This window comes from Pyrus communis, chromosome 13 (genome assembly GCF_963583255.1).
Source record: "Pyrus communis chromosome 13, drPyrComm1.1, whole genome shotgun sequence".
Taxonomy (NCBI): Eukaryota; Viridiplantae; Streptophyta; class Magnoliopsida; order Rosales; family Rosaceae; genus Pyrus; species Pyrus communis.
This window is the reverse complement of record NC_084815.1, coordinates 23,505,956-23,628,295: the sequence shown is the minus strand read 5'-3', so window position 1 is coordinate 23,628,295 and position 122,340 is coordinate 23,505,956. Positions and strand designations below refer to the sequence as shown.

The 122,340-nt window shown below is 37.7% G+C and overlaps 19 protein-coding genes and 1 pseudogene across 25 annotated transcripts in view; 14 read left to right on the top strand and 6 right to left on the bottom strand.

The window, feature by feature from the left end:
• Positions 1–3,022: 3,022 nt before the first annotated feature.
• LOC137713529 (protein Asterix-like) lies at positions 3,023–4,181 on the top strand. Its single transcript, XM_068452839.1, has 3 exons — positions 3,023–3,255; positions 3,350–3,450; positions 3,998–4,181. The coding sequence occupies exons 1-3, from the start codon at positions 3,115–3,117 to the stop codon at positions 4,062–4,064; spliced, it is 309 nt and encodes a 102-aa protein (XP_068308940.1). The 5' UTR covers positions 3,023–3,114; the 3' UTR covers positions 4,065–4,181.
• A 1,722-nt stretch (positions 4,182–5,903) lies between these two features.
• Positions 5,904–9,899, bottom strand: LOC137712029 (NAC transcription factor 29-like). Its single transcript, XM_068451178.1, has 3 exons — positions 9,524–9,899; positions 6,756–7,058; positions 5,904–6,144 (listed from the first exon to the last, which is right to left on the bottom strand). The coding sequence occupies exons 1-3, from the start codon at positions 9,693–9,695 to the stop codon at positions 6,083–6,085; spliced, it is 537 nt and encodes a 178-aa protein (XP_068307279.1). The 5' UTR covers positions 9,696–9,899; the 3' UTR covers positions 5,904–6,082.
• A 1,330-nt stretch (positions 9,900–11,229) lies between these two features.
• LOC137712774 (small ribosomal subunit protein eS19x) lies at positions 11,230–12,958 on the top strand. Its single transcript, XM_068451934.1, has 4 exons — positions 11,230–11,420; positions 12,149–12,239; positions 12,355–12,538; positions 12,669–12,958. Exons 1-4 carry the CDS (start codon positions 11,337–11,339, stop codon positions 12,739–12,741), a joined length of 432 nt encoding a protein of 143 aa, XP_068308035.1. The 5' UTR covers positions 11,230–11,336; the 3' UTR covers positions 12,742–12,958.
• A 776-nt stretch (positions 12,959–13,734) lies between these two features.
• LOC137712757 (diacylglycerol kinase 1-like) lies at positions 13,735–18,865 on the top strand. 2 transcript variants are annotated; one of them, XM_068451909.1, is made up of 8 exons: positions 13,735–13,923; positions 14,536–15,891; positions 16,360–16,726; positions 17,251–17,327; positions 17,642–17,761; positions 17,912–18,076; positions 18,259–18,396; positions 18,486–18,865. In XM_068451909.1, exons 2-8 carry the CDS (start codon positions 14,722–14,724, stop codon positions 18,633–18,635), a joined length of 2,187 nt encoding a protein of 728 aa, XP_068308010.1. In that variant the 5' UTR covers positions 13,735–13,923; positions 14,536–14,721; the 3' UTR covers positions 18,636–18,865. The 2 variants fall into 2 exon arrangements, with proteins under 2 accessions (XP_068308010.1, XP_068308009.1); XM_068451908.1 differs by having other exon boundaries at positions 14,533–15,891.
• A 5,411-nt stretch (positions 18,866–24,276) lies between these two features.
• Positions 24,277–27,134, top strand: LOC137713691 (UDP-glucose 6-dehydrogenase 5-like). Of its 3 annotated transcripts, XM_068453026.1 has the most exons (3): positions 24,277–24,633; position 24,988; positions 25,529–27,134. In XM_068453026.1, exons 1-3 carry the CDS (start codon positions 24,545–24,547, stop codon positions 26,978–26,980), a joined length of 1,542 nt encoding a protein of 513 aa, XP_068309127.1. In that variant the 5' UTR covers positions 24,277–24,544; the 3' UTR covers positions 26,981–27,134. The 3 variants fall into 3 exon arrangements, with proteins under 3 accessions (XP_068309127.1, XP_068309125.1, XP_068309126.1); XM_068453024.1 differs by lacking the exon at position 24,988 and having other exon boundaries at positions 24,280–24,633; XM_068453025.1 differs by lacking the exons at positions 24,277–24,633; position 24,988 and adding an exon at positions 24,679–24,773.
• Positions 27,135–27,935: 801 nt separating this feature from the next.
• LOC137712399 (pre-mRNA-splicing factor ATP-dependent RNA helicase DEAH1-like) lies at positions 27,936–33,225 on the bottom strand (annotated as a pseudogene).
• Positions 33,226–34,328: 1,103 nt separating this feature from the next.
• Positions 34,329–38,164, top strand: LOC137713505 (plant intracellular Ras-group-related LRR protein 7). The gene is made up of 10 exons (XM_068452807.1): positions 34,329–34,632; positions 35,281–35,350; positions 35,569–35,615; positions 36,084–36,192; positions 36,321–36,406; positions 36,619–36,709; positions 36,822–36,907; positions 36,993–37,079; positions 37,169–37,306; positions 37,835–38,164. The coding sequence occupies exons 1-9, from the start codon at positions 34,534–34,536 to the stop codon at positions 37,277–37,279; spliced, it is 786 nt and encodes a 261-aa protein (XP_068308908.1). The 5' UTR covers positions 34,329–34,533; the 3' UTR covers positions 37,280–37,306; positions 37,835–38,164.
• A 996-nt stretch (positions 38,165–39,160) lies between these two features.
• On the top strand, positions 39,161–42,886 carry LOC137712730 (uncharacterized). Its single transcript, XM_068451873.1, has 3 exons — positions 39,161–39,858; positions 40,649–40,796; positions 41,123–42,886. The coding sequence occupies exons 2-3, from the start codon at positions 40,655–40,657 to the stop codon at positions 42,514–42,516; spliced, it is 1,536 nt and encodes a 511-aa protein (XP_068307974.1). The 5' UTR covers positions 39,161–39,858; positions 40,649–40,654; the 3' UTR covers positions 42,517–42,886.
• A 6,519-nt stretch (positions 42,887–49,405) lies between these two features.
• Positions 49,406–51,837, top strand: LOC137713754 (zinc finger protein ZAT9-like). Its single transcript, XM_068453105.1, has one exon. The coding sequence runs from the start codon at positions 49,865–49,867 to the stop codon at positions 51,389–51,391; it is 1,527 nt and encodes a 508-aa protein (XP_068309206.1). The 5' UTR covers positions 49,406–49,864; the 3' UTR covers positions 51,392–51,837.
• A 1,723-nt stretch (positions 51,838–53,560) lies between these two features.
• Positions 53,561–60,567, bottom strand: LOC137712398 (uncharacterized; the record flags this gene model as incomplete). The annotated part of the gene is made up of 5 exons (XM_068451485.1): positions 53,561–54,447; positions 54,688–54,984; positions 55,483–55,655; positions 58,539–58,768; positions 60,329–60,567. Coding segments are annotated over 5 exons (1,473 nt in total), but the record flags the coding sequence as incomplete, so codon positions are not given.
• Positions 58,405–60,353, top strand: LOC137713032 (uncharacterized). Its single transcript, XM_068452263.1, has 3 exons — positions 58,405–58,785; positions 59,175–59,576; positions 59,817–60,353. The coding sequence occupies exons 1-3, from the start codon at positions 58,456–58,458 to the stop codon at positions 60,348–60,350; spliced, it is 1,266 nt and encodes a 421-aa protein (XP_068308364.1). The 5' UTR covers positions 58,405–58,455; the 3' UTR covers positions 60,351–60,353.
• A 956-nt stretch (positions 60,568–61,523) lies between the features above and the next one.
• On the top strand, positions 61,524–65,427 carry LOC137713480 (uncharacterized). 2 transcript variants are annotated; one of them, XM_068452779.1, is made up of 8 exons: positions 61,524–61,799; positions 62,186–62,333; positions 62,615–62,674; positions 63,184–63,286; positions 63,475–64,069; positions 64,233–64,368; positions 64,580–64,747; positions 64,833–65,427. In XM_068452779.1, the coding sequence occupies exons 2-8, from the start codon at positions 62,238–62,240 to the stop codon at positions 64,887–64,889; spliced, it is 1,215 nt and encodes a 404-aa protein (XP_068308880.1). In that variant the 5' UTR covers positions 61,524–61,799; positions 62,186–62,237; the 3' UTR covers positions 64,890–65,427. The 2 variants fall into 2 exon arrangements, with proteins under 2 accessions (XP_068308880.1, XP_068308881.1); XM_068452780.1 differs by having other exon boundaries at positions 61,524–61,805.
• Positions 65,428–66,780: 1,353 nt separating this feature from the next.
• On the top strand, positions 66,781–69,681 carry LOC137713165 (SNAP25 homologous protein SNAP33-like). 2 transcript variants are annotated; one of them, XM_068452430.1, is made up of 6 exons: positions 66,781–66,922; positions 67,551–68,088; positions 68,682–68,775; positions 68,909–69,033; positions 69,177–69,274; positions 69,414–69,681. In XM_068452430.1, the coding sequence occupies exons 2-6, from the start codon at positions 67,654–67,656 to the stop codon at positions 69,511–69,513; spliced, it is 852 nt and encodes a 283-aa protein (XP_068308531.1). In that variant the 5' UTR covers positions 66,781–66,922; positions 67,551–67,653; the 3' UTR covers positions 69,514–69,681. The 2 variants fall into 2 exon arrangements, with proteins under 2 accessions (XP_068308531.1, XP_068308532.1); XM_068452431.1 differs by having other exon boundaries at positions 66,886–67,006.
• Positions 69,682–70,597: 916 nt separating this feature from the next.
• On the bottom strand, positions 70,598–74,609 carry LOC137712853 (heparanase-like protein 1). Of its 2 annotated transcripts, none has more exons than XM_068452026.1 (10): positions 74,414–74,609; positions 73,099–73,377; positions 72,966–73,002; positions 72,625–72,808; positions 72,443–72,492; positions 72,031–72,264; positions 71,756–71,945; positions 71,486–71,611; positions 71,289–71,388; positions 70,598–71,195 (listed from the first exon to the last, which is right to left on the bottom strand). In XM_068452026.1, the coding sequence occupies exons 2-10, from the start codon at positions 73,324–73,326 to the stop codon at positions 70,803–70,805; spliced, it is 1,542 nt and encodes a 513-aa protein (XP_068308127.1). In that variant the 5' UTR covers positions 73,327–73,377; positions 74,414–74,609; the 3' UTR covers positions 70,598–70,802. The 2 variants fall into 2 exon arrangements, with proteins under 2 accessions (XP_068308127.1, XP_068308126.1); XM_068452025.1 differs by having other exon boundaries at positions 72,344–72,492; positions 74,414–74,608.
• Positions 74,610–78,701: 4,092 nt separating this feature from the next.
• On the top strand, positions 78,702–86,038 carry LOC137712452 (uncharacterized). The gene is made up of 8 exons (XM_068451522.1): positions 78,702–79,025; positions 79,451–80,746; positions 80,825–82,624; positions 82,894–84,009; positions 84,528–84,632; positions 84,755–84,844; positions 84,960–85,070; positions 85,153–86,038. Exons 1-8 carry the CDS (start codon positions 78,966–78,968, stop codon positions 85,648–85,650), a joined length of 5,076 nt encoding a protein of 1,691 aa, XP_068307623.1. The 5' UTR covers positions 78,702–78,965; the 3' UTR covers positions 85,651–86,038.
• Positions 86,039–86,513: 475 nt separating this feature from the next.
• Positions 86,514–95,214, bottom strand: LOC137712453 (uncharacterized). Its single transcript, XM_068451523.1, has 24 exons — positions 94,806–95,214; positions 94,036–94,395; positions 93,555–93,687; positions 93,262–93,437; positions 92,721–92,794; positions 92,552–92,587; positions 92,362–92,452; positions 91,979–92,038; positions 91,612–91,777; positions 91,232–91,428; positions 90,767–90,868; positions 90,475–90,585; positions 90,311–90,376; positions 90,131–90,229; positions 89,677–89,913; positions 89,452–89,553; positions 89,249–89,356; positions 88,746–89,060; positions 88,404–88,591; positions 88,226–88,328; positions 87,932–88,077; positions 87,695–87,774; positions 87,099–87,262; positions 86,514–86,934 (listed from the first exon to the last, which is right to left on the bottom strand). The coding sequence occupies exons 1-24, from the start codon at positions 95,172–95,174 to the stop codon at positions 86,752–86,754; spliced, it is 3,666 nt and encodes a 1,221-aa protein (XP_068307624.1). The 5' UTR covers positions 95,175–95,214; the 3' UTR covers positions 86,514–86,751.
• A 1,163-nt stretch (positions 95,215–96,377) lies between these two features.
• LOC137712397 (remorin-like) lies at positions 96,378–98,089 on the top strand. The gene is made up of 5 exons (XM_068451484.1): positions 96,378–96,482; positions 96,656–96,889; positions 96,957–97,152; positions 97,390–97,471; positions 97,559–98,089. The coding sequence occupies exons 2-5, from the start codon at positions 96,697–96,699 to the stop codon at positions 97,757–97,759; spliced, it is 672 nt and encodes a 223-aa protein (XP_068307585.1). The 5' UTR covers positions 96,378–96,482; positions 96,656–96,696; the 3' UTR covers positions 97,760–98,089.
• A 2,216-nt stretch (positions 98,090–100,305) lies between these two features.
• On the top strand, positions 100,306–102,634 carry LOC137711988 (transcription factor PIF7-like). The gene is made up of 6 exons (XM_068451134.1): positions 100,306–100,349; positions 100,895–101,396; positions 101,505–101,612; positions 101,694–101,759; positions 101,868–102,272; positions 102,518–102,634. The coding sequence occupies exons 1-6, from the start codon at positions 100,306–100,308 to the stop codon at positions 102,632–102,634; spliced, it is 1,242 nt and encodes a 413-aa protein (XP_068307235.1).
• Positions 102,635–103,124: 490 nt separating this feature from the next.
• LOC137713599 (uncharacterized) lies at positions 103,125–108,075 on the bottom strand. Its single transcript, XM_068452922.1, has 3 exons — positions 107,887–108,075; positions 107,342–107,396; positions 103,125–106,710 (listed from the first exon to the last, which is right to left on the bottom strand). Exon 3 carries the CDS (start codon positions 106,676–106,678, stop codon positions 103,388–103,390), a length of 3,291 nt encoding a protein of 1,096 aa, XP_068309023.1. The 5' UTR covers positions 106,679–106,710; positions 107,342–107,396; positions 107,887–108,075; the 3' UTR covers positions 103,125–103,387.
• A 12,646-nt stretch (positions 108,076–120,721) lies between these two features.
• Positions 120,722–122,340, top strand: part of LOC137711975 (cysteine-rich receptor-like protein kinase 10) — a 3,737-nt gene continuing 2,118 nt past the window's right edge. The window contains exons 1-4 of the mRNA XM_068451125.1: positions 120,722–121,574; positions 121,677–121,820; positions 121,923–122,044; positions 122,206–122,340. The exon at positions 122,206–122,340 is cut by the window's right edge and continues 76 nt beyond it. Coding sequence (XP_068307226.1) covers positions 120,773–121,574; positions 121,677–121,820; positions 121,923–122,044; positions 122,206–122,340 — 1,203 coding nt within the window. The 5' untranslated portion in view covers positions 120,722–120,772. The remainder of the gene's footprint in view (positions 121,575–121,676; positions 121,821–121,922; positions 122,045–122,205) is intronic.

The following is a 122,340-nucleotide window of genomic DNA, read 5'->3' as shown; positions in this document are numbered from 1 at the left end:
GACCAATGACGAAGTAGTTTGTGCACTATGAATTGTTATGTTCCAACAAATTCCTTCACCTATAACGGCCATTAGCCTGAAAAAAGAAGCTACATTCGACTGAAAAATGCAGTGCGGCAATCCGAACACTGGTTCTCAGACAATTCCTAGCGAAAAACGGAATAAAACTCGAAGCACAGGGTGTGTTAAAATCAAACAAAGACCAGCAAAGTTGCAAAATCTCACTACTATCAGTTTTCGGCCATTGGATCGATAAACTATTACGCCAAGGATTGGTGGTATTGCGTTCAATCTGCACTGACTTCCATCGTAAAGCCCATTCTGCCCTTTGGCTGTTCTTTCTTTTCCATTGGTCTTTGGAGGGCACCGAGACTCGCAGAATTGAGCTTCTTGAGTATTCCTCAAGAACATTTCTTTGATTGCAAGTAATAGCGGACGCTTTGGAGGAGCATCAAATCTTCACCCATAGCAGCAGCTCATGAGAGCTTGACATGCATTTCCTTCCCGACTTCGGCATACATTTCATCCACCCTTCTGAAAAGAAGAAACTAATTAAGCCTCTAAAATAAAAAAATTTGTACAGTTTTGCGGTTCAAGAAACATCTTTGATGGTATGCAACGGCGAAAAGTAATGGAAAAAAAAGTCTAAAATGCTTCGAAGCCGAGATCAATTTTACCTGTCAGCATCTACATTCACCTCTGCAAGCCATGTCGCTAGATAAACCTGCAAATCAAAATGATTTTAAGGAAGGAAATCCATTACGGCAAACAATTATCGCAAAACTCATGAGAATATGAAGCAGAAATCACTTCCGAATATAAATATACTCGTCAGTTCTTTCCATCGTAGAGAACTGCTTGAAAATCTGAGTGACCTCCTGTATTTCTCATCACTCGGTCGGTATACATGCTTAAATGTTTTATAGGGCTAAATCTGCTTTTTTTTCTTTCTTTTACAACGAATTGCATGAATCGACGGAAACCATAGTTGCAAAACATCATAATCTGGCTGCTGGTTACATTGTGTAGCTGGCATATCAGGTTGCTGATCATCCAATCTTGGATAAAATGGCTTACAAGTTTCCTCAGAATATAAGTTGCAGATACTCAAATCACCAAATTCTCCGGGATAAAGCTCATCCGACCAAAGCAAAGTGTCTACCGCTGGAACTTTGCAACTAACAGATAGTGACTCCGCCACAAGCAAACGCTGCATACAGGCAAGGGCGGAGCGAAGATTTTTTTCTTGGGTGGGCTAGCTGGAAATACTACCATAAAATTAAATGTTTATTTTTTTGCTTATATAAAATTATATAAAACAATAGAATATAAATTATTCTCAAAATCATAATCTTAACCAATAAATTCAAGGACCATATAAGTAATTAACCTACTAATTAAATCAAGAATAAGTAAATAAAGAGATTAAAAACGTGCCAAATGTGACATTCATTGGAAAATTGCAACGGAAAGTCAAGAATTGTGGAGATAAGGATTTAATTGTGTATTTAAAGAACTTTATTAATCTTTTCTTGAGTAAGAAGCACAGAAGCTAAATTACATAGGATAAATGATCTTTTTCTTTAAATAATAGAATAAAGGGGGACGGGAGATAGAACTAATTTATAATTTTTAGCAAAAACCGTATTATTTACTACCTCTCATCTACTAAATATACATTAAATAATAATTTGTATTGAAATTGAGTAGGCTATAAACATGAGTTTACAAAAGAATAGATATATTCACAAACCCATTTTACTTCCAACATAGCCTTATTAATATTTTGTTAGCGATCATCTTCAATTTATTCGATCTGAACAACCGGCAATTAAGAGAGGTGTGTAAGAAGTAAAAATGAGTGTATAGATAACACTACCCTTACAGAAAACCTTCCTGGCTACAGCCCACCTTAGCCTTGTAGGTGGCTACGCCATTGTCTGCACGGCGGGTCTCCATTGCCTCACCGCCGATGTTGTTAATGGTAACGGTAAAGGGTTTTGGCTTGGGTTTTGGGGAGCTGGGTTTGCTGGGTTTGGAGAATAAGGAGAAGAAGAAGGATGAGCAAGAGTAGCAAGGTCCGCCATTGCTAAAGTGAATTAGGCGGGTGAAGAACAGAAGAACAGCTGCGAAAGGAGGATAAATTGGTAATTGTATGGATCATTTTAATGTCAATTCTACCCTTGGAGGAGAAGCTGTTTTTTCTTTAATAGGTCCGCATCAACATATTAATATTGTCTCAACTTAATCATCTAGTACTAAATATTTTATTTTATCACAAAATGTCTCAGTAATCCGAGCTATCTGATTTAGGACTTGTTGAAAGAATAAACTAATATGATACTATGATAAACTTGCATACCAATATGATCCACCACCAACATCACCGATATTGTTTTAACTTAACCACTTATTAAGTGTTCAATTTTATTATAAAAGGCCTTAGTAATGTCAGGTTAAAAACTCTCACTTAATAATTGTATATTACTTTGTTTCGACAAAAATGAAATTGTATATTATTTTGTCATATACTCGATGTAAGATTCTATTCATTGCTAAAATTCTAATTTACTAACTCATTTAACCTAGTTTGCATATAAAATAATTCATATAAAACAAAATAAAATTGATTTCTTACGATTTATGTGATTCCTAAACTTATATGAAACAATTTATTTGTTCTCCAATTCCGTATAGAAAATAACTTTAATAAAAATTCGAATTTCTCCTCAATTTAGTTCAATTTTGGTTAATCTTCAATTCAAAATTTTTAAGAAAACTAATGAAAAAGGTTTGAAAAATTTGAGTTTAACGATAATGACAAAATAAAGAGTAAAGTGAATAGTACAAGGATTGATTTTTTTTAATATAAAATGTAATTTTTCGTTAAAATAAACAGTACAAAGAATTTTTCGTTAAAATTCCATATTTTTTTTTTAGGCCTTGTAGGAGTAAAACTCTGTTTTTCTTTACTTTTGGGCCACAGACAATAACACAAAAACCAAACACGACCTAATAATTTAACTCTTTGTTTTCCTCTTCACATCCAACGTTCCAAAACTCGCGCGAGAGCTAGAGATCCATTGGAACACTCGCCCGAGAGAGAAAAGAGAGATGTCATCGACGGTGAACGACCCGCGCCAGCCCTCGGCGGCGAAGCGCTACGTGCCGTCCGCGGTGGCGCCGCAAGATCTTCCAGTGGATTATTCCGGTCTGATCGCCGTCGTCTTCGGCCTCGCCGGCGTCATGTTCCGCGTCCGTACTCTCTCTCGATTGCAGATTTGCTACTTTTAATTGGAATTTGCTAATATTTGAAGTGTGATTAATTATTTGAATTATGAATTTGCAGTACAAGTTGTGCTCTTGGGTTGCGATCATATTCTGCGCTCAATCGCTGGTGAACATGAAGAACATCGAGAACGACCTCAAACAGATCTCCATGGCCATGATGTAAGTTCCCAATTTACTTTTGACTGAATTACTTTAGTAAATTTCCAAATTTGTACTATAGTAAATTTCCAAATTTGTGCATGATTTACGAATTTACCAAAGCATTTGGGATTCGGACATGAAAGTAGTGTGTTTACAACAACATTTTTCGAGATTTGGAAGCTAAATAGTTTTTCAGATAAACATAAGTGCTTCTGACAATTTTGTTCAGTAAAAGTTAACTGCTTTTTGTGTTAGAACACCTAGACCAGAAGTGCTTTCGAGTAGAACCACCTACTTCACGAACCACTTGGATTTTAATCAAAAAAATTTACTTGCATTGCATCTAATAAAAGCGGTTTCAGTAAAATCGCTTATGATCAGAAGTGCTTCCTAGAGAAGCATTTCTAAACAGACGCTCCGTTAGGCTTAAGTGCTCCTTGTATTCACCATGATTTATGGGTTTATTTTATTATTCTCGAATGGATGTGATGGGATTGTAAATCTTGTCATGGTTTATGTTCTGAAATCTTTCCTGTTTCCTGTGTTTTTTTATCTCAAATACCAGGTTTGCTATTATGGGATTGGTAACCAACTACTTCGGACCTGCTCGACCGGGGACACAAAAGAGTTGAAATTGCTCGTCAGAGACTTGAGATGTAATACTGTGCGTTTTCGCTTTATCTGATTATCGTTATGTTTTTTCTAGATGGAAACCATTGTTTAAGTTTGGTGTCATCAATTTGAAGGGATACTAAACTGTTTCTTACATCAATTCGATTGAAAGTCTTAGTTATGTCTTGGTCTGTGCAGTCAATCTTTTGTTTGTTGCTTTTTCGTGCTAATGCTCCCTTCGATCTCAATGAGACTATTTAGAGGCTTATGGCCCTACTATGATGAAACTGGTTGCTATAGCGTTCCGAATAAGAGATGAATTATATCAAACTAACTGGAAGTTTTTGTTTTCACAATGTATGATTGGAATGCATATTCATCAAACCATTGCTTTGGTCGGGTTCATGTGCATTTTTTCAACGAATTATGTCAAACTAACTGAGAAGAAGATGTTTATGTAAGTTCCCCAACCGTGATAAGACGTAGTTGTCACAAATCTTATAGCAGTCTGGAAGGTGTGGCTGGCCTTCTGTTATATTGTTCTTCTTTTGCTTTTTGTGCACTGTATTGGATGATAGTTTATAGCCAATTATTCTTGTACTGTAAACCAATTTTCTTCCTTTTGTGCCAAATCTTCCATTAGATATCAACAATATGGAAGTCTATGGCCATCTCTCGATGTGCCGATCCCATGAATTTCGAACTTTCAAAATAGTTTTCTGCATTAAATCTGGAAGAGAGAATCTACATCAAGGATGAATGACTGCTATTAGGTATTATGTATGTTCTTTCATGCGAAGATGATGTTGGTTTTTAGCAAAACAAACGCCGACAATGGATGAATGCTACTTTGAAACTAATGGCTTTTTAGCCAAAATAGTCTCTAAGATTGGCATAACTCCTCACTTTGGTCCCTGAGATTTAAAATCGATAGAAGCGGTCCCTAAGATTGTTCATTGTCAATCATTTTGGTCATTCTGTTAGAAATGTCCGTTAAATCGATCGTAATTTTGTCAAATCAACCCCTCCCCTTCAATTGGTGGTTTCTTCAATTTCACGAAGAGTATTTACAGAATGATCAAAATGAATGTCGGTGAACAATTTCATAAACCAAAGTGGTGAGTTATGCAATCATATGAATCATTTTTGATAAAAAAAAACCAGAACTCATATATATTATTCGTGAGCTACGGCTTCATTTCTCTGGTTGTTTTGTGGTTTGAACCAGAGTGGTTATGCTTTTCATACAGCTTATTAGTTTCCAGTGTTTCTGCGATAGGTTTGAAGTTTTATTGTCTTGAGGAGGTGCCGGGATCGTTTATAAAATTTGGTCGTCTGCTGTCGGTAGTCGGGGAAAGGGACAGTTGTTACGTTTGTTTTGTAAAACCGTGATTGTCTAAATCGGATTTTTAGCGACGAATCATTTAAGCGTTGCTTAAAAGTACCTTTTGTAGCGGAGAGTGACAATGAAACTCGTTACTAAAGACCTTTCAACGCGCAGGAAGCCCTAAAATGGTGTCATCAAAGTAGGATGCGGTCCCAAAACACTGGAAATAGTCGATAAAAATGAGAAATTGTCATTGAAACTCAGTAGAAAACTTTATTTTCCTTCCCACAAAATACTACAAGGAATTTAGTAAACCAAAATCTGATAATACAGAGGCTTCTTCTATTGATTTAGGAGCGATTGTGATTCTACTTTTGAGTTCGACTTCCACCCATAGTTTGAATACACTCACGATATTGCGCAATATACCGGGCTAAATCGCGAATGCAATAAAGCCAAAAAAAAATGACCGGAGAGTTTGAGTGAAAATTTGGAAAGCTTGATTGAACAAATGAAGCAAAAAAATACCTCACAAAATTGTAGATATATAAAATAGGACCTAGATGAAAGGAGAAATAAATAAATCATCTTATTACATTAATAAAATGCTTCCTGCAGCCTTATTTCTAACATGTAAAGAAAAAGTGTTGAAGTATTTTCTCTATTATTTAATGAATAAATTATAAAAGAATTTCAAAATTTGCAAAATCCTCAAAATCCAGTGTAATCCGTTCCTCTTATCATTCGGCCCAATATCCACTCTCTTCTCCGAACTGCATCCAAAAGTAGTAGAATTAGTATGAGCTATGAAATGTAGTAGAATTAGTATGAGCTATGAAATCACTTGTAACAATAATAAGCAACTGATTATAATGAGCTGGTTTTGATCGATCTTAACAGGATGATTATGAATTTTTTTATTTCGCGGTAGTTGTGGCCTCTTGGGCAAATCGATGACTGCATCTTTGATGCACTTGCTGGTAAATCTGAGAATTTCATTGAAACTACAATGATGTTATTCGCTTAGACATTTCGTCGAATACTTGGTGTGCTTGTTGTCGTCAACCGAACCATGTTGCGCTGTCGACATATGCCGAAACAACCTACTGAGTGCCATCGATAATTTGTCGAGCGCTCTCAACGCAACCTGCTATTGAGCAAGTATTACATCAAATACTTGGCGGGCACATATACCAAATATTCAAGGATCATCGGAAGATCTTCACATGTATATTTTTCGAACTCTATGATCCTGACCACGTTGGTCACAATGTAATATAAAATATAATAAAATAAAATAGGCTTTATTTTTTACCAAAATAAGTCATAATCATTGCAGTGCCCCATGAAAGTAGAGTACGTATGGTTATATTCCGTCTTTTACCTTGGTACTTTTCTTCTGTGTTAGACTCGACGTGATCATGTTCATGTAAATAGTACTCCACCATTTTCCAATGTGTTCTCTTTGCATGCGAAGCACTTCTTCCCGAGAAGTAAGTGAGAGAGATCTTGGAGGCAAAGAAACTTCCATCCTCATCGCAGATGGGAGTTTCTGATCCGTACTCGGGTTTCCAAAACCCTAAACCATTTCCAACTACTCGAATACTGCTTCTGGTTTGGGATGCATGACTGCTTTCACCTTGATGGATGAAGAAAAACCACTCTCTCTCCCCGCAGGAGAAAGTCACTGCATGCATGCAAGCAAGAAGATACAAAATTATAGAATCGTCCATAAAAATTATAAAAGTTGAAACCTCGAAAAAAAAAAAATGAAAAATACTGCTCGAACATAGATAACTAGGGTTTAATCTACAGATATCTTCAATGCATGACATTTGATTGAAATATACAGTGCGAAAAAATGCTATGGAGACCAAATTTTTAGATCATTTTTTATAGATTGCATGATGTGACGATTAATGGTTGAACTCTATTAAATCATATTTAAAATTTTGATCTCTCTAACATCACCCTACAACCATGCAAGCATGCAATCAAGGAGTTAAGTTTTTTCAATTTGCTTTCGCTATGGTTATGATTTGGTGCTACATATTTCGTATACATAGTTAAAAAAGAGTGCTACATAACACAAAAAACTACCTCAACTATTGGTGTCACGATATTTTCATACCTCATCTTTAAAATTAACAATGTCATACCTCATCTTTAGAATTTGGTTCAATGTTATACCTTCCGTTACTTGACCGTTTACTTTTCAGTTAAATGCTGACGTGGATTGATTCGGGACTCACTTTCTATTTAAAAATTCATTAAAATATTATTAAAAACTATTTTTTTTTTATATTTTTAAAATATTAAAATAATAATAAAAAGTTAAAAACAAAAAACAAAAGAAAATAACCCTCAGTTTGTCCCTCCCCTCCCCCTCCCCCCCTCCTCTCTCTTCTCCCCATCTTCATCTTCTTCCCCACACCTGCAAACTCCAAAAAAAAAAAAAAAAAAAAATTTGAAAAACCCATCAACCCCCCCTGCGGAAGAAGAAGAAGAAGAGGAAAAACAGGAGAAGGAGGAAGAAAAAAAATAAAAAAATTCCCCCCCGCAACCCCCCGCGCGCGCGTGCGCGGGAAAGAAGAAGAAGGAGAAGGAGAAGGAGAAGGAGAAGGAGGAAGAAGAAGAACAAGAGGAAGAAAAGGAGAAGGAGGAAGAAAAAAAAATTGAAAACCCATCAACCCGCCTTGCGGAAGAAGGAGAAGGAGAAGGAGGAGAGGAGGAAGAAGAAGAGGAAAAAAAAGAGGAAGAAGAATAAAAAAAAAATTAATAATTTGAAAACCATCAACCACCCCTACGGAAGAAGGAGAAGGAGAAGGAGAAGGAGAAGAAGGAAGAAGAAGAAGAGGACAAAAAGGAGGAGGAAGGAATTTTTTTTTTTTTTTTTTTTTTTTGAAAACCCATCAAACCCCAAATCCGCCACTCTCATCCATTCTCCACATTTTCTTTCTCACCCATCCTCCACATTCTCTTCTGTACCCATCCTCCACCTTCTCTGCACACCCATCTTCCCGCCGATGGGATATGGGTTTTTTTTTTTTTTTTTTCTGGGTTGCAGGAGGGAGAAGAGGGGGTGGGGAGGGGGAAAACTGAGTGTGGGTGTGGAGGAAGACAAATTGGAATTTTTTATTTTTATTTTTATTTTTTCTGGGGTTTGCAGGTGGGGGAAGAAGATGAAGATGGGGAGAAGAGAGAGGGGGGAGGTGGGGGACGAAATGAGGGTTTTTATTATTTTTTATTTTATTTTAATATTTAAAAAGTATTAAATATTTTTTTTAGTTTTTAATAATATTTTAATGATTGTTTAATAGAAAGTAGGCTCCGAATCAAGCCACATCAGCATTTAACTGAAAAGTAAATGGTCAAGTAACGGAAGGTATAACATTGGACCAAATTCTAAAGATGAGGTATGACATTGTCAATTTTAAAATATAAGATATGAAAGTGTCGTGACACCAATAGTTGAGGAAATTTTTTGTACTTTACCCTTGATTTTTCTATATTTAAAGCTTATGTTTAATGCATTTCATTTCATATATACGTGGTATATATATGCGAACATATATTTTCCAAAAACTAAGTCCTCACCTATTTTTCTCCAAAAAATTCCCTTCTTTGTTTTGTTTGTTCATATTCTCTTTTGTATTTTTTTCGATATGAAATTCGTACTCTCAACAACAATAATCTAAAATTTGTTCTAATTAAGTTTAGCTTCATCAATAGTCAATCACTAAGTTACCTCGATCAACATATAACGTACTCTCAACAACAATAATCTAAAATTTGTTCTAATTAAATTTAACTTCATCAATAGTCAATCACTAAGCTCCCTCGATCAACATATAACTCATGGATTTGATCGGACCTTATAACATGTCTAAGAATATATATTATGTCATTCGTACACACACACACACACACACACACACACACAACTCATGGATTTGATCGGACCTTATAACATGTCTAAGAATATATATTATGTCATTTGTATACACACACACACACTTAGCTAATATAAGGATTCGATCTAAGAACGGGATGCCTGATGCATCCGAACTTGAGACCAGCGGTGAAAAATAAACTTTAGCTAACAAAACCGTTAATTCTAAAAGAAACGATCATAAATAAATAAATACGTACCTAGATTCTTAGGATGGTTGCTGTAGAATCGAGCCACATCGATCTCTCGGATTTCCTGAGCAGCTGGCACAGGCCGATACAACACCTTGTTCATCAGATAGTGAGTGACCAACTCTTCGTCTGTTGGCATAAACCTAAACCCGACCGGCAGCTGTTTCGAGCTGATGATCATTTCGGAGTCGGTTTAGTCGAAGGCGGACCAAATTAATATGTGATCTAGCTTGGAAGAAATGATGATCCGGAGATTGTTGGATCGAGGAAATGGTTCTGGTGTTGCACAAAGAAGTCAAGTAAATTTGAGCTGAACTATTGATGCATATTTATAGACTAGATTGTGTGGGTGGCAACGTTTGGAGGTAGTGGTGGTAATTGAATCCTAGTAGAACTTGGATTTTAAAGACCATTTTTTCTCTTAATTGTGTTATCATTTTCTTGTGTCTGCATTTATACTTGGAAGATTTTGAGCCTAGAGTGGTGTTTAGGTTTTGACTCTTCTTTTCAGTGGGATGGATATGTATCTTGAAAAAAGAGACCTAGTCAATCAAGAATTTGTTTTACATTAACCATAAATAAAAAATAAAAAGAAACCACCACGCAATGACTCAGTAGTTCGAATGAATTTCAATGCGTATTATACGTAGCATATTTTGGGTTTGATTCTTAGCACGTGTGAATTATACGATGGTGACTAGAGAGAGGCTAAAATGCCTCTGTTACTGCCACGACGAAGCTACCAGTTAGTTCAATATTTTTTAAAAATAAAATAAAATAAAATAAAAATAAAAGTTGCAAATATAATCAACCATGACCACTAGTTCATGTTTTTTTTTTATAAAAAAAAATCTCAACAATACGAGGAAATTTTGTTTATAACTTGTTCACGAAAGGATTTTGTCTATGTGGAGGCATGAAATCCATGAAAAAAGAAATCCTACCAATATGTAGCTAAACACGAAGTTTTAAATTTTATTTTAAGAGTGTTATTTATTAAATCACATTTTACTTGCTAGCGGATACGATGTTGATTACCTTTCTAATGCAGTTAGGTCTCACACACACACACACACACGTGTGGTTCACCTCTAGTAGATTGTGCATTGAGCAAAATGCTATGACATTCTTTTTCATTTTGTAGCCCCGATATAACTGTGTCGGGGCTGAATATGTTAACAAATAATACGATTTATCACACCCTTTATATATTGTGGGATGCCAAACATAGACCAAGGGCTCAAGGTGGTTATTTGTGACTTTCATAAGGCAATATGTGATTGGATCATAATTCCGGGGACACTAGTATAGTTTCAGTAATATTTTATCGGTCACCGGGTGTCTAGTTTGATGTTAAGTGTGGAAAATAAAAGCATTTACTTTTAGCGTTTTAATCTCAGTTCTTGTTATCATATCTTGGGTGACCAGAAATCCTCAGTCACCAGGTGATCAAGAGAGATGATAATCTTCAGCCACCAGGTTACTAAGAGAGCGAGATTCACTATAATTAAGCTTATTTAGTTTACCCTCAATCCTCGGGGTTGGGCCCGAAAAACCCAAAACTCGTTTAGATGGGCCCAGATATAAAAAAATGGGAAAGAAGCCCAATCCAAGAGTTTTAGAGAGAATAACGAACGGCGCTAGGGCTAAACATGTACTTTCAGTTTGGGCTCCATAAGCTGCAACTGCCAAACCACATAAAACCCTAATCCCAAACCTTGCGTACGCTCCTCTCATACGCACAAGCCCGAAGACTCCGAGGTGCTCCGCCGCCGCAGCAACTAGCAGAAGAAGGAGAAGCAGGACTTTACGTAATCGGAAAATGGAGACGGCAAGAACAGTGAAGGACGTGTCCCCTCATGAATTTGTCAAGGCCTACGCCGCTCACCTGAAGCGCTCCGGCCGAGTCAGTCTCTCTCGCTCTCTCCCTCTTTATACATATATATATGTATGTATGTATCTGGGTGTGTGTATTGTATGATCGATTATCGATGTACTTTTGTGATATGAACAGATTGCAAAGCTTAGATAATCTGAATACTTGGTTTAAATTTTAGGTTCAGCGGCATTCGAATTTGTTTTAGTTTGTATACCGAAATAAGTGTTAATTTGCGAAAGTAGGAGGTTGGATTTGGTTTTGTTCGATCTGTTATAATTTTCAGTTTGTGTGATTTGATTAGAGGAAGGGAGAAGGAAATTATTGAATGACGAGTCTTCGAAAAAACACCGAACTGGATATGCCATTTTTGCTGTCGAATGGCGCCGAGGAAACGAAAGCATTAAGTTGTTATGAAGCCAGTATTCGGCATGTTGTAGTTTTTGTTTCTTAGTTATCATAAGTGAACATAAATGTCATTCAATGTGTGTAAAATACAGTTTCGTTCGCCCTTTTTAGTTGTAGCTATCAGTAGTGGATGCTAAACAACTTGATGCTTTCGAAGTTCCGATAGTCATATAATATCTTTGAACGTGGAAATGTGTTTGCCAGAAGGTTCCTTTGCTTAATGATTTTAGTGTCATTCATTTGCTTAATGATTTTTTTGTACTAATCTCTCACTCGCTTCTGGTTATACTTTGTTTGTCTCTTGTCAATGAGGATTCTCTTCTCATGTGTTGTCTTGTACCATCTGATAGATTGAGCTTCCTGACTGGACCGACATTGTGAAGACTGCGACATTCAAGGAGCTTGCACCATATGACCCTGATTGGTACTACATTAGATCTGGTATGTGGAATTCTCCTGCCCTTTCTCCACATACCCACAAAACCTTCGACTGGTATTGGTGTTTGTAAAACTGTTTACTGTGAGTATCTTCATCCGAATTCAATTTTTCTTGCAGCATCCATGGCAAGGAAAATCTACTTGAGGGGTGGTCTTGGTGTTGGTGCCTTCCGCAGGATCTACGGAGGGAGCAAGAGGAACGGCAGTCGCCCACCTCATTTCTGTAAAAGCAGTGGTGCTATTGCTCGTCACATTCTTCAGCAATTGCAGAAGATGAACATTGTTGATGTTGACGCCAAAGGGTGAGTTTCTTTCACACATCTCTGTTTTCATATATGAATTTTGGTGTAGAGAGTTAACGTATCATTGTTACAAACGACAACATGAATGAAGTTTTCGGCGACTAAGCTACTTGTATTCCCTGTGTTTCAGTGGACGGAAAATCACATCCAATGGCCAGAGGGATCTCGACCAAGTTGCTGGACGGATCGCTGTCGCAATCTAAGAGAATTTCTTGAAAGACTTGATTATGGATGCAAAACAATTCAGAAAACTTTTTGCAGCTATGAGTGAGTGAGCAGATATAGGAAGGATTTTGACATGTCATGTTGTGTTTAGCAGTTTTATGATGATGAACATCGCATCCTTCGTTTTTCAGTTTAATTTTGAAGTGCTAAGTTGAAATTGGCTTTCGCAATTTTAAGTTTTGTTACTTGAACCCATTCCTACTGTCCTGCACTATTCAGAGGTGCTTCTCTATTAAGTGCTTTTGTTCATAAGTGCTTTCATTGGACCTGTCTTTCTAGAGGTACGTAAAAGTTTTTAGTGAGTGACTTGGAATAGGATTTGGAAATTGGAAGTGCTTCTCTTAAAAGTACAACTTAGGGATGGCTTGGAACTGCTTATATAAAAACCCTTTTGTTTAGAAACACTTTTAATAAAAGCGCTTCGTAGAAGCACATTGAAATTTTTAACAAAAGTGCAAGTGCTTCTTTCAAGAAGCACACAATAGATGCTTCTTTTAAAAGCACCTTAACCCAAAAGTACTTCTAGTATTTTTTTGTTAAACATAATCGTACACGTTTCTGCAGACTTGAAAACATTTTTAAATGTAAACACACTTTTAATTATTTTAAACGTACTTTTCAAACGTAAATGAAATGGTGATCTTGATTAATTATCTGATAGTATGGCATTATTAATTGTTTCTTTAATCAAAATTGGTCATTAATGAGAAATTAAAAACTAATTTAAAGTTGTAATCCTAATATTTTTTTTTTTCCCTATATTCAAGCTGTTAAAAAGAATTTACACCGATGTCGGCCTAAAAGCGACCCGAGTCCGAATAGAGCTGTCGAGTGTCACGGATTCGAACAGCCCGAGTGAACGAGCGGCCCGAGTCGGGTCCCACGAATGGTGCTCCACCTCATGCCCTCTCCTTACGCCACGTGGGACCTCGACAAATTCGAATTCTAGAATCTTAAACAAAATTAATTAATTAGCACTCAAGAAAAAAATATCCAAAAGAAAAAAGAAAAATTCGAATTCGAGAAAGCCATTTGCTTTTCGTTGGATTTGGGTTTTGCTTCGATCCCTACACTCTGTGGATTTTGCCTCCCGGCGTGGATCGAGATAGGGTTTTCTCTGATCGGCGCGATCGCACCTCCGTCCTCCGCCGTCCGTCACTGTGAGTCTGTTTTCTTTTTCCAGAATTTTCAGTCCTTTCATGCTTCATTTTTTGAAATCTTCATGTTTCTGTGCATATATGTACATATATGTTTGTGTATGTGTGTTTTTAGATATTGAAATGTATGTATGCATTTGTATTTCGTTTTTAGATTTTCTGTTTGGTTACCGAGAAATGGGGATAGAAAATGAAGTTTATTCTAGGCGGTTAGGTTGGGTTGTTTGCTTGGTCTGGAAATATGGAGGCTTTATAGTTGTGCAGTGGACTATCAGTTTGGACTATTAATTTAAATTTAAATTTCGAATGAATGGTTTATTTTCCACAAGCTTGCCAATTTGTTCCTTTTAAGCTTCCAACCAAAGCGGTAGTGTTTTACTGCAAGCTAATTTTGTGTGGGTTTAGTGTTATCACTAAATGATGATAGAATCATAGAATTGTGTAGTTACATCCGGAACCGCATAATTTCTTTATGTTTACTCGAATTTTGATTTGGTTGTCGCCTCTGAATTTTGATTTGAAACCATCCATGGTAGTAAGTGCTTTGTTGGAATTTTTGGAGTAATATTTCGTTTTGCGTTTTGAACATTTTATTTTATTTGTTTTATGAAGTAGGTTGAAGCGGTTATAATAAGTAGCGCCTATCAAAAGCGTGGTTCGGCTCTGTGTTGCGAAGGATGAAGTAAGTAGGAGGGTGTTGGGATGATAAGGCTTCTGATAATGTTATTGAATGATGAAACTGTATTGGAGGATATATGAGTTTGATTTGTAATTAAATTGGGTTTAGGCAGTTTACTGAGGATGGATGATGATGGAGACTTTGATATGTTTTTGCCCTATTGGAACAACAAGAATCCAACTGATCGCCTTTTCATAGTCTCTTGCTTTATTGCGGCCTTAGTTGGAATTTTGACTATAGCCTACTCCGCCTTTCAATGGAGGAGAAATATAAATCTAAGTTGGATGAAAGCCATTGCCAGGTCAAAGAAAAACCCTAAGGCACGTCACAAGGTTCCTATAACTCCCCATACTTGGGTTCTAGAATCTGTATCTCGTGGAAAGAACTTGAATTGCTGTGTTTGCCTAAAATCCATGAGCCCTTCTCAAACTCTTGGGCCTATGATAGCTTCAGATAGTTTTAGTCACCATTGCGACATTTGTGGTGCTGTGGCTCATCTGAGCTGCTCGTCTAGTGCCCATAAGGATTGCAAGTGTGTATCCATGATGGGGTTTGAGCACGTGATGCACCAATGGGCTGTCCGTTGGACAGAGGCAACAGATCAACCTGATGAAACTTCTTTCTGCAGCTATTGTGAAGAACCGTGTAGTGGGTCTTTTCTTGGCGGATCCCCAATATGGTGCTGCTTGTGGTGTCAAAGAGTGGTACATGTTGATTGCCACAGTGGCATGTCCAATGAAACAGGCGATATTTGTGATCTAGGTCCATTCAGAAGGTTGATTGTGTCGCCTCTGCATGTAAAGGAATTGAACCAGACCTCCTCAGGTGGATTTCTGAGCACCATTACTCATGGAGCCAATGAAATAGCATCTTCAGTACGTGCAACTATTAGGAACCAGAGCAAAAAGTCCAAGCATGGAAATGAAAACTCTGCTGACACGGGAAATAGTGGTAGTACTGGGGATATGTCTACAGAAAGCACAGCTGATACTATTCAAGCTGTTAATGGTTCTCATGAAGGTGAGGAAAACCGTAATGGTACTGTGAATGTGAATCTGCAGCACCAAGACGATGATGTAGATAAGAAGTTGGATTCCAAACCCAGTTTCAAAAGGAGCACGTCAAACAATAAGAAGGATGAGTCTCAGGTTTTAGGTATGAAACAAAGATATGAGTTGATTGATTTATCACCAGATGCAAGACCCTTGCTAGTTTTTATCAACAAGAAGAGTGGGGCTCAGCGTGGAAATTCATTGAGAAAACGTTTAAATATTCTTCTCAATCCTGTTCAGGTTTGATTCTTCTACCATCTTGAATAGACGGAAAAAATTTATTTTCCATCGTTGATACATGAATGAGTCAAGTAAGGTTATTACATGCCATGGTGGAAAAGAAAAGCATTTCTTTTCGTTTATATTCATGTGGACTAAGTAAGGTTCTTAGGTAAGATCTTTTCGTTTATATTCATGTGGACTAAGTAAGGTTCTTAGGTAAGATTTAAGGTTTGAATTTTGTGATAATAACTGCCTATGAACAAATGGGATCTAATGTGAGAAAAATATTAAAACCTGCAAGTTTAGCCTCTTAATGGAATAGGATGCCCTAAAAGAAAATTATAATTGCTGCAATTTGTCAACATTAAATGCCGGCCTATCTCCTCAATTGATGTCTACGGAGTTTGATCAACTTGTACTTTATTAGTAATTGTGGTATTACATATATTTTTGTTTAAATGTTGCATGTGCTTTTGTTTCCTGTAGGTTTTTGAGCTGAGCTCAACACATGGACCAGAGGTGGGTCTTTATTTGTTCAGAAAGGTGCAGCACTTTAGAGTTCTTGTGTGTGGGGGAGATGGTACCGTTGGTTGGGTTTTGAATGCCATAGAAAAGCAAAATTTTGATTCTCCTCCTCCAGTGGCTATTCTTCCTGCTGGAACGGGGAATGATCTTGCTAGAGTTTTGTCCTGGGGAGGAGGTTTGGGCTCAGTGGAGAGACAAGGAGGCCTTTGCACAGTTTTGCACCACATAGAGCATGCTGCAGTAACCATTCTTGATCGTTGGAAGGTAGCAATTGTAAATCAAGAGGGGAAGCAGCTCCAATCGCCAAAGTTTTTGAACAACTATCTTGGTATGTAATAGTAGAATACTGAATTTTTGCTGGATCTTTCTTGTTCTCATGTTGTTTGTATGTCTCATAGTTATTGACTTAAAGTTTTGGCTCAGCTCAGTTCACAAACTATATACTCAGCTCAAATTTAAGTCTCGGTCCCATGTATCGGACCAATTATCAATTTTTTGGCTTCACATCTTTACCTTATTCAGATCTCCTTATTCAGATCTTTCAGTCTGTATAAATAGCTCACTGTCAAAATGTATGAGGTGAGTTGGAATATTTTCTGTAAGGAGAAAAGAAAAACCTACAAAATTTATCTCAACCTTAGACTTATTGTTCTGCTGCATAAGAGTTTACTCTCTGATATTCTAAAAACAGTCCATCTGATGAAACAATGTCGATTTGGTCAGTCGATGAGTTAATTCTGAGTATTCTGACTAACTTCTACGCCTTTTTGTGTAAGTTTTTCATCACATTGAGTGAGCTCTCATATGACTTACCACCCACCAATCATCAACTCTGGCCTGCTTCATTTGCAGGAATTGGGTGTGATGCTAAGGTTGCTCTGGACATTCATAATCTACGAGAGGAGAATCCGGAGAAGTTTTATAACCAGGTAATATTTAACAAAAATGGAATTCAAGTTATTTAGAGTCAAACTCCCTTGTGCTATATTAGGCATGAGACTGATGGAGACAGGTTGGTAAGAATAGGGGAACTATGGTGCAGATGCTATTGCATCTTCGAGTCTGAGATCACATGTGGTTGCAATATAAATTAGAAAGCAATTAAAGTCAATCAAACCTCAACCTGGGTGGATCACATTTTAAATCGGTTCCTGTCGTTGTAATCGTTGTTTGTTAGTAGTTTTATTTAGATTTTACTTTGATGTGTCCTTCTTAAGATGTTGAGTTTGTTACCTACCTGCAGTTCATGAATAAAGTTCTTTATGCACGAGAAGGTGCGAAGGGCATAATAGATAGAACATTTGTAGATTTTCCTTGGCAAGTCCGAGTTGAAGTGGATGGAGTTGAGGTAGAGGTCCCCGAGGTGAGTATGAAAAGTTTTAATTATAAACACAGAGCACAATGACTGTTGATTCAGAAATCATCATATTGCTTCGGATTTGGCTGTCTGGATTTATTATGATTGACTAATTTTGAAATTATCAGTGCTTGACAATTTTGCAAACGTTTTCAGGATGCAGAAGGTGTACTTGTAGCGAACATTGGGAGCTACATGGGTGGTGTAGATCTGTGGCACAATGAAGACGAAAATTATGACAATTTTTACCCACAATCTATGCATGATAAAATACTTGAGGTTGTAAGCATTTCTGGAATATGGCACCTTGGGAAACTTCAGGTAATTTGGGTATACGTGGAAGCTCTACCTCTCTATAAGTGCGATGCATATACTTACGTATCGGATTGATGTCTTGCTAGTTAGTTTCAATTTGAAAACGGATCATGGTTTTTATATCTGGCGTGAACATTAGATTTGGGAAAGTGTGCTGTGTTTCTGATCTGCCATTTTGTTTGGTACAGGTTGGGCTTTCCCGTGCTCAAAGGTTGGCACAGGGCCAGTCAATTAAGATACAGCTCTATGCTGCATTGCCTGTTCAGGTTGACGGGGAGCCTTGGTTTCAAAAACCTTGTACATTGGCTATATCCCATCACAGCCAGGTCTCTTTCTCTCTCAAAATTCTCGTCCGATGAAAATCTAATTTATAGCTAAACCTGTCCATAAGTTTGCCATATTATGTCGTGCGCAGGCATTCATGTTGAAGCGGGCAGCCGAGGAACCACTAGGTCACGCCGCCGCCATCATCACTGATGTTCTTGAGAATGCCGAAACCAACAGTGTGATAAACGCTGCGCAGAAGCGAGCTCTTCTTCAAGAAATGGCGCTGAAGCTGACATAGAAAAGAACTTCTCTCTATAAACTGCTTAAAATTAGTGAAAGTGAAAAGTTTTGATTGTATCTTGCTTAATATTGATATGTTGTATACCATCATATCACATGTATTATTATTATTATTTTTTGCCTTTATTTTTGTTGTGGTTTTTTAATAGATTGCTTCTTGTTGAAGCGTTGTTGTACATGAACCTTGTTCATCATCAATGGAAATAGGGAATTTTACGATTTTTCTGACATCGGGCCAAAAGACCGTGTCTTACTATACGAGGATTTACCTACACTCTGATAGGTTACCGTGGTGTATCAGACTAATAATTAAGCAGTGGCGTACCAAGCGGTGGGGGAAGTCTCCTTCCTACCATATAACTAAAAGTTCGTCGAAATTGAGCCATTTAGTATTGCAGTATAACGATATTTCTCTTCACTAGTAAATGAGAGGTTTTAAAGTTTGATTCTGGCAAAATACGTTGAAATTGAGAAATCATATATTACAATGAGATTCACTCGAGAAAAAATAATATCACAAGGAGTTGAACCCGATTGAAGTTGGGTATGAAATTGTATGACTACTAACAGGAAGTGCAGTGCTCCGGGAAGAGCGGCTGACCCCTTTGATTTCAACGAAGCACGAAGGACTCGAGCAAGCTGGAGTTCTGACTTCTACCAGGACCAAAAGCTTATTGAACCTGCACACAACTTCGGGAGGAGACCTGCATGCATGTGTAGTAGTAATCAACCCTCATTCTTTTGCTTATTCTTCACAAATCCTTGCTTCACTTTCCTCCACGCCCTCGCCACAAACCCCTTCGTTACCGCCCCCGCCGGCCTTGCGGTCGGCTTTTGGTCCCCAGCAGTCGCACAAGAAGGCGGCTTTTGGTCCCCAGTAATCGCTCTCTTCGGTGTCCTGGCACTTTCTTTGGCAATGCGACTTAAGCCCTGCCTGTACAAAGGTGAGTTGAAGCAGTACATGTAATGAGGTGACGAGGAAGCTTTCGACGCTAGAATGGCCTTGTTGAGTTGGTGAGTCACGGCTCGGAACTCGTATGAGTCGTATAGCGTGCTGCCGTTGTGACTCGGGCTCAGCCGCCACACAGGGCTTATCATGCGGGGGTGAGCATGTGTCGCGGTGACGGTTTGTGGCTCTTTGCCGACCGGGATTTCCAGGAAAGTTGCAAGGTCTATATGTGTTGAAGACTCTCCCATGTTTTTTTAGAGAGAGAGAGAGAGAGAGAGAGTAGGTTAAGGTTTGTTTATTAGGTTTTGGGGGTGTATTTTATGGGTGGATGGGTAGTTTGCCTTGCAAGTAACGTTGGTTAAGTGAATGTTACTAGGCACTTGTATTGTTTTATACGTCCTCGACAGACTTTCTTTCTACATTGACATCATAAGTTTTGTAGGAATGTTACGCAATTACGTGGTATTATTAAATTACTCATGATATCGTATATAATGTCTTTATTAATATTTTATCGTAAGCTTATAAAATATCAATTACGTCGTCAATGGTCAATTTAAATTTTATACTTTGTAAATTATAAATTAATAATACTATATAACGGTGTGACTGTCAAACTCTTAATTAATAAATAATGTTAAACATGAAAGCATTAAGTTATTTATTTTTATTTATAGTTTGATATTGTGTATGTCAAGATTTTTGTTGTTGTCTTGTTCAAGGTTTTTGACAATATGGAGGTGGAAAGTGGTATTTCTCTTTCTCATCATATGTTTGCACATGCTTTTGCTTGCTTCCAAATCTTAAATTAAGTGCTTAAATCTTTGCCATAACTGCTAAATCTATTTTAGTGTCTTATTTTTTTTAACCACTTTATACTCAAGTACTGTGTGATTATGTGCTATAATAACTACCATCAACATCCAATACTCATTAGTTCCTAGCTTCTTACCCTTTAATTGGGCATCCGCACTTTTTCGTTTCAAAATTCCTTCTATCCCCATCTTTTACGTTTTTCTTTTCCCAATTCGGCTTACATATTGTCCGTTCCTTTCACTGTCCAATGTAAGTCTAGGACTCATGTTACCTCTTCGCGTCGAACCTATTATTATTATATATCTTTCAAGGTCCTTATTGATTATTTTACAAATAGGCAAACTTATAATTAAAAATTTTATTAAAAAGTAGGCGGAAAGATAACAGTGAGATTGAAATAACATCACTCTTCTTTACAAAATAATCTTAAGTGAAGGATCTAATTAAACTGTATTAGTGGAGTAAATTCTATACTCAACTCTAATATTCTAACATCCAAGTATTGACTTTTGGCAAGTAATATAAAGTATTTGAGAGACATGCATGTTAGTGGCCTCATGACTTCGCCATATATATAATCTTATAAATCATGTGAAACTTAAAGCTTAGATCTACTTTAAAAAAAAAAAAAACTAAAAAAAAAAAAGTATTTTTCTTTCCTTAAGATATTTTTTATTTACATTTACTTATTAATTCAAGTTAAAAAGAAAAATATAACCGAATCAATAGCTAGTTGAATGTTCGTAGAAAAAGAAAATGTAAATTAAAATCAGTCAGAAATAGGTCCACCTTTATTTACAAAACTCATTGACACTTACTGATTTGTTACATCCCACATAGTCCAGGGGAGTGGATCCTGGAAGCCTTATATGTATATTCTCATCTCTACTTAGCACGAGGCCTTTTGGGAGCTCACTGGCTTCGGGTTCCATCGAAACTCCGAAGTTAAGCGAGTAGCGCGCGAAAGCATTCCTATGATGGGTGACCCACTGAGAAGTTCTCGTCTGAGTTCTCAGAAAGAAAATCGTGAGAGTGTGATGGGGCCCAAAGCGGACAATATTCATGAGAGTGTGATGGGGCCCAAAGTGGACAATATTGTGCTACGGTGGAATCGGACCTGGGAAGTGGTCCCGTCCGGACCATGATGTGACACTTATAGCATTTATATTTCAAATTATCAATTGCAAGCCTAAACAATGCATGTTAATTTATTTGAATTTCTTAAATTTTTATGGACTTTCAAACAATGCATCCAAAAGACAAATCATATTCATATCCCATGATTGTTTAGAACTGAAAAAGAAGAAAGCAACATACATTCTCTAGAGAAAAAAAAAAAAAAAAAAAAAAAACAACGCTTCATAAGGTACTACTGGTTTGACCAAAAAAATAAAAGGTAACATTGGTTGGAGAAACATAAATTCTTTAACCATATGTTTGGATAAGAAAATTTAAAATTACTAAGAAAAATAAAAAATGTTGGAATTTGAAATAATGAAATTTAATTTCTTAAAAATTGTGAAGTTTCTTGTTTGGCTACAATAAAACTATAATGAAATTTATGTACAAATTTTAATGTGTCAATTGATAAATGGAAAATAACAAACTATTCCTTGTGGAAATTAATAAATAACAACTATTTACATGAAATTTCAAGTTGCGAATTGTTACCTCCAAATTTCAAGTTTTATTTTCACAGAGAAATTCTAAATGTCTATGATTATAAATAGAACAAGAGAATTGGTCATTTCAATTTAAGAACTTTTGTCCAAATTTTAAATGTATTTCCCTCATCCAAATAGATGATAAATTTATAAAGAGCATGTATTTTGGCCTAACTCACACACTCGGTGTTATAAAATTATTACAAAATATGTGAAAAAGAGAGTAATTCCTTTTTTTTTTTGAACAAACAGTATTATCTACACTAAGAGGATGTGGGAGTGGACTAAGCCTCACAATGTGTTAACAATAATTTGGTTCAAATTCACCGTCGACAAGAATCAAACCTAAGACCTCTCACAAAACTAACGGATTTGTTGTCACACCCTATGAATCTCTCAAAAAACATAAATCCGTATTTATTTTAGTCTCACCACCCCATCCCACCCCTAACAGTCTCTCTCAATGTGCCAAAATTATTATAAAGTCAAAACTGTTAACCACCACATTTATGACATTCTGGTAAATTTTAATTATTTTGTGTGCCTCATCTAATGGAAGTAATGTTGGCTATAGACTCTAGATACGCAAAACTCACACTAATATAGATGAGTTTCTTGTAAATATACAATTTTGGTTGTATTATTTAAAAGTGTATCAATTTTTTGTGTCTAAATAATACTATTGCTTAAAAGAATCATTCCTACAACTAAGATGTGTTTTCCTGTCACCGTAATGTCCCACTTAAAAATAACTTTCTCCCCTAATTTTGATGTGATGTCAAGTCTACACAAATTATAACGGCTTTTTAGTCAAAATGATTTTTGAGATTGACATAATTTCTTTATTTGATTTCTGAAATTTAAAATCAATATAAGTTGTCCCTTATATTATCTATCGTCAATTATTTTGGTCATTATATGAAAAATCTCAATTAAATCGAAGAAATTACCAGTTCAAATGGAAGAGTTGGTTAACAAAAACACTCTCAATTTAACGAAATTTTTTTACGAAATAATCAAAATAATTAACGATGGACAATCTCATAACCACTTCATCATTTCCACGTATAGCGTGGAATCTATGGCATTCATGTACCTACCAACTGGGCTGTCCACGTTAATAGTTAATACGCAAATCCTGTTAATTAAGTAAATAAATAAATGTGCAAAATCCTGATGCGTATATAACACCTTTTGTTGCTTACGATAACTCACATCTCGTCTGCCTCTCGTTGCATAATCTTTGCACTCTCTACACAAAAAATTTAATTTGTCGACTATCTGACGCACTCCTTCTTTTCTGCTTTATAATTATCGAGTTCGATCTTACTTCACACTTTGTCATCTAACTTTTTTGTTTCTTTTTCTTTGTGCTGATTTGTGGGCATCTTCTGAGGTATGAACACGTTAATCTCATTTGTTAATTGTCTTTCGAATCAAATGTCGTTGTTTTCTGTCACTTTTCTGCAATTTTATATAAGCTAATATTAATTGCAATCGCCATGGCTTTCATCTTACTCAAACATTCTCTGGGCTCCACCACACCAGCACACACACCCTTCCTTTCTGCACTTAGAAGCTTCCTCTTTTAATTATCAGCCATGGTGACTAGTAAAATTTTGGTGTTTAATTCGTTAAATCCCCAATGGTTTGTAGACCAAATGCCATGGAAACGTACCAACCAAGACGTGTTTGTTGAATTTAGTAGTTTTTGATATGCCTTGATTTTTGGTTAATGAGTTGAAATAGAACCGACTACAAATTTTTAATAAAAATAAAAAGGTTACTAAACAGACAATAAATTGTATATAAATTTTGATTTTGCCCCTTTTATTGTTTGATTCGTGTCTATATCTCGCATACTTCTTTTCTCTTTTTGCACGCTTCTATTTATGTTTCTACGATTTATTAAATCCAAGTTTTACAAATAAGATAAATACAAGAATAATGCTATTCAAACTCAATTTTATTTCTCATGAACCCTTACTAATTTTTGACAATTTATTCGTCCCAAAGTAAAAATGTGTGGGTGGATAACCCTACCTAAAAACAATGTGCTGAAAAATGAGAAACAATGGAAATCACATTCTTTCAGTGAAAATCACATCCCTTCAATTAAAAGTTTGTAACTTGTACATATTTCTCGTGGGCGAATGGGTTTAATGTTGGTATGGTGGCACATGAACCAATGACGCGTAGAGTCCAGCTTTTACTCTGATCACCCATTTGTAACGCAGTTGCAGTCTTACTCTATGGGTTCTGTTTGGTCAGACCCTTTGATTCCAACCCTTGTTTTTATGCCAGAAAACTGTTTTTTTTTTTCTTCAATTGACTTAATTTTTATCTGAGTTCTAATGACATGGGTACTCTTGGAAATCTGCTTTTTCGATAAGCAGTTTTCGTTGAGTTGAAAGAGGGGAAAAAAGGGGGGGCTGAATTTCCCTTGTTTGTTACTGATGGTGTCTGTAAACGTGTTGAATGCTCCGTTCCAGCTTTTCCATTAATCTGACTTTGCTTTGGTTTGTGAAAAGTAACATAATTGGTGCAGATCTCACAAGTGCTTTTGGGTATTTAGGCACCTCTTTCCTCTCTTTCTTTCCTGCAGTAGTTTGTGTTCTCTCTCTCTCTCTCTTTCTCTCTCTCTCTCTCTCTCTCTCTCCTCTTTATTTCTTGCTTCAATTTTTGAGGCTACAGAAATCTTATCAAGGTAATGCCATGGTTTCTTGTGTAAATTAGGTTAAAGTATTTCATCATTTTCTTGCATGTTTAAATGCTCAACTGATGACAATTTTCTGGCATGGTAGAAAGTTTTGAGCAAGTTTGTCATGTAAAAATTGTGGACACTGTTCTTTCATTGTCTAGATTTGGTCAAGTTTTGCCAAATTAAATGTTAAATCTTATTAGGTAGTTGGCCAAGGTAGTGTGTCCATCCTTTGCGTCTGAGTTTGAGTCTCCGAACATGTAATTTAGAGTAGTTTAGAGTATCGCATTCTTTATTACCATCTTGCTTTTTCTAGAAAGTTGGGCATCTTATAATTGTGGATACTTTTCTTTTATTTTCTAGATTTAGTAGCGTTAGTGGATTAAATTGGTAAATATAAGGTGAGAGGGGATTGATGGGGATCGAACCTGCACCAACACCAAGGTACATAGACATTATTTCTTTCCACCACGGCCATTTGCCTATTTTCTTGATTTTGTCCAATTTTTTCAAATTATAGATTAGATCTTGCATACCTATGTTATGTCAATTGACCAAGGTAATATGTCCCATCCAATTGAACCCAAGTTCAAATTGTCTCCCCTTAAAGAGTAGTTTATAATATCGCCTTGTCAAGAAACTAAAGTGGTGGAGCAAATTGTTGTTGATTTTCCAGTGTATAAAGTATAAATCTTGTTCTTGTAGAGGAAGCCGCCCATTATTTTCTCTTGACAGATTGCTTTGTTTCATGCTTTTAACAGAAGAAAAAAATGGTGAAGATCTGCTGCATTGGAGCTGGCTATGTTGGGGGTCCAACAATGGCAGTGATTGCCCTGAAGTGCCCTGCCATCGAAGTGGCGGTGGTAGACATCTCCGTGCCCCGAATCGCGGCCTGGAACAGCGACCAGCTCCCCATTTATGAGCCAGGACTTGATGCGACTGTGAAGCAATGCAGAGGAAAGAACCTCTTCTTCAGCACTGCTGTCGAAAAGCATGTCGCGGAGGCGGACATTATCTTCGTTTCAGTTAACACCCCAACGAAAACCAGGGGTCTTGGAGCCGGCAAGGCTGCTGACTTGACATACTGGGAAAGCGCAGCTCGAATGATCGCTGATGTTTCAAAATCCGACAAGATTGTTGTTGAGAAATCAACTGTGCCAGTGAAAACCGCCGAGGCGATTGAAAAGATTTTGAGACATAATAGCAAGGGAATAAAGTACCAGATTCTCTCCAACCCGGAGTTTCTTGCCGAGGGGACAGCGATTGAGGATCTTTTCAAGCCCGACCGCGTGTTGATTGGAGGGAGGGAAACCCCGGATGGCCAGAAGGCAATCCAGGCATTGAAGGCAGTGTACGCGAATTGGGTTCCGGAAGACAGAATCATAACAACCAATCTGTGGTCAGCTGAGCTATCAAAGCTCGCCGCGAATGCCTTCCTGGCACAGAGGATCTCGTCTGTGAATGCAATGTCAGCTCTCTGTGAGGCCACCGGAGCAAATATCTCAGAAGTTTCCCATGCTGTTGGCAAGGACACCAGAATTGGACCGAAATTTCTCAATGCCAGCGTTGGATTTGGCGGGTCTTGCTTTCAGAAGGACATTCTCAACTTGGTCTATATCTGCGAATGCAATGGCCTTCCTGAAGTTGCAGACTACTGGAAACAAGTGATCCAGGTGAACGACTACCAAAAGAGCCGCTTCGTGAACAGGGTTGTCTCTTCGATGTTCAACACTGTTTCAGGTAAAAAGATTGCGATTCTTGGATTCGCATTCAAGAAAGACACCGGGGACACAAGGGAGACCCCTGCCATTGATGTTTGCAACGGGCTGTTGGGGGACAAGGCGCACTTGAGCATATATGATCTGCAGGTTACCGAGGAACAGATTCGGAGGGATCTTTCGATGAAAAAGTTTGATTGGGACCATCCAATTCATCTGCAGCCAATGAGCCCTGCCGTGGCCAAGGAAGTGAGCGTCGCTTGGGACGCTTACGAGGCAGCAAAGGGCGCTCATGGGATCTGCATTCTCACCGAGTGGGACGAGTTCAAGACACTCGATTATAAGAAGATTTACGACAGCATGCAGAAGCCTGCATTTTTGTTCGATGGGAGAAATGTGGTTGATGCTGTGAAGCTGAGAGAGATCGGATTCATCGTGTATTCGATCGGGAAGCCGTTGGATTCTTGGCTCAAGGACATGCCTGCTGTGGCATAAGATGTGGAGATTTTCTTGCAGCTGCAGGAGCATAAGTGATTCCTTGAATTTCTACTTTTCACCTCATGTTTTTACTTTCCTGTTGTCTCAGACAGTGTGACATTATTACTCTTTTTTTTTTTTTTTTTTTTTGTATCCTTTGGTCCTTATGAGAATAAACAGAAAATTTTATTAGATCGGTAAATCGATGATTTAGTGAACGATTGATTCTAACATTAGTCAAATATGAGTGTTACTTGTACTAAAGAAGGTTGACTGGCTATATCGGTGGGAAATATTAGAATGAGTCATGCATGTGTTGACGAGTATTTTCTTCTTTTTGTCAAGTAATCACTATATATTTTTTTATTTAAAAAGAGACTAACTGGTGGCATCATCATGACAGTCCACTTTTTTAAGGTAGAGAAGGCTCACAGAGACATTTCAATCTCTACTAGCCACTATTGTGTGATACACACACGCCAAATCGAACTCAAAGCATGTCTTGTGAAATACAAGAATCAAAGTCAAAGCGTGCTTTATAAAATATGAGTCTAAAATTCGTCAACCATTGGACCGCCCATGATGGTTAATAACCACTATTTGTTTGTATTAGGCGAAGTGGCCGAATCTCAGGAGTCTACACATTGTGTGGAACCTTAACAAACTTTGTGTGGAACCTTTAACTTAGGCAGGAATTTAATTAAATTAAAGTCAAAGGTCAACCACAATTAGGCAGAAGTAGAAAACCAGAGGTCACGTTGAAAGAGAAAACAACTTGCATACACAGATCCACTCAGGACGCAAAGTGACGATATTTCAAACTAGTCATAAAATGTCATGCAGGAAAATTAAATCATGAAGGCGTATAATAGGCTCGAGATTTGATATACCGCCACACAAGCATTCCGGATTGCGTGTAAGTTTCTCTCCTCTCGAGGAGCTCCGAAAATTTTCAAAAGAAAAGCAAAACCCGTCCTAAGAAGTTAAATAAAATTCAACGAATGAATAACAATCCTTGTACAGATATCAGATACAGAATATACAAGATTAACCTGTATTTGGTATTCCTGAGAGTATATATATGTGATCAAAACATTCTCGTCTACCTCGAACTAAATCGTAACCTGACTGTAAGAACATCCTCGGATTCTCCTGTAAACAAGTACCCGGACTACGAAATGATCCATCTCTATAAATGCCCGAGTCGTTAGTATGTCAACTACTTGATAAAGTACACAGTTTAGTACACAAAATTGTACTTACAGGCTTCGGCAAGCCACCGGTCCTTCTTGCGCGCGCCCTTCTCCACGAGGCATTTTCCTTGACGTAGCTACCATTGATAAAAATAATTCAGCAATTTGAACAATCAAATGATATCAGATATACGAATGAGGCTGTAGAGAGAGAGAGAGAGAGAGAGAGAGAGAGAGAGAGAGAGAGAGATCATACAATCTTCAACATTCTTCAGTTGGTAATAATGCGGAGCAATTTCCACTGACCACTCCGGCTTTAATTCCATCACCTGCAATTTAATTTATAGGCTTAGCTGTAATGCAATCGTATACGAAATATCAATCATGCAAATGAAAGGTAAAGGGGACAGATACCTGTCTCATATATTCCTTGGTCGTCAGTACCAATTCATGGTATATAACCCATCTCGGAAGCACCTGAGAAGAAATAAAAATAAATACATAATCAAGCAATGCATCAGATGAAATCTGTCGTCCAATTACAATAAGATGCATAAAAATTCCCTTAACGGTCATCCAAATTATACAAAATCCTAGGGATTTTCAGTAATTGTTATCATGTACATGTGTTCAGATGCGGAATAATGTGTTAGGAATATAACATAGCTTGAGTGAGATGATATTGTGATCCAAAAGACTAAGTTCATATGGAAAGCAACAAAAAGGACAATGCAATTCCTCCTTACCTGTGACAGCCCTGAGCTTGGGTGTATATGGACAGTCTGCAGATGTTTGACTGTTCTATAAGATCCATTCTTTTGAAGCTTTGCAGAATGAGGGAAGAAGCCTGATAGAAATAGCAACCAATACAGTTTAATTCAACAATCAACACATGTAAAATGAAAAAGGATTTCGTTTTTAAATCATTACGGCTAACAGTAATGGCATATTTACCAGAAGTAATGGCCTTCTTTATAGTCTCGTTATCACTCATATTTGAAACCAGCTCAATCTCCACCCTCTCCAAGAGTCCCTCAAGCTGGTCTCTAATATCTCTAGCACGCTTCATGCTCCTCACCTGTAAGAGGAGTGTTGATCAGTATTCAATCAATATAGTGTAAATTGATATAGTCAAAGCAAGATGTTAATCAGTACGTAGAAGAAACAGGAAACGCCTAAACTAGTATCAACGTTGCAAATAAAAAATACATCAAGGCTTTAACAAGCATCGGTCTCAACTATACGTCACCACAAACTGGTATCAAAATGAGAAACAGTGAAATATCAAAATCTACCTGTATATAATTCTCGTAACACCACTGGGTTGAGTAATTGGTCTCTTTCCAGGAGCTATAAACCTAAGATTACAAGATGAAAACAGAAACAAATGGAGTCAACAACAACTGAAATATTACTTGACATACAGTTAAAAATTTATCTCAATTAATTGTTTCTGATTCACCGATTCTTGTATCTTTTATAATGAGAATCAGTACCAACCTCATTCAATTCATTATAACTAAACGTTAAAAATATGAACTTTACCATTTCCCATCCCCCATCCCCCAAGTCCCAAAGTCATGGTTTAAAGGCCTGAACATCAGACATGTTCACTAAAGGGAATATGGAAACAAAACTATACAATAAATACCTTGAGCAATGCAATGTGATCTCCTACATTCCCTGTGTGAAAATTCAATCGTGCATTGTCCGCATGGACTTGCTTGTCCTTTGGACGGTAAAAGATTGAATTACGAATGGAAAGCATTGCAGCAATGGAAATAAACTTGTCTGAACACTTGTACTTATCAGAAGCAACTATCATCTTAGATAGCATGGGGTCAAGTGGAAACTCCGCCATCCTTCGACCAACTTTAGTCAACTCACCTACCTTATTTAATGCACTTAGTGCAAATAAAAGTTCCAGGGCTTTTAGCAATGCTTTAGATGGTTTGGGTCCATAAAATCAAAATGTAACAAGTCATGAATACCAAGGCTCTTCAGCGAAAGCAAAACATTTGCAAGATTAGTCCTCTGCACTTCTGGTACTGTGTTATCGTCCAAATCATTGTAATAATTGTAGGCAGTATATAAGCGGTAGCACTTTCCAGGACCTGTTCGACCAGATCAACCTTCCCTCTGCATTGCTGATGCCTTTGAGGTGGGAGTGATTAGCAACGACTCCATCCCAGTCCTTGGATTATAGGACTTCATCTTGCAAATCCAGGGTCAATAACATATTTGATCCCATCAATAGTAAGCGAAGTTTCAGTAATATTTGTGGCAAGGACAACCTTCCTTGCCCCTTCAGGTGTGGGCTAAAAAATTGTTGATTGCAGCTCAGTTGGTAGGTTTGCATATATGGGACAAGTAATCAGCTCAGCAATTTTTGTCCCTAGACCCCTTGTTCTGTGCTTCATTATTTCTTCTGCTGTCTCAATTTCTTCTTGACCAGTGAGGAACACCAATATATCTCCAGGCAGTTGTGTCACATGGATTTGAAGTGCAGTTACAATTGCTGCATCTAAGTAATCAGCTTCTGGTGTTTTCGTGTAATGTATTTCAACAGGATACTGTCTCCCAGGAATTTTGAAAATTGGAGCAGAATCAAAATAATCACTGTGACTTCTCAGCATCAAGCGTTGCACTTGAAATAAGCAGTTTAAGATCATGTCTAAACCGAGCAATATCCTATTACAAAAACCACTACCCATCAGATATTCGAAGAAACCAAAGGTATCTATGAGTCTATTACGAAGTGCTTCCAGCAGGGTGGTCATTATAAAGTAATTTTCAAATAAAAACAAAACCATGACCTCAAATTTTGGCACACATATAACTAGAGTTAATCCATAAAGCGTGAAATTATGCAAAGACAAGAAAACTAAATCTTCAACCATGGTCAACTACTCAGTTATCACCCACAAAGGTGCACAAAGGTCACATAAAAATTGGGACCACTGATGGTTTGGTCCAAACATCGATGAATAATGATCTTCAAAAAAATAACTCTACAGAAATGACTAGAAAACATGAAAGATTTACTGCTTACCTGTACTAATCCAAATAGAATATCAGTTGAGAGCGTTCGCTCATGGGCCTCGTCCACCATCACCACACTGAAACAATTGCAGACATACATTGAGACAGAGCCAAAAAACGAATATCCAATCATTATGCCACTAGGTTAGCTTACCTGTAGCTAGCCAGATCTGGTTCACCAAGGAATTCTCACAAACAGTCGTTTCGGATGTGCAATCCTCAAAACGAATGGAATAACCAACCTGTAAAAAGCACCCACTGCTGTTAAAAGAGGTCAGATTGCCACTACCTCTATTGCTTTTTTCTAGGTTTTGGGTAAATTTTCAGAACAGATAAGAAACTAGAAAAAACATTTCAAATTGGTAAACAGAACGTACTGCATATCATCAAAATAGGCATACCATCATAACATCAGTTAATCAGAGTGAGTATCAAGTCTTTGCAGGTCATTAAGTTTTTCTTATAATCCATTCAGGTTATTAACTTATTACTTATTAGCATAATGAAGAAAGATCAACTCAACGAAATTGGGATACCTCGTGCCCAAGTTTGACCCCCACTTCTTGAGAAACCCTTGCAGCAACACTTACTAAGCACATAATATGCATTTCTTGACAAATATGTGTCACGTAATTATATCCTCAAGTTGTAGTACCTTCTTCCTTTTTTGACAACTTTCTCTCTGTTAACTGTTGGAAGGGAGATAAAAAGATGTTAGCGACAAGAAAGGAAACAAGCAGTGTCAGAAGTGGTTCAAAGCAAGGAGACAATCCCAGCTGATTTGATACCAAAGAAGTAGAAATGAAAATCAGCTCAGAACTAAATTTGTACCTTTCGTGTTGCTGTTGTGTCTCAGTCCCTTATATTATGCTCCAATTGCTTCCTCTCTCTTTGATCACGCAATCTTTCTTCTTCTGACTGCATGCCATTATAAATAGAGGAAATGTTAAAATCTGGTAGAGAAAAACAAGGAAAAACCTATAACTGAAAAATGAATGTAAAATTGCTACTCAGTGTACTGAGATTTATAATAATATGAGAGAGAACCTACAAATAACACTGTTGGGTAAAAAGATGTCAAAATAATCAATCAGACTACAACGTGAGTTTAAAAAAGTATTGAAGAACTATAACAATTCAGTCAATTTTATCTCTGCTTCCATCATGCAGTATTACTTAACTTTGTTTTTCAATTAAAACAGTGACAAATTACGATACTGAATCTATGCCAAATTTAAAAATATAAATAAAAGAAGAAAACCTCTTCTCTTTTCTCCTCTTGTGCAATCAGCTGCAGCATTGCACTACGTTAAAACAGCAAATACCCTGAGAAACAAAAACAGAATACTATATTACAAAAGTTCAAAGGCTTAACCTCATCATTGTCATCTTCTTGACTCAAAATATTCTTCCTAAACCGCTTCTTATGGGAATCTGGTTTCCTTGACTCTGAAACAACAGGAACAGATGATCTACCTCCATCATTGTCGTCGTCATCATCGGAATCCAAAAGAGCATATGTCTTCTGCTTCCTGACCAACATCGCAGCTTCCCTCTCTTGTTTCTGATATGCTTATATATACATAATAAAGAATAGTACAGTCAGGAAATGCATGATTTCATCAACGGATAAAACTGGGGTAAAAAATCCTGAGTCTGTACATTCATTTGATTAAGAACAAGAACTCACGTTCAAACCAGATTCTTTACGGGGCACTCTAGAAAGGATGTCTTCAGCAAATGCACTTGTTTCAGCTGATGAAGACAAGCCATATTCCACAAGCTTGCTACCACATCAGCTGGTGATTTTGCTTGTATTTTCCATTAGTCAAATCAAATTGCATACAATGCTGCTATCATCCGTTTGAAATTAACAAAATCGAAAGCAACTTAACCAGTAAGGTGGACAAGGACTAAGAACAACTAACTTATTCCGATAACGTACTGAACAACAAGGGCGGCCGAGTATCCGAGCAACGTCATTAGCTTATCGGGTACCAACGTCTTCAGATTACTCTCGCTTCCCATTTTTACTGCATTGGACAACACAATCTTTCTTGATATACACGAACACAAAACAACGGCGAAACATTAAATTCGGGAAAAAGTCGAAAATTAGAGCATGACATTTGAGCTAAATCAATTTAACACCAATTCAAGAGAATTCAAAATTTTTATGCTTAAGCTAAAAAGCAATTAAATTTTAATGCAATTATTGTAAATTTAAAAAAAACAGGATCACATTGGAACCCTAACTACTGCTTCCTGCTAGGCTACTTGAATTAATCGAGAGAACTCACGATTTAAACAAATAATTTCCGGCGTTTGTTTGCTTGGCAGGGAAAGGGATGGACTTTATATAAGAAGGCTATGCGGGGATTCGCACGTGAAGGAATATCAGGACGGTGTGGAGGTTGCGGTGGCTTTCGACGCCACTGCAAACGGCGGAGCTGTACTGTTCGCCGAGCGTTCAAAACACTGTCACGCCCGCGACAGGAAGAGAGAGAAGAGAAAAGTGCAGGCTTTTAAGAAGTCGGGTCGGGGTAGAAAGAAAGTCCGAAATTACAAACCCGTGGCGTTTTATATAAGACGGGCCTTGGACCTCTTTGTTGTTTAACTTTCATTCAACTTTCCCTGATTTGTCTACGAGTTCGATACTAAATTATAATATCTAATGAATTTTGTGAGTCGGCCAAATCTTCTTCGACCTTCAATGTAAATGTTTCTGACTCATTTGAAATATTTTTAAATTAATTGAAAACATTTTTTGCGAAACTATTTTTAAATTTTTAAAACACTTGAGTTGAAATTGTTCCTGTAAGAAGGAATTAACGCTTATTTGCATATTTTAGTCCAAGCCCATGATCCAAATTTGGGCCGACCCGAAAAGCTTGATCCGAACGCCCGTTTAAAAACTTGCGCGAAGTCCGCCTCAAAAGCGCCAAAAATTCCAAAGAACAAAATTAAATTATTAAATTCCATTTTATCATTAATCAAAAGTCTTGATCAACTGTAGTAACAACCACACTAACCCATGGAAAACCCAATAAGCGTAAGCCACGTGGGAAAAAGACGCGGTCTTTTCGGTGCCAGAAAAAGGTACAACAAGTCGTTGAAAATGACGACTTCATCTTCTTGGCCTCCATAGCTTCGGAGCTTTCGGGAGCTTGACCCCCACCTAAACCTCTCTGCACAAATCTCATATCTCTCCGTGCAGAGGGGAAACCTAAGAATTTATATACATATATATATATATATATTTATATACAAATCAATTTATTGAAATTTTGTTGTTTTTTTATTAAATTTTTGTGAGATTAATTTGGTGGTGACGAGATGGGTTGCAATACAAGCAGAAACGTGGATTCGAAAGCAAGTCGGGCCGCCCGGTGGCGAACCACCGGCATTGTTGGCCTCCGTGATTCCAAATTGAAGGCAATTTCTCTCTCAATTTCTGCCTATATATATATATATATATGTGTGTGTGTGTGTGTGTGGGTGTGCGCGCGCGCGTATATTGGTTGTATTATTGGGATGCGTGCTTGAATTTGTGGTTTTTTTTTTTTTTTTTAATAATTGTTGTAATTTGAATACTTCGGTGTGAAATGTTGGGGAGGTGGGTGGAGTGAATTGATTAATTTTGATGAAGTTGCTTCATTTGATAATTTGCCTTTTCCAATTGTGGTTTTGTGATTACAAATTGAATGCGGAAATTGCGATAAAGTTCAAATCTTTTTGTGTGGGGTGCTGTTGATTGAGGTGTTTCGAATATGTTCTTGTTCGAATGTTGATTGAAGTCGAAAGAGAGCTCCAAGTTTACATGGAGATGTTTTCTATTTGTGTTGTTGTTGTATTCAGTTGAAGTGTCTGACATGGTTTCTCTTTAGTCTTTCGGTTTAGCGAGTCAGAGAGTTATTTGACAATGTGATATATACTGCATCGTGCATAAACGCCTAGTTTCGGGTTCGATCTACGCATTTTAGACAATAAACACAAAGCAATGCAGAGCTGGTGCTTTGGCTCCTTTCATGTGTGTGCGTGTGTTCAATGCAATGTACTGATTGGTTACTTTCTCTGGAACAGACATTTCCAGATGAAGTTCTTGACCTGGACAGGTCCATACGTACTCTTGATCTAACACACAATAAAATAGGTAATATTCTCTTCTCCGTGAGGCATGATTAAGTACTTTTACGATGCAGTCTTTTCTAGAAGGCATCTGATTTCCGCTTAACTATCTTTAACAAAAAGCTTCAGAATTAACCTTAACGATAATGGTTTTTTTCTCATGGCTTGGTGTCAAAGGTTTCGATATTTTCAGAACTTAGGCATACTTGAACATCTAGTTTACTTCTCTTATTCTCCGTGCAGTTGACATTCCTGTGGATATCAGCAAATTAGTAAACCTGCAGCGACTGGTAAGAATCATGTATTTTTGTCTTTTGTACATATACTGTTTCTCTCATTCCTAAATTCATGCTCTACGAGCAATTTGTCGTATATAAATATTTTAAGACTTCAACTTTTACCATCTCTATTGAACAGATAAGGATAAATAGATAGTGCACAAATTTTTTTGATGAAAATGGTGGTCCTTTTATTGAAGGTTACTATCCCGAGCTGACTGTTGGGTGGGATTCTGTGCTTTCAGATTTGTGAATGAACTGCATAGATTATTCAATTCAAAATATATGAAAATAAAAAGTTGTTTTTCCACAAGAAACCATTAAGCTTTTTATTTTATTTTTATAAACAAATAGCTAAACTAGTTTGCACAAATTAAGTAATCCCTACGCGAGCCAATTTGTTTAATATAAATATACATTGTTCTATCATACATTCAGATGATCAGTTGACGGTTGAATTCCATTTGCTCTATTTTTCAGATATTAGCTTATAACCTCATTGACCGACTGCCGATAAATCTGGCAAAACTAGTGTCCCTAAAAGTTATGACTCTTGATGGAAATCGAGTTACTACATTGCCTGATGAATGTAATTTTCTTCTCTAAGTAAGATATTGTATGGGACCATTTTTTCATCAACTGGATGGGACTGTTGTTTCTTTCAAATACTTCATCATGGGACATCTAACTAACAAGATGTACGTTTCCTATTTCTAGTGGGACAGTTGGTGAGACTTGAGCAGTTATCTATCTCTGGGAATTCATTAGAGTCTTTGCCTGAGACTATTGGAAGCTTGCGGAATGTAAGTGCTTTGAGATTTTCCACCTGATTGTCTGTTTTGCTTTATGTCTTAGTTAATTATCAATAGCATTTAGATTTTGGAATTTGGAATTAGCGAAAACATTGGAAAATGCATTAATGAGAATCTGAATTCCGCTTTTACATTTTTTGAACATCAAACATTTAGCATTCCTTGTGAAAGTCCACGATCTAAAAATGGATTGTTTGATGCAGTTAAAGCTTTTAAATTTATCAAAGAACAAATTAAAGTCTCTTCCTGAATCCATCGGAAGTTGCTTCTCTCTGGAAGAATTACAAGCAAATGGTATGTAACCGATGTCTGTTTTATATGCGACTGTTTTCCTTCTCTATGTGGTTATATGGCTGTAAAGTTTATCATACCACTGACAGCTTCATGATTCTGGATTGCTTTTCAGATAATTCAATTGAAGAACTTCCTGAATCAGTTTGCAACCTTACCCACGTAAAGTCACTTTGCTTGGACAATAATAGTGTGAAGCAGGTATAGTTTTTACTAATCACAAGTTTCGTTTGACTTTCTTAACTAATCAGAAGAATGACAGGTTGGAGTATTCCTTGTTTGACAGATACCCACTAATCTGTTGAAGGACTGTAAAGCGCTGCAGAATATTTCCCTTCATGGAAACCCTATTTCCATGGATCAGTTTCAGCAGGTATGCCACGTTTTTCCATATAGTGTTTTACTTCAATCCCGTTTTCTTCAGCAATATATTTGAACATTTGCCATGTGATAAAAATCTAGATGGAAGGATTCCAAGAGTTTGAAGCGAGGAGGAAGAAGAAGTTCGACAAACAAATTGACTCAAATGTGATGATCAGTTCGAAAGGCCTTGACGAGGGTGTTGATCTTTGAGCGTATGGCAATGACATTCCTGAAACAGTAAGTTCTGCTCCCAAATCTCAATGAATTTCTATTATTTATACGAGCAAAACGAGAGGAGTTATTTGTTGGGCGGGTTTAGATTCTTGGTTGTGGCCCTCTCATTACTGCTCTTCGGGTTTTGCTTACTATGCTGATTTTTTAAATAAAAATTGACACTTTTCAAATAAAATAAGCTTATTCAAGCTCAATTGCTCATCATTCCCCTCTACACATTAAGCTTTTACTGTCCTCATTATGTTGTTCATGTGATAGCTGTCCGCTATGCCTAATTGATGGGAAAAAACTACCTATCAGGTGCTATCTTAAAACAAATTTATCGTTTTGTGTTGAGAAACGAGATTTTCATGTCTGTTAATCTTCGACTTCCCCAACTTCGAGACCTCGTTTCATGTAGTTTTGCGTTTATAATTTTGCACGTCCATTCTACATATTTCATCTTGCTTACTATAACGACTTGCATTCAACTTTTAACCGATCGGATGACAGTTGCTAACGAGAGTCAAATCCATTCAAATGCGAATGCAGGGTGGTTTCTTTGCTGCTGTAAATTCGGATGAGCAATTCCTGTAGCTTCGGATGGACAACGTTGGGGCGACCTTGTTATTTATGATCACTCTTGTCAGATGCAAAATAAAACGTATCCAAACTTCGATTCCGTTGCGGTGTACACTTCGATACTATTTTCTTCAGTGCTTGACAGTCTTTGGCAGGTTTGTATGTGAAGTGGTTTCGTTACACTTACACATTTGAACTGTAAAATGTTACATATGTTGATACAACATGGAAAAGTGAATATAATGAGAACATCGAATCCAATTTCTTTTTTATTTTTAATACATCGATATATTTACACTATTGATTCCATTTAATGAAAGTGTATTTTGATGAATCTAAATTTTTTTATTTTTTACTTTTTACAAATGATGGTGTTAGTAGGTTAAATTTTTAGGTGGGGATCGGTGATGATCAAATCTGCAACAAGAGTATATAGGCATCATGCTTTCCACTATTGCTGTAAAGCTCCATCTGCAAATTTACGAAAAAAAACTACCGGCAAATAGAAGCCTACATTTTAGGCAAAATAGATAAAAACAAATTTGGTCTTTTGTTGGATTTTTGTTGAACAAAAAAACGAAAAAATAAGACAAATTTCATGTCTAACACATGGAGAACACAACGGATTGATGTGGAGCGCGATTGTTTGGCCCTATAGTTGGGATAACCTGCTCAAATATCATGAACAAAGTTGAGGTTTTACCATAAAACCAATTAGTTATATGGCTATTATCTCAACTTACTTATAAGTCAATGAAAGGTTCGTAGGATTCATTCTTAACAAAACCGCAAAAATCAAAAACTTGGTATCAATCTCACTACAATCATCCTAATATCATCATAAGTCGAACAAAGTGAAAACTGTGTGCCGTTAGACCAGCTAATCACGTGAACAAACCATGTTTGAACATTTGTGTGAATGGTGACATAAAATCCACAATTAATCAACTAGAATCTCAAACATAATCTTGTATTTAAATTTCAAGCGTCCCTTTTTTTTTTCTAAAAGACAAAATCACAACACATTCCTTACCATAATTGTATTAATTTAATTGAAAAGCAAAAGTTCTTGGGTCACTTTAAGAAATTGCATTCAAACCACCAATCAAATCCACCCAATTTTGCAACCCAAAAAAGTAAGAGACAAATCTCCAGCTTAGCTGTCCACATGCCACTTTCCTCTAACAACACGCCACGTGTCACTCACCCAGAGGCGGTTATAAAAATCCAGATCACCGCGCGACCCTTCATATACCTCATCCCTATCACTACTCCCTTCCAGCACTGCGAGGGTATTCTCCGTAATTACGATCCCATACTTGTCTCTTTTCGGTATTTCCTTTCTCGGACAAGCCACTTACAAAAAAGCCGAACCCTACGTCGCCCCTTTTCTTCAATCGCCGCCTCTTTTGTCGATCTCGATCATTTCTTCGCCTCGATTCCATCTCCGTTTTTTGTCCCGATCCTGAAATTGATTTCAGATTCGATCAATTCGTCCTCTCGGCTCTCGATCGATCCCAGTTTTGTCTTCAGCCGTGTTCCCAATCCGATTCTAGGGTTAGGGTTTCAGAAAATATTCGATCTTCTTCTTCGTTTGTAGATCTGACAAAACGTTTATCGGATTAGCAATTTTTTCGCCTTCCGCTGTAAATTTCTTCCGATTTTGTAAATTATTTTGAATTCTTTTCGCGTTTAGGTTTTTTTGATTTCTGGGTTTTGATCCGTATATCTACAAACCTTTGAGGTTCCTTTATAGCTCATCAGCTGTATTTGTTGGTAGATCTGGGTACAATTTCTGGGATTTCGTACAGAATTCAAGATCTAGGGTTAGGGTCTTCAATAATTTGGGGCTTTTCGTGGTTTAGTTAAATTAGGTAGGGGAAGAGTCAGGTTGATTCGATTAAGCTCGGTTTTTCCCTTTGGGTGCGTCAAATCAAAAGCTCCTATCTTCCAATTCAGCGATCTGCTTCATATCTCGAAGACTTTTTTCTGAGGTATAAACCGAGTTCTTTTGTTTATTTATGATGAAATTATTAGCTTTTGCATGCTAAATAAATTAAAAAGCTCATTTTTTCTTGCTCAATTTTGTGATGTGATATGGGCACCCTGTTTTTTCGCTAAAAGGGGCACCCTTTGATTAGAAATAAAGCAGCAGGTCATATTTACTAAATTGCCCTCCTTTACTATCATTGATGTCTCTTTTATGTGGAGGGTCTTTACATAATTGGGCCCACAACGCCCTTTAAGTATATCAATTATAGTTGTAATTTTCTTATGGAAAGTCAAAATTTTGATGGACTTGTAGTCATATGGTGTAACGTTGTCACATTAAGACATTAACTGACAGAGGGAACTATAGTGTCATTGATTGGGAAATAAATGACTTTCAGAAGTAACCATTTTTAGCTGGAAATGTCCGTGTTTGAGGTATCTGTTTGTGTTTGCTTTGTGTCGGAAGTGCTTAATTTAGTTGCTTTAAACTGTTAAAGATGCGTTTATGTGAGTCGAAGCAAGTTGATATGACATGAACTTGTGGATGAGGTCCTGCTTTTTTTCATTGTAATGAAACTTGTGTTGTGGTGCACCGCCTCTGCTATCCGAGTGATAGAATCATGGAATTGTTGGAAGACCATTTGTGCTTGATTAATTTTAGGTGTATATCTGTATAAAAATGTCTCCTGGTGCTTCCCTCTGGATACGTAGAAGCGTAGGTGTAAAATGCTTTTAGGCATTTCTTTTGCATTTTATGATTTGATCTAAGCGTTTGTTATTTCTTTTGTGCAGTTTAATATGGTGCAGAAACGATCACTTGATGATGAGGAAATATTTGTTTCTTTCAAGCACCCAAGACAAGTGGGACATAATAAAGAGCTAGTTTCTTTCTCAGAATCTGTTTTTCCTGGAGATGTTTCCGAGGAACCAGAGACTTTAGGTGAGGGTCTGTGATTTCTAAAAAGTATTATGTGGAACCTCTGGAAGAGGGATAAAATTGTTTGCATGTTTTCTCGTTTGTGCATGTGTCGGATAGTCTGAATGTGTCTGTATCTGAGTCCACCTTGTCCAGCCCTGTCAATGTTCTTGACTTTTTCTAATTCGACGGATTTTTAAATGTCAAACTCAGTCAAATCATTTTTCACTTCGCTCTCAATTTTGTCCATAACTAATTTGGTCACATTAAAACAGCCTAATGCGATTCTGCTGTTTCCCGTTTACTTTTTGGTTTGAACTCTTGAAAAAAGTTTGATGTTTGATTGGTAGAGAATGGATGTGCAAAAGACAAAAGTAGAAGTGAAGAGGAGATTTCTGATGACAAATTTTCTGGTCTTCCAAAAGGCAGTGAGGATGTTGAAACCAGTGCATCTAGAAGCTTTACCATATCCTCATGGGCCACTAGCAGCACTAGTGGAGAAGATTCTTTGTTTGAAGCATTATTTCATGGGTCCTTTTTCCCTGAGTACTTCAATCATGAACGTTCAATAAGGACCTTGACTCAATTTGAGGATATTTATTCTGTTCTTTTGGATCACCCTCCTCGGAAGTCTGCCTCCATTGGACCAGAGCATCAAGCTGATGTTCCACTGTGGGGTGCACAAGGAGCCCATAATAATTTTGACCTTGAGGATGAGAAACGACTAATGGGGACTTGTGTAATTCCAGTGCCTGATTCTGATACTGAGTTATTTACCGACACGGGTTGCATAGTTGGAAAGGGCAGAATTGATTGCAGCTGTGAAGATGGAGAGTCTGTTAGATGTGTCAGGCAGCACATTTTGGAAGCAAGAGAGAAACTTGTAAAGACCATCGGGCCAAAGAGATTTGAGGAGCTAGGATTTAATGACATGGGAGAGCAAGTGGCACAAACTTGGAGTGAAGAGGAGGAACAACTATTCCACCGGGTTGTCTTCTCAACTCCAACATCTTTGGGCAAGAATTTCTGGGACAAACTTTCAACTGTCTTCCCCTCCAGGACGAAAAAGGAGATTGTCAGTTACTATTTCAATGTCTTTATGCTTAGGAAGAGGGCGGAGCAGAACAGGTATGACCCAATGAATATTGATAGTGACAATGATGAATGGCAGGGGAGTAATGATTACGGTGACAATCAACCATCTGTGACAGAGGATGAGGACTCGGTGGTTGAGTCTCCTGAAGGTAGACGTGTTCCTGGTTATAATCGAAATTGGAAGGATGATTTGGAAGTGTTCGATGAGGACGATACGGATGAAACTTGTGATGATAATGTTGATGTGGATATGTTTGGGCGGGGACCTGAGCAAATTTTAGATAGATGCTACGGGTTGGTTGACAACTGCAGTTCCTGTCCCATACCTCAGCTTCAGGATAAGATTTCCTGGGATGAAAAGGTAGATCAAGAAGTCCAAGATGATTCATGCACGTCCGTTGATGCAGCCGTGGCTGCTTCGCAAGAGAGTCAGCGGAAGCCTGAGGACGGGAATCATTGGTCGGGTAGTTTTAACCGCGGTGACCACGAATATGTCTTGGAGCCTTGTGATGCCAAAATCTGGGATGCTGGGTATATGACCTTCCCCAAAAACAAGGTTGACTTCTTGCCAACTAGCAACATGATTGAAGAGGTTTTCGGGAAAGAATCATGGAATTACAAAGCAAGGGATGGCAAAAACTTGGGCTAGCGTTGCATGTCCTTCGCCGAGATGGTCTCCGGAAATGTTCATATTCAAGAGGTCCACCTGAAAGTTTTTCCTCCGAAACAGTTTTACTAGAGTCGAGTTTTCCTTGTGTACATTAGATTTCTTGGGAGATGGAAGCTCGCTGTCCCTGTAACATAGTGTAAGGTGATTTGTTGTTTAGGTCTCTCTTTTATTAGCTGGTGTGGAAATGGAAAATTCCCTTCATACCTTTAGAAGGAGATCGAGAGTCGTCATCTTTGTAGGGTTGTCCTGAAAACATACCGATAATGTAAGCGTAACGGTCATCATCATAGTAAGATACCGCGATGTAATTTTGAATTATCTTCCTAATGAAAAGTCACCGAGCATTTTATCCCTCATTGTTCATTGTAATCTTGTATTGTCATGGAGATGAAATGCAACTTAAAGCGGGAGTTTAGGTCAGTCGGTTAAGGCGGTGTATTCATCTTGTTTTGTCCGATTTCAAAACCTACTCTACGACGACATATGAGTGGTTTGTAACTTTATAACACGGTCTGAAAAAGAGTTGATGACTGCTGAGGTGTGATTGCAGCCGCACGGTGCTGCACTATGTAAGAGGAAGATGTTCTCTAACAAAAGCATAGAATGTTTCACTTTCTTGTGCTAATTATTTGAAAATTTGCCTACTCCATAACCATCTAACAGCTGATTATCGACCGCAAATACTGTCGGTATTTAGAAATTCTTTGTGCAAGACATCTGACGTTTCTTTTAACAAAAGACGGATTTTGTTTTGACAACACCCTGAATCCAGATCAATTTATGGTGGAATAGAGAGTGGAATGGAAAGCAATTTCTGTCAAAAAGTAACAGCAAAGCTATTGTGTCTTTTTATATGAGTTAATCTATGATTCCATCACCCACATGGCTTTTGGATAAGGGGGGGAATATGCAGTGCAGCAGCTAAATACTATGCAGTACACTAAACCAGTAGACCACTTGCTTAGAGAGCTGAAAAGCAACGAATAAACAAGGTTAAGAACTTAAAAGACTGATTAAGTGCTAAATCCAAAGCAGATGCCTCTTCCAACCAGAATAGTTAGCCAAGCAAGAGGAGGTCTCACATGATGATTTTAAAATGACGTTAACACGCAGAGAGATTGAACTAAGCACATAATGGGTTAATCATAACTAAATATCGAACTCAATACAATAATTATCGTTATTAATGTGAGTTGAATTTGAAAAAAATATCAATAAACTGTAATTAGTTTTTATGTTCTCTTTCTTTTTGAAGTCAAATATATTGACTCGTTTGAGTATCCCCTAAGCATTGCTGGTGAGTGCTTGCTCAGTAACACATGCAGCATTATTACTTTTGAAGAAACACATGCATCTTTATGATTCGTCCATAAATTTATTTATATATATATATATATATAGAGAGAGAGAGAGAGAGAGAGAGAGAGAGAGAGAGAGAGAGAGAGAGAGAAGCTAGGGGATTTTGTAGTTGCTTCATGATATACAATCACACAGTGGCATAGGCAAAATTTTAGCTCTAAAACGCTCTTTTGATTTTTGTAAAAATCGTTCTAACGTGTGGTGAGTAATCGATCAATATTGTTTGAGTCTGGTATAGTGTTCTCCTCAAAGCTTACAAGCAACAGATTGCCTGTATTTCATAAGAGCCACCAATTTCAAATCAAACTTGACGAAACAAATTGAAGTAAAAAAAATATCGGATTGAGGCTCTGAGCCTATGGAAAACCTTGAATATCATAAACATAATACTAAACTTTTCTGCGTGAAAAAAAAAATTCCTAATAGACTTGGGACTATCCTAATCTCTTTATGACTTTGCCTCTACACTCACGCATTCATATATCACTACATAAATATATAAGGAAAAAAATTAAAACAAATCTGATTGAGATTGCGAAGCTTTTTCTGTTGATGCACTGAGTTTTTAGTTATTTTGTAATTGTGAAGCCGATTAGCAGTTACTAATTATGATTAATCAATAGCAGCATTCGAGTAAAAAATCCCCAACTGCCAAGACTACTAGCTTAATTATGACTTAATTAAAGCTTAAGATATGCTTAATTATAGTTCGGGCAACTTTTTGATGATTTTATATTTTTTGATCACTGGTATCAAATTGGTGTCGGCCTGGTTGTCACACGTTTGCTTCATGCAGGGAAAGATATCATGTTCATTACGCCTCCCAACCAACTCATTTTATCATATTTTCTCATAAAAAAAAAATCAGAATATGCATACAACATATGTACATACATATGGATACAGGGACGGATGAATATTGGGACCAAGATGGTCTCAGACTTTCAGGATCACTTGAAGTTTAGAAAATATACATGTGAAGGTCTTTTGAGGACCTTCGAATGTTTGGTACGGATCATTTTTGTGTTTACCAAGTGTTTGATGTAATGACTGCTAATCATATCTCAACAGGTTGGGTCGACAGCACTCGACAAATTCTCTCTATATCACTTATAATTGCTTTGCGTATGTCAATATCTGTTGACTTGTCCGCAATATGATTTGGCTGCCGACAACAAGCACACTAAGTGTTCAACAAAATACATTTGTGAATAAACTATATTTTTTTGCACGCTTCGCTCTTTGTTTCTATTTAACTTGCATTTTAACACTCAAAACTCTCAAAGTCTAAATTCTGAATCCACCACTGTATATGCATCATTTATTTCTAATAGCTCTTGCTTCTAATCCTTTTTATTTTAGAGAATCGAACGCTAAACTTATCGCAATTCTAACTCTGTTCATGTTTTTTTTATTGTAAACAAGTTTGAGGTCGTCAAGTTCTGGTTCATGCGAGTTGTTGTGATGAATGATTCAGCACTTTCTAATTTAATTTAGCATAAAGAGTTAATTGTAATAACGGATTTTGAACTATATCTATCCTGAGTTGCATTTTCGTCCTTAGGCTGCTATCTAGGAGAGATTTTTCAGTGTGATTGGAACACGAGATGATACATCACGTGTCACTATACAAATGATGAGATATGTGTATTAAAAAGTTAATAACTTAAATATTAAAAAAATTCATCACTTATATAAAAACACATGATGTACCACTTATATTTCGATTACAATAAAAAATTCTCGTTGTCTAGCTACAAATATTTGTCAATCATATATGTGGAGTCCATGTGGATAAAGTGGGCAGTTCAACAACTAGTGGCAACCGGACATAGATTACAAGTCTCCTTGGAGCAAAAATCAAAGTGTGGCTGCCAGAAAATCAATTGCTTTCTGCAACTCCATGCATTTTTCTAGCATAATCCATCAAAAGTCGAAACGCATAACCACAATAGCAGCATGTCATGTTTAATTTATTAGGTAAGGTAGACTGGAATGCTAAAGCATTGCAACATCCACTTAGCTAGCTGTTGGGTTGATACCACCAAATTTCATAACTAGGTTAAAGTGCCAAATTAAGTAGAGTCGTAAAGAAAAACTTGTGTATGGACATTCCGACCACATGCTTTTCGTAAAATAGCTATTATAAAAGCATGAGATCTTCTGTATTCTAGTCTAATTCAACTCCATGATGTTTCACCTGACGTGAGAACTGGCCTAATCAGACGGTCCCACAAAAGTTTTCCTTTGAGTCACAATGGTTTAAAAAAGTTGGTGTTGGATGTTGAGGAAATAGGGGAACGAAGTAAGGAAGCTTCGGAAAAGCATTAAGAGCCAAATCGGGCATCTTCTTATCTTATTACTCTTACAGTTAACACATTACAAGGCATGGCAGAAAGGAGTGGACTGTGGCCATTCTTTCATTTGAAGTGATCATGCCAGTCGATTTGAGCATCACTTATGGAGGACCATCTCTCTTGACTCTCAAGTGAAGTTTTTTGTGGGCTACCATACATATCTCACATACATCTTTACGCATACATGTATGTACTTGAGTATGTATACGATCTCTCTTGATCACAACAACATCAGGCATATCAACAATTCGGACTTTGGCCACCGCCGCAACTTGCGTAGGACATGCGCATAAGCTGCATGTAAAAGAAACATTAAGATCTTCCTACTTGCTCGTATGTACGTATAATATGACATCTCGTGGGTTGATTAAAAGACAACAGAAGAAGAGAAAAGAAATGTAGGGTTTTACAGCTAAACATTGTACTAAACTAGTAATTAAAGAGCCGGCAAGAAGGGCACAAAGGAAGGGAAGTTATGCAGTTAAGTGTGGTTAAGGGTTTGCTAATAAGACATTCTTGTTACGATTAGAGCAATGAAAGCCGGCAGCAGGCTACTCCACCACCAATAAAGAGGCCGGCCAACACCGGTGGTTTGGCCATGCTAGCTGCCCTATTTCTGACCTTGGTGTATGGCTGCACCTACAATCCAGACTTGCAGCATGTACAACTTACTTGTATCATTAAGTTAGTATTTCTTTTTTAACTAATTAATCAAGAAGATCTATATGTCTGTTAATTATCAAAACTATGGCCCCTAAGCTAGCTACTTCTGTTTAATTAAACCCTATATTTTAGGAATGATCGTTTCTTTCTAATTGACGGGACAAGATGATTGGAACATGCGATGTTTTTTGACACTCACAAGAGAGATACCATTAAATTAAAAACTAGTTGGTTAGGTTAGTGTCTACATCGTACATTATTTGATATTATATGTTCGATTCTTCTAATAGTGTACATTTTCACAGACCCCAATAGCCTATTAATTTGACCTCTATGTAGAAGTAAGGAACTGGATCCTCTCCTGAGCTCAGGAGGGGGATCCTCCTCAGCAGTCCATCCAGACCATTAAAATTTGATCCAAAGACTCTAAATAAGAGACTCCTCTAAAAGTTATAATAATTGCAGCCGTTAAATCAAATTTGAACGGTCCGGATGGACTGCTCATGAAGATCCCCATCCTAAGCTCAGGAGAGGATCCAATTCCTAGAAGTAATATATATTTTGATCAAGCGGCTTGTGAGCAGTACATCCAAATATATCCACTGCAAAAAAAAAAAAAAAAAAAAATCTTGCTTGAAAATGAATCAACCGGTGGCAAAGTCATAGCAATCAATCTTTTCGGGATTAAGAAGACTCGTAGAGGCATTTCAGCCTCTTACTGATACCATCGTGTAATTCAAAAGTGCCATGAATCGAACCCAAGATGACTCATGTAAAATACAGACCTAGAATGTGCCCCAACCACAGAAGCACCCCGTATTGGTTATCCACTTAATTAGGATTCATAAAAAGGATAAACTATATATATTGGTACTGGAAAACAATATAAGACCATCTCCAAGGGATATGTCATATATGATGTGGCAAGTGAGTCATTTAACTTTTTACTTTATAGCTGCTTCCATTCTTTATACTTAATTTTTCCTTTTTGTTAGATAGTGTTGCAAATTCACTACATGTATCAAATGTATGGAAAAAATATATATTTTCCCAATTAATTAATGAATTTCCATTAAAAAGTTTATCTGCCAGATTTGTATATCAGTATTACAACTTATAATCTACTATATAGATGAAAATATTGATGGGTTTTTTGCATGCCAGATATGCTTGTGGTGCAAGTTATATGGTAAAATATAATGAGAAATAACTTATCAGAGATCATGGTTTACCATACTCTTGTGGTTATCCAGAAATTTCAAAGGTTACCTACCAAAATATAATTTTCTGCATCCATGCATGGTAAGGTTAATTAAGGTTAATCATTTGATCATTTTTGACCGTTGGAGTAAAGTTGGTTTTTAATAATTAAGGACTATCGTGTAGGATTCATTATCATAGGGGAATTCGACGTAAGAACGAAATGTCTCTTTAAGCTACCTAACGCCATCTTCCTTTTTCTTTATCCGGACTTCGGACCGATAGTGTAAGATAAACTTACACATGCAGAGTTTTAGACTATCCGACTGTATTATTGATATTATTAATTTGATTTTATAGTTGTCGATACTTGGCCCCCCATAAATTTGACGGAACTCTTAAAAAAAACTGCAATTAACCATTGCAAAGATTAACAATATTATAAATATAAGGAAAACTAATGAAAAAAATTTAAAAACTTTGAGTTTTAACAATAATGACAAAATAAAGAGTAAAGTAAATAGTACCATGATTGATTTTTTAGTGTAAAAATATAATTTTTTGTTAAAATAAACAGTACCATAAATTTTTCGTTAAAATTCCCTGTAATATAAGCATCTTATCAAACTCACATGACGAGTAGCAGTGTGGAATGCTATGCTTTGGTTGCAACTGAAGGAAACTGGATAGAGGATATTATCTATGGGACCGACCATGAAAATTAAATCCTGAAATTATATAAATATTATTATTAAATAATTGATTAATTAAGCAATATTAGAGAGTGGAACCTCACTTTGGACTTGGGGTGAGTTGAGGGTGTGGGGCCCCATTGCTTGGTAGCAAGACAAAGGAAAGAATAGTTAAGCTGGAAAACAGTTAATTTTCGCTAGGGTAAAGGCTTGCAAAACCGTCAATGTATTTGATACGTACGAATGTTTAAACGAATTTTAGTTCGAACTAATTCTTATTGGAGACGGTCTTTAAAGATAATTAAGAACATGAACGGTTTGAAGTTATGCAATTTGAATCATTAAAATTACGCTGATGACAACTGATAGAACAACAAGATGCATGTACGAATACGCGTTTTCATTTTAAGTAGAGGTTCTTGAACCATAAGGATGCTGACCTGGACGAATCTCGGCCGTCCGATTTCGGGTTGCCGTAGGATGCTCGGTTCAGTACACGTGCTAGTATCTTTCCTCTCCTTTGCCTCAATTTAATCTTTTGCTTCCATGCATGGATTTCTCCTCCAAATATAGTCAAGTTCACAGATAGAGAGAGAGACAGAGAGAGAGAGAAACTAGAGAGAGAAAGCGAAAGAGAAACAAACGCTCGCTCGCTCACTCTCTCACTTTCCATTTTTCCTCTGTTCTTTGTGCTTGTTCGTCGCCATCGTCACCACCAACAAAGAACACAAAGAAGACAGCAGAGCTACTGATTTATGTTTTTTTTTGTTTTTTTAATTTTTGACTTACATTTTTTTCTAGTTCATGTTACATGGAATCTGAGATTTTTTTCCTTCTGGGAAAGTTTAAATAGCAGCAACAAAGCTTTGATCTAATGCAATTCTCAACCCGAGTTTTCGCTTCGATTTTCTGATCGGATTGTCTTCTGTTTGAGTAGCATTTTTCCTGTTTTAGTGTAATGAGATCAAGAATCTGAGAGTTTTTCCAAATCTCGTGATCAGATTCGAAGCTTTCTGATCTGAATTTCCGTATTTGGTTGAGTTTTGATTTGAACCGATGGAAGAAGATCAAGAGTTGAAGTATGTGTGCAAGTTCTGCACCAAAAGCTTCCCCTGCGGCAGATCCTTGGGAGGTCACATGAAATCTCACTTGACCAACCATTCGCCGGAAACAGAGGAAAAGCTCAACACCGGCAGAGTTAAGCCCTCGTCAGGCAACAATGGTGGTTCTGATTTCGGAGGAGGACCACATCAGCAACCCGGTTACGGCCTCAGGGAGAATCCGAAAAAAACTTTGAGACTCGCGGATTTGAGTGAGGAGACTTCGTTTCTTCTGGACAAGTTTTGTAGAGAATGTGGCAAAGGGTTTCAGTCTTGGAAAGCTCTGTTTGGTCACATGAAGTGCCACTCAGAAAAAGAAAGAGTTTCGATTGAGAGCTTTGAAGAACATGAAGGTTCTTGGACTAGCCAATCAGACAACGAAACTCCTACTGCTGCTGCTCCCAATCGGAAAAGAAGATCGGGGAGAAGAAGAACAAGGTACATGGGAGCAACAACTTCCTCTTCTAATTTTTCAATTGCTAATGCTTCTGTTCCTGCTACTACTACTTCCTCTGTTTCCGAGACTGAGCAGGAACAAGAAGAGGTTGCTATGTGTTTGATGATGCTTTCGAGGGATTCGAGTCACTGGGGCGGGTTAAAATTAGTACCTCATAACTCTCCCGATGACAATTCAGGGTTCTCCGATTCTCCATCATCAGTTAGAACAATTGCGGATATTAAGGGTAAGATTGATGAAACTTTGAAACTGAAGAACAAACTCACTAAAAAGGTATTGGAGCCTCGAGATTTCGAGTCCCTAGCAGTACTAGAAGGTAGAAAATCCAAGTTTTGCTCTTCTGATGGCGGGTTTTCAAAGAATGATAAATTGGGTTCCAACAAGTACAACTCAAGCAAGAGAAAGATCAGAGAGGCTTGTGATTTCGAATTGAGGTCGGATAAGACCCCGAAAAAATCGAATACTAGTAGAGCTGATGCTTTGGATTCTGAAGTAGTAGTATGCAAGAGTTCACAAAGGAGAAGCAAATTCGAATGTACTACTTGCAACAAGGTTTTTCGATCGTACCAAGCTCTCGGAGGCCATAGGGCAAGTCACAAGAAGATCAAAGGATGCTTCGCCTCGAAGATCGAAAGCAGCGAAAACACCATGGGAACCGACATCTCCCCTGAGTCTTGCTGCAACAATGAGAACCCCATTGAGAAAGAAATAGCTGAGAGCAGTGCAAAGAGTACAAAAGGGCATTCCTGTCCAATTTGCTACAGAGTTTTTCCATCAGGGCAAGCATTGGGAGGGCACAAGAGATCCCATTTGATTGGTGAGGCTAAAATTACCACCCAAACCCTAGTGATTCAGAAGCCTGCAGCACCTGAAGTGAGAGACTTTCTTGATCTCAACCTTCCTGCTCCTGTGGAGGAAGAGAGCAGTAGCAACCATGATGCAGCTGCAGTAGCATTTAAGCCATGGTGGGTTGGAAGGAGCAGCCATAAGCATGAGGCTGCCCTTGTAGGCCTCATCTCCAACTGAGTTTCAAGTCTTTCGCCATGGATTCTGATAGGGAAATGATCTCCTCACTGTCGGTTTGTCCTCCTGCACCCCTCCTTTTTTATTCTCGTCATTTGATTGAATAAATCAAATAACAGTCAAGCGAAAAAGGAGAAGAGTGTGGAAGGAGAAAAACGAAGTGCGGAAATTAAGATTCTTCCAATAAAGGTTGAAAATTGTTGAGATACAAATTTTCTGGGCAGTATAATTCATTAATTCTTTACAAATTTTAGGGTTTGCTGAGGCATTATTGCTGCTAATTTGCCTTCCAAGTTAGGCCTTACCAAATTTCAACAGTTTCATAGTTATCACCATAGCCAATTCGGTTATACCATAAATGTTATTTCCTTTAAGATTCAGGCTCGTTGATTTTGTTTCACCACACAACTTCAATACTATAATTACGTTTCAGTTTTGGATTAATTATGAGATCTTGAGAAGAATTGCTCTTTGGAGAGCGTAGTATGATATGAAGTTGTAAGAGGCGTTAGAGAAGGTTACTGTCTCGTTCGCCTATATGCTATGAGTCGGGGCCTAAGAGGGGATAGTATACCATATAGCAAATATCAACGTTTGAGCTAGTTATCTCCAACTTGCAGGTTTAGTCAATAAAAAGTTACGTGATAACATAATATTCGGTTTAAAGTGCAGATGGCTGAAAACATACGATAATTGCTTATGAGTGAGTGAGGTATTGAAAAAGGAAAAATTAGGATGGTATGTGAAGTCATGAAGAAACGAAGAGATGCAAAAGAAATTCAAAATGTACACAAATATGAAACATGTCATGTGAGCTAGTTGAAGGTGGTTGTTTAGTCACCTACCATTAAACATGACAAACCATCTCATCTCACTTCTTTCACAAACTTAGTATGTCAAGTCATGCTAACATTTCTCTACTTTTAACTACAGCTATGCTCACTACTAACAAAACAAAATAAAAATTAATTGTTTTTACTGCAAGCGATATTATTACTCTAAATTAGACTAAGAGAATGAAGAAATTTCGAATCCGGAACACAATCAATTAGAGAGAAATACTCTGTCCACTGAGGCAATCCGCTCATACAATAATTATATACATATGTGTGTGTGTATAATTTTTAAAAAGTCTTTGGACCACTACAACTAGAAGTGTATTTAAGCGAGTATAAAGTCAGCTTAGCACGCGACCTTTGATAATGATTTATATAATATGGGACGGATCCGCGACATTATTTTTATTACATAATTGTTGACACACTTTTTTGTGAGGTTTACTTTATAATGTATTTCAACATTATGAACCGTCTATCTCTTAGAACATCATTTATCAACTATTCTTATAAAAACATTAGACAAATCCAAAATCACTAAAACATTCATTTGTAGTGAAAAATACGGTTCTATAAAGAAATCATAAACATATGATTCAAATTCAGGTGAATTTTGGTAAATATGATCTCAAAAGAAGATCTAAAAGATAAACGGAATGTTAAAATACGTTACGAAAAAAACCCAAAAAAAAAAAATATATATATATATATATATGTGTAAAAAAATAGTACCACATATCCGTCTTTTTTATATAAATAAAAATCTTTAAATTTATGTGGACCACTACAACGAGAAGTGTATATAAGCATGTATAACGTCAGTTTAGCACGCGAACTTTGATGCCGTCAGGCAAATGGGTTTTGATTTAGGTGGCCAAGGCTGCTAAAGCACGTAATATTTTTGCCCTAATTTATCAAATTCTATACCAGTTTTTGGCTTCTAGTCATAGGGTTTGGTTACCTTTTTGTTAGAGCTAAACATCTAAATTCTGTTCAGCTTTTAATGCAACGGCGCTTCAAAAATTAACTTCCCGAAATCTCCATCTTCGTCAAAAACACTTAGAACGCCGTTTTGATTTCCGAAAAACACTTAGAACACCACCGTTTTGATTTCCGATTCAACTGTTGTTTGCACCATACTATTTTTGCCAGTTATCAGCCAAGTGCTGGTTTTCTTTTATGTAGTTTGATTTTTCTTGTATTTTTACGACAATTAACAATTGTTGAAAGGACTACACTAATCATATATTAGCTTTAAGTTTTTTTGTGTGGCAATATTATGTGGAATTCAGAAGTGGTTGTTTCACTTTGCTCTGGTAGCTGGCAGTTGGTAGTGCTTTGTCAAGAAAGCATAACACATAAATAATGATAATACAGAGAAAAGAGAAATTATCGAGTGTGACAGAACACGGCCAGATATATCATGTCTCATAATCAATTATCCAACCACTTGTATTATAATACTTAGTCTACAATGCTCCATCAACTGCACCGAATGCCATAATTGGGCCAACGGAAAACCAGGAGCCGAGTCATCAAAGTTTCCCAGCCGCAAGTTCCAAAAGAAGATTTGGAGACAAAGAAGAAAAATGTCATATTTGGCGGAGCAACAGCTAGTGCGGTCAGAACGTGTACTGTGTGCAATGTGGTGTGCAAAAGGCAGACAGTTTTTAGTTATCATCTCGCCGGTCAAAACGTGTACTGTGTGCAATGGCCTCTAGTTGCTACTTCAGCTTCTGTTTGTTTCTTAACCATAGCAGCGTGCTTCTGACCGACAAGATGAGAACAAAAAACTGTCTGGCTATTGCACACCACATTGCACACGGTACACGTTCTGACTGCACTAGCTGTTGCTCCTCCAGATATGACCTTTTTCTTCTTTGTCTCCAAGTCTTCTTTTGGAACTTGTGGCTGGAAAGCCTTTGATGACTCAACTCCTAGGTTTTCCGTTGGCCCAATTATGGCATTTGTTGTTGATGGAGCATTGGAGGTCGAGGCACTCCCATCATTCTTGGACTTTCCCAATTGCTCCAAGTTCTTCTTATGTTTCTTTCCAACTAGGTGTGCGACGTAGGCATCGTTGCTGTTACAATTGATTTTGCAAACTTCACACCATGCAGATTGAACAAGCTTGACTTTATTTGGGTCTTTCTTCCATATTCCATTGAACTGAGATCCAACTGCAGCAATATATGGCCCGCCAACTAGAGCCATTAAGGTAGCCTACACAGTATATGGAAATAGTACCAGTAAGTAATATAAAAATTATATGATGCATAGAAGTAGACTTCTACTGCAAATCTATCCAAACGCTTTAATTTCTTATATCTAAAGACCCCTATAGTAGGTGCACGAAAACAAACAAAATGTTGCAAACGCATTCCACCACCTAAAGATTTATCGGTTGCTAGAAGGGATGGGAGAATCTTAAAAGGAAAGCTATTTAAAAACTGTTTTATTCACCTGAGCCTTGTGCCTTTTTCCATATAGATGCTTATTATAAACTTCTTCGCTATTGCAAGTAATGTTGCATATGGTGCAAACCCTCACAGAATCAACTGTTGAACCGCCCCTCAAAATGTTACGCCTCTTTGTTTCCAATTCTGCACCAGCAGTCACACCGGGATTATGTTGCGTTGCGACTTTCTTCTGGTGTTTCTTTCCCGCTACGTGTGTCTCATAAATTGGTTTGCTGGTACAATAGATATCACAGACATCACACCGCAGGGACTGGACAACCACAGTTGGGTTGTGGAGTGTTCATTGCCAAAGGCTGATTTGTCCAACTGCTATTCCACGAAGAATTCGAGGCCGTTGCAGGCACAGACATACTCTCATTCAAAGATTTGAAAGACTGCAAACCAGTGAAACCACCAACAACGACTTTCAAAAATCGAAATCAAAACAATGCAAACAAATGGGAAAACTTACAGGTCTAAATTCGACATAAAATTAGTACGAAAAAATCGAATTGCACTCTTAAGCGATGAAACCTCAATACAAGTAGTGCCTTTCAGTAACAAGAAATCGAATCGAATCGAATCAAATTTTCCACATAATCCAAAAGTACCAAAACTCAAGGTAGAACCTTCAAATTCCATTCCAACTATGAACAAGACATTAAAACAAACAGATTACGATCACAAATCCAAGTTCCTATCAAACACCTAAGATTACAACTACACTACAACAAAATCAAGAAAACCCAAATTTAAAATGCACCAAAAACCCGAACTTGAATTGAGGAGAGGAACTTACAGCTTCATATCGAACAGGTTCAGCTTGCTTGGCAACCCAGTTCTGCGGACGAATATTTGGGTCTTCACCAAAACGCGTCTGACCTCGGAATCCGACACGGATCCACGGGTACAAGCCCGAATTGTCATACGGGTCGGTGCCGGGCGGGTGACAGGCTGGATCCGCTGCGGCTACTGCCGAGGGAACCACCGGTTGAGGAAAAGACCAAATTGGGTTAGGGGGGTTGGATTCATAGGGAATTTGATAGGTAAAATTGTTGGAATATTGTGGAGGAATAAAGATTGGGGATTGTGAACCGCAAGGAAAGTTGGAATCCAGTGGGATTATCATTGCACGGGGTGATGGGTATTTGCAGGGACTCTCAGAGAAATGGGCTTGGGTTAAGGTTGACGATGAATATTTTGGTTTTTTCTTATTTTATTTTTTATTCAAAGTGTAATTGAGATGGGAAAATCAAACCTAGAATCTTGGTTTAGTGGTAAACACTTTGAATCACTTTAACTATAAGCAGTGGCAGATGCACAGTGGGACTAAGGTGGGCTCAGGACCACTTGGAATCCAAAAAATATACATGTGAATTCCGAGGCTCCTTCGAATGTTTGGTATGAGACTTTTTTGTGCTCACCAAGTATTTGATGTAATGCATACTAAGCCTATCTCGGTAGCATTCGCAGGTTGTGTTGAGAACACTAAACACATTTTCTCGATAGAATTCATCAGGTTACTTCGGCATATGTCAATATTTGTTGACATGTGCCCAACATGGTTCGGTTGACAGCAAAAAGCCACCAAGTGTTCGATAAAATACCTTAGTGAATAAACTAAATTTTTTTTGTACGTTGGGTGCTTTGTTTCTATTAAAAAAAAACTTAGACCTTTATAGTGGGACCCCTCAATGTTCGAATCCAAGATCTATCACAACTATAAGCCCCTTGCTTTGGTTTGCTAGTTCAGACAATTTGAAAGTAAATTTTGAGGGACAATAGTTTTCCAAATAAAATACGAGTTTCAACAAGGAATTCAAATATGAAGTCCTGAATGTAGGAGTAAATGCTCTTAATTACTTGGGTAACAATCATTGTAAGTTATGAATTCCATATTATTTTGAATTCATTAAAGGATAATTGAACTGGGTATAATAGTACATTATTATCTCTAGTTTGATTTCCATGTGCCTCAATAGATTAGTTTGGTTTAATTAATTTAAGACACAAATCTCAAAATTTAAACTAATCTAACGGTAATCAGTAAAGGGTTGAGAATGACCCTTAGTGAACAAAAATGCACTCATTAAATTATGAAATAATCTCATAGGCCTGGTCCACACTTAAACCAACCTTCAAAAGACCTAGTTGAGTTTGTATTAAAGTTGACTCGAGTGTGGTGACAAATATAGAAGGTAAATTTATTGGAAACTGTTATTAGCATTCTAAAAATTTCATTCTACACTCCTTACAAATGTAATTTTTTTTCTTCTAATTATATAAAGTTTGAAGTGCAAAATGAGATTTTTTTAGTGCAAGTAACAATTCCCTTCTATTGCTTGGATATGAGAAAGCCTATTAATACGATGAGTGTGAGAGCATCCACCAGAATTTCTAAATTTCGCTTTTTCACTTTTCATGAACTCTTCGTTATTTCATATTTTTTATACAATATTTTATAATATTGACATGCAAATAATTTACCTTTTATATTGGTCATCACATTTGAGTCAACTTTAATACAAAGTTAACCGGATCTTTTGGAGGTTGGTTTAAGTGTGGGCCAAACCTATGAGATTATTTCATAATTTAATGAGTGCATTTTTGTTCATCCTGCAAAATGAGTATAATGCTCACCCTTTTACTGGTTAACATTGGATTGGTTTAAATTTCGAGATTTGTGTTTTAAATTAATTAAACCAAACTAATATGTTGAGGCACATGGAAAGCAAACTAGAGATAATAATGTACTATTGTACCCAGTGCAACTATCCTTTAATGAATTCAAAATAATATGGAATTCATAACTTACAATTATTGTTACTCAAGTAATTAATTGCATTTACTCCTGCACTCAAGACTTCATATTTGAATTCCTCGTTGAAACTCATATTTTATTTGGAAAATTATTGTCCCTCAAAATTTACTTGCAAATTAATAAAGTCTGAACAGGCAAATCAAAGCAAGGGCTTAGAGTCATGGTGAATCTAGGATTCGAACATTGAGGGGTCGCAGTATAAAGGTCTAAGTTTTTTTAATAGATACAGTGCACCCAACGTACAAAAAAAATTCAGTTTCTTCACTGAGTCATTTCATTGAACACTTTGTGGCTTTTTCGTCGTCAGTTGAACCATGTTGGGCACATGTCAATAGATATGGACATATGCCGAAGTAATCTAATAAGTGCTATTGAGAGAATTTGTCTAGTATTCTCAATACAACCTACGAATGCTGCCGATATATGCTTAGCATGCATTACATCAAACACTTGGTGGGCACAAAAAGATCCCATACCAAACATTCCCAGGTTGTTCTCAACACAACCTGCGAATGCTGCCGAGATATGCTTAGTATGCATTACATCAAACATTTGGTGGGCACAAAAGAGCCCCATACAACATTCAAAGGAGTCTTGGAATTCATATGTATATTTTTTGGACTCCAAGTGGACCTGAGACCACCTTGGTCCCACTATGCATCCACCATTGCTTATAGTTGAAGTGATTCAAAGTGTTAACCACTAAACCGAGATTCTAGGTTTGATTTTCCTACCTCAATTACGTTTTGCATAAAAAAATAAAATAAGAAAACACCAAAATATTCCTCGTCAACCTTAACCCAAGCCCAAATACACCCTGAGTCCAGCCCAGATACATAGCCCAAAACCAAAATATTCCAACCACCTATAAGCAGTCATGTATCCCTCTCTTTCCCGCACCAAAATTCCCATTTCTCTGAGCCTCTCTGCAAAAACCCACCATCCTGTGCAATGATAATCCCACCGGATTCCAACTTTCCTTCCGGTTCACAATCCTCAATCTTTATTCCTCCACAATATTCCAACAATTTTACCTATCAAATTCCCTATGAATCCAACTCCACTAACCCAATTTGGTCTTTTCCTCAACCGGTGGTTCCCTTGGCAGTAGCCGCCGCGGATCCAGCCTGTCACCCGCCCGGCACCGACCCGTATGACTATTCGGGCTTGTACCCGTGGACCCGTGTCGGATTCCAAGGTCAGACGCCTTTTGGTGAAGACCCAAATATCCGTCCGCAGAACTGGGTTGCCAAGCAAGCTGAACCTGTTCGATATGAAGCTGTAAGTTATTCTCTTCAATTCAAGTTTGGGTTTTTGGTGCATTTTAAATTTGGGTTTTCTTGATTTTGTTGTAATGTAGTTGTAATCGTAGGTGTTTGATAGGAACTTGGATTTGTTGATCGTAATCTGTTTGTTTCAATGTCTTGTTCATAGTTGGAATGGAATTTGAAGGTTCTACCTTGAGTTGGATTATGTGGAAATTTCGATTCGATTCGGTTTCTTGTTACTGAAAGGCCCTACTTGTATTGAGCTTTCATCGCTTAAGAGTTCAATTCGATTTTTTCGTACTAATTTTATGTCGAATTTAGACCTGTAAGTTTTCCCATTTGTTTGCATTGTTTTGATTTCGATTTTTGAAAGTCGTTGTTGGTGGTTTCACTGGTTTGCAGTCTTTCACATCCTTGAATGAGTGTATGTCTGTGCCCGCAACGGCCTCGAATTCTTTGTGGAATAGCAGTTGGACAAATCAACCTTTGGAAAATACTGCTACCATGAACACTCCACAACCAACTGTGGTTGTCCAGTCCCTGCGGTGTGATGTCTGTGATATCTTTTGTACTAGCAAACCAATTTATGAGACACACATAGCGGGAAAGAAACACCAGAAGAAAGTCGCAATGCAACATAATCCTGGTGTGACTGCTGGTTCAGAATTGGAAACAAAGAGGCGGAAGATTTTGAGGGGCGGTTCAACAGTTGATTCTGTGAGGGTTTGCACCATATGCAACATTACTTGCAATAGTGAAGAAGTTTATAATAAGCATCTATATGGAAAAAGGCACAAGGCTCAGGTGAATAAAACAGTTTTTAAATAGCTTTCCTTTTAAGATTCTCCCGTCCCTTCTAGCAACTGATAAATCTTTAAGTGGTGGAACGCGTTTGCAACATTTGGTTTGTTTTCATGCACCTACTATAGGGGTCTTTAGGTATATGAAATTAAAGCATTTTGATAGATTTGCAGTAGAAGTCTACTTCTATGCATCATATAATTTTTATATTACTTACTAGTACTATTTCCATATACTGTGTAGGCTACCTTAATGGCTCTAGATGGCGGGCCATATATTGCTGCAGTTGGATCTCAGTTCAATGGAATATGGAAGAAAGACCCAAATAAAGTCAAGCTTGTTCAATCTGCATGGTGTGAAGTTTGCAAAATCAATTGTAACAGCAACGATGCCTACATTGCACACCTAGTTGGAAAGAAACATAAGAAGAACTTGGAGCAACTGGGAAAGTCCAAGAATGATGGGAGTGCTGCTGCAACAATTGCGATAATTGGGACAACGAAAAACCCAGAAGCAGAGTCATCAAAGGCTTCCCAGCCACAGGTTCCAAAAGAAGACTTGGAGACAAAGAAGAAAAAGGTCATATCTGGAGGAGCAATAGCTAGTGCGGTCAGAACGTGTACTGTGTGCAATGTGGTGTGCAATAGCCAGACAGTTTTTAGTTCTCATCTTGCCGGTCAGAAGCACGTTGCTATGCTTAAGAAACAAGCAGAAGCCGAAGTAGCAACTACAGGCCTATTATTGCGTCCTAAAACTCAGAATTCCGCTTTGAAATAAGTTTCGGATTTCTAATTGCTACTTCGGCTTCTGCTTGTTTCTTAACCATAGCAGCATGCTTCTTACCAGCGAGATGAGAACTAAAAACTGTCTGGCTATTGCAGACCACATTGCACACAATACATGTTTTGACCGCACTAGCTGTTGCTCCTTCACATATGACATTTTTCTTCTTCGTCTCCGAGTCTTCTTTTGGAACCTGCGGTTGGGAAGGTGGTTAATAGGCTATTACAATATCTCTTATTATATATTTTCTTACCCATTTTTCTTAACTGACACAACTATTTTATTTCTATCCTTTAATTTTCCCTTAATTTACTCAATATAAAAATTAGAAATAAACAAGTGTGTGTAAAAAAGATGAAACGAGTATGCGTAAATCACAGTTTTTTTATTTTAATTTTAATTTTAATTTAATTTAATTTTTATTTTAATTCTAATAACTAAGATATGAATGTACTTAATAATACCCTTTTTCTATCTTAAGAGCATAAATCAAAAAGATATTTAGTGTGCTGAAAACACGATATTGTAAACTAAGTATCATAATACAAGTGATTATGAGATTTGATATATCTGGCTATGTTTTGGCACACTCGAAAATCTCTCTTTTCTCTGTATTATCATTATTTATGTGTTGCTTTCTTGACAAAGCACTGCCAGCTACAGAGCAAAGTGAAACAACCATTTCTGAATTCCACATAATATTGCCACGCAAAAAAACTTAAAACTAATATATGATTAATGAGTCCCTCAACAACTGTTAATTGTCGTAAAAAATACATTAAAAGTCAATCTACATAAAAGACAACCATCACTTGGCTAATAACTTGCAAAAATTGTAAGGTGCAAAGAACAGTTGAGTCAGAAATCAAAACGGTGTTCTAAGTGTTTTTGACTAAGACAGAGTTTTCGGGAAGTTAATTTGTGATGCACTAATCTACATAATGACTCGAACTTGGTTTCTAAGGATGGGCGCACTAATTTAACCAATTTGAAAGTAAGTGAAATTCACTATTTGAAAAATGTTAAGAAGATTTTTTCAAAATAAATTTTTTCATGAATTCTTTATTAAGTTTAACGTCAATTATCACGTCTATATCACACTACGTCAAAACACGATGCGGCAGACTATTTATAAAATCACCTTAGCTTTTCTCGATGTTTTTATTTTTCAGAGTGAATAAATTCGAATTTGACAGAGCTTTGTTTTTTCTTCTTGACCCGACCTGAACTTTTCTTCTTGACCCGACCTGAACATTTGCCAGCTGAGGTGAGCTACCTAGCTCTACTACGCCTCCGCCGGACCCACTGATACCGAAACTGAGCTGGCCTTTTTGCGAAACCCAAAACTTCATCATTTAAACAAAACGGTATTCTTCGAATTTCCCAAACTCCCAAGCTCAAATTCTGATTCGTTTCACCCAAAATCCCTCCAACTCACCTCAGGTAAAGGTAGCAAAGCTTCTTACTTTACTCTCTCTCTCTCTCTCTCTCTCTCTCTCTCTAGCTTCGGATATTTCGATGGGTTTTGATTAAGATACCCCTTAAAGTTCTCATATCTAATGGGTCTATCCCAATTTTTTTTTTTTTGCGAAATTTTTAGTTAACTTTTTTATTTTTGTTTTGCTAAGAATTTAACTTTTTGTGTATATTCAGATAATTTATTAGAGATAATTTATTAGAATTTAGACCATGGCAATCTGCTTTTTCTTTTAAATTTTAATAAATAATTATGATTATGCAGCCTAATTGATTGGATTAGAACATTTAGCGAGTTTTGTGGTGTGGGTAATTTTTATGATGGATGTTGATGTTGGTCTTGTGAATTTTAGATTTTGGGCTACTTGGGAGCTCAAATTATATAGCTTTTTGGTAATTGCACAAATGTCAAGCACAAGCAGCAGTAGCAGCAGCAAGAGGAATAGTGAGAGCTCATTTGATGTTGAGGAACTCCTTCAAATTGGGACAAGATGCAGAGAGGTGCGGTTTTTGTCTCTCTTTTTTTGGTGTAATTTCGAAGATGGATCATTTGGAACATAAGAAATAATATTTGCTTTGGATATTGTCTAGCATGAGATATATTGGTTATGGATGTATTAGTTATGTAGGTAAAAGTTTTACTGTGAATTATATCGTCACAAGCTGCTTGAGACAGTAACCGTTGCAACTCTGCTAGTACTTTCCCATTTCATTGTATTAGTTGGTGTCTTGGTTTGTTCAGTATTCCTGTTTGTGGAAGTTGATAAATTTTGTTTATGCAGCTAAAGAAAGAGAAAGACATGTTGAAAGAATCACAATCCCAGAGCTTTGGGCTGATCAGGGTAATGTTCATGTTTTTATTTACATTCAGCATTTGTCAACTGCGGATGTCATTCACGCACTCCCTGTAGGGTTTCTCAGCCAAATTGATAACTTGTTTGTATTATGGATAAGTTTGAATTGCCCCCAGTGATGAAGTTTGTAGTGCTTACATCCACCGTTTCTGTGTTAAGAGAACGTGAGGCATGTGGGTGTGGTTAGGTTAGAGGTCTGTGGGTCTTTTGCTTCGTGCAAGAGTGCTTATCAGTGCCGTATAATTTTTTGAGTGGCTAAGTTTGTTTTGCAGTTAAAGTTCCTTTCTTTAACACCAGATGCATGTTTCTCACAGTGGCACATCAATCAAGAAAATAATAGAACAAAATACAGAAAAATGTGGGCTGGGAGTTTGGGTGGTTTTGTTCTTGTCTACAGATGTTAAATAAATGGGAAAATTCAAGCAAAAGATGTCGTTGAGGCTTTAATGAATTATTTTCTCTGGTAGAGTATCTGATTTCAAATTTGGTTCGTTCAGAGATTAGAAGTGCATGTGAATTCGTTATCAGAAGCTTGCACAGAAGACAAGAAACAAATTCAAATGTTAGAGAAAGAACTCAAGAACTGCTCTCAAGAAATAGGTAGTCATCTACTCTGACATTCATTTCCTGAGACCGTCAATTTCCTATGGTTGACATTGTGAAAGATGCTTTGTATTTCAAAATTTGTAATTTGCAGTTTATAATCGATGATCTTTGGTGCTAGATATATCAAAGTACCAAACTGTTGTAATTATTTTGAATTTAACCCATCAAAACATTTATCACAGATTACCTGCAGGATCAACTAAATGTAAGGAACACTGAAGTGAACCTCCTTGAAGAGCATGTACATAGCCTTGAGTTTAAATTAGCTGATATGGCAACTTTACAAAAGATGGTTGACGGGTTAAGGACTGAACTTAAGAAGTCCTATACAGATCGCTTGTACTTAATACAGGAACTAGAAAACAAAGAAATAGAGTTACGGAATTCAAATTTGTGCATGGAGAAACTGGAGGAGTCAGTTTCATCCATGTCATTAGAGTCTCAGTGTGAAATAGAGAGTATGAAGCTTGATATATCGGCCTTGGAGCATAGCTTCTTTGAAGCTAAGAAAATACAGGAAGAAACTGTTCGAGAAAATACTAGGATGAGTCAGTTAATTCAAGCACTTGAGGTTCAATGTTGGGATTCCAAGAAAACTGCTGAAACTTTCGAAATGGAAAATAAGGAACTTAGGAAGAAGCTTGATTCATCGGAGACAAATACAAGGATATTCTGTCAGAGAGTTGAAAAATGGCTGGAAATGGACAGAGATCAACTCGACACTGAGTCCTTGTTGTGTGAACTAGAGGGAAAGCTTGCGTTGTCAGAGGAAATGAGGTATGCTACTATTTACAGTTACTTCATTCTTTACCGATTAACTTATACTAATAACTAATATTATCACCATAAGACACAGTTCATCTTTCCAAATTCATCTAAAAAGTACTTTTTCTTAGTAGTTAACTACTTATGTAGTAATATTTTGATGATTTTTTGAAAGCACGTATGGAGAAGTCTTGGGCCCCCTCTTTTCCAAATTGGCAATGGTAGTCACGCCAGATGCAGCATTAATAAAGAAGGTGGAGAAGATGTCACGTCAGATAGAAGAGTACGAAGTTCTTGTGAAGCAACTAAAGGTATGTATACCCAGGGAGGCATAAAACAATTGATTTTACGGTGTTTATTAGAAAGTCTATGTACAGTCTCAGATACAGCTTTTCTGACCCGTTCCATGAACTCTACAATCAAGCTTTTGAGTGTGAATTCAATCAGTATTGTCCTTTCCGAGTTTTGAGGTTATATAAGTTAATTATATCTTCTAAGTGTTACATTACTTATGGTTGTTAGGAAGAACTGAAAGAGGAAAAGTTGAAGGCAAAAGAAGAAGCGGAGGATCTAGCTCAAGAAATGGCTGAGCTCAGATACCAAATGACAGGGTTGCTTGAAGAAGAGTGTAAGCGCCGTGCTTGCATCGAGCAAGCATCGTTACAAAGAATTGCTGAGTTAGAAGTACAGGTATTGATGCTTAGATTTGTAATGTATGCTTCATTTACCCGTGAGAGGACACATCTGAAATGTATAATCTTGTTTCTTTGACAAGATTCAAAAAGAACGGACCAAATCCATTGCTGCTCTCCGACAGCTTGATGAAGCATAGTGATGCACTGAAGGTGATGCTCAAAGGTAGTGGTATTACATGGTTATTCTAGTGTCAGCCCTCACTCTTATGGTTATGCTCGCAGTACTTGCATCCAATTTTTTCGGATTGGGAGATTCCCATGTATCCAAGTACTTATTTAGAGGGGGGTTGTTTTCTCCGTTTACCAAAGATATTATGTAGTTCCGAGGAAACAGGCTGCTGTGGACCTGTGGTATGCCGGCTTTTAGTGGCGGTTTGTGATCAGCGGTCACTGAAGCGCTCTTGTTGTACTTACCCTTGTTAGCCGTTGGATGTTGAAGTTGCTTCATAAACTATTGATTTGAAAGTGTATAAAATGTCCACTGTTTGGTTGCTGAGAAAATGGACTTTTGGACTCTTATATATGCATGTATTCATGTATTGTTTGGGGTTTGGTAGGAAAAGAGTAAGGTCCAGCCAACCGAACCGAGTCAGAATGCATGGAGAGTATTTTCTGGAATGTGATTCTTTTCCTTGCATTTTCTTAGCAACCAAACAGGCCAGATGGTTTTTTTTATTGAGTCACACAATTTGTGTGTTGGATTCATAATATTTTATATATACGTATATATATATAAATATAAATATATAGATATATTTCTTTATCAAATTTCTTTGTCAAAGAGCCGGCCCTTCTCATATGAGATAAGGGAAAGGGATACAATGATAATGACTTTTCTCATAATTAATTAGTAGGTTTTTTGGGGACCAAAAAGTAAAAAAGTTGTTGCCAGTTCCACAATTTCTGAAACTTAGGAAATTGGAAGCAGAAGTCATTTTCTCATTCAAAAATGTTACTCTTACCACATTTTTCATCGCATTTGTACAATCTTTCTAAATAGAGATGAGATTACTAATAAGTCTATGAATGAAATTATTGTTTTTGATTAAAGAGTTTTTCTTTATACAACGATTTGGCGAAATGAATTTGTATTAAGCTACTTGATGAACCAGTCATAATTGGGTATTGAACTTACCAGTCAATAGAATTGAATTTGAGACCTACCATTTATATATGGACATAAATACTACTAAATTAGAGGACTAATAACATTAAGCGTAATCTTTTTGTTTGTTATTTTGTTATAGTCGAAAAACTTACAGAGTACGCGTTAGCGGTACTAGTTGTTACTTCTTAAAAAGGATGGACTCATGTTATGAAAATTACATTAATATTAAAGCAATATTATAAAGGGTGGTGCTATCTACACTTTTTTTTTTACTTTTTTATGTTAATTTTTGTCTATTGATCTTCAATTCATTTAATTAGACAATTAAAAATTAAAAGAGTTTAGAATCTAAAACGAGGCGAGTAGATAACACCATCTTATTCTAAATCATTCTAAATTACAGAGAAAACAATTCAGCTTGAATACAAAGGAATGGACGAAATAACACACACGGGGACATGACTTAAAAGACTTTGACTTGGTACTTTGGTAATAATTGCAAAGGATAGTACCAACTTGCCAAAGGGGATTTAATTCAAAATAATTGAACACCAACTTGCCAAAGGAGATTTAATTACAAATACTCAAAAGAAAAAGTCCAAATTGATTCATAAGTTTAAAGAAATTTGTTTATATATTTTACAATAAAAATTGAGAAATAAATTAACTTTAATTTGTTAATAATAAAACTTAAAAATTAAACCGTAATACTAAATTGCAGAAAACAAACAGAACGTTGCAGTTTCCATCTTCAAAGACTATGCTTTGCGCCTCGGAGGCAGATTGTCTGCCCTCCTATTTAGGTGCTCTTCTCATCGCTTCCTATTTATACGATAATGGTTAAATCACGTCATAAAATGTTGACATGATTTAATTGTGACCGAAAAAAAAAAAAAAAACAAAAAAAAGGATGAAAAGGGCACCCGAGGCGTTCTGCCTCCTTGCGACTCCGTGTCTTGCCGAGTCTTGACCTTTGAAACTTCCCTCTTTCCCACTCTTTAAATCTCTCTCTCTCTCTAAAAAGATCTGGTCTTTCCTGCGAGACAGTTTACGATTTCTCAGGTACCCAAATCCTTCTCTTTGAATCGATTTCTTGGATTCTGCTTCTGCTTTTTTCCACAAGGGGTTTGCTGTTGTTATTTAACGGTCAACTTCTCAATTTTTAATTTCAAATTCCCCAGTTCTGAAATTATCTACATGCGTTTTGTGACTTTCTTGTTTGGTTGCTGAGAAAATGGAGGAAAACTCAAGGAAAATGGAATTTTGGGTTATTTTGCTTGTGTAGTTGGGGTTGTTGAGTAATGAACAAGGTCAAGTTAACCAAGTCAAATTGTTTAGTTTTCTGTGATACCAGAAGTTCTGGAATTTGATTCTTTTCTTTGTTTGGTCTTAACAACCAAATTAAGCAAATGGGTTTGTTGGGTTTGTGATAAAATATTGTAGATGCTATTGTTTTAGGTTTGATTTCGTCCTTTGATCTCGTTTTAAATTTTCGACTTTTCAATTTCTGTTTGTTTTCTGAGAAGTTTGTGTGGCTTGATTTGGTCCAAATTATTCACTTGTGTTTTCTTCTCTGTGAATTTTTTCAATGATGGTGTTCTAGTGTATTTCTTCAAAATTGATCCTTCTGTGTTTGAGCACCGATGCTTATGTCGAACATCTCACGTATTGTTCTTGTTTGCTTTTCCAGGATTGCTGTTGGTCTCTGAAAAGATTCTGAATTACCATTGTTTCAATTTAGTTTACGATCTTCTACGCGGCCCAAGTAAAGTGTTGACATTTTTCCATCGAAAATGTTCGGTTTAAAGAAGTCTCCTTTGAAGACTGCCAAACATATCACACTCGATCCTGTACATCCTGCTTCCTCTGGCTCAAATCCTTTTGAGGATGCACCAGTTGGACAGAATGCAAGCACCAATCCATTTGATGATGAGCGAGGACAAGGTAATTCTGCTTCCTATGCACACAAGACTGCTTTGACAGAGAGGAACAAATACAAGAATGATTTCCGTGACACCGGAGGAGTACAGAATCAATCAGTGGAAGAGTTGGAGAATTATGCAGTGTACAAGGCTGAGGAGACTACAAAAGCAGTCAACGGCTGCTTGAAGATTGCTGAAGAAATAAGAGATGATGCTACCAAGACTTTGGTCACGTTGCATCAGCAAGGCGAACAAATCACTAGGACCCACATGGTTGCTGCAGACATAGATCAGGATCTCAGTCGGGTACGGTTTATCTGATCCAGTTAAAAATATATACCTGATACATCAAGAATCTAAGTGCATATAGAAAGTTAGGACTTGAAAGTATAATGTCTTTATAGTTTTATTCTTTCTACTTGCAGTTAGCATAGTTAATTACTTATTTGACGTAGAGTGTACCGTTGGAGTTCATGGTTTTTGTCTATGAAATTCTTGTTATTGCAAGTGACCTTGTTCATGCATGTATTGTCCGTCTGTATTTATAATATCTCTGTTTGTTTTTTGGTCTTGATTTCTGTCAGAAACTCCCCATTCCAAACCCCGGTCTCCTCCTGGATAGAGTTTGATTTTATCTTGTGTAGACGTTTTTCCTTTTTGTGTAATATTGACGCAGAGTTGCTGCTTGACATACATTGGCTTATAATGGATCTGACTACTGATGATGATAACTGCTTTGTACAATAGCTTCCTACACTATTCTCTTCTCTTACTAAGAATTATGCTTCTTTTAGATTTGCAGTCGGCTTTCAACAACTCCTATCATTCTGTTACTGTTTCTTTTGGTATATACGAAGATCTTGTTCAGCAAACTGAACAATTTAACTTGCTTATTTCAGGGTGAAAAGCTTCTGGGAAGTCTTGGGGGCATGTTCTCTAAGACGTGGAAGCCAAAGAGGACTCGCCCAATTAGTGGCCCTGTCATCACAGGAGGTTAATTTTCTTTTTTTTTTTTTCTATGTCCATGACTTACATGCTCCATCTTTGTTTTCCCCGGAAAATGTAATAATGTCGTCAGTTTGCATTGGAAAATAGTAAAATTTCATTCCAAAATTGTTAAATGCAGATCACGCAGTCAGAAGGGGTAGCCAGGAGGAGAGGGAGAAGTTGGGACTGACTCCAGCACCCAAGGGAAGATCTAATCCCCGAACACTACCTGATGGACCAACCAGCGCCCTTCAGAAAGTTGAGGTTTGTATTTGTTTTAACTTGTTACTAATAATTGTAACTGTAGAGAACAAGAAAGGATATTAACTGGTTTTGTCTGCTTGGCATATGAAATGCTTTGTTCTTGCTCAAATCTTCTGGATGTCTAACTTTTTTGGCTTAAACAGGTTGAGAAGGCGAAGCAAGATGATGGATTGTCCGATTTAAGTGATCTGTTGGGAGAGCTGAAGGATATGGCTGTCGATATGGGGTCTGAAATTGAGAGGTAAGTTATGATGTTTCCGATATGCAGGGTTGCCTCGATATTTATATTTTTTCTATACCTTTATTTGCTCATCCAGCCCGGGTCTTTTTTAAGGCAACGTAGAACCATATGTAACTAGTTACTCTAATGATAATTGCAGGCATAACAAAGCTATAGACGGTGTCTACGATGATGTTGATGTGATAAATGGCCGTGTTAGAGATGCAACTCAACGTGGTCGTCGCTTGCTCGGAAAGTAGAATGCAGGGTTGTAGATGGTTGCCTGGACGGACCGGCTTGTATTTGCGTCTCCCTCCCGTAGCCCTCGTTATTTTTCCCCATTTATTGATCTGGATTTTGCATAAAACTTTGTTCGTCGATCACGAATTTGAAGGATAAATTGATAAAACGATGCCTTTTCCTTGTAAGTTGTTTTCTGCATATGATTCCAGAGCTACACAAAGTAATGAGCTTTGCAAACTAGCAATGGAAGAAAATAATTTCTGAAGGAAAACCGTAACCGCATCTCAAGCTAATTATAAATGAAAGACACGTGACAGTGCGGGATTGATATGAATAGTTTTCAAATGATGGGTTTATGGGGGGGTGGGGGGGGGGGGGGGGTGGTGGTGGTGGTAGAGCTTGGACACGAGTTCTTGCCTTTTAGCGACGTCCAGCTGGCCCTGGCCGTCGCAAAAGGCTGAAGAGAGGTGAGACGGCTCGGAAAGGGACTTGAGGCGTCGGCGGTGCGGTGCTGGTGTACTCTCTGACGTAGTCGGAGAACTGCCTTGCCGTACGGAGTGGCGACCGGAACAGCCGCAGCACCTCCGCTTTTGTTGGAGGCGACGCCATTGGAGAGAGAGAGAGAGAGGGAGATCTATTCTAAAATGAACATGTCGTTTTATTATAAAATAGAATTTTTGACAGAAGTAATAGAAAGATCATGCTGATTCGCGACATCCATTTTCAAAGACTGCATTGATCGATTTTTAATTTCAAGATCATCTTGATGGGATGACTCAATTTCATGAACGATTTGTGATAAAAACAATTTCTTTTGTTGTTTCTAATCTATTTTTCATGAATAAATTCTAGCCTTAAAAGCCCTTCGCTTATTTTAAAAATAATTGGAAAATATTTCTTTGTCCAATTGTGGGTTAGCGGGTAGTTGGTCATGTCAGTACGTCTCATTTGCATTCAAGTTCGAATTCTCTTTTCAATCGATTATAGTAGTTTCGGTCAATTAAGTTAGTTGGCTAAAACAATGCACAGGCCTTTTGCACCTATGTCCAAATTCTTAGAGCATTATGATACCGCAACATTAAAAAAAAACATTATAAACGCAAGTAACTTATTATAAACTCTTTCAATTTAACAGAAAAGATTACAACATAAAAAGAATACAAAATATCACTACGAAAGTACTTATTTGCCTTGTTTTATTGCACAGAAATTACAATTTCCATTTGCCTAGAAAATTCCTGCAACTTTTAGGTGTCTGCTACCTAACAATTAAACGTAAGTCATGGTTGGGTTGAGCACACAAAAATCATAGACAAGCTTGCGCATCGACGTAAGGTAACACCACAAACTTGATGGACAACGGGGCGATTGTTAACGGAGCTTTCATGTCAACACGAGCGGGTTCCAATTCTGGGATGTTTCCGTCCTTGGTGATCTCCAATGGCGCTCCGTTGAGAATCATGGTTTTGCTTCTGAGGTCCCCATCTTTCGGTGTCAAATGGTACTCTTCTCTGCAAATTGCTTCATCTAATGCTTTGCGTCCTACCCATGACACCGTTCTCTTCAGGCCGCGCTTGAAATAACTTTCTTTGCTAATGTTTCTTGCGTGAGCACCCAAATCGGTGTCCAAAATATTTTCAACATTGGTAATGAAATTAGTCTCATTGCTCAAGTTGATGAGGAGTAGAGTTATACCGGCCTGCAACAATACCGAAAAATAATCATGAACTACTAAGAGAAAGAACAATGTATTCACTTGTTACGTAAAGGTTGAAATGCTTCTTGGACTTACTCTTCCTCTTGTACAATGGGCATAAGTGCGTAAATCTGCTGAACCGTTGTTGTGAGCACTAAGAACTCCTTGTCCCATAAGACGATGCCAGAGAAGTGCACTATTCAGAATAACAAATCGGAGAAAACAAAATTCAGGACCCTTTTATATCAAGTAAAAGAAAATCCTTCTTAAATACGCCCGTGCCTATGCTTTACCTGTAGTAATCAGGGTTAGGAACAAAAGATGTTTTGTTGAGAAGACCGTAGTTCCCACCAACTAGAGACTGCCTGCAATATACTCTGGTATTGTGCTTTGCTGACATTCCGAGCTGATCCAAGTACCTAAAGTTCATATGTAAATAGTAATTGTAGTTAGTTGATTAAACAAAATTACAGACACCAAAGGTGAATAGCTCCTCTTCTGCGACCAAAAGCTCGCGATGGAAAAGACAATGTTGCAAGTAATGTGGCAATCAAGATTATTACCAAAAGCTGTTCACAAATGTGTCAGACACATTACGACCACCGCTGTTGTAGGCCCCTCCAGCTTCTCCAACCCATATAGAAGCCCAAGGACCGTTCTTTTTCACAGTTAGTTCAAGATCATGGAACAGCCCGTATGCACGATTCAAGTAATGGGGATTCAATATTTTTTTCACCAACTTGGGATCAACACCTGACAATCGAATAAAATACAATCTAAGCACGTATTATGTAATTATAAACTGCACATTTATTAAATGTTTAACATGCTAAGTTACCTGCACCCAGATTGTAGATATGCTGAGAGATGATATCGACTGTGCCAGAACCAGTAACCTGAAGAAGCCTGGCAAACCATGATTGGTCAAAGAATCCTCCAGGTGCCATAAGTGCAGGTTTAGCAACGGACTCATTGTACAAATGGTTGATGATGTGTTTAAGCTTGATCAAATCTCTTCCATATTGTCCAGCTCCAACACTAGCTCCAATACCACTTCCACTGAGCTCATTTCCTACAGCAACATAAACAAAAACTCAGTGAAGCAAAACGAAATGAGAGGGAAGAAAACGAGGTTTTTCTATAGTTCATACCAAATTCCCATGAATCTATCTCGTATCTCTTTGAGACGGTATAATTAATAAAATCATAAGCGTTGCTAGAGTCCCATTCTCCTACCCAAACTCCCCCACCTTTGTGGTGCCTCCCCAACAGTGCATTCAAGCTAAACGTGACGATGGACCTAAAAATGCAAGACAAAAATCATAGGTCAAACCACAAATAAGCACGGAAGAAGACGCGGCTTTTCTTACTCGTCTTCAAATATTTGGTTGGTCGGGGTGGAAAGTTGATAACTAGAAGTCTAAAATCTTACCTTGTTTTGCTGAAAAACTGGTTCAACTCATCCCATCTACTCATATTTAAACATCCTCTAGAGAATCCAAACAAGCCATTCTCCAGCTTTCTGAAAGGATGGCAAGGATATTTCAAATTTCCAATGTCGTACAATAGTTGGTCTTCCAAGGAACCTCCAATTCTGATTCTCAACTGATCGAAAGCTATCAAACCACCAGTATAAAAGAGTAATTTAATAAAATGTTATTCTAACAAATAAAACTAGAAGACTCTAATTCATCTGTTCTAAATGACATGAAAGTCTGATTCAGAACTAATATTCTGTAAAGGATGCGAACTAATTAACACGAACAGACAAACCTTGGATTGACTTGGCTAGCAAAGGATGAGACAAGTTCTGGACAAAAGGAAACCACATTAAGTTCTTTTCTTACTATTTTACATATAGAGAAAAAAAATCAAACGCATACAGAGATAATATCTAAGTCCTTACCAAATTTAACGCGGATGAATGTCCCCATGGACAGTGGCCGTAGTTGCACTTTTCATTATTCCACCAATCAATAGTGGCACAGACAAAGTTATTGTCAACTCGTGCAACAGATAAAATGCCGTTAACCACAACCTTAACATTTTCAACATTATTAGCTTTTCCAAATTCTTGAGCTAAAATTGCAGGGAGAGAAACCAGAAAGAGGACCAAGGAGAGACGGAATTCCATTGGAATTTCAGTTGCAGTAGTTCCGCCACCAACTCAGTCAATTCAAATTAACTGCAACAGGAGAAAGATAAACCTTTGAATGAGAAGCATAGCAGATAGTGTGTCGTGCCACTTGACATATTTCTAAGGTATCGTTTGGTATGTAGACGGGACGGGACGGAACGGAACGGAATGGAGCGGGAGCAAAGATGCCCTCGGATGGAAACAAGGAGGAAGAAGAAAGAGACGGAGAGGTTATAATTTTGTGTTCCACAGATGTGGAACGAGTCGTTCCAGGGGGTGAGGTGGAACGAAAATTCACCCAAAACTCGTCCCATGGAACAGCTCGTTCCACCCGTTTTAAGCGCACCAAACGTGGGACGGAACGTCTTGTCCCACTCTGTTCCGTCACGTACCAAACGGTACCTAAGGAACATGATTCTCAGCTTCTATAGAGCATATAAAAATATCAGCGCAAAAAAGTATCATTGAAAAACTGCAAATAGAGAAAGAAAGGCATCATCTTTCGGACACGAAAGTAATTTCTTGAGTAAAGATTTCGGATTCCGAGGAAGATCCAGTGATAATTAGATCACTGGAAATTTCAATTTCTTGAGTATATACATATATTTGAGAATCAGAACACTACCAAAGAACTAAGCCAATCCAAACTGGGGGATGCCGGATAGCATATATACATACATATACATATACATATACATACATATACATATATATATATATATATATGCTTTACAATGGTGGCATTGCCATAAATGAACTTTTATTCGGATTAATGTTGTTGCCTGCTGTAAAAGCAAGGCACAAACATTTGAAGTTGCATTAGGTGAAGAGAAACGAATGGATAACGCGCGCGCGCGCGCACACACACATATATGAAGAAGAAGGGCATTTCACCAACAAAATTCAAGAGAAATATACGCAATCCAATTGAGAATTATCACAAACAAAAGCAGATTTTCCTTGGAGACTTCAGATTTCAAGGATAAATCAGTATGTGAAGAACTAAAACGAACCAACCCAGATAATATTTGATCAAAACAAATCAAACCCATCTCAAAACCAAGCTCAAAGATTGAAAATTTACCATCGACAACGCCATTGATGAAGCTCGAGCTCAAAGCAAATGGACATCAATTCTTTAATGCTTTTCAGCTAATCAAACCAGCTTTCTCAGTCCCCAATCGGAGATGTTGGCATTGCCAGGCGATTCAAAGAACTGGAAACCGCGTTGGGTGAGATGGGTCTACCAAAGTTTTAGATTGAGCCGCATATGAACTGTTCACATCATGTGAGGCTATGGCACACTGATGCGGTGTACTGTCGACAAAAAGACAAAGAAAAGACAGATGATTTGATGGGAGTAGATTAAAGAGTTAAGTACAATAATTAGAGGAAAGGTTAAGATCTTACAGAGTATAATCATATTTATTAATTATTAATTAGAGATGAAAGCGAGAACTTTTGGTTGGATTTGCGTGCAAATTTTATTAGCAGATATTCCTCCCACTCTGTTGGGGCTGTTGAGCTTATCTTTGTTTATTAGCTGGATTCTGGAGGGTAGGTTTTTTAAGTTGAAGGTGAGTTCTTATTTTACTTTTATCTTTTGAGAGATAGAGGCTCAAGTTAAAAGCGGTAAAACGAGATCTTTGAAGGTTTTGAAAAAGGTTATAAACAAAGATATTTAATATTTGGAATTAACGAAAGATTTGATACATAACTGACCGCAACATTGATTTAGAATTCATAAAATGGACTCCACTTAATATAATAAACCTTGATCGTTGATTTCTTATCTTCCAGAGGCTTTATCTTTACTCATATGTAAAATGATGCCAACACCAAATGTTCTCTTACAATAAAGGTTTGTGTAGGGTTCCGGATCCCTTCCTCCTAATTCACTAAGTTCGGAAATCCAGACTGTTGAAATTTGATCCAACAGTTAAAGTTATTATAACTTTTAAAGTGAGCTTCTGTTTGTTTGTAGTCATTGGATCAAATTTCAACAGTTCAAATCTCCAAATTTGATGAATTAGGAGAAAGAGATCTGAAGATGATACATTTCCTAAAAGTTTTTGCTTTTGTTTTAGAGACTGTTTTTAAGTTTTTAGTATTTTATGATTTTGACCGTGGTTTGACCAAAGTTGGGGAGTTTGTTTGGGGTTGATTCCCTTAAAAAGCATTTTTGTTCGTAAGTGCTTGTAATTAAACTGTTTTTTAATTAAAAATTCACAAGTGCTTCCTAATGAAGTATTTGGCATGTGCTACTTTTTTTTAAAAAAAGCTTATACATGGCAAAATAGTCAAAAACGTTTTTAATTATCAGAAAATACGTTTGTTTGTTCTAAAATGAATCTCAAACGTACGTTACTTTTTTCGCGCTTCTTGTTCATATACGTGACTGTGAAAAGTTAAGATTACGTGCAACTTGTGTAATCTCTCTGTAATTCCAAGCTACTTTCTATTTCAAGTTTCAACTCGAACTTATATTATTTATTATGCCATTTAAATTTTGAAGTTCCATAAAAATTTTGCACTCAATTAACACCCTCAACTAACTTAAAAATTACACTAAATTTTGGCAGTCAAAGCCACTTAAATTGAGAGAGTCCAAAAAAATTGGCCCAACAAACAAAGTTCAATCCAATTTTTCGATATACCAAAAATTTCGGTTCCATTTTTTAAATAACCGAAACTTTAGTTTGGTTTTTGGTTTGACATTTTGGAAAGCAGCCATGGTCTTTACTGTGGATATTATTAGGTGCAAAACTAGGCGGAATATTACTGCTATTAATTATTGTTAGAAAACCCGTACAAATAGGCCAAATTGGATTAATGGTCATCGTGTAATCCACTGCAAAGATTTTTCTCTTAAATGGTGGTAATATTCATCATTTTATGTTCATTAAATATTAAATTTCAAGTGTAATCCCCTAACTATATTTCTAAGTTCGTTTAAGTTCATGCTAAATTTGTAAGTACTAGTCAGTTGAATTGATTAAAATGCACATTTTAATATAATAAGTCCAAGAAAATTGTCATTTGGTACTACGGTCTGGTGATATTTCTCTTTACTTGAAAGTAAAGAGGTTTTAGGTTTAAATTTCGTAGATGGCGAATAAGATACCAAATTAGGTTGTCAATTGTGTAACTTAACCGAACTCTCTCTTAGGGGTAGGACATTTCATTAATTCATGGGGTTGGTTCCCACCGCCATCATTTCGAGAATATATTTGTAGCTAAAGAGTTGGTAGATTAACACGACTCTTGAGTATTTTTAGATTAACTATTTAATGCTCAAAATCTATTAATTTTGTGAGGGGTGTGATATTTACACACATATTTTTACTTCTTATATGCTTTTCTAATTTTCGGCATTTGAACTTGATGAATAGAAGAATATCTAATGACAGAATTTAACAAAGGATGTGTGTGCTCTCCACACACCCCTTTTTGTAGTTCTTCCATTAACTAAAACATATCCTTTATAAGCTAAAGTTAATGCACTCAGATTCTGTGTTGTATCTTCACTACGTATAAGCTTGTGAGTTGTGAAATATGTTTTCCATTTGAAAAATAATATAAAATAAAATGATGGCTATTACACTGGGTTGAAGTATATTGTATGGATGATTAAGTAGCTAATGGAAATTTAAATTACTTACTTTTTACGATAACTGGTACACCAGAGGTGCGTCATTCCCATCCTCTCGTTCTAGGGGGAAAGGTCCTCGCAATACTCAAACGCCTCACATATAATACCGGTGAAATATGAACACTACCAGTAACGAATACTATGAAATGACTTTCAAGTTAATCTCCAAGAGATGAACACCCCAACTGGATTTTTAAGTTTTTTTTTTATGCATGTGATACTGATCGTCCTGAGAGGTACGAGGGTGATATAGGCTGTCACACGACCAGGTTATGGATGTTTTTGTGGAGCTGTTGAAGTCCGGAATCGAAAAAATGTAGCAGAACAAGTTGCAACTTGAAGTCATCTGATTTCACAGATGAGCCTGTTGACGATGATGAAGACGAGGATGTTGAGCATTTCGTAACTGAGGCTGGAGAGTGTTGCATTCTCTCCCAAACACTATGAGGACGACCACCATGTCCGCGCCATTTTTCTGAGCGAAAGCGTTGCGAGGAGGTTTCTTCCGCCGGAATCAGATCAATCAGAAGGTGGGAGAGGCTGAAGATGGAGGCTTTGCTGCCTTTGAACTACGTAATACATTCGTAAATGCAAATTTTGCGTAGTTCGGTGGAGGTGAAACCGAATAACATCAAACACATTGCATGCAGTACTTTTAACATGTCTTTTGTGGGTTTCATTTAGAGAGAGGATGCATTAATTACTATACAATTCAGTGAATTCAGAGAGTAAATTATGAATGTTTTTGTCCTACTTCTTGAACATGATTCAGTTGTGTCATCAATTATATATTGAACTGGAACTGATTGAAGTTGATTATGTTTGGATTTAGAACCCTAATGTTCCTATGCTCACATTGGAAACCGATTTGGATGCACTACGTGTCAATGTGATACACGTTGTCTAATTTTGTCAAGGATTATGTTAGTGTGCTAATGTAGAACACATATGACACCCCAAATGCTAATAATACGACACCACTTTATGTTACTAATTAAAGAAAGTTCAGTAGGTATTATCATATATACACCGGATAATTCAATTCAGCTAGTTATTAGTAGGCAAATTCAAAGTTTTACTAATTATTAATGGTCAGAAGTTCAAATTCCTTATTTCTCCGAAACAAGAGATCAAAGTGATTTTCCTCATTTTTCCCACTAAGTCAACGGTGTTATACCATTGGGATACTTCGAATAAACTAGAGTACATATAGGATACACCGATATGTACTCAAGATATCTTTCAAATTGTTGGGGTCGTTGCACCGGATGTTGTTTCCCCGGTGTGAAACCAGTTGGTTTCGTAGTTTTAGAATTCTGCTGATTCCTTATGTGTATTTTGGTATACCATGTCAAATCAAATCATTATTGGATTAAATTACCTCAAATCCATATTTGAATTGTTAAGCAAATTGATTATAAAACTCAGATTATTAATTAATTATCCTAGTGGTTATGTTTACTGTTTTTTAACAAACGGTTATATATACACCAAAAAATAAGCTAAGTTTTATAATACATTTGTTATAATAATGTGATTCAACTTCGTTGGCGATAGTCGAACATAAAAAATTGGAACAAACACAATTGTACATTTGAACTCCATGGGCAAACCAGTAAATTAACTTGTTTGCACAACTCCTCACTCTCTCACCGACTCTCATCTCACTCTTCTTCTTCTTCCCTCCGTTCCCCAAACCAAAAAATTATATATAAAAAAAAAAAAATCTTTTATTCAAATTCGCCAATCTCTCCAACACAAAAGTCAAAATTCCACATTCCCAATTTCCTTCTAAATTCCATTTCCCCAGAGTTTCTGTTCCGTCTGAGCTGTCATCCCCCTTTATGCTACCGAAAATCACTTTCCCAAATTGTCTCATCAAACAAAAACAATCAAAGTTCCAAACTTTCCCAAATTTTTCTTTGAATTAAATCCTTTTCTTTGATTTGGGGATGAATTTAATTGGGATTTGATCAATTGGGAAATGGAGAACAGTGGAGAAGCAGCAGATGATGAGGGCTCTGGATGGTTCGAAGTGAAAAAGGTGCAATTTGTTTGCTCATTTTTCTTCAATCAATGGAATGTTGCAGATTTTGATGGATTTTGATTATTGTATTGGGTAGAGATTATTTTTCTGATAATTAATTGGTTAAAAGAAATTATCTTTGGATTATAGTCGTTGAAATGCATGAAACCCAGAAACTGTTTGCTCTAATTACCATTTACCAAGTTTATCTTTGCATATCAAGATTGTATTTCTCAGATTTTATCTCTGTAAGTGGAAATTGGAGGATGAAATCGATTGCGTTGTTGTTCGTATGTGATGTGACATTTTCGTTCTACTGGTAGATAGATATCAACCGAAATGTTGCAGATTTTATATGTTTTTTCCGGATAGTTATCGATCAATTCCGGTGTCACTGACGTGTTTTGAAATTTTGGTTTTTAACTTGTTTGTGTCCTGTGTAGAAAAATAGAAGTAGCTCAAAGTTCTCTCTACAGAGTTGGGTTGGGGGGTTTTCTGGAAAAAATGCTTCTAACCATTCGAGTAGTCGGACCTCTACAAGTGAAAGCAGTGGATATTCTCGGGACAAGCGCAGATCCCAGCCTCCAAAGATACCGGTAAACTATGGTGTATATAGCCGGGGAAGTGATGCAAATTCTATTGCTGTCCCAAATGAAAAGAAACCGGGTGCTCCCTATCATGATATCTGTGTTATTAAGCAAGATACTGGATGTCCTAAGCCACCTCCTTCCTTCGTTACAAATTCTGATGATGGAACTATAGATGCTGAGAAAATCCCTGCAAACGATAACTCCGAAGTAGTTGCTAAAATCAGGTGGGGGGATCTCGAGGGTGATGGTTTGGCACTCCCTTGTGCTAACCTTGTCGGTGCCAAAATCAAGTTTGGTGCTATCGGAGATGATAATCTGGTGGTCTCGAGTGAGCATGGGAATGGTCATAAGTTTGTTTCCTCTACAAATTTACAAAAAAACACATTGGTTGCAGAATCTGTGGATGTGAAGGATCAATTATGTGAAGATAAATGTAAGGAGGTGAATATAATCTCTTCTGAAAAGGCTGAAGAGCCAATTTTGAACAAAAAAAAGCTTGATTTTGATAACAGTACTTCGAATTGCAAGGATATAGATACTGAACACGTTGAAGTAGTAGCTGATGATAGTTTAAGTGCCAGTCCTTTAGCTGGTGAAGAGGCTGCGACGGTGGAGAAATGTCAGACACCTGTTGTTCTACCTGAGGTAGGTGACCATGAAATTCCTGAAGTATCAGTGATAACTGGGGATTCAATTGAAGTTCATGTTTCCGAAGATAAAGGGTTAATTCCACCAAAGAGGGATCATGGAATTTCTGAGGTGTCTACTTACACAGCCTCCGATGAGGACCATGAGGGTACACAATGTGGTATGATACATGATATGTCAAACTCACAAAATATGAGTGCCCTTGGAGAATGTGACACAGATGAAAGCAAAGAAAGGTTTAGGCAGCGGCTTTGGTGCTTTCTTTTTGAGAATCTTAACAGGGCTGTGGATGAACTTTATCTTCTTTGCGAACTAGAATGCGATGTAGAGCAGATGAAAGAGGCAATTCTTGTTCTTGAAGAGGCTGCCTCTGATTTTCGAGATCTAAGCACTAGAGTGGAAGACTTTGAGGAAATAAAAAGGTCGTCATCCCAGATAATTGATGGTGTGCCCATTACCTTGAAGAGCGACCACCGTAGGCCGCATGCTCTCTCATGGGAGGTAAGCTAGCTCTCATATACTTCTTACACTGTGACAAAACAACTTCTAATATAACTGTTTGGTCATTGCTGCATGCAGGTTAGAAGAATGACAACTTCAGCACACAAAGCAGAAATACTATCGTCATCTCTTGAAGCGTTTAAGAAAATTCAACAAGAAAGAGCTAGCTTGTGTGCAACTACCGATGATAAACTTTTGGGGCCTCAGTACCTAAATCTCCGATGTGTTGATAAGCTGAATAAGTTATCTGCCATAAATGATGGGAAATTTAATACTAAAGATTCAATAAAGAAGTCAGGAAAGCAGAATGGAGGTTCGGATCTTGCTGAAGCTGACATAAATGGAGGAAAAGGCAATACTGAGTCAAGCTGTTCGAGCAAAACAAACTTGGTACAAAGTGCACGTGCCCCTCATAATGCATCTTCCTCTGTTGTTAATGCATCTAGGCTGCCTCCTAGGGATAGTTCTGCTGCTGGAAAGACTAAGAGTAAACAGTTTGGATCCGAAGCCGAGAGGCTGCTCCCTAAGAAAGATAAATTGTCAACAGAAGGTGGTGTTGAAAAATTCCCCAGATTGACGGATCAATCCAAAAAGGAAATTCCTCTATTTGAGAAAGATAAAGAAAAGAGGAACTCAGCTCCATGGAAATCTATGGATGCTTGGAAAGAGAAGAGGAACTGGGAGAACGTACTTTCCTCTCCTTCCCGTGTCTCTTCTCGTGTTTCACGTTCACCTGGAATGAGGAGGAAAAGTGCTGACCGTGCACGTATGCTGCATTATAAACTAATGTCTCCTGAGAAGAAGAAGAAAACTGCTCTTGATCTGAAGAGAGAAGCAGAAGAAAAGCATGCTCGTGCTCTGAGAATTAAAAGTGAGCTAGATAATGAGAGAGCTCAAAAACTTCATCGCAATTCAGAAAAGGTGTATCGAGCTAGTGCATTTCACGTTGTTCGCAACATGAAGTTACGTGAGGGAATATATGCTCGTCATCAACGCAGTGAGTCTCGCCACGAAGCTTTTCTGGCTCAAGTTGTAAAGAGAGCTGGTGATGAAAGCAGTAAAGTTAATGAGGTTCGTTTCATAACTTCCTTAAATGAAGAAAATAAAAAACTTAGTTTGCGCCAGAAGCTTCATGATTCAGAGTTGAGGAGAGCTGAAAAACTTCAAGTGATAAGAACTAAACAGAAAGAGGATATGGCAAGAGAAGAAGCTGTTTTAGAACGGAGGAAACTCATTGAAGCTGAAAAGTTGCAGCGTCTTGCTGAGACACAGAAAAGAAAGGAAGAGGCTCTAGTTAGAAGAGAAGAGGAACGCAAAGCATCTAGTGCAGCCCGTGAAGCAAGGGCCATGGAACAACTTCGTAGGAAGGAGGAAAGAGCCAAAGCTCAGCAGGAAGAGGCTGAACTTCTGGCCCAGAAATTGGCTGAGAGACTTAGTGAAAGTGAGCAACGCCGAAAGTTTTACCTGGAGCAGATACGAGAGAGAGCTTCTATGGATTTCAGGGATCAATCTTCGCCTTTATTCCGCCGAACCCTGAACAAGGAGGGTCAGGGAAGATCTTCATCGGTCAACAATGGTGATGAGTATCAAGGGGCCAACTTCTCAGGCTTAGGAGGTTCTACTCTTGTGGCAAGCAATGTTACAGCACAACATTCAATGAAGCGGAGAATCAAAAGAATTCGGCAAAGACTAATGGCTCTAAAATATGATTTTCCCGAGCCTCCTGCTGGTGCTGAAAATGCTGGCATTGGATACAGAACGGCAGTGGGAACTGCAAGGGCAAAGATTGGAAGATGGCTTCAAGAACTTAAAACACTCCGGCAGGCAAGAAAAGAAGGGGCTGCAAGTATTGGGTTAATAATTGCTGAAATGATCAAGGTAATTTAGTTCAAGAATTACAATTTTTTATACTGTGTAGCCAGATAAGGAACGCTAATGTCCTGAATTTGGTACTTTGCATTTAACATGGGATTAGTGAGTATTTTTTCTTGCCAAAAAAGTCTTATTATGTCGTACTATTTTATCAATCTGTGTGCTTGGAAATGCCTTATGGTTATATGACAGAACACTGGCTTTTAAGTTTCTACTCTTTGGAATGGTTATGGTGACTTCTACACTGATCCTGATTTCCTTTTTTTTGGAAATAGTATTTGGAGGGAAAGGAGCCTGAACTGCAGGCTTCCCGCCAAGCTGGTTTGCTTGATTTCATAGCTTCTACTTTACCTGCTTCTCATACATCAAAACCTGAAGCCTGCCAAGTGACAATACACCTTTTAAAGCTTTTGAGGGTGGTGTTATCAGTGCCTGCAAACAGGAGTTATTTTCTCATACAGAATCTCTTACCTCCTATCATCCCGATGCTGGCAGCAGCCCTCGAGAGCTACATAAAGATGGCAGTATCCTTGAACCTTTCGGCTAATGTTAATTCCCTATCAAGCAAAACCTCAGCTGAAAATTTTGAATCGATGTCTGAGGTTCTGGATGGTTATTTATGGACTGTGACAACAATCATCAGTCATATAAGTTCTGATGAACGACAGCTCCAAATGCGGGATGGCTTGCTTGAGCTGTTGATTGCCTACCAAGTTATTCAACGGCTGCGAGATCTCTTTGCACTTTATGATCGGCCCCAGGTGGAAGGGTCTCCATTTCCATCTTCAATTCTCTTAAGTATAAATTTGTTGGTCGTTTTAACTTCCAGATCTGAAATCAATGGCTCTATCAATTGGGAATCTGTGCCTATTGAAACAATGGTAGGAAATGGATGTGAAGAGGCTAAATTTGCGGAGGGTGACAGCGTTGAATTTCTTCCTATCACTCAGTCCTTGGGAGATTCTAGACCTCCATTCTCTTTCGTCAATGGTGGGAAAGCTGTACATCTACTAGATGTACCCGAGGAAAGTCCATTAAATGAATCATGTCCGATAAATAAGTCTGCTGAGTCAGTATCCTCCATTAAGGATGGTGAGAAAGAGCAGTCTAGTAGTTTGGTAGCAGGCAGGAATGCTAACACAATCAGCACAGATGTTCCAGATGAACCCCAGAAGATTCCAGTAGTGGATATTATGGAGCCTTTAGCATCACAAAGGGATGAGAAACCCTTGGTAGTTAATGGTGCAGAACAAAAGAATGAAAACATTGTGAGTGCAGAGCAACCGGTAGCGTTTCTTCTTTCTGCTGTATCAGAGACTGGGCTTGTGAGCCTCCCTTCTCTGTTGACATCTGTCCTACTGCAGGCAAACAATAGATTGGCTTCTGAACAGGTAACTTCTTGGTGCTACCAATTTCTTCATATTTTTCAGAAAAAATACATAAATAAATTGGCACTCTTATCATTTTGGCCTCTTTTAATAGCTAGTGCTTTTCTTATCTTGTTTGAGTGCCAAATGTTCTGTTTGGGTTTGGTGTCTGTGAAAAAAAGAGTTGTGGTGGGTTGACAGATCAAGGAAGACTATTAGCTCGTTTGGATGTGCTTTTAAAATGACTAAAAGCGATTTTAGAGAAAATGTTTTTGGATTCCAAAAGCACTTAAAGTGCTTTCTGCAAGAAGCACCAATTATGTGCTTCTTCCAGGAAGCACTTTAAGGGCTTTTCCAAGATTTACTTGCATTTTTACTAAGAATTAATTCTAAAACATGTTCACCAAAAGTGTTTTCAGTCATTTTAAAAGCACATCCAAACGAGCTATATGCTTATCTGTTTGCAGTGCTTTTTACTGATGGTATCTTGCTCGTGACATATAATTCTGCTGAATCCTAAGATGATCTCTATTCTATTTCAGACCTCAGATGCCCTTCCCTCTAATTTTGAAGACGTGGCAACTGGAGTACTGAAGGTGTTGAATAATTTGGCTCTATTGGATCTTAAATTCATGCAGAGAATGCTAGTAAGGCCATTTTACTTTTTCATTGTGATTTTTTAGATAGTATGCTGATTTTTTAATTTTCATTCTGAAACTATCGTGCGGTGAGCTTACCCTTCTTATACTCTTTGTGACTTTTCTTGCAGGCTAGGCCAGACCTGAAAATGGAATTTTTCCACTTGATGAGTTTCCTTCTTTCGCATTGCACCAGCAAGTGGAAAGCAGCTAATGATCAGGTTATAAATCCATGCCACTTTTCGGTTTAATTCTTACATTTGTTTGTTTTACTTGTATTTGCTCAAAGTTGAGCTAAACAATCCATGCACCTTTGTACGATGTTTTGTGTCTCAGGTGGGGTTTCTTCTACTGGAATCTCTTTTGCTCCTTGGCCACTTTGCGTTGTTCCATCTCGGAAATCAGGCTGTCCTTCGCTGGGGAAAGAGTCCTACCATCATTCACAAGGTCAGTGAAGTCTTTGCCTTCAAATTTCTTATATCTTCAAATTTTATTGGTAAAATCTAATTACTTAGCTGTGTGTGGCCAGGTATGTGATTTACCGTTCGTATTCTTCAGTGACCCTGAGTTGATGCCAATCTTGGCTGGTACACTGGTTGCTGCCTGTTATGGGTGTGAGCAGAACAAGGGTGTTGTTCAACAGGAAATCAGTACGGATATGTTACTCTCATTGTTACGATCTTGTAGAAATGTCTTGCCGTCAGTTAAATCGAATTCAAACTTGGACAATTCCCAAGCAGATAGTGTTCCCCTAAGATCCGGGCGCAACAATGCCAAGAGCACTATTAGCACTAGGCTTTCTTCAGTGAAGGGTGGTGCTTCAGGAAACAGCTTGAGAATTGGCGGCAAGATGAAAAGCCATAGGGAAAGTAAAGCAACAAAGAGTCCCGGAGAGACGGCTGAGAAGGATAATCTTCCAGTTTCGGACACTTCCTCCGTGATGTTGCACTCTAGATTTCCTATCAGCTTCATCGATAGAGCAGAAGACTTCTTTTCCACTGGGACCCCTGACATCGATGAGGTATGAGCTCATGCACCGAAGAGTTATCCTTACGACAGATGACATCTTAGTTTGTGTATGTGTGTGTGCATACTGAATTTTGTTTCTTTGGCATTCTGGCTTCATTTTCGAGTTGGAACATTCAATCCGAAATTTTGAAACGGCTACGGGATTTATATTAGGCATTGCCGGCAAAGGGTTAAAAACTCTTTGGTGTTGAGCGAGTTAAGTGAAAGAAATAAGTTGCGAAACTTTTTAACTTATCGAAAACCTGTATCTTTGTTGGCCATATCAGACTGTTGAATGGCAACAGATCACACACACATGTTTAGAACACCAAGCAGACTAAATTGTTTGCCTCTATGTATACAGAATTGACAGTTTGAACAATAAAGGATACTTCTGTGTTCAGTTTTTTCTTGTTATGTCAAATAGCACTATCCTCACTTACACAATCTACCATGTTTACTTAACATGAATGAGAAAAGTAAAGCATCGGAAAACATAGGAATAAGGGAATTGGATCAGCAAGTTCTCGGTATTCGATCTGGTTCTTGATTTTTAGGTATGGATTACAGAACTCAACTATCAGAAGACTTTGAAAGAACGTGTGTCATTTGACTGAAATCAAAAGTGGGCTGAAATTACTTTAGTCTTACCAGACCCCACCTGGGATTAGTCGTACCTTCAAGGCGTGAGATACCTCAGGCTTTGGCAAAAAAAAAAAGAAAAAAAAAGAACAAGGTACAAAAACGTAGGGTTTATAGTTTTTAAAGCCAGTAACAAAAACGTAGGGTTTTAGAGAAGAATGAGTCTCTCGGAGTCACTGACTCACTGGTCCTTTAGTTTCTCCTCTCCAGCACAATTCAATCAAACCAAGGAAAAAAAAAAAACCTAAAAATTAAACCAAAAAGTTTGAATCTTTTATATATGTACAAATATTGCTTTATATTTCCGGTGGAAATGCTTGTATCGTATACAGCCGGCCGACGACAAGTACAAGGCAACTAAAACTACCTAAATCTGCAGCTTCAACTTAAACAGTCTGAACTCCAGAAATTGAGTCCTAGACATCAAAAGGTTCTCAAAAATTCAAAATATTCGCTATTCGAAGAAAAAATACATGAATTATACTCCTAACAGATGGCTATCTACCGTTGGAACCTTGTTGCTACTGGAGGGCTCGTCCAAGTCTTCGCCTGTAGTTGTAGCATCCAAGGGATTTTCCAATGAGTAGGCGCTCCCGGGAACCTTGACGAAAAGCTCATCCTCAATTGCATCCTCTTGCATAATCTCTATATGTTCCGGGCCCTAACAAAATCAGTTAACGTGACGTCAAATTTGCAAATTCAATCTAAATGAACTTTAATGTAGTTTAGGCACAAGGAAATGAACAGTTGCGTCCTTATTACTAGTATTCTTACCGAAGAGCACGTTAGGAAAATAGAAAAAATACCACCGGTTTCAGAACATACCGCTAGATTAGTCTCCGTAGCTTTCTTTTTAATGTCGTTCATGATTGCTTTCAGTTTTTTCTTAGCCCGGATCCTTGTTGACAGCCGTTCAGCACATTGTGCTTTAGTAACGTTGCGATGACAGGCCACACAAAGTGTTCTCATGTTCTCGAGCCTGCATTCACCTACACAAGTTTTGAACAATATAAGACTTTGAAAACCAAAGCTTAAATTCTAACCACGCACATAAATTGGAAAATAAAGTATTTGTGCTGCGAAACCAAAAGAAGGGATCTTCAAGAACGATGTGGTATATCTCCACAAGTGAAAACAAGAGTATGAAGACTAGCATTTTAAGGTATGTTTTAACTACTTTTCTTAACATTCAATGACAAGATCACACTGTTTTTCAACAGGTATGATATGAGAAACATCACCAAATCAGCGGAATGAAACAAGTTGTAACTCCATTTATTACGTGAACAAAACACTAATCAATAATATTATGAATTAGTGTAGTTTAAATCATCGGAAAGTTGGTTGGGAAAATCAGTGGTACAAATATTTGTGGGGAGAGCAAATTCTGGAAAGTCTTCTAAGAAGTAATTAGTACATACCTCCACCTCGATAGACAGGAACAAAGTGGTCTGCATGCCATGCGTTGCCCTCTTTCGGATCCTTAACAAGCCTATCAAGCCTGCATGACGTCAAATGATAATATGTTTTGGTTTGAAGGAATCGGGGATATTGTTGGTATTTGAAAGTACAATTGTCGGGTAATTAGCAGAAGCATTAAGAAGAAAAAATGAAACATTTTCTTCTAACTAGTTGCACGACAATTTCTTCTAACTTACGGTTTCTTCAGAATTGCCACTCGTGGCGCAAATTTTTCAATATACTGCCTCCTCATTGCCAATGATAACGGTCTTAGGTGCTCAACAAGTTTATGACAATCTAATTGGCAAATTGTGCAGACACCACGTTCCAGTTGAAAAAGCTCCTGTAAATCAAAGGAGACAAAGCTCAAGAAAAAAAACATACTCCAAAAGGTTCTATTGAAGTTGTCTTGCCACATGCATAAAATCAAAATAGAAGAGAAGAATGTGCTGAACTTTGATTATCTCAAGTAACATATTTCATGTCCTTACATGACGAAGAGATCTATTACTTGTTCGGATGCGGTATTCTTCGTAGCAGCTAAGCTGGCAGAACAGATCTTCAAAATATTCAGGTGTCTTGGCATTATGGCCCCTGAAATCAAGTAAAGTAAGTGTCTGAAACAAAAAGATGCATCAAGTACATGTAGATAAACTACGGACAACTTACGTGCATGGTGATTGACAGAGTTTGCACAGAGGATCATCAGTCAGAGTAAAACCCTGAGTGTATTCCTTCTCCTTTTTTCCATAGCCACTACGTAGGCGGACTTTTTTCCACTCAGCGTTTGATGGTAAAGGTTTGCTGATCTCAACAAAAGGGGTAGAGCGGCGCTTGCTTCCACCTTTCAGTAGTCCCTGTTAGAAAATAAAATGATTTGTAAGCATAACAGTACACTGCTGAAAAGACACTGATACGTATTATCAATAAATGCACAGAGAAAGGAGATCAAGTTTACTCCCACAAAGGGATATCAACAAAGTATGAAAATTCAGATTTGTAAAAAGATACCCTGATGTCGTGGTTAATGCCTTCGCACAGGTAGCACAACTCAATAGTCAAAGGAAGCTGCAAAGGCTTTCCAAGTAATTTTTTTTGTTCGATGGGCCTCAGTTTCTTCCATTCTTTCATGAATGCAAGAAAAGCATGCAAATAACCTGGATTCTCCTTCAAAAATTTGAAAGAAGTTCCTTTAATATTGTCAGCAGCAGTAGAATTCAATGCCTCGATTTCTTCTGGTCTAAAATTCTCAAAAAGTGGCCTTGGTCTTGAATCCTCTCCCGAGATGCAAGAATACAAGTGGATTCTACCAGTGTATTGGCTCACCTAATATCCAAGAAAGAAAGTTGTGATCAAATACTGTTTGTATAATCGCCACCATCTGTAATGCTGAAGTAACTAAATGAAGCCACATACACTTGAGGGCATCAATACAGACAAATCAACTAATAAGAAAGACTGTCCACTATCTGATTGTTTGAAACCATATCTATTAACCAGATTGCAAGTTTTACCTCAAATCGCAAAGCATCTACTTGGTTGGTAATACTTTCTTTAGCTTCCGTTGGCTGAACTGGTTCGGTGTCCTTTGATTTGGTTGCTTGACAGTTGTTTTGGTGTTCCTGCAAATTCTAACTTATAAAATTGCTTCCCTTGACAATAAATTTAAAGGAAAAAGTCATCTCTTTCTTTTGAGTCAAGAAAAATTCGAATGTGCCTTTTCAAGTCCATCTTTGTCTTCACTGCTCGTAGAAACATCTCCTTCCAAGTTCTCTTCTGAACATCCCTTGTCCCCATTGCAATCAGAAACCACTTGAGCCTATTTCACCGATAAAGTTGTATACATCATGACACAAAATAAAAAATAAAAATAAAAACTCAAAACGACGAAAATTCACTCTCATACTTAAAAGGAGGTGCAGTTAATACGCTTAGGTTTTACCTTGGTACTACTGTGCGTTTGGGATGAAATTCCATCACTATCATTGTGCTGTGCAGATCCATGTAGAATGTTTGCAACTAATTTATCATACGCTGGTATCATATCTTTGGCTAAGCAGCCAAAGTTGGGCAATTTTATTGACTCTCCAGAGACCTCATCACCCGCTGTCTTTTGCCATATATGATCTTCACAAGTATCAGCTCCACCTGACTTCTCAAAGAAAGAAATACCTTCGACCTGCCAAACCCAAATATGAAGTTAAATCCTACATTGCTTATGGCAGAATGGAAACCAAACCTGACTGCATAAGGATTAGATAAGTATTACATTTTCTGAAATTAACCTAGTACTCAACTTGTTCTGTATTTCATTTTAGGACAATAATGATATGAACATAGTAAAGAGGTTTAGAATCCAGTTAGAATTGAAAGGAACTTCCGAAAATGAAAAGTACCGGTATCTCTTGTATTGCATCATACTTCCCATTCGTTGTAGATGAAACACGGTGCAAACTCTTGTTCAAGTTTTGCCAATGTGACTCGTCTATAGTATCCTACAACATGTTATACTCATCAATAAAAGGGAAATAAAGAATACGTTTACAGAACTTTTATATAACAAAAGAAACAAGCACCTTTCCGCAAAATATGTATATGTTGACTGCATTTGTTTGCCCTCTCCTGTGAGCTCTATCCTCAGCCTTCAAATCAGAAGAATCATGCGCATCAAAGAGTCAATAACATATAAAATAGAGGAAGTTCAACAATGGGGCCTGAAATTAGTTTTTAATGTTTAAACCTGAAGCATCAACGATGGAGACTGAGGCAGTTCCAAGAACACAACATGCTTTGCTGATGAGAAATCAAGGCCAACACCTCCAGCAGTAATACCAATTATTGCAATCTTGACCTGAAAATTTGACACAATACATAAGTCAAAACACACAAATATATGGGGCAAAATAAAGGATTCTTGGCTGTGACCTCAGCAAAATGTGCAACTCAAAATGTGGAAAGGATATTTGGTGTGGTTAGTTTGTAGGCACATCAAGCAAAATTGCCGAGGAAATAATAGTATAGTATATACGAACCTCAGTAGATAATTGGAATGATTGTACAGCTTCCTGCCTATCTGCGGCAAGTGTATTTCCATCAATTCGGACAAAAGTAATCCCTTTCTCGCATATGAACTCCTGATAATTCAGAACAAAACAAGACTAAATTGAGGAATTGATTGGACAGAAGCATTAATAGCAATGGCCACCAACCATTAACATGATAATCCATAATGAAATACCAACAGAAATAAGGCACAGAGTTCATGCGAGTAATTAGACAACGGTAATGAAATACTCATAAACATTACAATCATAGTCCACCATTTTATCCTTTCAATTTCAAATAACTAAACACACACTACCTTTTGAATAACTGGTCACAATGGCCCTAGATTGGAGCAGTAAACCCAAGTAACCCCACTTGAGCAACTTTAATCACTAAAATACAACCATTCTCAAAGGATGAACAGGAAGCACAAATTTTGGAGAAAATCTCACCTGTAATCCGTCAAGTACTTTATGGTGATGCGCAAATATTAACATTTTGTGAGAACTGGAATCTGATTCCAAGTTTGCAACACCATCTGATTCTCCAATGAGCGGATGAAAGGAGAGCCATTCCCGAAACCCAGCTAGCTTTGCAATACCTAATTCTTGGTAGGAAAGTTGCCCTGATCTGCAGCAACCCTCACTATCTAAAAGCAATAGGGTAAAAGAAAAAGAAAAATGAGTATTGGCAGATAAATAATAACACTAGCTGCACGAATTTTTTCTCGAAATGGCTTCTCCACCAAACCATCAAGGGGCAGGAAATAAAAGAAAACACATGACCCTTTGGTTGCATGCACATATTCGAATGCAGAAAATATTCAAATTACCATTTGGTTCATCCAAATTTTCTGAATATGCATTCTTAGTGGCACTTCTTCCCACCCTGACAGCAGCTATTGCTGAAGCTATATCTGATTTCTTCAGTACTACTTGTATAATCTGCCGGCGTTTGGGTGGTAGCTGAACCAGGACATGTTCCTTCAAGCGTCTTATCTACAATTAAGTGTGCAATTAAAAAAATGAGATTTGAACAAGAATAACCAAGGGTACAAAAGTATTACAAAGTCCCAACCATGTTAAAACAGCAGAAACACCTTGGTCACTAGAACAACATGTAAGTTAACTTTAAACATACATGGAGTTCAAAGAGAGGACATATACATCTTAAAGATAATATAAAGAACAAGAGCACACCATAACCGTTTGCTTCAGTAACATGTTCAACTCCTCCAAACGAGTGCCCTTAGAGAAATCCTGCAGCACAATCCCATGGAGTATCTCAAAACTTTCCTTTGTCACAGTAAATCGTTTAGAAAAAACTGATGCTAATAAAAGGTGCTAGCACAACTGCAAAATGTATTGGTAAATATATAGATACGGGTTGACAGTAAATTTAATTTCTCCACAAGAAGAAATAACATCTGAAATAGTCAACCACAAGGCTTTTCAGGACAAAATGGAAAGGCCTTTTAGGCCATGGCCAAGAAGCATGAAATTCTGATCATGTTTAACTACGTGGCAGCACAAAGAGGATAATTTTCAACAAATCAATATAAATATATGATCTTCAATATTACCTGAAAAGTTTTCCCTTGAACACCGTGGATATATTTGACATCACAGTAAGTTTTGGCAAAGTCATACTTGTCTTTTCCCAGCAAACCAGGCCTATGAAAAAGGAAAAAAAAAGCAAGATGTAAAGTAACCAATAAACCGAGAGCGAAGCAAGCCGGTTGATAGAGATATAACAGTGTGAAGAGAACTTACCATAACATATCTATCTGATGAAAAATGTCATACGGTCTATGATCACCTAGGAAGATATACAAAATGAGACATTAGAACGGACTAAAGAGTGGTTAACTAGAGAGAAATACAAAAATAATACAGAACTGCAGACAATACTGCCAATTTCTTCAAAGTCCCATGATACAACCTTGACAAAGAAGGTGTTCCAGATAGCAAAACTATGCGCTTGACCCTTGTTGCAATGTCAAGAACAGCTTTTATCTGTAAATACACAAGATTTAATTAGCATATAGTAAAAGCTCCCTGCAAGTATAGTATACTTAACTAATTACTATGAATATTCACAAAAAGCAATCTAGGAGACTAAATTTGAATGAAAGCGGTATTCCTCGTATTACAATTTTTGTTCATACTAGCATCTTTAAGCTGCCAGTCCATAGAATTGATGACAAAAATATGCAGAAACAAGCAAAGAAATTTTTGTTCCCTTACATTAAGTGTATAACACCCAAATTACCATCCAAAACCAAAGACCTCAAAAGATAGAAAATTCATAAATTATTAATTTTAATTTCCAGCGTAGAGAGGCTAGCGTTATATGGTACAGGCAACAATAAGAAGACACTCTAAATCTTGGAGCACCTTATACGACCAATTTATCATTAAACCAGGTGTTATAAGAGTCCTTGTAACCATTGATAGTTGGCATGATAAGAAACATGCTTTACCTCTCTAGGTTCTGATGATTTCTTGGTACATCGTACGTGGTGGGATTCATCAACAACTAAGAGAGCCCATTCTCGTTCAAGCATGCTCTTATGCAACCGGTGGAGCATTGTGTAAGAAATAACCACAACTCTGGGCCATCTCTTTAAATTGGCAGGATTGTTTTCATGACCAAATACTGGAGTCACAAGACCATGTGAGAATCCATTCATGTTTTAGAAGTAAATCTATAATATATATATATACACACACATAAATTGAACAAAAGTAAATTGGGAACAGCTAAAGTATGTACCTAGATGGATGTCAGCTGGCAAGCAAAACGGAAGCCACCGCTCTAGTTCTTCTGCCCAAGAGTAACGCAAAATGGCAGGGCAAACAACAAGTATGGAACCTTCATGCATGAAACAGCTTGCAATAGCAATAGCCTGGGTGGAAAATTGTTAGCATATTAAATTTCATTTACTCATGGCAACTTTAGGGGGAAATAGGAGAAAAAAAATTAAAGTGCAGGAGATACACCTGTTTGTGTATAGTACAAAGTTCTGTGTGTGTGTGTGTGTGTGCGTGTGCAGTCACTGAATGTGCACGGTTGTGAAAAAGCTAAATAATATTGCAGATGTTATCAAAAGCAGCGTTCTAGCACTCACACTCAATAAAACTACACTGCACTGTCCCAGTACTGACTCAATGCACCAAAAAGGCAGTATGCAGTCAAAACCTAGCACCATGAATAAAAATCAAAAGGCATTTAAGATCACTTAATAAAAAACTACCTGGAGTGTCTTTCCAAGGCCCATTTCATCTGCAATAAGACATCGTCCACCTCTCTGCAAACCAAATCTAACACCCTCATGTTGGAAAGGCAAAAGTGCATCTAACAGCTTCGTCGGTAGCTTCCCAATGAACTCATCAACCATTTCGTCCGACAAGTGTTCTGGCCTGCATGGTATCCATTTTCCCGCAACAAAAGAATGTGAAAGTCTCTCTACAACATTAAGAGTGCCCCAAGGTATCTCTTCGGTGTCAATGCTCTTGCTGCTTCTTAGACATTTCAAGACAGCACTGTAATCACTCAGCTTATAAACACCGGCCTTTCCACCACCATGATTTTGCGTGTAATGGGATGGCATGACCTAAGACAATTCCATAACACCACAATTTAAACACAAAATCCTCACTAACAATTGCCATACGTTTGAATATTATAATTTTCTTATTGAAGTAGCTTTACAAGTACTGAATACCGATAGTATTAGTAATAGTTTTATAAGAAAGAAACAAAACTCAATGCACTAAAAAATTTAGCCTTTTTTCGAAACGAAACCACTGAAAATCAGAAAACTTTTATTCAATTTCCTTTCTCTATGTTCATTTCCGCCACCCAAACAAATACCTTTTGAAGCATAGAAAGAAGCTATTTTGGAAACCAAACCACCAAAATTCACAAAACCCAGAATTCAATTTCCTTTCTTTCCTATTTGTTCAACCATTTTTTTCTCACCGCACAAAATTAAAACAACAAAAACCCACTTAAACTACTTACATAAGCCAAGCAATCACTTAGTCTCCTTAAGCACTCCTCCTGCCCCGGAAATGCAAACCCTTTTACGGCAACTGGGGTGGCTGAGAAGGAGTCCGGGGAGCAGATTTCGAGCCTGACCCGGAACCTCGCTGGAAATTGGATATCCGGAACCGGTTTGACCCGGGAAGTTTCGGGTCTCGGATCGGGGATGCAATGCGTGGAGCTTGGGGTGAGGTCGGGAGAAATCTTTCGGCACTTGAAGAGTGACCACGGGTTTTGCTGCTGTTGTTGAAGATTGGAGGGTTCGGATTCGATCAGCGCTTTGCGTTTCGCTAGTGCTGCTAATCGATTCGCTTCGGCTCGTCTTCTTTGTTCTTCTGTGATCTCCATTTTTGGGAATTAGGGTTTTGAGATTGGGGGAGAATTCCAATTTTTGAAAGGGCGGGAATGGGAACCTCAGGGAGAGAGGGCTTTGAAGAAGGAGATAATCGAAACAAAATTCAACACGTGTGTCTGCACGTGACACAACCCGATAAAAAAACCGGGCAAAACGGGTTGTTTCTTGAGAACTTTAACGAAAAATTTTCGGTACTGTTTACTTTAACGAAAAATCACATTTTTATACTAAAAAGTCAATCTTGATACTATTCATCTTACCCTTTATTTTATCCTTATCATTAAAACTCAAAGTTTTCAAATCATTTTCATTAGTTTTCCTTTATTTATTTTCATTCGTGTTATCGGGTAGTACATGATTGATGAAATATGCTAAAATTACCAAGTGCTTGAAAAGGTGAAACCCCAAAAAACAAGCAAACACAGATGCCTCTCAATGTTTGACAGTGAACCCTAAACCCAATAACACACATCTGCTAGTTCCCCCTCCAACTTCCATCAAATTTGACAATTTTTCTTCAACACTACGTAGTATTAATTAATACAGAAAAGAATATCTGATATTAAACATAAAAAATCTGAATAGTGGTAAAACTCAAATTTAACAGTTAAAATACTCGTAACATTGAATTATACGTAGCATTGAAGTCTTACCCGAGAAAATTCTTCAATACATTATAATTTGTTGCTTGCTTCCTCTGGTGGGCCAACAGATTCCAATGTTGGTGCCCAATGTTATAGCCTTCCCAACCGATGGAAAAAGGACAGCTACCTGCATGGAATGGTGATAAGCAAAACTTCAAGAACGCTACTGCATCTTGAAGTGATTTCCACACATTTTTTTTCGTCGTCCACGCCCCAAAGTTCATTTTCAGTATTCGGATTGAAGAAATCAAAAGATATAAACAAAGAAGGATGTTCAGAAGAAGAAAAAGAGTGCAGGAAAATCATGTTTCCGAATATAATATGAAAATTATGAAGGAAAAAGAGGCCCATAGAATTAAAAATGGAAGAATCTAGCTAGTTCAGGTTTCTGCGCATGTGCCTGTGGTGTTGTATTTTGGGGAAAATCCTTTGCTTCTTCATGCAAACTGCAAAGCGTATCTTTCCCTTTGCTTCCATGTTTCTCCCTGTTCATGACCAAAATTCTGATATAAGCAATAGCAACACACCTTTGCTTCTATTTTTCTTGGCAGCCAAACAGTAATCTGCTTAAAAACCAGGAAATTTGAGAGCGAAGAACCGGCAACAGAGGTTTCTGAAGAAAGAAAGCCGCCGGCCCAACAAACAGAATCTCTGTAGGTACTAATCTGCATACTATTCTACTTTTTTTTCCTTATATGTATGTAGTTAGAGTTGATTATTTTGTCCAAAACAGAATGTTACGCTATCGAAAACTGAATGTTATGTTCAATTCTGTGGCTTGAGTTACAAGAAAACTCAAAAAACTCCCACTGATTTATTTTTGTTCATAGCAAGGGGCAAAACGGCTTCCCGGGCCAGTTTTTCGGAGGAAATGAGCCATTATTCTGATGCACAAGATATCGAGTCTGCAACTGCGGTTGCGGCAGCTGCCTTTTCCATTCACTCGATTGAAGAAGCTAAATTACAGTATCAAAAAGGGACGAGGGAAAGCATTCCGATCTCAAGGACCAAGAGTCTGCAGGATCTGATGACTGGGCGGCCAAACAAAGAAGCAAGGAATGCTGGTACTTGACTATTTATTTTTTTCGTGATAAAATGTTTCGGAGAACTAACAGGTTGTATTCATAATAGGTGAAGTTTCAATGAAAGATCAAAGAGCACAGGAGAGTGCTTTTCCATCTAGGTACCCGAATCGTGCATCCTCTTCAAGACCTTCGACTCCTGCAAATGGATACCAAACCCAAAAGGGAAGTTCAGGCAGACGTAATGCTGCGGACACAAAAGCAGATGCTTGGGAGAGAGCTCAGATGAAAAAGATTCAGAAGCGGTAAAGATTAAATGTTTTATGTGGAAACGATCTCCGCACACCCCTTTTCTCCTTTCACATGTCCTCATTATTTTGTGTCCTTTGATTCTCCTTTGATTGAATCAAAGGCCAGAAATAAACAACTGGGGTGCGCTGAGGGGAAAAGGCGTGTGCGGAAGTCACTAGTACAACATAATCGTTGTTGATAGAAGATGGATTCAGTTTATTCCTTTTGAAATGGTCAATTATACTATCCAGGTATGAGAAAGTGAAGGCTACAATTGTTGCTTGGGAAAATGAGAAGAAAACGAAAGCAAAAGCTAAGATGGAGAGGAGAAAGGTACGTTGCAACGATTGTTGTTTTTTTAATTCAAAGTTTGCGAATGGCAATGAAGAAGACTGCTGAAATAGTGTGTTGAAATTGCAGAGTGAAATTGAGCAGAGAAGAGCAAGAAACATGCAGCATTACCAAATTAAGCAAGCAAGAATTGACCAGATAGCAGGAGGAGCAAGGGCACAAGTGGAAGAGAAACGAAGAAATGAAGAGTCGAAAGTGAAGGAAAAGGTGAAAAGGATTAGGTCAACAGGCAAGGCTCCTACTACATGTTTCTGCTTCACTTGTTACTAGAAGGTGAATCGGTCACTCGATCTTCTGCTGATTAAAATCTGTATATGTTAACCACATTACGGGTACCTAACAGTATATCGATCCTAACTGATTTTAATTTGTATATGATGTATAACATTTAATGGTTTGTTGAATCTGCTAATCCAATAAAACTAAATATTTGGCTCTTTCGATTCAAAGACTTGAGACAGCAGATTTTGCAGGCACAAGGAGTTAGATACCTGTTCAATCTGCCACTTCATCTAAAATTCTCAAACACTACAAAAAAAATCCTTGTTATAATTTTGCCTCTGCAGGCTTAAACCATGAAAAGTATTGAAATGGACTACATCAGGGGGAAAGAATAAGGTCCAAGATTTTGACTTGGATCAACGCGAGTCACGGGACATTTAAGTATAGTTGTAAGATATCTAATGAAACCGTCGCTGGAATTGAGATCTCATTCAATGAGAAAGATATCAAACTATCTAGTTAAACGCTTCCCTCATTTTGAGGGCAAGGGCACAATAGGTGGAACATTATGCTGGACTAAATTACCCTAAACCCTAAGCCCTAAACCATGAACTTTGAAATTACCTCCACCACAAGATAGCTACTTCCGCCAAAAGCGACGTTGTTTCCAACAGCTACCTCCTCATCACATCTTGCCCTCATACTTTGGACTGTTATTTTGCGATCTCCTAATATGTTCATCAAGTTATAAATAAGCAATCTCATATTGCAGCAAAAGTAAACTATTGGCAATCTTGTCTGGAAATCTTTTTGAACAATTTTATATGACACAACATTAGCTTCAATCAGTCGATCTGTGCATCACATGCTCCTGTCTCTTCACGTCGAGCATTGTTGTTGACTTAAGCCAGATTGATCAAGAGGCTGGAAGCCATCCAATTTCGAGCTTTCGAGTTTTTGCCACCCTAGCTAGCAGAGAGTCAGAAACCAGACCATCAATGAGACGGAGAGAAAATGAAAGACAATTGTCCAAATGCGATCAGTTCTGATGGCCCTAATCCGAATCCACATACACATAGATTAAATGTAGTTTAGAATATCGCCTTCTCAAAAAGAAAAGTTCAGTTCTCATGATATAGCTCAAACCTGAATAAATCATTGGCTCTTATATTTCAGCACACATAACTCTGCAAAAACATGCACCAGATTCTTCAGCCTGGCTAGCTCTTTTTTTATTTATTTATTTTTTTTTTGGTCTTTTTTAAAACATCATCTGGTATTTTCCTGTAACAATAACGCATAACAGCTTGCAAGAGATGTTTATATGACTTGCAAATTACCAACTAGCTCTTAGCCTACAATTTAAAAAAGAAATACAAAAATTGTAGTCAAGTCACACCCTGCCACTACAAAAATGGACATAGATGACTGGTTACTCAATGGCCAATAACGTCAAAAAGCCACGGCCCCGTCATTTGGGGCCACGGATGACGCACATATACATACACACACAATAATATATATATATATATATGTATGTATGTATGTATCTGTATATTGTGTATAAATTCCTGTAAAAGTTATTGTTGGTCTCAAGTGGCAGCACAAGGTAGACAGAGAGGGAGATAGAGATGGAGATAGAGAGACAGATGGCCGTGAGAGGACTCAAATTGTCAATTCAACCAAAACTGATCTATCTGTTAAATTTAATGTGTTCATAACTTGCATGATATATGTTGTAAATCAACCAGACGAGGTTGTCTTGAACTTTGAGGCACTGCATAATGTGAGATTGTCGACTTATATCAGCGGCTAAATGATTAAAGGGAAAAACTATATTTTCACCGGTTCTAGTACCCTCTCTCTTTTAAGATTTAAAGAAATTGTGATCGAGTTACGAAATTTGTGTTGAGAGCATTGGTCGTCAAAGGATGAAAAGTCTAGCTTGGTAACTTGGTATTAGAGTAGACTCATGTAAAATTAATCAAACGTGAAAAACTGTGTAAGGTGAGGTTGAGAGTATCCTACACGAAATGACTTGAAGACCCTCGATCTATATTGATCTAGGGCAATTGAATTATGAAATTCGTGTTGATGAGAATTTAGAGCGAATTATTCATGTATTAGGTGTAAAAGACTGTGCACGTGAGACTGAGAATATCCTACGTGATTTGTGACGGTATAAAACACCACATGAAAAAAAAATAACAAATGACTTTAAGACCCTTATCTAAAATGGTCCAGGGAGAGGCAAAGCATATATATATATATATTTTTTTTTTCTTCTCCATTCTTCTTTTTAGCTACCACATGTTTTGTGTAAAATATCCATCACAGCAATTGCGAGTGTGACACAAAAAAGGGACCAGAAAGACAATGAAATAATAAGAGAGAGTCCAAACTCACATCTCCAACTCATTCATTTGTCGAGAGAGAGAGAGAGAGAGAGAGAGAGAGAGTTATATAGAGTAGTACTGTGGAGTTCTGATTTGGAATACGATTACTATATTCAAAGGAAAGACGAACAAGAAATAACAAGTCGAAGGAGGAGAGAAAACAGATATCCTCCATTCCTCCTCACGTGTGCATGCGTCATGCAGCAGCAGAACCACCCCAACGCCAGTCGTCTTGTCCCTTTGTAAGCACCACTGTTCATATTTTCTTTCATAAACCTTTGAATTTTTTGTTGATTATTTATGTAATTTTCTCTCTTAATTTCTGCTTTTTTATATGGAGTTTTTTTATTTTTTTATTTTTTATCAATGTGTAATTGTGTATGGGATAATTAACCAGAATTTGGTGTTTTTATTCCTTTTCAATGCTATTTACACTAGTAGGATTTATATGCTTCTCTTATCCCGCTTTATTCTCTTAACTAGAATTTCGATGTACTCAAAACCTTTGAGTTGTTAAAAACCCAATTACATGCTATAATTAATCATTCTTTTCGTAACAATTATCATTCGTGAAATTGAAATTTGAACCTCATCTCATAGATTGAAGAATAAATATCATTAGGCCAAACGGTTATGTACCTTAAGCACTTTGTTTCAAACATTGAGTTTTTAGTCAATTAACTTATTTTTAGACAGTACAATTCATACTCTTTCTTTTTATCAAAATATTTCATTTTATATTAGGATTTTCTTGCTCATTCACACATTTACTTTGGATTATTTACAGGTCTAATTATGACGTCACAGAGCTAAAATTGGAAAAGGGCCAGTTGGCCATGCATGGGCTTGGTGCGCTTCTTCGTACAGCCCAATCAAAGCCCACATGGAGCAGGAGCAGGGCTTGTGACACACTGGAATCAATTGTCGATCAAGCTACATGCCACAAACGTGACCCAAATATCATCCGCCATGACCAGACCCCGGCAAACACAAGCTCGGTGGTTGCATCCTCCGGCGAAACATGGACCGACAGCTCTGTTCAGGTGCCGTTGGCGCAGGGGTGGATAAGAAAACGCAGTCGATCAGATTCTGGCTTCTTCGAGAATAATTTTAGTACTAATAGCATTCATGAAGAACATGCAGATCCCAGCAGTTGTGCTAGTCCTGGTGCTAGTGTTAGATTGTGCAGGGACAATCATACAACTACATCTACGTTAGTTTCTTTTGAGTCTCCTTCCAGTTTGAAGACCAAAAGCACCGACGAGGATTCAGCCTCTCACGGAGGACTGGTAAGATACATGTACATATTCTTTGAGGCGTCGTACACTTTAAATGATGCTATGCTACATGTATCACATTTCTCGTCACATCCCTCGCAACTTGTATCTTACAACTAGCAGGAAAACCGAGATGATGGCCGGAAAACCACCAAAGGTGGCAAATCAAGCCGTTCACACTCAACAAGACCAGGGCGAGCTGCTGCTGTTCATAATCAGTCAGAGCGGGTAACAATTTAATTTCGGTCTCCCCCATCTAATAATTTGTGTGTGGAAATCACTTCCCTAACTGAAACTAATTCCGTGCAGAAACGAAGAGACTTGATTAACCAGAAGATAAAAGCTCTGCAAAGGTTGGTGCCAAATGCAAGTAAGGTGAGAAAATTTGATGTGTGCTTAATTATGATCATCATTAATTGATTTAATTTGGAGAGAATGTTATTTTTGTGGTTAATTTTGGACTTGTCAAGTGAATAATTACAGACTGATAAAGCTTCAATGCTTGATGAGGTGATCAAATACTTGCAACAACTTCAAGCTCAAGTCCAAATGATGCATAATCTGAGAAATTTCATGCCTAATGGCCACATGAATATGAATATGAATATGAATATGAATATGATGGTGCCTTTAGAAATGATGCAGCAGCAGCAGCAGCAGCAGCAACATCTTCATCAAATGTCACTCCTGGCTCATATGGGAATCGGAATGGGAACGCGCATTCATCCTACGCCAGTTGTGGCTGCCGCTCTTCCTTCTTTCATGCCGCCATTTATGATGCCGCTTTTAATGCCACCACACCCTCCTCCTCAAGCAAAGCCTGAACCAACCAGCACGAATAATGGTTCAGACCCTCTACCTGATCCATATTGTGCCCTCCTAGCACAAGTACGTGTTTCCACATACGTGTGAGGGAATGTAGCAGGAAACCCATGCTTGGAAGTACTTCTAGAATCGCTAAAACCATTTTCAGATAACCAAAAGTGTTTATAACAGAATGCTTAAAAGTGTTTTATGCGAGAGCATCTGCTATGTGCTTCCAGAAAGCACTTTCTAAAGAAGCATTGCTATTCGGGAACGTGATCTTTGATTTTTAACTTTTGGAACTAATTTGAATAAAACTTGATTTGCAGCAATCAATGAATATGGACCTGTTCAACTGGATGGCAGCTCACTATCGCCAACAAGTCACTCCGGCAACAGCAGCGTCAAGCAGCCAGCCGCAGGTAAACCATGTTCGAAGGAACTAATGAGGACTCACCTAGCTTCGGGAGATAATAGTTTACGTGATAAGAGAAATACTAATATACGATCTAGTCCCAGTAAATGCGACTAATTCCAACGTTCTCTGAATTACTAATGGTCTTGTATGCTTGGACTTGTCAATTAAGTCTTAGAGATTATTTCTTCCTATATAATTTTGCTAAAATACCGAATCTGGATGATCGGAAGTCCACATCACAACATCCTGGAAAATTGATGCATGACTGTTAAAACCATAACAATTTTGCACCACACTACATTTTCTGATGTGAGTTTTGAACCATAACAATTAATCTGGTCTCTAGATATCTACGTACTTATTCGTGTTACCGACGTTCTAGACATGTCACATGACAACGACTCATAACCATCTATGGGGGCATCTATGAAAATGGCAGTCACACCATGATCCCTAATTGTTCATCGCAAGCTTCGTAAATATGTAATTTCGATAAGCAGTAACTAATAAATCACCAACAATCACGTTGCAGAAACATACAACAGAAAAATAATAGCAATAATGCACAACTCCTTCAGCAAACCAATCGGTATAGCAGTACACACAAGAAAAATGTTTCATATTCTCAGAGAGCATTCTCACCTTGATTCAGTTCTCTCTTCACTTATGCCTCCGCAACTTCACAAGCTCGCATAACTTCAATCCCACGCAACCTCCAAAACTACTGCATTCATGTTTTTTCAGATATGTACAGAAATCATAACTATATGTTTTTGGTATATCAGACTGCATCTTCTGTGTCTGTTTCCGATGCCATGGATTTGGTATCCTGAAGCGAAATCACAGTCTCGAAAGCACCAACCAAGGCCTTGACTTTACTCTTCCTGGACTCAACAAGCCTACTGGCAGTCTCTTCAATCACATTATTCAACAACTTCTGCACATCCTTCCTTCCTGTCACACCTTGGTGTCTCAACACAACTTTCTCAGGACTCGTTTTAGTACTACCATTCAACCCACTATCACCGGCCGCTTTCCTCCTCAAGCTCTTCCTTTGTGAACCTTCCACATCTCGTTTGAAGTTTCTTGGAACAACTTTCTCACTTTTGAATTTACCACCATTTGACTGGCTGCCATCAACTTCAATCCTCCCAAGGCTTCGCCTTTTGATAAAAGCACCATTTGAGTGACTGTGATCAACTACATTCCACCAGGGGCTTAATCTTTGGAATACATCACCAATTGACTGGCTGTCGCATACTTCTTTCCTCCTGGCGCTTCCCCCTATGACACCACCCTTACCAGTTTGGGTCTCCCCTGCCAATCTTACTCGCCTGAATTTGAGTCTCCTTGTAGTATTGATCTCAGGCTTAATGTCAAGCACCCTTCCTCTCCTGAATGTCAGCTTTCGGGCTGAGCTGTTTTTACTTTCAGAGCTAAGTATCTCAGACTTTCGAGGCCTAGTACTCTTCCCCACCTTCAAATTTGCTCTTTGATTACCAGGTTTCATTGCTTTGCGTTGAGAGGTGGCGCCATTTTCTTTTTTATGAGTGGACTTGGCTGGGGATGCGGACGCGGATGATGATGATAAGGATGACGATGAAGATAAAGGTCTTTGAGTACTACGCCTCAAGCCTTTGTTTTTAGGGGATGGAACAGTAGGTGAACGACCATAACTTCCATTTGCAGTGCGTTTCAAGTTTTTCTTCATAGAGGATGTAGGTGCTCGAGTGGTACCAACTCCCTTCCTAGCTTGTCTCGAGCTTTTGACTTCCGAGGATTGATGTGATGACGATGATAACTCAGGGGCATCGGCACCATTTGGAGTTGGTTCGACAGTACTATTCTCAGTATTAGACTCGATGACATACAAAATGTTTTCTGGAACATCCTTATTGCAGGGTCCCTCAGGTTCAACTTTTCGGGGACCATTTTGATCTTTCATATGAGACAACCCTTTAAGGTTCTTAAAGCTTCCAGCATTTTCATTGGAGACTCTCTTGACGGGGTGTTTGTAAGTCAAAGAAACAGTTTCAGGCTCTAACATCTTTTTCTCAACCAATACAGGAGTCCTTGGCGGTTTGCTTCTGTTTTTTCTATTGACACTGCTGCTCGAACCTTCAGGTATTTCCTTGCCTTTTCTAGTTCCACTCTTTCCTTGATTACTTGAACCTTGTCCTGTGCAAGAAGATGACTCTACTTGCTCACGCTTCACCTTTGAACCGATGGAACCTTCTGTAGAAACTTCAATCTCCTTAATGGGAGTTAAAACTGTTTTTGAAGAGACATTTTCTTTCCTTTTTGATGATAAAACTCTTTTCTCCATGACACCAGAATGATTAAGTTTCCGTGCTTTAGAATCTGGAGAAGGATTAGGTTTGACTGTTGATATCACTTTTGAATCGGTGGAATCTTCAGCAGAAACATCTATATCCTCATAGGAAGGTGAAACTCTTTTCTGCGTGGCAATAGAATTCTGGGACTCGGAATCTGGAGAAGGCTTAGAATTGATTGTCGATGTCACCTCCGAATTGCTCAGGCTTGGGTCTGATCCTGGGAAAGAAGATTGATCTAACTGCTCAGCTTTCATCTTCGAATCAATCAACTCTTCCATACAAATGGCTATTTCCTTGGGAGATGAAACTTTCTTTGAAGAAGCGGTTTCTTTCTTGGTAGATGATGAACCTTTTTTCTCCATGACGACAGAGTTATTAAGTTTCCAGGTTTGGGAATGTGGAACAGACCTCGATCCAGTTGTGGATATCACCTTTGAATTTCTCAGGCTTAAAGCCGGTTCTGGGAGAGAAGATGGCTCTGATTGCACACGCTTCACCTTCAAACTGGAGGAATCTTCCATAGAAACATCAATATCCTTGGAAGAGGATGGAACCTTTTCTGCAGAAACAATTTCCTTCTTCCTCAATGACAAAACTTTTTTCTCTGTGATGGCAGAATTGTCAAGCTTCTTGGTGCCGGAATCAGAAGGCTTTTGATTTGTAGTGGACATCTGTTTCCTCTCTGTTGCCGATTTTCGCATTGCGGCAGTTGCATTTTCTTCAGAAGCATTTCTCACTCCATATTTGCAATAATCATGGCAGGAACCTGTTGGAGCTCTGAGATATCGGGACTGAATCCTTCTACCACCCTTTGGTTCCATTTCAAGTGGGATCCACAGAACAGAGTTCCTGCTGGTATCCCCAGCATTTGGTTCCATTTTCTGTGGGACCGCTGGCATAGAGTTCCTTCCGATACCACCGCCATTGGGTTCTAATTCCTGTGGGATCACTCTGATAGAGTTCCTTCTACCATCACCACCATTAGGCTCCATTTCCTGTGGGATCACTGGGATAGAGGTCCTTTTGATGTCAGCAGGAGGATCTACTTTATCAATGGAGCTTCTTCTGATATCACAGGCATTAGACTCCATTTCCAGTAGGTTCTCTAGGATAGACTTGCTTCTGATGTTTCCACCCTCAGGCTCCTTTTTCTGTGGGATCTCTAGGATAGAGTTCTGTTTGATAGCACCACCATCGGGTTCTATTTCCCGTGCGACAGTTGCAATAAAGTTCCTATCATCATCACTGAGATCCATGTCCTGCGGGACCAGTGGGATAGAGTTTCTTTCGGTAGAAGGAGAATCAACATTTCCAATAGAGCTCCTTCTGATGTCACCACCATTGGGCTCTATGTCCTGTGGAATCCCTACGACCAAATTACCTATGACCGAATTACCTCCAACATCACCACCCTTGGGATCCATTTCCTGTGGGATCACTGGGATAGAGCTCCTTTTGATATGAGGAGGATCAACATTTCCGATAGAGCTCCTTCTGCTATCACTGCCATTGGGCTCTATGTCCTGTGGAACCCCTAGGACAAAGTTACCTCCGACATCACCACCCTTGAGATCCATTTCCGGTGGGATTTCAGGGATGGAATCCCTTCTGATATTACTGCCAACGTCACCCCAATTGGACTCTGGTTCTTGTGGGATCGAATTATTTTTGGCCTTGTCACCACGAAGGTCCAGGACTTGTAGGATCACTGGGATACCGATGTTCTCTACTTCCATTATGAAGAAGACGACATAGCAAACTGACAACCCTGTAAAGTATTATAATTTCCCAAGAAAGAGTGAGTGAGATAACGCTCGCAATAGTTCCAGAGAACAAAAAAAATGCTGATTTCATATTGTATCATGAACAGAAACAAAAGCTTGCAAAAGAATTTAGAGATTACATTCTCAAAGCTTTAACATTTATGGTGAGCCTTTTTAAACTTTGACAGTCCCTAATTGTCTCTTTCTTTCTTTTCCCATTCTTGGATTCGGGTTTTATCCTTTTTAGTACTCCTAAGAACTTGTCACTGCCACATTGCCTAAAACTTATCGAACACCAGATAATCGAACATTCAACCTCCTAATTCAGATGGGATGCCCTTCAGATACCTCATGCATCAACTTGTGACATTCTACGATCAACGTACCATTTGTGCACCCAAATTCTAATCTGTAAAATCCTAGTTGCTACTTGTTAGGATCAAAGTAGCAGCATCTCACACGCTCTAAGAAGATTAATTCAACTTTCATTGCACAAAATGCTTAACACAACCTCATGCGAGCATTTCGAAAGATTTCAAATCACCCTATTAAATTGTTAAGCAAAGTAAACACACCACCTAACAGCTAATACAAAGAGCAAGAGGTCTAATGCAGATATGTAAGACATAGACATACCATGATTGGTCTCCTCCGAGAATTAGTCTCGATTATTGAGCTTGTTGTTCAAAACCTGAAAAACCATACAAAAAAGGTACAATCAAGATGAATGCAAAACCATCTATGATCTGCATTTGCAAACATCAATACCAAAACAAGAACAACGTATCTCATACATCACCAAACCGTCGAAATGATAACGGTAAACACAACCAATTCAATTTTTTTCTTTGACACAAGCGATATTCTACACTAATTCATCAAACCACGGAGATGGGGATTCGAACTTGGGTGCAGAGACATGGATTCAAAATTTTCTCATTAAAGATGCGAAGAAAGCATATTTATGATGAGATATCGAACATTTAGGAAAACAGAGACTAGCCCATTTGCAGTTTTCACACAATCATTCATTTCATACAAAAACAAACATAAAAAGTCCATATTTTCACATCAACCATGAAACTAAAATCACAAAACCCATCTGCAATCCGGTACAAAAAATCACATTCCGTGGCGGAAAAAAAAAATCCAAAACTTGAACAAAGCATCAAAGATCGAACCTTTTTCTTGTGTATCTTCCTATCCCTCTTCTCGATTACAAGAGGAGAAAAGACCGCAAAAGGGAGCTGCACAAAATTGGTCGTCCCTTACAAAAAGTAGCGATTTATTCGTCGTCGTTGGCTCTGTGAGGATGAGAATGCGCGTTTGTTTTGGTGGCGGGTCGGCTGCCTCTTTTTGGCTGGAAAGAGAGAAAGCAGAGGTGGAGGAGAGTGAGAGAGTGAGAGAGAGAGGGAAAATGGCGGGTCCTAACGGTCCCAACGACCGAATTTACCTTCCGTTTTTAGTTCTTTTCTTAATTTTTGGCCTGGGTGTCTATTGAATATAATTTGTTATAATTGGGGTTCTTTTTATTTTTATTTTATTTTTATTTTTATTTTTTATTTATTTATTTTTTTTAAGCAAAGGTAGGATATTTTATATCAAATTCATCTAAGTTGTGAGGATAAACACGAAATTTCAAATGCATGAACGAAGCTCAATTTAAATAGAATACAAGGAAGTGGACAACTTATCACCAAAGAAATAATTTTGACACTCCAAAATCACTTCAAATAGCTTCACAAAGGGAAATTTGGAGTGTCAAAAATCAACCCCTTATTTCATAAGCCTTAATTTATTAGGGAAATTGTAATCACTCGATATAAATTTAAATTACTATAGCTACTTAATCACTAATTGAAATTACTAAAATCCGTTTTGGATTGATGGGGAAATTATAGGTCCGGAACGAGGTTATGGAAGCAGCAATCGTTGGTACGAACCCTATCAAGCTCCGGTTGTAGTGGACTGAGCAAGTGATATGGTAATTTTTTTTATTTGAAAAGGGGACTAACTAATGGTTTTGTCACGGCAGTCTATTTTTTCGAGAGTTGAAAAGACTCACAGATGCTCTCCCTGACCATCATCTTGCGATTCATCAGCATGTGCGATTCACCACACAAGTTGAGATTGTACATTCCTTATATACACGGCTGCTCTTATTTTAGACCATTTAATTAATTAGTCGTTAAGTAATTAAGTTTCATGTTACATGATTTAGAAGTTCTACGTCAAATGCTTAGAGATATATATACACTATGAGTTTGCAACTTAAAGCGAATTGATAAATATTGTTGACGTTCAAAATTTGCAATTTCACAAATTAAAATGTTAAACTTTTGTGGGCTTAAGTTATGGGCTGAAATGAAATGGACACCAAAATTTAAGTGATTCACCCATTAAAATTAGGTTACATCCACTGTGTTGCTCGGATTCTATTGATTACAAGAGTAAGATTAGCAGTCGGCTAATACAAGACTAAAGTTAACAGTCGGCCAATACAGGAGGTTTCGACCCCTTTATATAGACCCTCAATGATCAACCTCTCACCCTTTATATAGACCCTCAATACAGAAGGTTCCGACGCCTTCATAATGTGAGCCTAAAAGTGCCAAACATTAACATATATATTATTTTCTTTACTTTTCAATTTGACGAGAACACAGTCTGGTACACCAAATGTCATAATAGGAGCAGTTAGATGTTAGAAAAAAAAAAATTAACAACTTATATTATGAGACTTGGTGTACTGAGTTGGATTTTCAACAAACTACAAAAATTTCTAAGTGACATGTGGGGTATCCTAAAAATTGAACAATTGTAAAAGGTCTATCTCTCAACCTCTTCTATAATGTTACTAGACTTGGAAACCCTGCAGCTAGCTCGAACATATTGAACTTTTTCGTAACGAAAACTTAGACGTAGCTTATGCCCAGCGGCGTGCTGCCCTGATATACACAAGTAGAGATTGGCATAAAAATCGTGAAATCAAATTGAACCGCGAAAAATTTTGTTGAAAAAAAAACAAATTTAACTTAGGTTCAAGAACCAAATTGAACCATTCATACCAGTTTCGTTTATGGTTTTTATGTTGGTGGAACCGCTTGAAACCTAACCGCATTGTTAATATAAATAATTAATTGGATTTTGAAATTTTTGTGAATTTTGACTGTTTGATCATGCTTCTCAATAAGAGTGCTTTTAATCTTTCGTTTCCATAATGTTAAATTAGTAAACCAAAATTGGTATGGTAAGCTAAATTTGTTAGTTATGTGAATTAATTATTGACATGATAACATTTATTAGCTTTGTAAAGTTTTGGTAGCGATTTAACTTCTAAATCTTCTTCTATTATAGTTCATAATTCTTTTATGATTGGTCATGCATGTTATTCATCATTTCATGGTGTGATTTAATTACTATAAAAATTCTTTGACTTTTTTATGTACTCTAAATTGCAAGATTAAAATGATTTAGTATTCAGAGCCATAAACAGTTATGAACCGAACCAAAACAGTCATGAATTGGAGAATCATAAGAATTTGGCAAAGACTTATGGCTCTAAAATATGATTCAATGAATCGGAGAATCATAAGAATTTGGCAAAGACTTATGGCTCCAAAATATGATTCTTCATCGGAATTCAATATCAGAATTTTGAATGACAACATATCACACACATGTTTAGAACACCAAAAAGACTAAATTGAATAGCTCTTAAGTGTTTTATACATTGTAGAGAGACTCAGATCCTCACTTGGTATGAGCTGGAACAGCCTTCAATTTCTTTACACGTTCAATAGCTTTCTTGATCATATTCTGCTCCTCCTTGTTATCTGGGTGAAAGCTCATTGCCTTTCCATTCCACAGACTAGCCTCTTTCAGAAGTTTCACAGCCTTGACATCATCTCCTATCTCTGCATAAAGTGGATTGTCATGGTTGAAAGTTGGAGCAGTGTTCTCCATGACCTCTCTGCGCTTCACTTCTACTGAACGTTGGGAATTAGGCATTTTCTGGATTTTGTAGGCACGGTACCAATTTTTCATGCGTTTCCATTCAACGAGAACACCATCCATCAGCTTTCTGATCTTGCCCATGTGATCTTGCATGGAATCACATGAAAGCATGTAAGTCGATCCATATTTTGGAGCCATAAGTCTTTGCCAAATTCTTATGATTCTCCGATTCATTGAATCATATTTTAGAGCCATATTTCTCCGATTCATGACTGTTTCGGTTCGGTTCATACCTGTTTATGACTCTGAATACTAAATCATTTTAATCTTGCAATTTAGAGTACATAAAAAAATCAAAGAATTTTTATAGTAATTAAATCACACAATGAAATGATGAATAACATGCATGACCAATCATAAAAGGCTTTTCAAAAGTCCATATTTTGCTCAATTTCGGCCTCAAGATTTAGATTTCCTCTAAAATAACCTTGCAAATATTATTTGTTTGAATGTGGTTCTATATTCTAACGAATTAGGGTGTTGGTTGGGTTTATACCAATGCATTCCAAGTCAGAGAAAACATAAACCTTACCCCTCATAAAGTACGCATGAATCATTCTTTCCGAAATGCTTATTGCAATTGGGTTTTGATCATCTTTTTAGTCCAACCCAAAATACAAATGCCTTCAGCCTTGGTTCATGGGTATGCTAGCAGTGGTTGGTTGCTATAGTTGTTTCCTATAATCTTTAAAGAGGAGAGATTCGAACTTCAATACGAGAAAACATGCACCGAGTGTCATAACTTACGTGTAAATTTCTTAGTTAGGTAACGCGAGACATTTAGATTCAAGAAAGAAACCCAACATCTGACGTATCCTAATAACTAATCAATCCTCATCACTTGGATGATGTTAACATTCTAGCAAAAGCAATTTCAGAATAAAGTTACATACTACGATTACAAAAACTATAAGTGACACTGATATTAACCAGGGTAGGTAAAACATTTCCCAAATGAATAACCTACTTAACCTCACTTCCACGCTCCAATTTTCATTCCTTTGAAGTTTTTTCTCCATGATTCAATTCAAGAGCAGGTAAAATTTTTGTACAAACTGTATACAATTGTCCGTAGATTACTTTCGCAGTCGGTGAAGTTTGCTGAATGATAAATTTGTGGAGGCATGATTTTGAAAGCAAGCTATGATTCAAGAGCTTGTCTTCATGGTAAAGGTCAGATTACAGAACGAGTGCATTTTTCTCTCACCACTCTACTTATTATTTTTTATGAGTAATTTGAAGACCCGTGTCTATTCACTACAAAAATCTTGAAATTTAAATTCATTCAACAATGATAAATAAGGTGGTAAGCATCTTTGCATAACCAAATAAGGCCTTTGCTATAATTAGTGCCTAAACCTCACCAAATTCAACATAAAATATTGATCATTAATAGTTTTAATAAAATATGGGACAAAAATAGTACATTAATAGTGGCGGAGTCAGAGTTCTATTATGAGGGAGAGCCTGTGGCATCCCACATCGCCCAGGGGAGTGATCCTTATATGTATATTCCCATCCCTACCTAGCACGAGGCCTTTTGGGAGCTCACTGGCTTCGGGTTCCATAGAAACTCCGAAGTTAAGCGAGAAGGGGGCTAGAGCACTTCCAGGATGGGTGACTCACTGGGAAGTTGCTCGTGAGTTCCCAAAAACAAAACCGTGAGGGAATGGTAAGCCTAAAGCGGACAATATCGTGCTACGGTGGTGGAGCGGGCTCGGGAAGTGGTCTGCCCCAGGCCGGGATGTGACAGAGCCTTCCAAATACGTGTGGAAAAAAAATTGAACTCATTACATGAGGAGTCGAAGTAATTTTCACAAATTGAAGGACCTATTAAATTTAATAGAGAGAATCAAAAGAATTGGGCAAGACAACTTGGTGGGGTCGTGGAGAGCAGAGTAACCACTAATTTTTTTTAAAAAGAACATACAAAAAAATTACGTGTTACGTAAGAGGGCAAAAAGGAAGTCCGCAAATAATCAATAATTAGGTTAATTTAGAGTTAATATTAAAATCCTTTTTCAAACTCCCATCTACAAACTCACCATTTCATTAAACTACAAAAATAAAACAACAAAATTGTTAGAACTAGAAAAAGACGACGTAGTTCGACTCATGACTCAACTTCTTCACAAGGAACAATTCATCTTCCTCATGTCTCATGGCAATTGAAGGCTTGGGGCTGCTGGAAAATTTCATATACCGTATCAAGATGGGCCTATGATCCTTTAGTGGCTCCGTCCCTGACATGAATGTTATATACGTGTATAATATATCTGCAAATTTGGTTTTGTTATAACCGCACGAAAAAATGAAAATATTTTAAAAAAATACATGCATGCGTGTATTGTAAGCAAATCTGGCCTACGTTTGCTCTTCATGTCAATGCCTCTTGCAATTAGGTTGGGGAACTGTTTGGTTTTCAAGTTGTATTGCTCGAGCATTGCATTTCTTTTCAATTCAATAATAATAATAATATATGCAGACAACGTTTTATTGAATGACTGAAATTAGTCATGCTTATGCATCATGATGCTTGTTCAATCTCCATCAACTCTCCTCCCTTAACAACTAACTAGGGCTGGTTCGGTTGGGATACCGAACCGAAACTAGTATCCCGAATCTCAATCCGAAAATTTTCAGGACGAAACTTTGAAGACCAATCCCAAATCAAACTTTTGGGAATCCCGAAATATTTTCGGGATTTTGGGACAAATCGGAAATCCTAAATTGAAGGAATGCCTGTTATGTACTAGAAGAAGAAAAAGAAGAAACAAAGCAGAAGAGCAAAAAGAAGAAACAAAACATACAACGAAACAAGTACAAGATGTGCAGAGCTGATTAGGGCACTGTTCATGGTAATTTAACACGTTAACCCTAAACCCATCTACGAAAACAAGGTTTCTCCAAACAAACTAAACGAGAAGAGAAACAGGGCTCAATTTGTGATAGCAGGATGGCACAAGCGACATGGACAAAAATGATCCTAAAAGGTCTTCGCAAACATTTCGCAGACCTCAATCCGGAAAAGAGAAAAACATCAGGAGACAGAACGGAGCCATTTGCGTGTGAAAAAACTTATAACCATGTGTTAAAAGGATTCTTTTGGCAAATGCTTTTACATCTGTGACAACTGCATCTGCAAATGCAAACCTTTTGAAGCTGAAGAAACAAAGTGGTAAGTTACGAGCAACATCACCTGCTAATTCAAATGTGTATGACAAAAATGAATTTTATTAAATGAACAGAATTACAGAACTATGGTACAGGCTGTATTACAGAATATAAAGGGATATCACCATGAAAACTTTAGCAACTTTTGGCAAAAGCTCTCAGTGGATGCACCGCATTTCAGATGCTTTAGCCAATATGTGATCTGGACTGTAAAGATATGGACCACCAATCTATGTTCTAACTCTCTCGCTTAACCTTGGGCTCTCTAGTTATGAAATTGAACATAAATACGAAGAGTGTTGCAGGGATTTAAACACGGAGATCTTCCACTCTAAGACCATTCGAACCCTAAATTAAATTTCAAACCCTAAATGAATTCCAAAATTTACCTGATTTGGGGAAGAATCGGTGCACAGTGAGGGATGAGAAGTTGAGAGAGAGAGAGAGAATCGCGAGAGAGAGCGGTGGCCGTGGCTCTGTGTGGAGAAGGAAGGCTCCAGCCGCTCCACAGTGAGGGATGAGAAGTCGAAAGAGAGATATCAGATCAGAGAGAAATCGGCGAGGACGACTGGATGAGAGAGCAGGTTGAGCGGTGAGGTGAGTTTGACAGAGAGAGTGAGTGACTGAGTGAGGGTTTTATTTGGATTCAACGGTTGTTACAATTCTAAATATATATTTAAAATTAAATAATATATATATTTTTTATTTCAGTTCGGGATTAGCATACGAATGAAAATGTAAGACCGATTCCAGTATCGAAATTTCGGGATCGGTTCGGGATTGGATACCGAAATTTTCGGGATTTTTGGTTTGGGTTTTTTCGGTTTAGTTTGGAATTTTCAGTATTTTTTTGCACTCCTATCCAAAAATATCTAATTTTGGCATAACCAGGATCTTCGGGGTTGATCAAACTCAAGCAAACACAAATAGAATTGTCGGAACATAGTAAGGTTCTCCCTTTTCTTCCTTTCTTTTCACACAGCCGCCTCTTCTTTGCATTATCTGTACTAATGAATTTGTCAAATTTTCCCATCTCAACTTGTAGTGGTTATATGTCTTCCGAGTATGCAATGCACGGGCAATTTTCTGTCAAATCCAATCTGTATAATTTCGGTGTTTTAGTGCTAGAATTATCAGTGGCAAGAATAACAATAACTTCTTTCAGACTGATGCAGCTGAGAACCTCGCAAGCCATGTAAGCTTAAAATGAAAAGTGCAGTGTTCTGTTCTCCTGCATTCACATAGCATCATGAGTTAAACTATTGAGTTTTATGCAAGCTTGGAAGTTATGGAGAGACAGGACATCTTTGGAATTGTTGGATCCATGTTTGAGAGACTCTTATTTAAGGACTGAAGTAATGAGATGTATCCACATTGGCTTACTTGGTGTTTAGGAAGATTCGGTTGACAGGCCTACAATGCAATCAGTAGTTCTCATGCTCAATAGCTACTTTATCAATCTGACATTACCTAAACAACCGACATTTTTCCTTCAAAGCAGAGCAGTGCGGAACACGTCAAAGATAATGCTAGAGTCTGATCAATCTATCAACAAGTCATCTTCATCCGTCTATGAAGGATCTATCATTGAATTATACCCTAGATAGCGTGCATAAATAAGGCCTTTGGATCTATTGTAATATATGTTTATCAACCTACTGCTTTGCAATTCATGGATTAGAATTTTATATATACATGTGAGCAGCGGCGGATCCAGAATTATAAATGGGTAAAAGCATTTAATGTTTTTTTTAAACCTCAATATCCAAGTATTCATAAACCATAATATTTAGGATTATAATGTAAAAGTTACTTGAAATTTGAGGAATGAAAATATGGCTTGGTGGCAAAATGGCCGCATGTGGTGGCGGGGTTGGGGGGTTAGGGTGGCTCAGTGGCTGTGCAATTTGGGAGTCGATATGACAGTGATTTCGCTTCTTTTTTGGAGGGGAGTAATTGGGGGTGGGTGTGGATATAAGGAGGTTTATTGTTGTTTTGTTTCTTTTAAAAATATTTGAGAAAAAAGGAGAACTCAGAGCACTTCCACCGGAAGCAAAAGAGGCTGGCACCCAGTGGAAAAAACAAGCTGAGACTCAGCCAATCCACTCCAGCCGGTGGAATAGACTGGCACCCAGCCCAAGCCAGTCCACAGGTCGGCCTAAAATCGACAGAGGAAGGAGACGGCTCATTTGACGCCTTGCTAACGTCATGGCTACAATCTCTCTCATCTGGAACCCTATCCGGCTCCTGGAACCCCACCCCGATCCCTGGAACCCCATCAACACCCTTCCCCTGATAAATCCATATATTCAACACCATGTCCTCCTTCCAAATCATGATCCTCCTGCAACTCGGATCGTCGTCGATTGGTTGATTAACTCGGATCTTGCTGCAACTGGAATTTTTTTTCCGTTTTGTATATTTTCGATGAATTTTTTAATATGAAGGTGTTGATTTTTGGGGGTTTACGGTGTGCGCATGTCCATGTTTAGAATAGGGTAGATTCGATGATGTGGTGTACAGAGAGGAGAAAAAAAAGGAAGAAGAAGAAGAAGAAGAAGATGGTGTACAGAGAGAAGAAAAAACTGGGAAGAATAAGAAGAGGAAGAAGAAGACGGGAGGGGGTGTCAGATGAAGACAAAAATTAAAACACCAAATTATTATTTTATAATAAAAATTAATAATATTTTAATAAAATTGACTAGGCTATTTTTTGTTAGGGGTGGAGATGCTTTGGCCTATTACTGTTCATTAGGGTCTATTACTGTTTACTTGAGTGGATAAATGAGCTGGGTGCTGGTGCAAAGTATTTAGGGGTGGAATTGCTCTAATACATTGCAGCCAGTTGTATATAATAAAATATAAGCACCGTACAGTCAGCTAAACCTAATTCATATTCTGATGGGCAAGAAATCAAGAGTGCGGTTGTTTAGGCTCATTAATTTTTATTGGACTGAATTAGATTAGTTACTAATGAAGTTGTGTTATTCACATATTGTTTTTTACTTCTCACATACTTGTTAATTTTTGTCATTTTATTTTTTTAAATTTACCTAATTCGACGATCGTAAATTAAAAGAATGAGAAGTAAAAATATTTGGTAGGCACAAAGATTGAGTTTAATGGGAGTAACCCAACTAGCTCCGACGGCCTCCCTCGCTAAAAGTTCTCATCGAAACCCCCCAAATATCACAAGACTGCTTAGACTCCCACGTTGCTTTGTCTGCCTTGTACGAATCTACAAGATCTTCAATCCCCCCGAAAAAAATGATCGTTTCCCATCTGGGTCGGTGATTTGGGGTCTTCCGCCATCTGGGTCTATTGGTCTCTCAGATCACACACACACACATCGCTCTGTCTCTCTCTCTCTCTCACAAACGACCTGAATTTTCTCACCTACCAAACACCCCACTTTCACTGATTCTTCCCCCACCAGTCACGTTCCGTCGCGGGAAGTCAATATCCAACTCCGTCGTTTTCAGCAAACCGTGGTCTTAATCTGATACGACAGACAAAGTGAGCAATTAGTAGGAACTGGGGATTTTGAAAGGTGTTTAGTTGGTGAGAAAATAGAGAGAGAAAATGAAATGGCAATTAATAGGAACTGGGGAATTCCATGAAAGCAAATGGGATTTTGAAAGGTGTTTGGTTGGTTGAATTCTCTGCAAATGGGAATTCTATGAAAGCAAACATTCAGGCCAAGCTTGATGAAGCAAAGAGCCAGAGAGGTTTGAGGTTAGGACGGAGAAAAAAAAGGGGAGAGTACAGAGAGGCACATAACGAAGACTCTGTTCTTTTATGCAAATTCATAATTATTTTAGTACATTGCAAATTTATTTTGCGACATAAAAATTAAAGGGGTAGGTTCATTACATTAACATCTCTTGAGGTTATCCTTTTTTCACAAAACCTCTTTAGGTTTGAAACATTACACCAACATCCCTTTGTAATTCACCTTCGCATCCACCCCTTAAGAATCCTTCAAGGACGATATTACCCTTGTAGTTAATTATTAAAAATAAAATTTATAGATAAATAAATAAAAATTTACATTTAAACATTAGGGAAAAAAACCCAAAGAAATACTCTTGCAAGATTTATCAATGTGGGACATCGCCGTCTAGCTTCTCCAGAGGCTATTGATTTTCTAGATAAGCTTTTTCGTTATGATCAGCAAAAAATCCTTACAGCAAGAGAATCAATGGCTATGCATGTTATTGAATCCAATCCTTCAGTAAAAAAGACCTTGTAAAATATGCCCCTTTGTCTTTGGGTGGAGCCTATGAACAGTATGAGATCAACGAAGGAAAATATTTTTCTTTGAGGAGAAAAAAAGGCAAGAATGTTGAAAAGTCTAATGTCTGATGGCATGAATGCCCACAAAGCAAAAGTCTTCTGCATGGGCAAAGTTTTCAATGCCCATGCAAAGTGAAATTGGAAATTGAATTGTAATGTCAGAGGTTACGTTTTAAATTTCAGGATGCATTAACTGCATCAGTTTGGAGACGCTCTATAAATAGAGCACTCCGCATGTTTGTAAGTGACAAGAAAATAAGAAGAAGAAAGAAAACTAGAGAAAAATATCAGTAACATCATCTACTCCTCTGCCTTTTTATTTGTTATCTGCCTGTGCTATAATTTTAGTGTGGCATTTTACATCTACCTTGCACCCACGACTTAAAAGGTTATCTCTCAAACTTTAATCCTTTTATAACAAAGAAGAGTTTGGCTAAAATTTCCAGTCAACTCAACTCTTAGGACAAAACTTGTCTGCCGGTTCAAACATTTCTTTCAATTCATGACTACATTTCAATCATGAGCAGATCACTTTGAAAAACCAAACAAAGAAGAAAGGTGACAACGAAGAAACCGTCAAGCACAGTTTGAAAAACCAAACAAAGAAGAAAGGTGACAACGAAGAAACCGTCAAACACGGGTTAAAGGTTTAACAGCTAACCTAAACATTTCTTATGTGCACAAGGTACCTACAAGGTGGGATTAATCAAAACAATATTAGGGAAATTAAAATTTTAAATTAAAAAATATATCACTAATAAAAAATAAGCGCGTTAACCAACATAGTTTAATTATCAACAACTATATATTCTAGTTTAAAATTTTGGTCTCCTTACCTTTGTTTTTTGGAAACATTTTTGCTTTCCACCATTTAGTGTAGTGTATGCTCACCATCCTATTTATCACCGTTAGATGAGTTTGAATTTCGAAATTCATGTAGTGGATATGCACAAATCTTAAAATTTAAACTCATCTAGCGATGATAATTAAAGTGGTGAGCATACACCACAATAAATAGTGGTGAGCAAAAATATACTCTCTTTTTTTCACCAATAAACAATTGGTCATTGGACAGAATAGTGCAACTTTTACAAGTTGCAAGCACTTATTAAACAACAATGGCATTGAGATTAAAATATGGTGGGTAATTCTAAAGAAAATAAATTTATAGATAAAGTTTACAAATTAAATAATGTGTTACCAATATGAATGAGTACGTTATTAATGCTTAAGTCATAATTCAATTATCAACTTCTATATCATTTAATTTGTAAAATGTTGTTTACAAATTTAGTCTCTCTAGAATTATCCAAATCCAGTTGTATGAGAGTAGATGTGGCATTTTAAACTTGACCCGTTAATCCGACCCAACCCGTTAAAAAGAGTATTTGGATGAATGTTTAACGGATTGGATGGTTAATGGGTCAACCCGTTAAATAATGGGTCATTTTAAGTGAATACGTGAAACTTGCTAACAACCCGTTATTTAACGGGTTGGATTTGGATGCTCACTTCTCTTTCCGTCAGCCGCCCACCGCCCACCTCCGCTTTTCCATCCTTTCTGGGTTCATTTTCACTCTCTCTGTCTCTCCTCCTTCCGCCTACATAGCTACAATATCATCGGCTTCCAAGGAAATAAACATTGAATTTTATTTATTAATTCATCACCTATATATATATATATATATATATATATATAAGAGTAATGTTATTCTTACCATAATTTTATACCGTATTTCTTTATACCATCTTAGATGACAAATGAGTTGGATAAGTTACATCATTTAATTTCAATATTTTTATTAACTAAAACACTTAAATAATCTTAGATGGTAGAAGAAGACTCATCGTATACCACAATCATCATTTAATTACAATCTTTTAATTAATTATTGATTAACATTTTGAAATTAAATGCTAATTAATTTAGATGATGTGGCTCTCCATATCACATACCATCCGGTATATAATTGTGCAACAAAAATATGATAAGAATAACATTATTATGTGTATATGTGTGTGTATATATATATCTCTCTCTCTTTCAATCAATTATTTTTATTTCATTTTCCCGGGCAGACCCTCCGACCTTCCCTTTGCTCCTCTTTTGGGACATGACAGAAGAAGGATAACCATACAAAAAGGGGATGACAGAAGAAGGATTACCATACAAAAAAGCAACAAATGCCCAGATCGATTGATAGTACATACGTAAACATATGTATTATAATGATTTAATAATTAAATAATAATATACCATACATACCTTGCGATGGGAAATTTTTAATGTAAACGAATATGCATTCTCTTATTTTTGCAAAAAAAAAATAATAATAAAAATAAAATAAAATGTTAACAGGTGTTAACAGATAAAAAAGATGAATTATTAGATTAATGAGTTGAATTTGAGTAACCTGTTAGATTAACAGGTCAGATTCAACCCAACTCAGTAAACCCAGCCCGTACGTTTACAGGTCTATTTAATGAGAGGAACTCTTCTGGTGAACACTCAAAACTGAAAGTCAAGCTACCACTCCTGCATTGCTTTTGTTGTTACTCAATACAAAAACCTATGATTTTATGATCAATCATCAAAAAATGAAAAACGTTACTACCCTTCTTTTGATTATTTCCATTTTTACTCTGCTCAGCTTTCCGACCAGTACGGAAGCTGATTACCTGGCTAAACTCTGCCCAAACACCACCACCTTCACCCCAAACTCCACCTTCCAGTCCAATCTCAACCGCCTCCTCTCCGCCCTCTCCTCCAACGCTAACCGCTCCACCGGTTTCTACAACGCCACAGTCCAAACCACAAACAACGCCGTCTACGGCCTTTTCCTCTGCCGCGGCGACGTCGTGGGCACCGACGCTTGCGAAACTTGTGTCCCCACCGCAATCGCCAAGGCCTCACAACTCTGCTCCTTTCAAAAACAGGTGGTGATCTGGTACGACGACTGCATGCTACGCTATTCCAACGAGTCATTCTTCTCCACCGCCCCCCAGTTGAACCCCCTGTTCATGTGGGACATGGATAACGCCACCGACCAAACTCGGTTCAACCAGGTGGTGGCGGCGAGTATGAACGAGGTGGCTACCGAGGCTGCCAAAGACGCCGACAAGTTCGCTACAAAAAAAGAGAACGTCAGTGATCTGATTCCCCTGTACATCCTTGGACAGTGCACACAGGACCTGTCCGCGACTGCTTGCGAACAGTGCTTTAGGGTTGCCATAGCGGAATGGCGGAATTGTTGTAGCGGAAAGCAAGCGGTACGCCTTCTGCATCCGAGTTGTAACGTTAGGTATGCAACCTACCCCTTCTACGCCCAGAACGCCAGCGCCTCTGAGCCTGCACCAGGGGCTCCTCCTCCTCCGCCTAAAGGTAAAGCGAACAAACATTTTAAAACTTTTAGAAGCCCCAGTCAAGTAATTTCTGGTATTATGAGATTAGTTCATTGGAAAATATTTTTTGTTTATTTTACAGGAAAAAGCAAAATCCCAACTGTTACAGTTGTTGCCATTGTTGTACCAATATCTGTATCTGTGCTACTCATTGTTGTTGGGTACTGCTGCATAACTAGGAGAGCAAGAAAGAAGTACAATCAAGCAGCAGCAGACGAACCAAGCGGTAAACAAATATATTCTTCTGCAATTCTCCTCTTGTTTATTCTCCTTTCATTTATTCCTCGTCTATAAACATTATGCTTCTATGGTTTGGTTGGTTGTGCAGATGACAATGACATTACTACTGTCGGGGCTTTGCAATTTGATTTTGCTGCCATCCAAGCAGCCACGAGCAATTTCTCCGATGATCACAAGTTAGGCGAAGGTGGTTTCGGTAAAGTTTACAAGGTATGTTAATCTGTATATGATATGAGTGCTCCTTCAGGTCTACAAAGTTCCAATTTATATGCATGCAAAATCTGAATAATTTTGGAGCCTCAGAAGTTCTCCATGAATGCCATGAATGCCATGAGTGGACATTCCATTGTTTGATTGAAGTTTTCTCGCAGGGTATACTTTCAAACGGTCAAGAAGTAGCTGTGAAGAGGCTATCAAGGAACTCTCACCAAGGCACGGAAGAGTTTAAGAATGAGATGGTATTGGTAGCCAAGCTTCAACACCGAAATCTGGTTAGGCTATTGGGA

Coding starts and splice junctions, on each gene's coding strand:
- LOC137713529 (XM_068452839.1), top strand. CDS start 3,115: ATGTCATCGACGGTGAACGACCCGCGCCAGCCCTCGGCGGCGAAGCGC. Junction 3,256..3,349: donor TCGCCGGCGTCATGTTCCGC/GTCCGTACTCTC, acceptor ATGAATTTGCAG/TACAAGTTGTGCTCTTGGGT. Junction 3,451..3,997: donor CAGATCTCCATGGCCATGAT/GTAAGTTCCCAA, acceptor CTCAAATACCAG/GTTTGCTATTATGGGATTGG.
- LOC137712029 (XM_068451178.1), bottom strand. CDS start 9,695: ATGATCATCAGCTCGAAACAGCTGCCGGTCGGGTTTAGGTTTATGCCA. Junction 7,059..9,523: donor CAACCATCCTAAGAATCTAG/GTACGTATTTAT, acceptor GCATGCATGCAG/TGACTTTCTCCTGCGGGGAG. Junction 6,145..6,755: donor CACAGAAGAAAAGTACCAAG/GTAAAAGACGGA, acceptor TTTTGGATGCAG/TTCGGAGAAGAGAGTGGATA.
- LOC137712774 (XM_068451934.1), top strand. CDS start 11,337: ATGGAGACGGCAAGAACAGTGAAGGACGTGTCCCCTCATGAATTTGTC. Junction 12,240..12,354: donor TTGGTACTACATTAGATCTG/GTATGTGGAATT, acceptor TTTTTCTTGCAG/CATCCATGGCAAGGAAAATC. Junction 12,539..12,668: donor GTTGATGTTGACGCCAAAGG/GTGAGTTTCTTT, acceptor CCTGTGTTTCAG/TGGACGGAAAATCACATCCA.
- LOC137712757 (XM_068451909.1), top strand. CDS start 14,722: ATGGATGATGATGGAGACTTTGATATGTTTTTGCCCTATTGGAACAAC. Junction 15,892..16,359: donor TTCTTCTCAATCCTGTTCAG/GTTTGATTCTTC, acceptor TGTTTCCTGTAG/GTTTTTGAGCTGAGCTCAAC. Junction 18,077..18,258: donor GGCACCTTGGGAAACTTCAG/GTAATTTGGGTA, acceptor TGTTTGGTACAG/GTTGGGCTTTCCCGTGCTCA.
- LOC137713691 (XM_068453026.1), top strand. CDS start 24,545: ATGCTCCGTTCCAGCTTTTCCATTAATCTGACTTTGCTTTGGTTTGTG.
- LOC137713505 (XM_068452807.1), top strand. CDS start 34,534: ATGGGTTGCAATACAAGCAGAAACGTGGATTCGAAAGCAAGTCGGGCC. Junction 36,193..36,320: donor TACTACATTGCCTGATGAAT/GTAATTTTCTTC, acceptor TCCTATTTCTAG/TGGGACAGTTGGTGAGACTT. Junction 36,908..36,992: donor ACAATAATAGTGTGAAGCAG/GTATAGTTTTTA, acceptor CTTGTTTGACAG/ATACCCACTAATCTGTTGAA.
- LOC137712730 (XM_068451873.1), top strand. CDS start 40,655: ATGGTGCAGAAACGATCACTTGATGATGAGGAAATATTTGTTTCTTTC. Junction 40,797..41,122: donor CGAGGAACCAGAGACTTTAG/GTGAGGGTCTGT, acceptor TTTGATTGGTAG/AGAATGGATGTGCAAAAGAC.
- LOC137713754 (XM_068453105.1), top strand. CDS start 49,865: ATGGAAGAAGATCAAGAGTTGAAGTATGTGTGCAAGTTCTGCACCAAA.
- LOC137713032 (XM_068452263.1), top strand. CDS start 58,456: ATGATAATCCCACCGGATTCCAACTTTCCTTCCGGTTCACAATCCTCA. Junction 58,786..59,174: donor AACCTGTTCGATATGAAGCT/GTAAGTTATTCT, acceptor ACTGGTTTGCAG/TCTTTCACATCCTTGAATGA. Junction 59,577..59,816: donor GAAAAAGGCACAAGGCTCAG/GTGAATAAAACA, acceptor TATACTGTGTAG/GCTACCTTAATGGCTCTAGA.
- LOC137713480 (XM_068452779.1), top strand. CDS start 62,238: ATGTCAAGCACAAGCAGCAGTAGCAGCAGCAAGAGGAATAGTGAGAGC. Junction 63,287..63,474: donor GAACTGCTCTCAAGAAATAG/GTAGTCATCTAC, acceptor CATTTATCACAG/ATTACCTGCAGGATCAACTA. Junction 64,070..64,232: donor GCGTTGTCAGAGGAAATGAG/GTATGCTACTAT, acceptor ATTTTTTGAAAG/CACGTATGGAGAAGTCTTGG.
- LOC137713165 (XM_068452430.1), top strand. CDS start 67,654: ATGTTCGGTTTAAAGAAGTCTCCTTTGAAGACTGCCAAACATATCACA. Junction 68,776..68,908: donor TGGCCCTGTCATCACAGGAG/GTTAATTTTCTT, acceptor TGTTAAATGCAG/ATCACGCAGTCAGAAGGGGT. Junction 69,275..69,413: donor ATGGGGTCTGAAATTGAGAG/GTAAGTTATGAT, acceptor TGATAATTGCAG/GCATAACAAAGCTATAGACG.
- LOC137712853 (XM_068452025.1), bottom strand. CDS start 73,326: ATGGAATTCCGTCTCTCCTTGGTCCTCTTTCTGGTTTCTCTCCCTGCA. Junction 72,265..72,343: donor GATAGATTCATGGGAATTTG/GTATGAACTATA, acceptor ATGTTGCTGTAG/GAAATGAGCTCAGTGGAAGT. Junction 71,389..71,485: donor CCTAACCCTGATTACTACAG/GTAAAGCATAGG, acceptor TATTCTGAATAG/TGCACTTCTCTGGCATCGTC.
- LOC137712452 (XM_068451522.1), top strand. CDS start 78,966: ATGGAGAACAGTGGAGAAGCAGCAGATGATGAGGGCTCTGGATGGTTC. Junction 79,026..79,450: donor GATGGTTCGAAGTGAAAAAG/GTGCAATTTGTT, acceptor TGTCCTGTGTAG/AAAAATAGAAGTAGCTCAAA. Junction 84,845..84,959: donor GGAAAGCAGCTAATGATCAG/GTTATAAATCCA, acceptor TTTGTGTCTCAG/GTGGGGTTTCTTCTACTGGA.
- LOC137712453 (XM_068451523.1), bottom strand. CDS start 95,174: ATGGAGATCACAGAAGAACAAAGAAGACGAGCCGAAGCGAATCGATTA. Junction 89,357..89,451: donor ACAAAGATGGACTTGAAAAG/GCACATTCGAAT, acceptor TAGAATTTGCAG/GAACACCAAAACAACTGTCA. Junction 88,592..88,745: donor GCATTAACCACGACATCAGG/GTATCTTTTTAC, acceptor ATTTTCTAACAG/GGACTACTGAAAGGTGGAAG.
- LOC137712397 (XM_068451484.1), top strand. CDS start 96,697: ATGAGCCATTATTCTGATGCACAAGATATCGAGTCTGCAACTGCGGTT. Junction 96,890..96,956: donor CAAAGAAGCAAGGAATGCTG/GTACTTGACTAT, acceptor TATTCATAATAG/GTGAAGTTTCAATGAAAGAT. Junction 97,153..97,389: donor ATGAAAAAGATTCAGAAGCG/GTAAAGATTAAA, acceptor TATACTATCCAG/GTATGAGAAAGTGAAGGCTA.
- LOC137711988 (XM_068451134.1), top strand. CDS start 100,306: ATGCAGCAGCAGAACCACCCCAACGCCAGTCGTCTTGTCCCTTT. Junction 100,350..100,894: donor GCCAGTCGTCTTGTCCCTTT/GTAAGCACCACT, acceptor GATTATTTACAG/GTCTAATTATGACGTCACAG. Junction 101,397..101,504: donor CAGCCTCTCACGGAGGACTG/GTAAGATACATG, acceptor TCTTACAACTAG/CAGGAAAACCGAGATGATGG.
- LOC137713599 (XM_068452922.1), bottom strand. CDS start 106,678: ATGGAAGTAGAGAACATCGGTATCCCAGTGATCCTACAAGTCCTGGAC.